Source organism: Leptodactylus fuscus, chromosome 1 (genome assembly GCF_031893055.1).
Source record: "Leptodactylus fuscus isolate aLepFus1 chromosome 1, aLepFus1.hap2, whole genome shotgun sequence".
Classification (NCBI taxonomy): domain Eukaryota; kingdom Metazoa; phylum Chordata; class Amphibia; order Anura; family Leptodactylidae; genus Leptodactylus; species Leptodactylus fuscus.
In genome coordinates, this window is record NC_134265.1 from 183,199,595 (window position 1) to 183,343,773 (window position 144,179).

The 144,179-nt window shown below is 41.2% G+C and overlaps 1 protein-coding gene across 1 annotated transcript; it reads right to left on the reverse strand.

The window, feature by feature from the left end:
* Positions 1–6,143: 6,143 nt before the first annotated feature.
* On the reverse strand, positions 6,144–95,090 carry CORO2A (coronin 2A). Its single transcript, XM_075280362.1, has 12 exons — positions 94,699–95,090; positions 44,545–44,745; positions 37,132–37,248; positions 35,101–35,250; positions 31,990–32,169; positions 24,653–24,769; positions 17,389–17,493; positions 17,217–17,313; positions 13,550–13,662; positions 13,259–13,349; positions 11,277–11,551; positions 6,144–10,574 (listed from the first exon to the last, which is right to left on the reverse strand). The coding sequence occupies exons 2-12, from the start codon at positions 44,743–44,745 to the stop codon at positions 10,446–10,448; spliced, it is 1,575 nt and encodes a 524-aa protein (XP_075136463.1). The 5' UTR covers positions 94,699–95,090; the 3' UTR covers positions 6,144–10,445.
* Between the last annotated feature and the right edge of the window lie 49,089 nt (positions 95,091–144,179).

A 144,179-nucleotide genomic window follows, 5' to 3' on the forward strand; every position in this document is an offset into this window, starting at 1 on the left:
GTGGCCAGGATGGTTCCATCTGGGAGGGGACCTATAGTGGATAGTTTATTTAATAGGTCTGTGGTGTCCTGAAGGTAGTTGGCTGTATCCTTCACTAAAGGTTTGAGGATGCCCTCCACCCATCCAGAGATCTGTTCAGTGAGAGTCCCAACACATGAAATGATCAGTCTTCCTGGGTTCCCAGGTTTGTGTAGTTTTGGAAGCATATAAAAGGTTCCCATTCTTGGGCTTGCTGGTATGAGGCTGCTTAGGCCTTTGGCTCCATCAGATAGGCCAGAGATAACCTTTTTCAGTTTTTTAGAGTACTCCACTGTGGGGTCTGAATCCAACTTGGAGTAGTAGTGTGTGTCAGTCAGCTGTCTGTGTGCTTCCTGTATGTAGTCTGAGGTGTTCATCATGACTATAGCACCACCTTTGTCCGCTGGCTTAATGATGATCTTTGTTATTTCTCAGGGATTGTATGGCCCTTCTTTCATGGGTACTGATGTCAGATGGCAGTCTTTTGTTTGTATCCAGTATAGTTGATTTGACCATGTGTCTGAAACAGTCTATGTAATTATCCAGATCAAAATTTCGTCCAGTAGGAGGTGTCCAATCAGATGTCTCCTTTTTTGTTAAGATTTCAACCTCTGAAGATTAGTCAAATTCAGATTAGTCAAATTCAGATTAGTCAAAGTAACCCCTATTTGCATTGATGACAACTTTGAGAGAATGCCACAAGTGTACAGCTACATGATGTAGTCGTCTGGAATGAGGTCATGGAAACCATCAAATGCTGTGATGAAACTGGCTGTATGAGGACCGCCCCAAAGGAAGACCAAGAATTACCTCTGCAGTACAAGATAAATTCATTAGAGTCATCAGCCTCAGAAACCACAAATTAACAGTTCCCAGATTAATGTCTCACAGAGATCAAGTACTAGACACATCTCGCCATCAACCGTTCAGAGGAGACTTCGAAAGTCAAGTCTTTACAGTCTAATTACTGTAAAGAAGCCATGACAGAAGAACAACAACAAGAAGTAGAGAATTAATTGGTGCAAGAAACTCAAGGAATGGACATTACACCAGTGAAAATCTCTAGTTTTTTGGTTCCAACTGCCATGTCTATGTGCGGTACAGAAAAGGTATGTGGATGGTTTTTACATGTGTGACTCCCACAATGAAACATGGAGGAGGAATGGATGTATGGAATTTCATAATTTTTGTTGAGATCACTGTCCCCCGAAACGAGATCCAAGGGTAGAAATCTGTTGTCTTGATAGTCTGAAGCCTATTGAAGGTTCCCAGACCTGTTATGAGTTGCTGTAATCAGACTGTAATAGACATTGTAATAGATAGTGTATTAGTGATCAGGCCCTCCTGGTTTTCAAGATCCCTAGGGGGGTCTAAAAATAAAAGTAAAAAAAAAAAAAAACTAAAAAAAATATCTAAACATTTCAATTCACCCTTTTGTGTTAGATCAGATATAAAAATATATGAAATAAAATACATGCACATTAGGTATCCCCACATCCAAAAATGCCCAAACTATAACTGAATAAAAATGAATGCCATAACGGAAAATAGCTGTTTAATTATTGTTTGCCTCCCATAAAAAGTTCTGCAAAATGCATCTGGCTTTGCAAAAAAATATTCCTTATGCAGCCCCATATATAGAAATATAAAAAAAATTATGGGTGTCAGAATATGGCGATTCCAAAATATTTGTTAAAATGTAACGCAAACTATATAAATGTAGTATTGCCATAATCATAATAACCTAAAGATTACAGATAACGTGTTATTTTGTCCACAGTGAATGCTGAAGAAGCAAAGACCATAAGGAAGTCATGCAAACACAGTTTTTCTCTGATTCTACCCCATTATCAATTTTTGTACCATTATGACGTACAATTTGCCCCCCAAATATTAAGTCTTCATATGGCTCTGTGAATGGAAAAATAAAAAAAAGTTATGGCTTTTGGAGCAAGGATGTAGGAAGTCAAAAATTAAAATCTAAAAATAATTGCAGCAGGAAGAGGTTAACGCTGTTCTGTTTACTTCTTAAATGGGTATATTGTCCCCCTCTAGTTGTCCCCAGTTTATTTTCCCCCTTATTATATATTATCCCCCTCCAGCTGCCTCCAGTTTCTTTTCCTCCTCAGTATACATTGCCCTTTTCCGGTTGCCCCCAGCACCATGGATTAAACAAATATAGAAAAAAAACCTCCAACTTAATAATCACCTTTCTTCATTCCTCTGTCTTCCTCTTCGTTCTCTGGTCAATCTCGGAGACTTAAGGGAGCAAAAGGCATGATGTAAGTAATACTATTAAATTGCACCTTTTGCTCCTAATACACTGGGAACTGTGAAAGGGACCAAATGATGCTTCACTATTATACTCAACTCATCTGTGCCAAGTATTAGTATCAGTACCAAGTACTATTAGTACCTTTTCCTATGTGTATATGCCAAAAATTCCTGATTCTGATCCTGATCTTTTTAGGCGGGATCGAGGTCGGAGGTTATTTCCCACAATGCTTTGCTACTGGCCAAGCATTGTGGGAAAAGCTAAAAATGTTAGCTAGGTCCCATAGTAATGAATGGATGCAGCCGGCACACAGCCTGTGCCGGCGTCCGGCCGCTTAACCCCCGGCGCGCCGGCTGCGTCCATTCATTCTAATGGGAGACTAGCTAACATCTCTAGTAGCTAACACTTACCTGCACAGATCGCTGCCACTCCCCGCTGTTCTTGCTCCTCTACTTGCCTCGCTGCCCCTGCCTCCCAGGTTAGTGTTACAGACCTAGGAAGAAGGCAGGGCTTGTGGCTTAGGAGAGTGTGGTCGGGTACTGGGAGGGGCGACGTGAGTGATGCACTCACGTCTCCCAGCGCCTATTATTACTCACGCCAGTTTTCAAGAGACCAGTAGTCAGACTTCCTGCCAACACAAGAAGCTGTGTCATTTGGAGTTAGTTTCTCCATTCATTCTTATTAGATTCACATCAAGGCTCTCATAGAAATGAATGGAGAAACAGACTTCCTATCCACATATAAGAATAATTTTTATTGTTGGCCATATGACAGTTGTAGACCAGAAAATAGTGGATAACTTGCAAATACATCCACCGGTAAGAAGATTACCTTCACTACAGTTTATATCATGAGGCTTTCCAATAGGCCAGTGAATAAACATTTTGTAGGTCGTTCTCATCTAATGGCGTAACCCAGTGATGGCGAACTTTTTAGAGGCCGAGTACCCAAAGTGCAACCTAAAACCCACAAATTTATTGCAGTGCTAACACGGCAATTTAACATTAATACTGTGCGGCTCCACAAGTGTAGGCTCGCAAAATATGGTCATGTAAATGTGGTTTTACACAGCTTTCAATGATACAAAACAACTTTGTACTGAAAGTTTGCATTTGGCATAATTTTGAACAATTAATGTTCACGGTTTACATTGCACAGGATCTGTTTTATAGTAACTATAGTTATTACAGCCTGTACTAATAAAACGTCTGCTATAAAACAGATACTGTGTGATATAAATAATGAGGGGCTCTAACACAATACAATTTGCTCCACAGTGTAATCTCTTCCACAGATGGGTGCCCACAGAGAGGGCTCTGAGTGCCACCTCTGGTACATGTGCCATAGGTTTGCCATCACGGGCCTAAACCATGAAAAAATCTGATTAACTTAAAAACTTTAAAAAAAAAACAAGTTATTTTCTGATGACCTAAGTCCTTTTAACTACAGTCCTATGAAAAAGTTTGGGCACCCCTATTTATCTTAATCATTTTTAGTTCTAAATATTTTGGTGTTTGCAACAGCCATTTCAGTTTGATATATCTAATAACTGATGGACACAGTAATATTTCAGGATTGAAATGAGGTTTATTGTATTAACAGAAAATGTGCAATATGCATTAACCAAAATTTGACCGGTGCAAAAGTATGGGCACCTCAACAGAAAAGTGACATTAATATTTAGTAGATCCTCCTTTTGCAAAGATAACAGCCTCTAGTCGCTTCCTGTAGCTTTTAATCAGTTCCTGGATCCTGGATGAAGGTATTTTGGACCATTCCTCTTTACAAAACAATTCAAGTTCAGTTAAGTTTGATGGTCGCCGAGCATGGACAGCCCGCTCTCAAATGATCTGAAAACAAAGATTGTTCAACATAGTTGTTCAGGGGAAGGATACAAAACGTTGTCTCAGAGATTTAACCTGTCAGTTTCCACTGTGAGGAACATAGTAAGGAAATGGAAGACCACAGGGACAGTTCTTGTTAAGTCCAGAAGTGGCAGGCCAAAAAAATATCAGAAAGGAAGAGAAGAAGAATGGTGAGAACAGTCAAGGACAATTCACAGACCACCTCCAAAGAGCTGCAGCATCATCTTGCTGCAGATGGTGTCACTGTGCATCGGTCAACTATACAGCGCACTTGGCACAAGGAGAAGCTGTATGGGAGAGTGATGAGAAAGAAGCCGTTTCTGCAAGCACGCCACAAACAGAGTCGCCTGAGGTATGCAAAGCACATTTGGACAAGCCAGCTTCATTTTGGAAGAAGGTCCTGTGGACTGATGAAACAAAGATTGAGTTGTTTGGTCATACAAAAAGGTGCTATGCATGGCATCCAAAAAACACAGCATTCCAAGAAAAACACTTGCTACCCACTGTAAAATTTGGTGGAGTTTCCATCATGCTTTGGGGCTGTGTGGCCAATGCCGGCACCGGGAATCTTGTTAAAGTTGAGGGTCGCATGGATTCCACTCAGTATCAGCAGATTCTTGAGAATAATGTTCAAGAATCAGTAACGAAGTTGAAGTTACGCCGGGGATGGATATTTCAGCAGACAATGATCCAAAACACCGCTCCAAATCGACTCAGGCATTCATGCAGAGGAACAATTACAATGTTCTGGAATGGCCATCCCAGTCCCCAGACCTGAATATCATTGAACATCTGTGGGATGATTAGAAGCGGGCTGTCCATGCTCGGCGACCATCTAACTTAACTGAACTTGAATTGTTTTGTAAAGAGGAATGGTCCAAAATCCCTTCATCCAGGAACTGATTAAAAGCTACAGGAAGCGACTAGAGGCTGTTATCTTTGCAAAAGGAGGAGATACTAAATATTAATGTCACTTTTCTGTTGAGGTGCCCATACTTTTGCACCGGTCAAATTTTGGTTTAATGCATATTGCACATTTTCTGTTAGTACAATAAACTTCATTTCAATCCTGAAATATTACTGTGTCCATCAGTTATTAGATATATCAAACTGAAATGGCTGCTGCAAACACCAAAATATTTAGAACTAAAAATGATTAAGATTAATAGGGGTGCCCAAACTTTTTCATAGGACTGTAACATGCACTTTTTCTTGATGTTTTTTTTCTTTTAATCATGTGTTCATCTATTCATAAGCATGTAATATATGGTTTCTATATAAACACGTGACTAGAGAGCGCTGTAAAAGTCTGACTAGAGCACAATTTATAGAGATTATAATGGTAATTTGTAAAAAAAAGCCCAAAAACAAACCCATTCAATTTCAATTTTAGACCAATTTAGTAAAGCCAAAAATGAAAACTTGACTTTGATCCTGAACCATATTGGCAGTAACTGATGTTTGTGCTCTAGACTTCTGTTTTCAGTTTTTCATAAAAGTCTAGGATGTTTTATCTGGGTGGGCTTTCAACAGAAATAATCTAATACCCAAGTGACTGCCTAATGAGGGCCTGTGTACTTATGTATGTTGGATTTTTTTATGTTGAAAATGGAATTTTTTTTTTATTTTTTTTTTTAAAAAGGAGCGGTCTAACAGCCATCATGATCAGCCATATTAGCGGTTATCGAATTTGTTGAAATAACACCTTATTCTCTCTCTCACATACCTCTCCCTGAAATCCATTTACAATAGTCATATTGTCACAGGGATCAGACAGAACCTTATAACTGATGCAAAGTCAAATGGAAAAAGGACACCTGTACATAAAATAGAAAAACAAACATTTTCAAACCATGGCATTTATATTGAAGATCCTGCAGTACAAGAGTCACAAAAAAATCTATTTTATTATATTTTTCATACAAATAAACCATAAAATTTAACAAACTTGAAACAGAAAAATGTGATTTTGGAAAGCCTAAAAATTGAACATAAAAACAAACAAAAGTCACAGATATAGAAACATACATGAATGTTCTTGCATTTATATAGAAATATTCAAACAGTCAAGTGCTAAATGTTTGTTCCTGGAAAGTTTACATGTGTAAACAAGAAGAAATGTCACTTTTCAAGTAATGAATGCATGCCAGCATAATAGAAGGTTTTTGGGGTTTTTTTAAAAAAAAAACTTCTGTATAATAACGTATTTAGATATTTCAGTAGCAGTGAACCTTACAAAATACACATTTTATATTTCATGTGAATTAAGAATAATTTAAATATAATATTCTACAGGAAAATAATCATCTTAATAGAAAGACCACAGATCATGCTTTATTATACACTTTTATATGGATACAGTTTTCTTAACTTCTCAAGCTATGATTCAGTTTAAATAATGGCAAAAAAGTGTTAGCAGTATGAAATAGCAACTCGGAGGCGGCCATTTTGAAGTGCAGTGCAGGCTACCATTTACATCTTTAGGTTATTTGTAGGCTGAGCATACTGCATAGCTTAATGACATGAGACCCTTTAGCCAACTGTTATACTCTATTCTACAGAAGGCTGAAAATAAAGTAATCCTTTATCAGGTTACATAAAAGCTGGCTTACATCTAATACCCTCTGCACAATTGTGCCTATCATGCGTCTTCAACATGCATAAGAAAGCTCTAAAGTGGATTTAAAATTTTCTAAAATGTTTTTGGGTCCGCAAGTGACACAGTTCTTAAAAAAAATGATTAGGCCTCCTGTATATGCACCAGTGCAGATAGAAAATAATAATTGTCCATAGCAACCAAATCACTATGGCCATTATTCTCCCTGGTAAATGTGATTGGCTTTTTTTCGTTTCCACGAGTCTTTATACACCAGGCTCTTGATCCCGTAGTTGGCTGTCACACAATATAAAAAATAACAGACGTAGGAGGTGCAGATTACTGATTGGTCAGAGGTCGCTGTAAGACACCTCCCTACCTGCCTTTTGGCTTGCAGAAGGACATATCCGATAGGCACTTCTGATATCAACATCTACAATTTCAGAATAAATTACAAACTAATTTACAGATTCTGATAAAATATCTGGGTGCATATGAGTAAAGCAAGGTAGTCAATAATACATGGCAGAGAACTGGAAGATTTAAGATTGTATAAGCATAAGTTATTTCACAACCCCTTGAGGGACATTTAAGGCATGGTAGAAGCTATATGCTTTTTATTAGTTATTACTAGAATCTGTCCTTTGGGAGTTTTGGATTTTTTTTTAGTTGATCATAGAAAGGATGGAACTTAGATATATACAATAATAGATAAATGGATATGACTGGACTTTTTGCTTTTTCCTTAGGAGGGAATGCCACATACAATTTATAGTGCATCTAAAAGTAAGGCTATGTTCATATCTGCGCTGGTAGTCCATTTTTTATGAATGATTTAGTGGAAAAACACCACAAATCCTGCCAAAAACACATGGACTGGCTGATACAAGGGGTTTACCTCGCCAGTTTTTCTACGCAGATTTTCAACTAAATTTTTAAGAGGATCTTTAGGCTGGTATAAAGTGGTTTATGTTATGGAAACCCTTACGACTGGTTCTTATCCATTGAGTGTGAGCACACAGATAGCCCAATGGCCACTCTATACTTATTCACTTTTGCTGCTGTAGCATTGCAGGAGAATTGAACTCTTGCTGCCGGACACCTTGTGATCAGTGTATTGATAAGGGAACCTTGTATCAAAAAGTGGTGTCTAAAGCTGACAACCCACAGCATGAAATGGGAAGTGGCACAAGTTTGAGATACAACAGTAGAGTCTTTTGACTGGTTAATGTGGTCATTCTGCCTTTAGTTACAACCTACCTAAGGGTAGGTTCACACAGTGTAAATTGCCATGGAACTAGGGGCAGATTCCACCCCTGAATCAACAGCAGATTCCGCCTCCCATTGTATTGACACTGAAAAAAAAAATTAAGCGTCCTGCTCGATCTAGCTACGGATGCCGCAGCCAATTCAGCTGTGTATTTCGCAGCTCAAACATCCCCTCTGTTTAAGTCCATTCATCTGAGCCTACTCAGCAGCAGAAAGCCCGAAAATGGTGGTGGAAAATGAAGATGAATTCCTCTTCATTTTTTCGCAGTTTGAAATTACCTTAACAATCTGTCTGTATCAAATTATTTAGGACTTCAGCAAAAAGCAGAAATAGCAATGAGTTAAGGACATACTATAGAGGTAGCAAGAGTCTCAGGTCTGCCTAACTAAACTATTCTCTATCTTCCTAGCATATTACTCAGAGGTCGGTAAATTAAATTCAGTTACAGATTCTGTAACAGTTTTTTTGGGGTTTTTTGTAATTCTCTTACCATCTTTGCACATTAGTGACTGCTTAACTACTGTAGTACAGGCATCTTAATCTTGTACAATATTGCTATAAACAATATGATGAAATATATATTTTATAAGTGTATAAGAATAAAAGCCATAGTTCTAGATTGTAATATAATATTATAATACATGACCATAATCTTATATAATGGATAGTGTTCTCAATAGCCATGTAATTCGTCTTCTCAAGTTTGTTTTAGTCACATGAGTCACTATAGATCCTTATCCATATGCCACTGGGTGAACTAAGTAATAGGTACACTGTGGATTTAAAGGTCCTGAGAAATTGTGGTACATGCATTGTCCAGAAAATGATTGATTTTATGACTTATTTTATTACATTAATTTATCAAATTATCGCAAATAGATTAAATTTTTTCTGCTAAAAATATCATTTAAAAAGCATAAGGATAACCAGAAGGAATGTAGGAGATCAAAAGGAACAAACCGATTACTTTCCAGTGGACTTTTCACTAATCCCACCAAGTCTAGCTCTGTACATCAATTAATAGACACCGCTCCACTGATTCCAGCACAGTTGGATTTATTTTATTTTGCTCCCACCATTACCGTAAAATCAGTGCTGTTAGTTTTGGTGCCTGATATGTTAATTTAGACTCTGTACTGTCAGGTGGGTGGTATCAGGTAGGAGCAGACAAGGGGTGCGATTCTGAGTTCTAACACTAACAACCTTTAACTGGAGTTCTGATTAATACCCCCTTTTCTTACTCCTGTCTATGTCCACCTGACTGCACACAGCCTAGGACTCCAGGCACAGAACAGCTTGTGCATCTGAGTGCATTCTGTGATGCACTTACCTCTGTGAGGTAACACGGAGCAGGATAGCTTCTGCTGTATTTTCATTGGTATGTAAAGGACCATCAGATTCCCTCTCGGATGACACATTCAGATGTGTGAAAGGAGCCCAAGTAGCATATCAGGCACCAAATCTAACAGCATTGATTGCTTAGGAACAGTGGATGCTAGAGAAAAAGTTCCAACTGTGCTGGAATCAGTGGAGTGGAGCAGCAGCTATTAACAGATGCTAAGAGGTGGAGTTGGTGGAGATGGCGAAACTTTAATGTGTTTGTTATAATAAAAACATATATCATACTAAAATATTTCCAGACCCTCAATGTTAAAGAGGACCGACCAGCATTTGTCACATGTCTGTATTAAGTAAATACTTTCATTCTCCCTAAAACAACAATTCTGACACACCTTTCTTAAGAAATTTGTATAATATTGTGTTATTCCTCCTGGAAATGCATGAATAATTGGACAAGTTGGTGCTACCATTCTCCTGGTCAATGGGACATATCCCTACAGAGTTTATTCTTATGTAGGAAACAAAACATTCCTATGGCAGAGACCCTGGTAACAGCCAGTAGTCAATTTATTCGTACATGTCCAGAAGGAATAAAAAGGATGGCGCAATGCAGAATCCTAAAAAAATGCTTAGGCACTGTTATTTCATAGTTGGAAGTAGCTTTCATATTTAGATTTTGGCTGCACAAAGTGATGGGCTTAGCTGTGTAATGGCTTCAACAAGTAAGAACATAAATAGATAAATCTATTCATCATTGGTTCCCTTCTCATAGAACCTCTATTTATTGCCTTGATAAAACCATCATGAATATGCACTAATGCAGTAAAGTTTTCTATTTTTCACACTACATCATTACATGGGCAAGAGTGAGTCTTTGAGGAATAGACTCTGTTCCCTCATGGGTTAACCAGCTAGGATGTATTTTATATTACATTAAAAACATGAGCGATAAATGATGCATCCTGTAGCATTACTACATATTGGACAGTGATTTTTTTCCATAGAAAATAAAATGAATTCTAATAGTTTTCTGGAGGAATTCTTTACGGTTACATTCTGTAGGCTGTACGCTGGGTAGAACTAATACACTGCGCTGTTTCGGACATTCTTGATTTCTAACTCAAGTTGCCGGATCTGAATATCCCTTTGGCTTAACTGATCACGTAACCTGCGGATTTCTTCCTGCTGCTTATAGAACATCTGCAACAACTGTAAAAAAAAAAAAGAAATAATACTATGAGCACTGTATGGAACTGTATATTCAATAGGTGTGCTACCTCTTTTCAGACTGTACGAAAGGTGGATACATTTTTTTAGTGCTTTATTTTGGAGAACACCACATAACAGCTATTACATTATATTGTGCTCCAAAATAAAGCACTGAAAAATAAAGAACATCTATGGACATTATCAGTTGCAATAGATGCATATGTAACACTACTACTAGAGCAGCGGTTGGACCTAGTCAAAGTGACTGCATAGCCAAAGCTAATATTAAATTATACATTTATTGTTACATCACTGGGATATTCGTGAATCAAATATGATTGTCTTTCATCTATATTCTGAATAACATCCAGTTGCCTGAATGGACGAAATATAGTTAAATTAATATATTGTAAATGCAACTGTTTAGGACTACATGCCATAAGTCTCTTTATTGTTATATACATTACAGTAAAAATCTATACATGTGGCTGTCAAGATTTAGCAAATAAATTGTTTGTATACTGAAACTTTACAATTTTCCAATACACTTTCTTTATCAATTCATGTACTGTGAGGAATTGATACTAAACGTATATTGGAAAATGAGTAAAACTTTTTTTATTATAGGAACAATAACATTCGCCGAAACTGGACAACCGCTTTAAAAAAATGCAGCTATTCTTAGGCTTGCATCTACCATACCTCATTCTCTGTCTTGGGTGGTGGACATTCAAAGTCCAATCCATTGGAAATTAGTGAGTTTCTGGCTTCTTGTGATTTTTCTGAGATTCTTCTCTTCCCCCGGTCTTCCCTTATGATTTCTGTTCTGTATTCTATTTCCCATAATGTCTTTGTGGGAAGCTTATCTTCATACATTTTCTTTGGCTCTCTAGCAGGCAGCTTGTCTTCCTCATCAGTGCGTGCCGTGTGAGATTGCAAGGATTTTGATCCAGGTTTCAATGATATCAAAAGAGGACCTAAATGGGAATGAACACCATTTGATCAATACAGTGGCTACATGGCATAAAATAACTTGCAATATGAGCAAAGGCTTTCATTATTTCCTAAAGAGAAACTGAAATGGAAGTTTAACGCATTATAATTTAAATTAATTTTCTAAAATGGACACTGCTAGACAGTTCAGTTGTGTAAACAGCAACAGGGCTGGCCACCAGAAATGACCATATAAGATCTCAATGGATCTATTGTGGAGACCATAGTGAATGGTTACTGGATCATGAAAAATGCCATATTCCAGTATTTTTATCTGTTTTGTTTTTTGTAATTGCTGCTCCCAGACGCTCACTTGCCAGAGATATATAGATATATATATATATATATATATATATATATACACACACACACACTGGCAATTATTTATTTATTTAGCTTACTTGTAAAGCACCAACATATTCACTGTCCCATGTAGCGCTTACATCAACTAAAATGTAACAGCCACAATAAAAGAGCAGTTAAAATTATTTCCTGTGTCTGGATCAAAATAGAAACGTTATGAACACACGACCGATTATTACGCTATAACTTCATGCTATAAAACGCCAATGATTTCATCTCATACAGGTTAAGGTCGTGACAGTCAGTACAGATAGATGGTCATCTGAGATTTAGGCTGGTCTTACATGACCGCATTGAATGTACGGTCTGCAAGTTGCAGATCAGCAACCTAGATTCTGCAGACTTCCGTGTCCTGCCGCACTCGCCCAAAGAGTTCTATGGGCGAGTCCGTGCAGTGCCACAATTCACGGCCATTACAGACATGTTGTATAAATTGCGGACCACGGTTGCGGCCTGGCCACACCACGGATAAAATATCCGGTGGTGTAAGAGGCCACATTGAGTATAATGTGTCCGCAAATGGTCCGCAATTGAAAACCCTCAATTGTGGACCATTTGTGGACTTACATTACGGCCGTGTAAGACCAGCCTTAGGCTTCCTGAATGCATGATCAAAGGAATGAACATTAAAAAAAAACAACATCTGAAAGGCACACGTCAGTTAAAAATGCTAAGTCCACTGTAGATGTGTAGGTTATGAACTTTACTGCAAAAATACTTCAGTAGTTGTTAATGGATATGGAACACATGGCATGTGGTGAATGTCTATTATACATCTAAATCTTAAAATATGAAAACAAACACACCATGCAACATTCTTTTTGTATTCACATTCCTCTCTGTGTAGCAGTTTATCTATGAAGGCTGTCTGTATTATGTGCTAACGAATTATATTAATGGTCTTTTACTGAAGTCCTAGTTGTGAGAACATGAACGGTCTTGTAAGGAAGGATTCTTTTAAATGATTACAGAGTATATTCAGATTCAGGCTATAAAGGATGGGTGAGCAGCAATCCGGCATCAGACCGCCGCACTATCTGCTAGCTGTCAATGTTCAGTGGATGAAGATCTTTTTAAATATTAAACATTAGAGCTTTAAAACACAACTCGCTGCTTAGTTCCATTCCATCTACAAGTACTTTGTATAATTTCAGCTACATCTGCTTTTCAAAGCCCAGACCAGTTTCATACATGTGCCTGGTTGCGTATTCTCTCTGATCAATGCACAGAGGGGCAACCTTTCCCACAGACATTTAAAGAAAAAAATGAAATAAAGTAAGTGCTCCGATAACAGCGAAGCAATGCCTTTCAAGATATCCCTGTCTGACCTCTATTAATTCCACTCAGCCATTCATGTGCAGTAAGGGCTGGCTGGGTTCCAGCTGTCATTGGGTAAATGTCCTCCTGGTACAATTCCGACTGCAAGACACAAAGGAAAAGGATGCAGAGTTAAGCCACATTAGTATGTGTGATAGCAGTAAATCACCATTGTAGGGATACTGGGATATGGGGTAAATGAATATAATACATATCCAAGGGGAGATACCCATACTTTAAGACAATGCATATAAAATCATGTCAGCATTAGTTCAGTATACCAAGAAGGAAACTGCTCTTACCCTCCGAGGAACAATCATTGAAACCGGTTCTATGAGTCCTTTAACAGTGATCAGCTTGTAGAATCTATACACTTCACATGAGGACACATCAACACCCCTTTTTGGCAAAACACCTATAAAATAGACAATGTTATAATACTAAACTTTTCCAAATGAACATTATCAGCATCAGGCTATGTTCACATTTGTGACAAAGTCTGTCTTGAAAACTCCGTTGCAATGTCCACCTGAAATCAGCATACAGAAAAGTACTGCATGGATTTTTCATTTTGAAGTCCATCAGGCTCCATATGTCCCAGCTATTTTAGCTGTTCATCTGTTGCTCTGGTCCTCCAATGGACAACCAATGCTAAAGTGAACTTATCATAAGCGCTTCTGCCTTATAAAGCAATACTGAAAAGCCTATTATATCATCTGCTTACTTTCTGAGTTGAGTGTCTTCACAAATTGAGTTTTCCATTAAAAGCACTGAAGTGAGTGTTTCTAATAAAAACCTACATGCAGTATATAATAATGCATATTGCAAGTTTGCCTCCAAGGTTAATACAGAGCCACAATGAAATGCAGTGACATCATATTTACAGATCACAAATGTACTTGTGTGCATAGAGGGTTATCAATCAAACGCAATCCAACATCAATGAAATTTTACAGAATGAGTGTGCCTCAAATTCCTTTACTTTTCTAAAGAGCTTTTGTCCATGTGTGTAGTTGTCAATGTGATACTAGGGGGGAACATGTTCTGCATTATTCCAGCAGCGTCTAAGAATACACATAATGTCTCCATATATTTAGAAATATATTACAGGTAGATGTTATTACACTATACAATGAAATGGATTGTACTAGACTAGAAAAAACATGCCTCCAATCTTCCAAAAACATTACCAAACTGGTTCAGGGGTTGTATGAGATATTGAATCTCATGCTCTTTCGTTGGTTACTAACATTTTAGATAACTTCACCTCAATTAATATGCATGTGATTCTGGACTAAAATGTATTGTACGTTATGTTAAAATGTTGCTGTTTTCTGCCTGAAAAACCTCTCTAAAGTCCCCCTTCTTGCTAATTTGCTGTTTACTTTGGGTTACCAAGGAAGGTTCATCTTTAGAAACCAAGAGGCTCAAAAAAGAACACTGGAAGTGGTAAGGGGAGGGGCAGGTCTCTCTTCACAGGCTCAAAATATTTATACTGGTATCTGCTGCTCTGTACTTCCTGCCTGTACAGTGCTCAGAGAGGAGTCTGCTGTGTAAGAAGGGAATACTTGCTATTTGTGCTCAGATTTCTTTATTTTTGTGTCAGGGATCTTTTCAGTTGCATCATGACCTGAATTTGGAGTCCATTATCCCTGAATCTGCTATATTATGTTCACTATTTATTTGCCATTTTACAGTTACATCTGGTTTCTTTACATGTATTTCTACTAGCAGTAGCAATAATGGATGAGGGAGGGGGACAGACTGTTCTGTATTGTACATACCCCCTGCTTTAGAGAGCAATGTAAAATGTGCTGTAGACATAATGGGGATTTTTGCTGCTAGGATAGGATACTATGAATGATGGCTTATACAGCCAGATTGCCCAGAAAGATTTTCAAGAAGTAATGCGAAGCAACTCACCCATGCATATATGGAAATAGGTTCACAACAAAAATTCCAGTTTGTTAGGCTTAATATGTGCATAGTCTATTTTCTGCTATGAACTTGAATTTTGTTTGTGTTTAAAGGGGTTGTCCAGGATCTGAAGGTAATTGATATGATGACCTATGTGGCTGCCAGAAGCCAGATATAACTGCACGGCTGCTACCAGTACAGTGTCCAGAGCTATATACAGCTTCAATTCCATACAATGTATTGGATGGGTCTGGAACTCCCATTCACTTGAACAGAAGCAGGCCTGCTTTTGTGGACATATACCTTATATATGACTTCTGTGTTCACATCAGCTAATTGACACGGGGTCCTGGTGTGGGACCCAACCTGATCTAATACTGATGACCTTTCTTCTTAAAGGAAGATGTAAAGCGCAGTGCACTGGAGACGGGAGCTAAAAGACCCGTAAAATGGCGAGTGAGCCTGCGCAGTAGCGCTCCGGAGGGAAGCGCTACTACGCAGGTGCGGGATTTGAAGAGAAGAAGCCGGAAGAAGACACGGAACCAGAGGGTGTGACTACAAGAAGACAGAAGAGGCAGGCGTGCCCGAAGCTGACGTCTCATCGTGCATCCCCGCCCATGGTGCACGTTCGGTAAGATTTGCATATATATTTTAATGCTTTTATTTAAAAATGGGACGGGGGTTTAATATAACATTTGAGGTGCCTGAATAGCCTTTTTAAAGGCTATTCACGCATATGTGGGGCTCTATTAGCATAATTTTGCTGATAGAGCCCCTTTAAAGGGCAGCAATAATCATTGGTGATGTGTCAGTTTCTATGAAGTATAACCTATATAGAGATAAGAACTGAGGAGCACTCTCCTTCAAGTTCTGCTGACTGAAATCCAGATAAATGTGTATTATGGGATTTGGTCAAAATCCCTACTCAACCACTATCAAAGTTTTCATGCATCAGTACACTGTTAGATAGGATTTTTATTTTATTGCAATTTTATCGGTATAAATGAATATTCATTATGTTTTAACATAAGCTACAGACAAGAAATGTACATGCTGCATACACAAATAAAACTTTCACCTTTATTAATGTATAATTAAAAGAAAAATGAAAAGGTTAAAAACGATGATTCAGACCATCTTGCATCAACTAATGGTGCAAAAACGTGTATGCGATATTGATACACCTGAGTGAGGGACTGGATGCTGTATGGACAATATCCCTTGTCGATCAAACCCTTACTCCCTACACATCAATAACATACCAAGGTGTAAACCATGTACAGAGTCCTTAGCCCAGTAGATGAAAGAGGCAGCCTCCTTCCCCCCTTCCCTGAGGATACTGGCCTACTGCCACACCAACAGGAAATAAGGTTCGGGTAGAAACTGCCCTGGGTAAAAGAAACTCTGCTCAAAGCACCCAGTATGAATAACTCCTAACCACGCCCTACACATTTCATCTCTGATAGGAAATACCTTGAAATTGTGCCCCTGAAGATTCTCTATCAGAGATGAAACGCGTAGGGCGTGGTTAGGAGTTATTCATACTGGGTGCTTTGAGCAGAGTTTCTTTTACCCAGGGCAGTTTCTACCCGAACCTTATTTCCTGTTGGTGTGGCAGTAGGCCAGTATCCTCAGGAAAGGGGGGAAGGAGGCTGCCTCTTTCATCTACTGGGCTAAGGACTCTGTACATGGTTTACACCTTGGTATGTTATTGATGTGTAGGGAGTAAGGGTTTAATTGACAAGGGATATTGTCCATACAGCATCCAGTCCCTCACTCAGGTGTATCCATATCGCATACACGTTTTTGCACCATTAGTTGATGCAAGATGGTCTGAATCATCATTTTTAACCTTTCATTTTTCTTTTAATTATACATTAATAAAGGTGAAAGTTTTATTATATCTACTTCCTATTTTGGGAATTTGTACCCTTTAGTGAATATATTGTTTAAAAATAGGATATCACTATCTGATCTTCAGTGAGTAGTGTATACACAAATACTATACCTGTTATTCCCTTACTCTCTTATTACATAATATTAAAAACTCACCTATTCCTTTTTGAGGTAAGCAAGACCGATATTCATTCAAGTATTGCAAGTAAGGCTTCTGAAGATTGACTTCATAGTATCGGATATTCCCTTCTCCCTTTCAGAAAATAATAAAAATTAGATTATTGAGAAGTTATATTACATGGTAAAAAGCCAACACACAAACACTTACCTTGCCCACTAAATACAGCATGTTTGTATCATTGTCAAAAAAGGGGAAGAGGAGACCTGAAGAACCATCTAAGTCCTCTTGATGTAAAGGCACAGATAGGTCATCCTGAAATTTTGAAACAAGTATATAATATTATGCAATTCTGAACAATATTTTGCATTGTATACACATACAAATGCATATTACAGTAGCCAATCAGAATTTCTGATTATAAAAAGGATTGTGAGGTTGTGTTCGGTTTTTATGCTGACAGTTAAATGTTTGCATATGGCTCCACTTCAAATTTATTTGCCATTACACCAAAGAGGCTTTGTTTCTTTCTGTTGTAAGTCTTAGACCAGTTTGCTGAATTTATCTGTCTTATGCCAAAGTTACAGTGGCACCAATTCTAGCTACAGACATCTATTGCAATACCTGAAGTTATAAAGTTAGCTATACTGATTTGTGACCACTAGAGGTCTCAAGTGCATCACTGAATGCAGGTATAATTCCTAACGTTTCAAAGCTTTCACCCAGTAACCTATAAGTGTCACTCTTTGACAGTCCAAAAGCTATGATTGTAGTTATCCAAACCCAATCTAAGGCTGCACTCTCACTGTTTTTGGAATTTCTGCCTTTTTCTTGATCAAAATGGGATCCATTCCTATTACAAAAGAGAGAACAAGACATTCCCAACACAAATATTTAGCTTATCCTCGCTACAATGATCCAATCCCACACACACACGTATTATTTATATATATATATATATATATATATATATATATATATATATATATATATACACACATATACAGTCCTATGAAAAAGTTTGGGCACCCCTATTAATCTTAATCATTTTTTTGTTCTAAATATTTTGGTGTTTGCAACAGCCATTTCAGTTTGATATATCTAATAACTGATGGACACAGTAATATTTCAGGATTGAAATGAAGTTTATTGTACTAACAGAAAATGTGCAATATGCATTAAACCAAAATTTGACTGGTGCAAAAGTATGGGCACCCTTATCATTTTATTGATTTGAATTCCCCTAACTACTTTTTACTGACTTACTGAAGCACAAAATTGGTTTTGTAACCTCAGTGAGCTTTGAACTTCATAGCCAGGTGTATACAATCATGAGAAAAGGTATTTAAGGTTGCCAATTGCAAGTTGATCTCCTATTTGAATCTCCTCTGAAGAGTGGCATCATGGGCTACTCAAAACAACTCTCAAATGATCTGAAAACAAAGATTGTCCAACATAGTTGTTCAGGGGAAGGATACAAAAAGTTGTCTCAGAGATTTAACTTGTCAGTTTCCACTGTGAGGAACATAGTAAGGAAATGGAAGACCACAGGGACAGTTCTTGTTAAGCCCAGAAGTGGCAGGCCAAGAAAAATATCAGAAAGGCAGAGAAGAAGAATAGTGAGAACAGTCAAGGACAATCCACAGACTACCTCCAAAGAGCTGCAGCATCATCTTGCTGCAGATGGTGTTACTGTGCATCGGTCAAAAATACAGCGCACTTTGCATAAGGAGAAGCTGTATGGGAGAGTGATGAGAAAGAAGCCGTTTCTGCAAGCACACCACAAACAGAGTCGCCTGAGGTATGCAGAAGCACATTTGGACAAGCCAGCTTCATTTTGGAAGAAGTTCCTGTGGACTGATGAAACAAAGATTGAGTTGTTTGGTCATACAAAAAGGCATTATGCATGGCGTCCAAAAAAAACAGCATTACAAGAAAAACACATGCTACCCACTGTAAAATTTGGTGGAGGTTCCATCATGCTTTGGGGCTGTGTGGCCAATGCCGGCACCGGGAATCTTGTTAAAGTTGAGGGTCGCATGGATTCCACTCAGTATCAGCAGATTCTTCAGAATAATGTTCAAGAATCAGTGACGAAGTTGAAGTTACCCCGGGGATGGATATTTCAGCAAGACAATGATCCAAAACACCGCTCCAAATCGACTCAGGAATTCATGCAGAGGAACAATTACAATGTTCTGGAATGGCCATCCCAGTCCCCAGACCTGAATATCATTGAACATCTGTGGGATGATCTGAAGCGGGCTGTCCATGGTCGGCCACCAAACTTAACTGAACTTGAATTGTTTTGTAAAGAGGAATGGTCCAAAATACCTTCATCCAGGATCCAGGAACTGATTAAAAGCTACAGGAGGCGACTAGAGGCTGTTATCTTTGCAAAAGGAGGATCTACTAAATATTAATGTCACTTTTCTGTTGAGGTGCCCATACTTTTGCACCAGTCAAATTTTGGTTTAATGCATATTGCGCATTTTCTGTTAGTACAATAAACCTCATTTCAATCCTGAAATATTACTGTGTCCATCAGTTATTAGATATATCAAACTGAAATGGCTGTTGCAAACACCAAAATATTTAGAACAAAAAATGATTAAGATTAATAGGGGTGCCCAAACTTTTTCATAGGACTGTATATATATATATATATATATATATATACATATATATATACACATATATACATACATATATATACACATATATACATTATATATATATATATATATATATATATATATATATACAGTCCTATGAAAAAGTTTGGGCACCCCTATTAATCTTAATCATTTTTAGTTCTAAATATTTTGGTGTTTGCAACAGCCATTTCAGTTTGATATATCTAATAACTGATGGACACAGTAATATTTCAGGATTGAAATGAGGTTTATTGTACTAACAGAAAATGCGCAATATGCATTAAACCAGAATTTGACCGGTGCAAAAATATGGGCACCTCAACAGAAAAGTGACATTAATATTTAGTACATCCTCCTTTTGCAAAGATAACAGCCTCTAGTCGCTTCCTGTAGCTTTTAATCAGTTCCTGGATCCTGGATGAAGGTATTTTGGACCATTTCTTTCTACAAAACAATTCAAGTTCAGTTAAGTTTGATGGTCGCCGAACATGGACAGCCCGCTCTCAAATGATCTGAAAACAAAGATTGTTCAACATAGTTGTTCAGGGGAAGGATACAAAACGTTGTCTCAGAGATTTAACTTGTCAGTTTCCACTGTGAGGAACATAGTAAGGAAATGGAAGACCACAGGGACAGTTCTTGTTAAGCCCAGAAGTGGCAGGCCAAGAAAAATATCAGAAAGGCAGAGAAGAAGAATGGTGAGAACAGTCAAGGACAATCCACAGACCACCTCCAAAGAGCTGCAGCATCATCTTGCTGCAGATGGTGTCACTGTGCATCGGTCAACTATACAGCGCACTTTGCACAAATAGAAGCTGTATGGGAGAGTGATGAGAAAGAAGCCGTTTCTGCACGTACGCCACAAATAGAGTTGCCTGAGGTATGAAAAAGCACATTTGGACAAGGCAGCTTCATTTTGGAAACAAAAATTGAGTTGTTTGGTTATAAAAAAAGGCGTTATGCATGGCGTCCAAAAAGAAACAGCATTCCAAGAAAAACACATGCTACCCACTGTAAAATTTGGTGGAGGTTCCATCATGCTTTGGGGCTGTGTGGCCAATGCCGGCATCGGGAATCTTGTTAAAGTTGAGGGTCGCATGGATTCCACTCAGTATCAGCAGATTCTTGAGAATAATGTTCAAGAATCAGTGACGAAGTTGAAGTTACGCCGGGGATGGATATTTCAGCAAGACAATGATCCAAAACACCGCTCCAAATCCTCAGGCATTCATGCGGAGGAACAATTACAATGTTCTGGAATGGCCATCCCAGTCCCCAGACCTGAATATCATTGAACATCTGTGGGATGATTTGAAGCGGGCTGTCCATGCTCGGCGACCATCTAACTTAACTGAACTTGAATTGTTTGCCCAAAATACCTTTATCCAGGATCCAGGAACTGATTAAAAGCTACAGGAAGCGACTAGAGGCTGTTATCTTTGCAAAAGGAGGATCTACTAAATATTAATGTCACTTTTCTGTTGAGGTGCCCATACTTTTGCACCGGTCAAATTTTGGTTTAATGCATATTGCGCATTTTCTGTTAGTACAATAAACCTCATTTCAATCCTGAAATATTACTGTGTCCATCAGTTATTAGATATATCAAACTGAAATGGCTGTTGCAAATACCAAAATATTTAGAACTAAAAATGATTAAGATTAATAGGGGTGCCCAAACTTTTTCATAGGACTGTATATATACACATATATATATATATATATATATATATACACATATATATACAGTGGGGCAAAAAAGTATTTAGTCAGTCACCAATAGTGCAAGTTCCACCACTTAAGAAGATGAGAGGCGTCTGTAATTTACATCATAGGTAGACCTCAACTATCAGAGACAAAATGAGAAAACAAATCCAGAAAATCACATTGTCAGATTTTGTAAGAATTTATTTGCAAATTATGGTGGAAAATAAGTATTTGGTCAGTAACAAAATTTCATCTCAATACTTTGTTATATATCCTTTGTTGGCAATGACAGAGGTCAAACGTTTTCTGTAAGTCTTCACAAGGTTGGCACACACTGTTGTTGGTATGTTGGCCCATTCCTCCATGCAGATCTCCTCTAGAGCAGTGATGTTTTGGGGCTGTCGCTTGGCAACACGGACTTTCAACTCCCTCTAAAGGTTTTCTATAGGGTTGAGATCTGGAGACTGGCTAGGCCACTCCAGGACCTTGAAATGCTTCTTACCAAGCCACTCCTTCGTTGCCCTGGCGGTGTGCTTTGGATCACTGTCATGTTGAAAGACCCAGCCACGTTTCATCTTCAATGCCCTTGCTGATGGAAGGAGGTTTGCACTCAAAATGTCACGATACATGGCCCCATTCATTCTTTCATGTACCCGGATCAGTTGTCCTGACCCCTTTGCAGAGAAACAGCCCCAAAGCATGATGTTTCCACCCCCATGCTTTACAGTAGGTATGGTGTTTGATGGATGCAACTCAGTATTCTTTTTCCTCCAAACACCAAAAGTGGTGTTTCTACCAAACAGTTCCTGTTTGGTTTCATCAGACCATAGGACATTCTCCCAATACTCTTCTGGATCATCCAAATGCTCTCTAGCAAACTTCAGATGGGCCCGGACATGTACTGGCTTAAGCAGTGGGACACATCTGGCACTGCAGGATCTGAGTCCCTGGCGGCGTAGTGTGTTACTGATGGTAGGCTTTGCTACATTGGTCCCAGCTCTCTGCAGTTCATTCACTAGGTCCCCCCGCGTGGTTCTGGGATTTTTGCTCACCGTTCTTGTGATCATTTTGACCCCACGGGGTGAGATTTTGCATGGAGCCCCAGATCGAGGGAGATTATCAGTGGTCTTGTATGTCTTCCATTTTCTAATTATTGCTCCCACAGTTGATTTCTTCAATCCAAGCTGGTTGCCTATTGCAGATTCAGTCTTCCCAGCCTGGTGCAGGGCTACAATTTTGTTTCTGGTGTCCTTTGACAGCTCTTTGGTCTTCACCATAGTGGAGTTTGGAGTCTGACTGTTTGAGGGTGTGCACAGGTGTCTTTTTATACTGATAACAAGTTTAAACAGGTGCCATCACTACAGGTAATGAGTGGAGGAAAGAGGAGACTCTTAAAGAAGAAGTTACAGGTCTGTGAGAGCCAGAAATCTTGATTGTTTGTAGGTGACCAAATACTTATTTTCCACCATAATTTGCAAATAAATTTTTACAAAATCAGACAATGTGATTTTCTGGATTTGTTTTCTCATTTTGTCTCTCATAGTTGAGGTCTACCTATGATGTAAATTACAGACGCCTCTCATCTTTTTAAGTGGTGGAACTTGCACTATTGGTGACTGACTAAATACTTTTTTGCCCCACTGTATATATACACACACACACACACACACACACACACACACACACACACACATACTGCTCAAAAAAATAAGGGGAACACTGAAATAACACATCCTAGATCTGGATGAATTAAATATTCTCATCGAATACTTTGTTCTGCACAAAGTTGAATGTGACACAAAACTCATCAATGCAAATCAAATTTTTTTTGGGGGAAAAACACACTACAGGCTGATCCAACTTTGATGTAATGTCCTTAAAACATGTGAAAATGAGGCTCAGCAGTGTGTGTGGCCTCCACGTGCCTGTATGACCTCCCTACAACGCCTGGGCATACTCCTGATGAGGTTGCAGATGGTCTCCTGAGGGATCTCCTCCCAGACCTGGACTAAAGCATCTGCCAACTCCTGGACAGTCTGTGGTGCAACGTGATGTTGGTGGATGGAGCGAGACATGATGTCCATGTTCATGTGCACAGACAGTACATGGATGATATCAATGCTACGATATTCTTAAGTGAGACCAGTTCACAAACCTCAAAGGTTTGAACCATAGGTCACATGTACGGGGTAATTAGAATATAATTAACAATACTTCTGGTAATACATACAGTATATAGACAGGTGTAGAGTACTTGACCTGCAGACAAATGGCATACTGTATGACTGCTAAGTTAGCTGCAGTGACAGACTGCAGACACTACCATCCATACATTTTATTACTATTAACATATCCCTTTTCTTATCTTCTTGGGTATAGGACACCTTAAGGACTTGTTCAAAACATGTCTATGCACAGAAGTTTCCCATCTAGTCAGGGCCCCCAAACAGTAATTGAGCCCCTTTTTGTGTCCCTCCACAGAATCTCTCCTTGACCAAATGCTGCTGGCCAACTGATACTTTTGCTATTAAAATGTTACATTTTTCCATTCTGAATGTGAAATTCTGTATATCTTAACTTTTGCAAGCAACAATAAATTTACAATGCACAGCTATGAAAGGAAATCAATAAGGATTATATGGCGTATGGATCCAGTCTCATGTGTGATCACTGTGATCCCTATAGTTGTGCCTAGGTCCTGGTGTGAATGCACCCTCTAAACCTATTCAAAATACACCTCTGGCTATAACAGGTGAGTACATTTTTTATTTTCTATTTACACCATTTCCAGCACATAGCCTAAATTCGTATTATTAGGCCCCATTCTAATTATTATTAGAGAACATGCTTTACTTTCCTAGACCTTAATCTATGCAAGGAGTAGCAGAAAATCAGTTCACAAATCACTATACAGTATGTGCTACTGGAAACACTCATTATAGACCATAGAATCATATGTAGGACGATAAGCTTTAGACTAACACGTTATAAAGCCAAAGTGTTTAAACATCAAGATGATGTTATTGTTATGTAAAGTAATGTTATCTCTGTTCTATAGAGACTCAAAATTCTAGTCTTTCATCATGTGCAAGATGCATAATAACACATACTTGATCCCAGAGGATAACTTGTCTGTTATTCCACCGAGATGTCCCCGTTGAAACCAGTTTCTTTAGGTTTCCCAGAAACAAAACTTTGCTGGCTTTGTGATCCTTTCCATCAGATTCCTGTAAAAGCAACATGAACATAATAATATTACTGTATCAACCATGACAAAAAAAAAAAAAACAATACGAGAGTATGGTGAAAATACAATAAAACCATAATTTATATAGCCAAGCGTCCTGTTATTATTACATGCACTTCCCTCAACAACCAACTAGTTTTACCAACTCTTAAAAGGAACACGATAATATCCGGAGAATAGTTGTAACAGTCTGTCTGTGCCCACCATTTTGCTTTCCTAGCAAAAACAGCCGTTGGTTTGCCTCTGGCTCACACTAACTGGTTTCCGACTTGCCATGCTGCTGTGTTTCCTTCATCTTGCCCTTTTCATCAGGTGGCTATGTCATCCTCCCCAAGGATCCTTCCTCAGCCAATCTCCACCTATTTATACCTGGTCTGCCCTTAGTACAGGGCCTAAGCAATGTGTGTGTTGTGTACTAAGCATGGGTTCTGTTTTATTCCTGTTTCATAGTTTTAAATTTTATCTGTGTGCATACATATTTTTACAGTTTTCTTATGCCAAAGTCCTTGACTTTCCTGTGTTATTTTAGTCCTGTTGTGTATATATTCCCAACTGGGTGCCACCATGTGCCTCCTGCTACCGGTTTGTCCTGTCCTGTGACCATTCTGATTTTTAGCCTGTTTATCTGTCTGTCTTAGTTTTAGTCGGTGTACACATTATGTATTTTATTCTGATTCTGTGGTGCCAGGTCCCCTAAGGAGGCAGTGGCCTAGAAGATTACCCACAGCAAAGACCAGATCCCTGTATGTGGGATTAAATGGTGAAGACCAGAGTCTACTAAGATAATGCCAATAGAGGTGGCCCAATGTCACACTGGTTTGGTAGCACAGCAGGCCCACAATCTGCTGCTCATGACAATAGTTGTGTATGGACAGCCAATAGTATGCCGCTACAAATTCTATGGCAATGGAATAATTATTAGAGAACTCAACACCATAATGTAAGGGGTTGGCTTTAATGACCTATGCCCTTTGCACTTAGAGGATCATATGACCTTTGATGTTAGGAGTGTTTACACAAACAGGAATGATGAAATGACTTCAAACTAGATAAAAAAAAATTCTTGTTTGTTACTGAATCTAAAGGTCCTATCACACAGGGCAATTTAGAAGCCAATTGTTAAGAATAAATGCTTGTACAAGTGATCATTCCTGATACTCAGCTTGTCTAATAGCAAACACTATCACCTGTTCATTGGGTGATCTGCTGATTTTGGCGGGATTAAAACTGATGACAAATAAGGGCTTTGCTGGCAAACATTGCAAGTACATGCTGGGGCATTGATGGCTTTAACAATTGCTCCTCCTGCATGTCCTGGGCATGGGTCTGTGTAATAAGAACAAGTGCATGTTATGAAAAATAGCACCCTGAGGCTGGGTTTACAAGGGGTTTTTTGGTCCACAACCTGAAGCGGAGGCCGCCTCAGGTTCCGGTCCAAAATACGGGTAGCTGTGACTGGATGCCAGTCGCGCATTCTGCTCCAGATTAGGCCCAAATGAATATGCCTAGTTCGGTGGAGGGAGTGTCTTCAATCTGATTCGTGAGACGACTCCACCTGAAGAATGAACATGTCCATTCTTTTTTCCGGGCACCGGAACTAATCGCTCCCAGAACAAAGAACTGACCGACTCCCATTTCAATGGGAGCCGTCTTTTTGGTCAGGATTTTGAGGCGGATACGGCCTCAAAATCCTGACCAAAATACCCCATGTGAACTCAGCCTAAGAGGCAAAAGGCAACTGAACCTTGTAATATCACCTGCAACATGATGGGGCAGATAAACTAAAACGGTCTAAGTTTTAGATGCAAAGTTAGAGTTGGCAGTATTATACTCACCTGATTTTCCAAAGTGTCTAATGCTGTTGAAAATCAGGTGCATTTTTACACTGTCTAGCCTTTATATCACTTATTAGTTGGCATAGTTTGTTGTTACTTGCTCTTCAGCTCCTCCTCAGTCTGGGCGATATCTATGACATCAGTTTAGCCTTACCTCAACAGCTCAGTCTCTATCAGAACTGTCTATTTCCCAATTAGAGGTTGGTGAACTGGTTATATGAAAAGCATTCTGCCACACTCTTCATAGCTGCACTCCCCATGAAAATCCCCTACAACAGTTTTGTGGCAATCACCATAATTGAAAATGGCGTTTTTGCGTTGGGCTCAGCACTTTTCTAAAAGGTAGGTGGGGCAAAGCTCACACCATATTCATCAACATTGATCGGGATCTGCAAAATCTACAGTAGCCACAGGACTGCCATAGTCTTGCAACAAGGCCCAATGGTGCCCAGAGATAGCATCTAATTCACTTAGAGGTGTAGCCTCATCAGAAATTAAGACCGTGCTCTGCTGGAGAAATAGACATTAAAATTGGTAGAAAATAATAATTTTTTTTCTCTAGCCCCCGACGCTCCTGAGTAATCAGTGATGTTAGTTTCATCACTCAATATGCTAATTAGGCTCTCTAATATCAGGTGGATGTTACCTCACTGTCTGCTCCAGCCCAGGGCAGCCCACTTGACAGTGGAAAGCCCAATTAGTAAAATGAGTGATGAAACAGAAAGCACTGATTACTTAAGAATAATAAAAAATTGCTTCAGAATTATATGTTCTACCTAGAAATTTAAGAATAAATGGATAACTAGGCGTTACCTTTCCCCTTGCCAAACAAATGTGTCCCTGCTTCCAGCAGACACATTGTACAATGTCAGAATTTGCAGAGACACACCAACAATTAGTAACATTTCTAGGAGTAATAACAAAATGACCCAACACAGAAAGAAAAGCTTCAGAATTGTTGTTTCAAGTGCAATACAATTGTTTACTTAAAGGGGTTGTCCCATCACAAGGATCCTATCTATACTGCTTGTTAATGTGGATGTAAGACTTTTCCTAAATACATTGCTTCAGCAAAACTGCTTTGTTTGTCCACTATCTTACTTTATTCAATTCATTGTTGACACATCCCTTGACTTATCTGGTCAAAAGTCAAGTGATGTATCTGCTGCTCTAAGGGGGGGTGGGAGGAGGGGTCTAAGTGTGGGGGGGGAGGGGCCGCCAATACAGACCCGGCATCCGTTGTATTAGAGAGGTGGATGCCGGGGAGTGTAGACGCCGGCACAGGTGCCTGCAACATCGCTACGCTCCTGCCCTGCATGAAGCCAGCAGCGGTAGGAGTGAAGCTGCTATTCCGCTCTGATGCCTAGCTGTATCGGGAGTGCACACGCAGGGCCAGCGGCATAGAAGCGATGACTTCTCGCCACTGGCTTTGCATATGTAACCCCACCCACCAATGACGCAACAAAGCCGGAAGAAAGAAGAATTTACAGCAGCGAAGACTGGTGAGTATGCAACGTGGGATTATCCCTTTAAACGGATCCTATCATTAAAACTCATTTTTTTTGTCCCTAACACATAGGAATAGCCTTAAGAAAGGCTATTCTTCTCCTACCTATAGATGTCTTCTCCACACCACCATTCCATAGAAATCCCAGTTTTCGTTGGTATGCAAATGAATTCTCTTGCAGCACTGGGGGCGTCCCCAATGCTGTGAGAGAACTCTCCAGAGCTGCCATCTTCTTCAGGAACGCCCTCTTCACACGTCTTCTCCCGGCGCACGGTTCAGACTTCTAGGCCTTGGGCCAAAGGCAAAGCTGACTGCGCATGCCCGCCGGCCACAAGAAAATGGCTGCTTACAATACTGTGTAAGTGGCCAATTTCTTGTGGCTGGTGGGCGTGCGCAGTTGGCTTTGCCTGAAGACTAGAGATTTGAAGCTTCTGCCAGAAGACATGTAAAGAGGACGCTCCTGAAGAAGACGGAGGCGGTGCTGGAGAGTTCTCTGGCAGCATTGGGGACGCCCCCAGTGCTGTTTGAGCGCTGGGGCCTGCCCATAGTGCTGCGAGAGAACTCATTTGCATAACGATGAAAAACGGGATTTTATACCGAACAGTGGTGTGGAGAAGACATCTTAGGCTGCATTCACACAGAGTAACGCCAGGCGTTTTTTGTGTGTTTTTTGCACATAGCGCCGCGTATACGCCGCGTTAACGCCGCGCTATTTAGCGGTGGCGTTGCCCGGCGTTAACGCGGCGTTAACGCGGCGTTACGCGGCGTAAACGCGGCGCTATGTGCAAAAAACACACAAAAAACGCCTGGCGTTACTCTGTGTGAATGCAGCCTAAAGGTAGGAGAAGAATAGCCTTTCTTAAAGGGATTCTATCTTTCAAACCTTTTTTTTCTAACACATTGGAATAACCTTAAGAAAGGCTATTTGTCTCCTACCTTTCGTTGTCTTCTCCGCGCCGCAGTTCGCCTAAAATCCTGGTCTTCTTCCGGTGGAGTCTTCTAACTTCTAGGCCTCGGGTCTAGGGCAAAGCCGACTGCGCAAGCCCGCCGGCCACAAGAAAATGGCCGCTTACAATACTATGTAAGCGGCCATTTTTCTTGTGGCCGCGAGCATGCGCAGTCGGCTTTGCCCTAGGCCTAGAAGTTAGAAGACACCGCCGGAAGAAGACGTGGTGAAGACCTCATTCCAAAAGAAGATGGAGGCGGTGCTGGAGAGTTCTTTGGCAACATTGGGGACATCCCCAGTGCTGTTTGAGTGCTGGGGCCCACCCCCAGTGCTGCAAAAGAACTCATTTACATACCGACAAAAACCAGGATTTTAGGCGAACAGCAGTGCGGAGAAGACAACAAAAGGTAGGAGAAGAATAGCCTTTCTTAAGGCTATTCTGACATGTTAGTTAGAAAAAAAGGGTTTGAAAGATAGGATCCCTTTAAGACTATTCCTATGTGTTAGGGACAAAAAAATTGAGTTTTAATGATAGAATCCCTTTAACTGTCAAGACAGGTGACAAGTTCTCTTTAAACAATGACCCTACCAATTTCCAAAACTACAAAACCTTTTTAACTGCATTCAGAGACTTCCACCACTGGAAAATTTGTGATACAGTTTTCCAAGAAAAGGCTTATTTGAATCAATAGTACTTTGCTTACAGTACTAAATCAATAATTTCCAGTAATGTAAATCACTGAATGGTGCACAGTGGGTTCAGGTACTTTAGACTAAAGCAAACCTTACAACTTTGAAACTGATGGTGGGCTTAGCTTGCAAACTCCATTCATGTGATATGGCAAATATCTATGACACTTTTGAACGTACAAATTTGGCTGTATTTCTCCTTTCAAGATACATGCTTAAAGGGGTTGTCCCATCACAAGGATCCTATCTATACTGCTTGTTAATGTGGATGTAAGACTTTTCCTAAATACAATGCTTCCGCAAAACTGCTTTGTTTGTCCACTATCTTACTTTATTCAATTCGTTATTGACACAGCCCTTGACTTATCTGCTCAAAAGTCAAGTGATGTATCTGCCTGCTCTCAGGGGGAAGGGAGGAGGGGCTAAGTGCACGGGAGCGAGCCTGTGTTTCTAGCTATTCTTGTGTCTACACCACGTGACCTAGCCTCCTGATCTCAGAAAGAGGAGGGGAGCTGCTTTCATTTCTGAACTCGTCTTCTGTTCTCCCAGTTATCAGGCTAGCTAATTCAATTGTGTTCATTATGGCAGAGACAGGCAGTCTCTGTATGTAACACAGAATGGAGTTGCCCCTGCCTGAACATTATAGTCCAATATTGTGCATATAGTGTTGTTTGAGGACCTTTGATGACATCACAGGCCCTTCAGCTGCCCCATAGGATCACACTATGCGGTGGGCGGAGCTACACACTAACTTGGGACGGAGCTAAATGACAGGTTGCATATGAAACCCTGCCCACCAAATGACGCAAGAAACCAGGAAGAAAGAAGATTTTACAGCAGTGAAGACTGGTGAGTATGCGACGTGGGAATACCCCTTTAAATCCTTTAAGACTAATAATAACTAGAGATGAGCAAACACTGTTCGAACAGCCGTTCCGAACACCACGCTCCCATAGAAATGAATGGACGTAGCCGGCACGCAGGGGGTTAAGCGACCGACCGCCGGCAAAGTGTACGTGCCAGCTGCTTCCATTCATTTCTATGGGAGCGTGCTGTTCGGAACGGCTGATCCGAACTGTGTTCGCTCATCTCTAATAATAACACTTGACACTTCCTGAGCTGTACGCTGAACACTATTCTATTCACTTTTGAAAAGTCATCTCTACAGAATCACCATTAATGATAAGCAATGGTCACTGCTCATCTACTGCTCTCAGCACAAGTCACATAGTAAGTCTGCAAAACTCTACCACAGAATTCAATATTCCCTTTAAAGCATACCTTTAAAATTTACAAAAACAAACAAAATAAAAACAACCTTTCAGAAATGAATAGTACAGGAGAAAATAAGACACTTTGTAAGATACATTTTCAACAAATAGGTTGGTTTCTTCATTTATAAAGTGGAATAACTTTTTTACATATTAATCAATGGAGAAGGGTGGGGAATAGGGAAAACACACAAAGATAAGTACAGCTGCTATACTCTGCTGTTCTGTGATAGAGGAGGAGCTCTTAATGCTGATATGATTGAGATAAGAGGCTACCGATACACAGAATTAATAATCAGCCTCCTTATCCCCACTACAATTTCCATGGAGCTCTTAAATCTGTGTATGTGCGCAGTATATGGCTATAGATTATATGTAAAGAATCAGGAAAGCTGTTTATAACTGAAGGTCTACCTTAACCTATTAAGGGCTAGTTCAAACAGAGTTTTTTGCAGGCTGTTATACCATGCCTGAGGAGGAGGCCTAGTAGTCTCAAAAGCTTGCAATCGGTCATTATTTTTTGTTAGCCATTAAAAATGTACCAACTACTGAGGACTCTTAATCTTTACATTTCATAACTGATCTATGTAAGGGTTCTTTATTTGGGGGGCAAGTTGTACTTTTTATTAGTACCAATGTTTGGTATGTATGAGTTTTTCAACACTTTTTACAGATATTTTTGGGGAAAGAGGTGATCAAAATGTTATTTTTCAAGCAGAGAAGGGAATGGAATCGCCTTACAGAGTCCAAGCTTTTGTGTACCCAGCCTAAGAAGGAAATGCTGTGTTTTCAGCCCAAAGCTATAGCCTCACAGACCACCACATATAAATGTAGCCAACTTATGGATCAGAATGACAATGTAAAAGTTACCTGAGCTATGTACAAGCTAAATACAAAACATACATTTACATAGTATATTGGAATCATTGTTGACAAATATAATTTGCAGACCTGTATAATGCATCCTTTAAGGGGGTCAATGATTCTGACTTTTCTGTCTTTACATGATGTAGCCAAAAGACTTCCATCTAGATTGAAGGACATAGAGAGAATGACATCTTTATGACACTCTATGGTCCTGACTGGACTGTAAATTATCGGATCATCGTTGTCAAGATTCCATATCATGACCTGAAAAGTAAGGGTTAGCATATGATTATACATTATAACATATGTTACACTCAAACAACTCTTACTGGTTAGAATTATGTGTAGGAACAGGGTTGGCCATGACCAGATCTCAAAGTCCGGACCTACTCAGCTGCGCTCCACTGACCTCAATGATCCAGGTATTCCTGAACCTTATATACCCTTGAAGGAGTGACTTTCTCTAATGAGTAATGATTAGAGATGCTAAACTAGGATTACGTAAACAATGATTTCCATGCTTTTTTCATGAAGAAACAATAAGATGCTTAAATATTCAAAGTGAAAGAAATATTTTAAACATTTTGGATTTAACCCTTAACACAGTATAACATACCTGTATGTTGTGCATAGCCCTATATATAATGGCACCATGACCTACTCATATGTCATGATGATGATGTGCCCATGTGATTGACATCAGAGTCTCGAATGTGAACAACTTTTGGGCTCTTGCTGGAACACAAGGCATCAACAAAACCTCTGATGTGACCTGTAACTGCGGCAACTAATGAGCTCGACAGAGGATGGGACCTCTACGTGTACTCTAAAATGGGTAACAACAAAAAAATATCTACTCATCCTGCAAAGAAGAAGACCTCATATGGCTGTGCCAACTAATGGTTGTTTTGTGTGAAACAGCCCATAACCATAGCTCATGTAGAAAGTCACAGGGGTCCTAATAGCAGTGTAAGCAACAAACCCTACAATTAGTACTTCCCATACATCTTCCAAGTACTAAATTAACGTTGTTCTGTTCTATTAATTAGAAAGGTGTGGCTGTTTTTATGACCAAAAAACAATCCTATCTGTGGCTAAACTCTGGTTAGCTGCACATGACGGCTTTATAGACCATGGTTTTGTGCATTTGCTCTATAAAACAGTATAGCATCGTTGTTAACAGAGGGTTATTGAGCATCACGTCAGGATTTTAACAGCAGTAATGAATAAGATTTCACTAATGGGGGTAGAAAAATGTGACTACTAGTTTGCCTACAAAAGCTAGGACTGCTATAAAACAATAAGCCCCTGAGATTTTATCAAAGAGAATTTGGCAGCGTAACCTTTTAACATAAATAAGTCTCCATTTTAATTTTATCTTGCCTTTCAAAAGGAAAAACATCATAGTTCAGCCATGTTTGCTTGTGACAGAAAAATCACCATGATTTATAGGATATTCATTTCTGACACATGTTGAGCCAAGGTCACACGTGAAGCCCTTGTCACAGAGGTCACCAAAATTACTAGAACAATCATCAAGCAATAGACATGCAACGTTTTCATAGACTTTCTCTGGTTAAATACCTAACAAATGTTTAATAATTAGGGTTGAGCGATTGAGATAGGAAAATATCGAATTCCAATCTGCGATCAAGTAAATTTCACGATCGCGATCAGAATTCCGATCCCAATCTTTTTAGGCGGGATCGAGGTCTGAGGTTATTTCCCACAATGCGGGAAAAGCTAACACTGTTAGCTGCTAGAGATGACAGAGTACTATTCGAAACTGCCGTTTCGAATAGCACGCTCCCATAGGAATGAATGGATGCAGCCAGCACGCAGCCTGTGCCGGCGTACGGCCACTTAACCCCCTGCGCGCCGGCTGCGTCCATTCATTCCATCGGCATAGCAGGGAGGAAACAGAAGAGTAGATAGTATCTACTCTTCTGTTTCCTCCCTGCTGTGCCGTATACTGGACTCTGCTGCATCTGCATTACTGTACATTGACTTGTCCATCTACTCTTCTGCTTCGTCCCTGCTTTACCGTATACTCAGCCTGCTACATCTGAGATCTACATCTCAGATGTAGCACAGCAGGGAGGAAACAGAATAGTATAGTCCACTAGAAACAGAATAGTCCACTTACCTGCACAGATCCGTTGCCGCTGTCGCTCCCCGTTCTTCTCGGTCCGGTTCTCTCTCATTTACAGGCCTTCAGAGCGCCGTGCGCGCCCCTAGCTCCAAGGTTAGTCTTACAGACCTAGGAAGAAGGCGGGGTTTGTGGCTTAGGAGAGTGTGGGCGGGTACTAGGAGGGGAGACGTAAGTGATGCACACACGTCTCCCCGCCCTGTACCCGCCCACACTCTCCTAAGCCACAACAAGCCCCGCCTACTCCCAGCATCTCTAACACTAGCCTAGGGAGGCGGGGGTGCACACAGCGCTCTGCAGACCTGTAAATGAGAGAGAAAAGGAGTGAGAACAATGGGGAGTGGCAGCGATCTGTGCAGGTAAGTGGAAAGCAGGGGGGACTAAGTAGCCAGAGGCAAAAAGAATAGGACCAGCCCATATACTGGAGAGGCAGAGAAGTGCACTTGGCTTGAAGATCATGTTTAGGAAGAAGAGTAGAGAGCAGGTAGATAGCAGCCCCTTGAAGGTGAAGAGAGCAGATAAGGAGAGAATGTAGTAGTGGATCAGTACACAAGCCCCCTCTAATCCCAGTCTATGAGGGGGGGGGGAGTTCTCAGCACTACTGCTCCTCCAGTGATTTCTTCCTTGTGGTGTGTCACACACAACCACATCAGGTGAGAGACTTTTCATCTGCTCAACTTTGATTACCAAAAGAGTTGTAATTACTACACTAGGGTCGGCTCGGTGTTCTTCTTTTTTTCTCTTAAGTAGCCAGAGGATTTTTTTTAATCACTACACAGTGTGGAGTCTAAAAATTGGACTCCATGCTGTGTAGTGAATAGGGTCGTTTTTAAAATCCGATCTTCGATTATTAAAAAAAAATCCCATTGACTTGCATTAGGATCGGAATTGGGATCGGGTTCGAATGGAAAATGATCGGAAATTGTATTTTAAAAACGATCCTGAAATCTCAAGATCAACTCAACCCTATTAATAATGTGATATTAGTCACAAGATGGAATTCATTATGCTGCTATATGTATTTGTCTGCAAATTTGACTATGTACCTTGTAATCATAGGCAGTGCTGAAAATGATATTACTAGCTGTGGGATGCCATTCTATAAGACCAACTCTTCTGGAATGACCCACAAGTTCTTTCCGTGCATTGCTTATATTCTTGGTTAAATAAGGCTTTGGAATGTCCCAAATTTTGACCTGTTGATGGGAGAAGGCAAAAAAAAAAAAAATTGTTTGAGGAAATAACAAAAGCCTTAATAAAAATACAGAAGAGCTACAACATTGAAAACACCACACAGTAAAAACACAACTACTTAAAAAATATAGGTACAGTCAGCTTTAAATGGAGTAAATTGGTTATAATAAACCTAATCCCAGTACCTTGTAGAGGTGCTTCTACAGTTTCCAAATAGATGTCTGTTATTCAGTTTTAGCCCTATTTTCCTGTAAATCACTGTTTATTCACATCCAAATGAGATGGAAAGTGCTGAGGCCAGGAAACTAGAGCGGAGACCCATGCCCAGGCAAGCTAAAAACGCAACCACAGCACATTTCCCCTGACTTGCATATAATAACTACACTTTCCTTTTGAGACCCATTTTTATGTAAGCTATAGAAACACCTCCACAAGATATTTTTATTACATTTATAACTGATTTAGTGCTGACAGACTCCCTTTAAAGAAAGCACTACCTTACATTATACTCAGGCGCCTCATTCAACAACGACATGTTAATGGGATTTTCTCATCTTTTAAAGTGATGGCATATTGCTAAGAAATCACTAAGATTAGTGTGTGTCCAACCTCTGGGACCCCAAGGAATCCAGAAAACGAAGAATTGTCCCATTTGTTTTATTTTTTATATTGATGACCTATAGTCCAGATAAGCCAAGATCAAGTAAGTTCAGTGCGGATCCAACACCTGGGATCCTCACCCATTTGTGGTTTGTAGGGGTCGTGGACCTGGTGTAGCAGCCATGACCTCTTCACTGTTTGTACAGCCACTGTGAAACAGTGTATGATATAATGTATTTACAGCCCCACCCCTTTTTACTTTTATTGGTCATTTTAAAAGAAAAACTGGACAACCCCTTTAAGATATTTTAACATGGCAATATGGCAATGCCATCTTCGCACATTTTCAGTCAATCTAGTAATGCAATTTTGAAGACATTCATTTAAACAAAACTGTTTGCCAGTCCCATGATTCATAAGTCTATCAAGGATGACAAATTATTATTATTATTATTATTAGTATGCATTTACACTTGAACATTTACTGAAAAAAAATATATATATAATATATATTTTTATACAAGTTTACTTCTCTTGGTCCTGTTTTTATTAACAATCTAAGGTCAGGAAAAAAAAGACAGCTAACCACATAGGTTACAGTAGGTTACATCATTGGTTATATTGAAAGGAATTTTTATTTCTTGTTTTTCCTAGAAACTGCAGTCATAAGATTTTATTCAAATAACATTTTGTCATTGCGTGCAGGCCCTACATGTCACTGTAGCCATTTCCTGGATGTGACAAAAGTTTAGTTTTTGGGTTTTTTTCAACAGTGTATATAAATGTAGCATTGAGCACTAGCGTTGCTTCTCAGTTGTTTGGGTTTATTGGTAAGACAGTGGTTAAACATGGAGCCCAGCGGCATGTTGGGGTCAGTAGATTTTAAGCTGAAACTGGCAGAGGCCAAAATCTATGTGAAGGACTTTTTCCTCTGCCAATTTTGATGGACACTGCAACAGAGACTACAGCGCAAGTGTGAACTTAGAATCCAAACCCACTCTAAAGCGATCTTCTATATGATTTCTTGGACTTAAATAATTCCCAAGCTTCATTACTCTTAATTAACAGTAACCGTTGCTAATGAATTTTTTTCGACTAAAATAATATAGTTCAGGAATGACTTAATAGAATCATCAGTTGCAGCCATGGTAACCCAAAACTTAGTGAACTTATTATATATATAGTGTATAATAATACAGACGACTGCATTTCAACAGATTGTGACAATTCTTATGATATTTTACTAGTAATAACATGTATTATATAATATTATAGCAACTCACAGAAGCATCTTCAGAACAGGAAGCTATGACGTAGTCATTGAAGGGGTTCCACTTGATATCCAACACGTTTCCTCGGTGACCACTAACTTTAGGGTAATGAGGATCAAGCTTTCCTGACTGAGCAAAAACAAAGTTTTGAGCAAGTGTAAATGGGTGCCATGATCTCTAGAGTATCTCTATGGCATCTCTAAAATCTGAGGAATGGGGGAATACAATTTAAAGCTGGGGTATATCATCAGCTACAAACATTTGTTAAAAAGGATAGTTGTATGGATTCATTTCTACTTGAGGTATTCAATGTCTGAAACTTACCTAAACACTGAAAGACATTTGTAAGCAAGCAACTACCATGATCTACGTTCATACCACATTCAGCAGGGCTAGACCAAAAGCTCTCTTGAGCATACCCCCCAGAAATATACCCCTGTCTGAAGAGTGACAACTTATGGACATTGTAGGATCTTTCTATGCTGTGTCTGAGACCAATGTTTAGTGTTATTCCTGATAAACCGAGTAAGGATTTTACACAAGACTATTTGCAGCATGATGAATGAACAAGGGGATTTTCTTTCTGAGCACCAGAATTCTTTTTGACTGATCTGAAACTATGAAGCGAGTTCTTTACAGAGTGCACCTTCACTAGGGTGAACTGAAACTCTGTTTAGCTGCTTTAACACTTTAGTCTGTTACTTCATGAATAGTACATATACTTCGGTATAGATCTATGTAGCTATCTGTTGGAGTTCATTACCTCTGTGTGGGATTTTGAAGTCCGAGAACCATCTTTGGGCAGAATCTCTACAGATGGCTAATTTAAGACATTTTTTCCCACATACATCTGAGGTACTTAGACCAAGCCATTTTTTATCTTTTGGCTATGGACATCAGAATCCCCTTATATATTGTTGCTCTATGGGTAGTATATAATTTATTAGATACTGTCAGAATACCAATGATCAGATACAAGATACTGTTTCTCTACATTTCGTGTACACACCAGAAAAATCCATCATCACATATATCATACATGTTCACAAGGCTGCCTTAACTTAATGGATGCAAAAACAGGGTCTCTTTGCGGCTTCAAGACTGTAATTACTGATAGATGAGGAGGGGGGGGGGGGGGGAACTATATGCGGAGATGAACCCTACTAACCACAATATCAGAAGCATGCATGTATGCATTCTGTGCTGATGTGGTCTTAAAGAAGGGCTTTCACCACCTCCAGCAACTTCAGTTCTTAGCATCTGTTAATAGGAGTCACTCCACTCATAACAGCACATTTGCATTTTTTCTTCTCTAAATACTACCATTCCTGAGCAATGTATGCTGTTAGTTTTGGTGCCAGATATGCTATTTAGGCTCTGTATTGTAAGGCGTTTGACGCTTTAAATGACACTTTCTGCATCTTTCTAACACCAGGGTTCAGAATCACTCCTCTTTCCTGCTGTCGCCGGATAGTATAGAATGCAATAGCATGCAAGGCATCAAAACTAATGGCACTTATTGCTTAGGAATGGTTGGGACTAGAGAATATATTCCAACTGTGTCAGAATCAGTGACTATTTTATAATAGAAAGAAGTGGACTTGGAGGTGGTGAGGAAAGGTTCTCTTTAATACACCATTATATTAAGCAATGTTACCTGTGCCTATATGGATGCATAAAATATTTTTCAAAGACTTTTCATTGTTTTTGTTTTTTTGTGATCTTCTGTTGCAAGCTGCAACAGTTTAAAGGGATTCTACCATTAAAAAACTTTTTTTTCTAGGTAACACGTCGGAATAGCCTTTAGAAAGGCTCTTCGTCTCCTACCTTTGGAAGTGCTCTCCGCCGCGCCGTTCATTCGAAATACCGGTTTGTACCGGTATGCTAATTAGTTCTCTCGCAGCAATGGGGGCGTCCCCATTGCTGCTCGAAAACTGACTCCAGCGCCGCCTCTGTCTTCTTCTGCATCCTCCCCTTCCTTCTTCGGCTGGACGTCGGACGCCTGCGCAGTACGCTCTGTTCAGCGAACTTGCGGTGTCGGCACTATGGCCGCAGGCATGCGCAGTACGTTTGGCGAAGTTTGCCAAACAGAGCGTACTGTGCAGGCGTCCGAAGTCCAGCCGAAGAAGGAAGGGGAGGATGCAGAAGAAGGAGGCGGCGCTGGAGTCTGTTTTCGAACAGCAATGGGGACGCCCCCATCGCATCTCCTGCGCTGGGGGACACCCCTATCGCTGCGAGAGAACTAATTAGCATACGGGTACAAGCCGGTATTTCGAACGAACGGTGTGGCGGAGAGCACTTCCAAAGGTAGGAGACGAATAGCCTTTCTAAAGGCTATTCCGATGTGTTACCTAGAAAAAACAAGTTTTTTAATGGTAGAATCCCTTTAAGCAATTTCAGAAGTTATATATACATTTCATATATACACACACATATAATTATTCCAGTAGCACACATGCTTTTGTAACACATCACTTACGCCAATCTAACCAATAAAACAATGTACTTTTAATATGTCTGAGATATCACACTGATCTAATCACCTAACAATAAAACTATAATTAATCTTATTATATATAATAATGTAATGTTTTCTATTCTATAATACTAATCATAGCATAAAGCTCATGAGATCTGTAGACATTTATTACTCCATAAACACAAGGAATCCAGATTCTGTCAAAATAATCTTCTTGAGAAAACACAGATCCACAACATATTCACATTCATGGCATATTTACAGTCGGATGTGATATAGTTACAAAGCTGTCACATTTTATCTTCTTTCAGTTTTTCAATTAGGTCAGCATGACAAGTTAATATGCTAGAAACTGAAGTCTGTTTTATTAGCACAGATCTGTATAATGTGTATAATGACTAACAACCTACTTAGCAGATGATTCTAATCTCTGTTGTTTGATACTGAACAAATTACATGCACACATAGCTGCAGTCTAGTACAATCTCTATTTTTCTATTACAAAAATGTATGTTATGCTTTATTTGAAAAAAAAAAAAAAAAAAAAAAAAAAAAAAAAAAAAAAGCAATGAAGGCAGTCTTAGCTTCTGTTCACATCTGCACAAACATCATTATATGAACAGAACAATGAAAATACTGGTAGCTCGGGATTAGCTACATATTGGTCAGTAATGGCACCGGATGTAATATATAATGCGTTCATGGGAGACCTATATTTTGATTGTCAAAAAACCCTGCAGCATACAGACAGGATGCTTACACTTTTTTAGGCCGGGTCCCCACGGGACGTAAACGCTGCGATTTGCCCACAGCGGACACGCTGCGGGAAAAATTGTGGCGTTTTACAGTGCAAGCAAAGGGGATGGGATTCATGCGAATCCCATGCCCACTTTGCGGAAAAAAACGCAGAGCGGACACGTTGCGATTTGCAAAACCTTTGCGGCTTTGCTAATCGTAGCATGTCAATTATATCTACGGAAATGCGGCAGCTTTCCCATAGATATAATTGTAACAGAAAGTCCGCGGAGGAAAACTCAGCGAACTTTCTGTTGAAAGCGCTACGATTACGGCCCGTGGGGCCTTAGCCTTAGATTGTCACAAGCTTGCCAGTGACAATGCTTTCCCTAAGGAAATACTGGCAATTAATTCTTGTTATCCCGCTATTTCACTACAACTCATGACATTTAGCCCCATACTTAACCCCTTAGCGACCCTTGACGTAACTGTACGTCATGGGTCGCATGGGAATGTATGGAGCGAGCTCACATGCTGAGCTCGCTCCATACACGGCAGATGCCGGCTGTATAATACAGCCAGGACCTGCCACTAACAGCAGCGGTCGGTGCCCGAGCCGATCGCTACTGTTAACCCTTTACACACTGCGGTCAAACGTGACCGCAGTGTGTAAACGGCGCCGGCGGCATGGGCGCCGCCATGTTTTGCCGATCGCCACCCTCCTGAACGTCACAAGAGGGCGGTGATCGGTTGCTATGACAGCCGGAAGCCTATTGAAGGCTTCCAGGCTTGTCTCTGCACTAGATCTATTAGACGATGCCAGAGGCAATACTGTAGTATTGCAGTGAATAGTATGAGCGATCAGACTCCCTAGGTTTCAAGGTTCCTAAGGGGTCTGATCATAAATGTAACAGAAGAAAAAAAAAAGTTTTTAAAAGTATTAAAAAAATAAAAAAAATATAAAAGTTCAAATCACCCCCCTTTCCCTAGATCAGCTATAAAAGTAATTAAAGAACATTAAACATAAACATATTAGGTATCCCTGCGCTCCAAAATGCCTGAACTATTAGAATATTAAAACATTTATCCCGTACTGCGAACGGCGTAGCGGCAAAAAAAATAAAAACAGCCAAAAAGCGTTTTTTTCAACACTTTGCCTCCTATAAAAAATTGAATAAAAAGTGATCAAACCATCGGATCTTTCCCCAAATGGTATCAATAGAAACGTCATCTTGTCCCGCATAAAAAGACACCACAACCAGCTCCATACATGGAAATATGAAAAAGTTACAGGTGTTAGAACATGATGACACAAATTTTTTTTTCTATTTTGCAAAGTTTATCATTTTTTTAAAAGTATCAAAAAATTTCAAATACTATATAAATTTGGTATCACCGCGTTTGTACTGACACGTAGAACACAGGTAACATGTCATTTGTACCAAACAGTGAATGCTGTAAAAATTAAACCCATAAGAAAATGGCGCAAATGCATTTTTTCTCCAATTGCGCCTCATTCTGAATTTTTTTCCAGCTTCCCAGTACATTGCACAGCATATTGAATGGTGCCATTACAAAGTACAATTTGTCCCGCAAACAATAAGCTATCATGTGACTCTGTGAACTGAAAAATGAAAAAGTTATGGCTCTTGAAATGTGAGGAGGGAAAAACGAAAATGCGAAACCAAAAAATGGCCTGGTCCTTAAGGGGTTAAAATACCAAAGTTAGGAAACAAGCTCTCTTTAAAATATGAACACATTCTAATCCTTGATACCGTCTATCATACATGTCCATAGATTTTACTCTTGCATGTCTCAGATATGATTACAATGGTAGTAGGAGCTGAGCGACCCCCATAGCTGCCGGGTCCCTACTGTATTATACTGATCGCAGACATTAAGACCCCTGGCACATCCATCAAAGCTGACTGAGGTGCCATTTTGCCAGGCATCATTCCAGGTGCTGGCATCCCATGGCTATGACAGCCAGGAACCTATTGAAGACTCTCAGGCATGTATCCCATACATTTGTATGGTAGGTTGTCATACAAATGCCGATATTTTGCATTGCATTAGTGATCAGCCCCCCGGGGGAAACAATAATATATTTAAAAAAAAAAAAAAAAAAAAACACCCCACAAGTTTCCTTAAAACACATATTAAAGTTACAAACTACCATAAAACTTATAAAAATATTTTCCTGTATGGTAAACACCATAAAAGAGTAAAAAAAAAGTACCAAACTGCCAATGTTTTGCTTTTGATAAAAAGTTTAACAAAAAGTAATTAATTTCCCTAAATGATACAAGTAAAAAGTAAACCTGGTCCCACAAAAACAAATAAGCCCTATGCATACATGTACACAGATATATAAAATAGTGACGGGTGTCAGAATTTTAGAAAAAACATTTTGCAAAGTTTAGATTTTTGTTAAGGGTGAAAATGTAAATAAAACTATATAAATTTGGTGTCTCGGAATTGTACCAAAACATAGTATACTGGTGACATGTAACTTCGGGCTAAAGAATAAACGCCATATAAACGAAGCCGTAAGAAAATTGAACAAATGCACTTTTTCTTTAAAGGGGCTCTATCATTGGGAAAAGTCATTTTTAGATAATCACATCCTTGCATAGCCTTTAGAAAGGCTACTTCACACCTACCTTTTGTATGTAAATTGCCTCAGTAGTGTTTGAAAAAGTCTGTTTTTATTCATATGCTAATGACCTTCCTCCGTGCACCGGAAGTTCTCTGTGCGCTGTCGGCTCTATGTGTATGTACTGTATAGCAGAGGCTGCTGTGCTGATGACTCATCTCTGCTGTACATACACATAGAGCAGACAGTGATCACAGACACTTCTGGTGGGAGCTGGCGGCCTGGGAACGAGACCTTGACTAATCTAACCCAACCCCAATGGATTGACTGCTGTACTTCTTCAGTCTTTGCTTCCTTCCTTAAAAGTCCTGCATAGGACCTACTTAGTACCTTATTGTCTGCATAGTTTTTACCCCACAGTTTCATCCCTATGTTTTAGGACTTGCAATGCTTTAGGCATCACTTTCCATATCTGGTGGTCCTGTCCACATGCCAGAAGCTTTTGGACAATCATTCATAGAATAATATAAAGGCACTTTTGGCACTGTCTTTTCCATTGTTGTCACCCATTTTTATTCTTAATCTTAAGCCTCCCTCGCTTAAATACGCTCAATTTAAACTATTTCAATATATTCTGTTAACTGCCCAGATCCACATTGCTTTCAACTGGAGGAAACAATTTCTCTTGTTATCTGATGTTATCAGTTATTTTGACACCGTCACACTTCATGATAAAATTAATACCTCTATTTTGGATACTCATCTGCTTTTTGATAAAGTCTGGTCTTCTTTGGTCAACATGTTTAATATCCCAGGCCTGTCATATTGTGACCCTCCCCACTCCACATAGCCCTGTACTCCCATACACAATGAGAAGCAGAGGACAGCTCTCAACAGAGAAACCAGGGAAATAGTGAAAAAATGCAGGATGTCACAGAAAGGAGCCACAAGTTAATAAAATATATTACAAAATGTCTTAATGACGAATACTGCCAGGAAATCAAAAGTTGTCTAAAAGTTTAGTTATGCTTTAAAGGGGCTCTATCATTGGGAGAAGTCATTTTTGGCTAATCAACTAGTAGGGGTAATGCACCTAGCAACACTCCAAATCAAAATAATAAATAAAGTGCACTAAAAATTAATTTTTATTGCTAAATATTAAAAGCTAAATAACCACAAGATTATTATACCTTACCATTTTATCTTGTGGTTATTTAGCTTTTAATATTTATCAATAATAGTTAAATTTTAGTGCAATTTATTTATTATTTTGATTTGGAAAAGTCATTTTTAACTAAGCACATTCTTGCATAGCCTTTAAAAAATCTATTCCACACCTATCTTTCAGTGCACCCCGGAAGTCTCATCGTGCACCCTCTGCCTACTCTTTCCTATGGGTGTATACAGCACAGGCTGCTACTGATGACTTCCTGCTTCCTGTTTGCACACACAGATAGGAGAGAATAGCAGAGAGGAGGCTGCTGGGAACTTCCTGTGCTGGCTGAAAGCTAATTAGCATATGAATAAAAATGGACTTATAAAAGATTTGTTGACACCAAGTCACTTTCTTATTATTTCCAACTATAAAGGTGCTTAAAAACATGGTACTTCATACCTGTTGGATGGGTATGACAATGAAGGCTCCTCCACCCGCACATTCTGTCACTACAGCAATAAAGATTGGATTTACGGCACAGAAATGGTTGTCATGTACGCTTCTTGTAATAGGCACATTGTCATAGCAGCTCTCTTTGTTTGCAGGCTTGCCAAAGACATGACGGTACTTAGAGCTTCGATACGGAGGCTGCCATGACATCTATGGGAAAAATTAAAATTGTGAGTTTAAACCATATCAAAATTCTATGCATCTAAAGAAAAGCTCTGGAATGTTATAGACAAACATTACTAAAATCTTAGGGGATCATTCACTTATTGTGTTACTACAATAATGTTGGAAGGTTAACAAACAAGCAATAATGTGGTTTTGTGCTTAACAGAATCAGCAACATAAGGGTAAGTTCACACAGCAAAAAACTCTGCCACAAAATTGCCTTTAAAGGGGCTCTATCAGCAAAATCCTGCTGATAGAGCCCCACATATGCGTGAATAGCCTTTAAAAAGGCTATTCAGGCACCGTAAATGTTATATTAAACTACCCCCCAGTTTTAAAATATCACCCTAAAAAAGAATGTAATCTACTTACGCATCGTGCACGCTGGGCGGGCATTCAGGGTGCGCCGTCTTCTTCATCCACGCCTCCTCTTCCTCCGATGTCCTCGGGTCCAGTCTTCCTCCGGCGCTCGCGAACTGACATTGATAAAAAAAAAAAAATGGCCAGGGCACATGCGCAGTAGCATGCGGCTTCTACTACGGCTACTGCGCATGCGCCCAGGCCATTTTTGTTTATCAATGTCAGTTCGCGAGCGCCGGAGGACGGGACCCAAGGACATCGGAGGAAGAAGAGGCGTGGATGAAGATAAATTATGAAGATACCTAATTATTACCTCCATATGTCCCACATATCAGTAACTCTTATGTGAGGCACACAGGCGGTTAATGTGAGGGACATGATGGGGTTAACTGCTATTACTATGAGGCACATGGAGTTACTAAGCTGCAATGCACATGACCAGACTTTTTATCTGCAACGGTGTCAATAAGTTTCCCAGTTTTTTTGTGGTAAAATTAGGAGTCTCGGCTTATATTTGGGTCGATTTATACTCGAGTATATACGGTATTTAGAGGTTCTTTGACGCAGTTTGCCAGGTGTGAATCATATATGGGAAATACATATAATATGACATATGTCATCTCCTCTTTATTCAATCGATTCCTGGTTTTAAAACAGCATTAAAAAATCTGAATGTGTTGATTTCATATACAGTGTTGTGGCAATTTTCCGTGCAGTTCTTATTTAGACCTTAAATATTTTTACTGTATTCATTTCTGGTTTTGGTTAAAAATAAAAAAAAAATTGCAGTGGCTGTCTCCATAGAGGAGGTTTCCTCTATGGACTTTCTGTTTCAATTAGACCTATGGGGAAACTGCCGGCGTTTCTGTAGGGATAATTGACACGCTGCAATTTCCAAAAAAATGTGAGAAAAACCTAAACAAAAAGCAGGTTTTCTGCAACATGGGGCCTTAGTCTCGCATAATCTTTTTTGGACCAAGATATTAATGATCTATCCTTACAATACATCATCAATATCAGACCAGTGGGTTTTCAGCATCCCTGCCAATTTAGAAGAAGCCACAGCACCCAGGCACGCTGTGCCACGTCTTCTGAGGCCAGTGAAGTCACATCAATTGGTTACATGGTCAAATGAATGGAACCGAGTTGCTATTCAAATCGCAGCCACAATACAATGGAAAGCACTGTGTTTGGCATACCACCATTTTAGGGGAAAAAAAGTTAAAGGGGTATTCCCACCTCGCCTGTTCACCAACTTGCAGGCTGTATGCTCTGTTCACTTCCTGGTTTTCTCGGTAACTTGTTGGGCAGAGTTTCACTTGCTATCTCCCAGGCAAAGCTCTACTAGCTCTCTTCTTAGCAGTACATGTTTGTAGTCAGTAATGAGGGATGGTTGTAAATAAATTAGCACAGTATCACTGGAAGATGTACAATATAAAGCTGATGTAGCAGAGCTGGATTTGATAGGTGATGACAATCCTAAATTTACAAGCTACAGGACCAAGAGTCAGCTTGCAATAAACCCCGTTTTAAGTCTGTGTTACATACAGAGGTGACAGGCTCCCTGTCTCAGCCCTTATCAGCAAAATTCAATTAGCAGACCACTAAATAGCTCAGAAATACAGCACTCAGCTCCCCCTCCCTTCCTGAGAGCAGTGAGCTATGTCACTTGTCCTGGGCGGAGAGATAAGATCATCCCCAGGTCCTGGTTATGGAAACGCAGTGTAAACAATGAAGTGAATAATCTCAGATAATAACCAAACAAAGCAGTTTTTCTGAGGCAATGTGTTTAGAAAAAGTCTTAAATCCACATAAGCTAGCAGTCTAGATAGGATCCTTGAGATGGGACAACCCCTTTAACCAGGATGGGGAACAAGTTGATTTCTTTATCCCCATCCAGGTTAACCGCTGGATGGGGATAAAGAGATCAAATGTGAGGATCTCCCAAGATTTCCCTATCCCTATCCTGTATCGGAAATATGTCCTGACTTAGTCCTGGATTCTTGAGGGTAAAATTGCTGGAAAACTTTCCACATAATAAAGAATTTCTCTGTTTTAGTTTATTAGTTTAATGTCTCCTGGAATAACTTATACGGTAGATCCCAAAGGAACCAGCAGGTTTGAAGGATAGTTTTTTTGCTGCTGCTGAAATCAACCTCAGTAGTTTTCTAGATCTGCTATCACATTTGTAGTTTTTGAGAGCCACACAGCGAAACAGCAGTGACAATATATTTACACGCATTTTTAACTGCAGTGATGACCAGCGCATTTTTACTTTACATATTAAAAATGTTCTAGTTATTATGGCAATGAAAAAAGCATATGCAGCTCTTATTGTTCTTACTTCTCTGTAAGTGAAATGCCGATTAATTTCAGCTGGACATGTGGTGTTGCTGTTAGGGGGTATTCACACGATGTAACGCGGCGTTGATTCTGACACGTAAACTCGTATTAGAATCAGCACTGCAAAACAGAATCCCATTGAGTTCAATGGGCTCCGTTTAGCACGCGTAACACATTGAAATCAATGGGTTTAAAAGCCTCCCATTGACTTCAATGTGTTACACGCGCTAAACGGAGCCCATTGAAGTCAATGGGATTCTGTTTTGCAGCGATGATTCTGATACAAGTTTACGTTTCAGAAATGTGAATCGTGTGAATGCCCCCTTACCATGCAGGCAATAATAAGCTATAGGCACATAAAGTTACATTGTTTGGTATCATGTCTGTTTCACTATTTTTGTTATTTTTTTTATTTATTTATTTTAAAAAACAAAGGCGTTACGTTAATAAAATACTGATATATTTCAAAAATGTTCATCAATTTGACTTTGTTTTAATAGAAAACAGGCTCATGGTAAGGTTACATTTTTGATATTTGTTCATATGTTGCAGTGCTGCATGGTGCTGTGGTGCTGTGCCTGTGGGTTACTGTGGCAGCGGGTATGCCCTGTTCATTTTTGTAGATTTTGCAGAGAAGCACAGATCAATGTGTAAATTCAGACCAGTTTTTGGTGTGCTTAGCATGTAGTTTAGCTCAAGCATTATTCCACATGCTGCATACTTCAAACAGCTGATGCCAGAAGTCGGCTCCCACCAATCTGATATTGATGACTTATCCAGACTGAAAGTCATCAATATTAGTCCTTGAAAATTCCTTCAACATGAACACTTTTTACAGTACCAGACATCCACTATCATTTGATTTTCCAGCAATAACATTAAATGCTGAACACATGGAAAGACAACGGTCACAGATTTAATATTGTATTAAATTCCTGCACTGTAATCTATACTGCAAGAAACACCTAGGACAAGCATTAGCAGCAGGACTTGTTATTGCAGTAGAGAGAACATACCTAGGAGTGGTGCAATTGTAAACAGACCATCTGCACATTCATTCATTACCTCACCACTACTTCTATCAGCCTCTTTAGCTCTTTCTATATATCATCCCAATCCCTCCGCTGATGCTTCTTCCCCACATTCCTATATATACTATAGACTCATCTCACACCCCCTTTCAATGGATCTGTTAAACATTGTGTGAACTCATTTCTATCAACTTGGCGCCTTAGGAAAGCCTCGACTTTTATCTTTCAACAACTCACAAAAGGTTTTTCACAGTACAGGTGCATTGAATAGCATTAGTTGGCTTTACACTCAATGGTGTAATTGTAGCCTCCTTTCATAGCCAAGTGCTGCAATGTTTATTTGTTTTTGCCTTTAGTTTATGTTACTGTTACCAGGCATCTGTTTAAATGTCCCGCGGGCTGTACGCTTTCAGAAAAAAAATTATTTCATAATATGAATATTTCTCAATTTTTTTTTCACCTTCCCCTGGCCTATTTAAAAATTACATTTTGCCTGGACAACCTGTTTAAAGTTAAGGCGCCATATAACAGGTCACAGAAAAAAAACAGTGGGAAAAACAGTGGCGGTAATGCGCTGTGGTTTTTCCTGCAGCATTTTTCATTGAAAGTTTGCAGAGGAAACCTTTCTGCTTCAATTATACCTATAGGGAATCCATTGGTGTTTCTGTAGGTATAATTGACATGCTACAATGATCAAATATAGAATTAGTCAGAATCTAGGGTTGAGCTGATTCTGAGATTTCAGGATCATTTTTAAAATCCGATTTCAGATTATTTTCCATTCGAACCTGATCCCGATCCCAATGCAAGTCAATGGGATTTTTTTAATAATCGAAGATCGGATTTTAAAAAACGATCCTGTTCACTACACAGCGTGGAGTCCAAAAATTGAAGCCTCCACGCTGTGTAGTGATTAAAAAAAAAATCCTCTGGCTACTTAATCCCCCCCTGGTGTCCACTTACCTGCACAGAAGCACTACCCCTGGTCCAGTCCCCGCTGTTCTCGCTACGCTGCACCCCCCTCCCAGGTTAGTGTTACAGTCCTTGGAAGAAGGCGGTGCTTGTGGCTTAGGTGAGTGTGGGCGTGCACGGGGTGGGGAGATGTGAGTGCTCTCCTCCCAGTACCCACACTCTCCTAAGGCACAAGCCCTGCCTTCTTCCTAGGTCTGTAACGCCAACCTGGAAGGCGGGGGCAACGAGGTGAGAAGAGGAGCGAGAACAGGGGGACTGGACCAGAGGCAGCTCTTCTGTGTAGGTAAGTGTTATGCTTGGTTCACATATGCTGATGTGTTCTGTCCGTAAGAGTCCGCATGAGGACCCCTACGGATGGAACACAAGCGCAACTGCAAGAGCTGTGCAGTTCAAGCACACGGACCCCATTATAGTCTATGGGGTCCGTGCGCTTGAACTGCACAGCGCTTGCAGTTGCGCTTGTGTTCCGTCCATAGGGGTCCTCATGCAGACTCTTACGTACGGAACACATCAGCATATGTGAACCAAGCCTTAAGCTACTAGAGATGTTAGCTAATCTTCCATTAGAATTAATGGACGCAGCCGGCGCTCAGGGGGTTAAGCGACCATCACAGGCTGTGTGCCGGCTGCATCCATTCATTCCTATGGGGCCTAGCTAACATTGTTAGCTTTTCCCACAATGCTTGGCCAGTAGCAAAGCATTGTCCGACCTCGATCCCGCCTACAAAGATCGGGATCGGAATTCCGATTGCGATCGTGAAATTTCCTCGATCGCCGATCGGAATCCAATCTTTTCCGATCCCGATGGCTCAACCCTATTAGAGTCCCATCCACTTTACAGTGACTGTAAAACGTTGCAGTTTTTGCTGCAGACTTTTCAAAGCTTCCTTTCTAAGGCTGGGTTCACCCGGGTTTTTTGGACTGGATTTTGACACGGGAATCCACCTCAGAATCTGGTCCAAAAACCGCCTCCCGTGGCATTCCGACAGTCACGACATTCTGCTCCGGATTAGGCCCAAATGAATGGGCCTAGTCAGGAGGGAGCCGATTCAGCTGCGGAATCCGCGGAAAGAAATGGCAGGTTGCTTCTTTTTTGGCATTTTTTTTTTGACTGGATTCTGAGGTGGATTCCGCGTCAAAATCCGGTCCAAAAAATCCTGTGTGAACCCAGCCTAACGTCCTCACAAAGGAAAGGAGCCTTTTTTTGCATCTTTACCACAAACCATCAATCTGACAACCGTGACCCCACCGATCAGCTACTTGAAGAGCTTTCTCCACTTCCTTTTTTTAAGTCCATTGGTGATAGAGCTGTGCTTTAATTTAGTCCCATGCAAATGAATGGGGTAGTAGAGTTGCAAATCAAGGTACAGCCACTATACAGCATACGGCAATGTCCTTAGTAGGTACTGAAAAAAACCACAGTACTTGTGAACAAAAGGACCCCTTCAGCCATGGCTGCTGTATGGCAGATATCTAAATGCTGTTAGCAACACAGACAAGATGGCCACCTTCTTAATCATATGCAGAAAATGGGATTAAGACCATGATCATAAAATGAATAAAGTCCATAAATTTTCATCTTGCATATCTCCCATTCTAGGTCAAGGCCATCTCCGAATCAATGACTCATCTTCAATAATCTAATAACTTAATTATACTCTATACTAATATAGAAACCTTGTCTGCTCTAGATAGGAGTGGACAGACACTAGATCATCCTAACCGGATTTACAACACATCAAATCCAAACCTAGATTCATAAAGGCTGACAAATACCATAATTGTAGATTTCATCTAGTCAAGATATGTATTTTAAATAAAATGCCAAAAAAACTAAACATTGTATATTAGTCAAGGTCAAAACAGTGAAACAGTCAGCAGCCTTCACATTCCAGGCTTCAGGATAGTTTCTGTTCAGCCCTCGATGAAATACAGTACAACATGTGAAATGTATCCAAAGAAAAACTGCACAGATGGCTTCAGTTCCGGAGTGCAGGGGATCTATCCTGCAGGGGAGAGTAAACTCAAATAGCCAGACTTCTCTGATAAACAGGTCTGTGCGAATTCACTGCATCATTCCTAAGATATCTTCGCTGCTTCGACAAGCAAGCTCGGATAGAACAAAGAGCTTTGTAACTGCATTTAGTACAGATAAGGGCAAAATGTCAAGGACTACTCAAAAATTGTTCATAAAATATTAAAAGGCCAGTTTACGTCAGAAGCAGATTTAGGAATGTCTGTCAGTCTGACCTCTATTTGTATGTACAAACACTTTATAATGGTCTTGTAGGAAATTCTTTGATATGTAGAAGTATGTATATTTTTTTGTTTGTTTGTTTTTTAACAAATCACTTTAATCCAGAACAAAGACCGTATGTTCCTCTCTTGTTCTGTCAAGTGTATTGTTGCCATGAAGACACTACATGGATCTAAATGACCAAATATCATCACATATTCAGCCATAACTGCCTATAATCAAACCTAGCAGGATATAGAAATTGTTGTACAATACTGACAGAAATCAGACAGGAATATGTTCCCAATGGAGTCTCCCAATAGCACAGGATTAGAATTTAGAATCCATGCTTGCAGGGCACCAATTCCTCATGGTTGGTCCGATTAGTACAGGAGGAAGTCCTCCATTATCTTTGTACAAGAGTATATTAGGGTAGGACTATCTATCTAATCTGTTCTAGTGACACTTGTGCAGGATTGGTTGTACAGTCCAGGTATACAGTATTTCTCCTAGAGTCCTCTCACCTGCTTGTTAACCAATCAGTTAATTCACACAGGATGGGTATTTAACCCCTTCCCAGTGCATTTTTCCATTTTTGTTTTTCACTTCCCTTATTCCAAAAAGCAATAACTTTTTTATGTTTCTGTTCACATAGCTGTATGAGGACTTAATTGTACTTTGCTTGCAGGACTTTCCTCTGCTGATTTTAAACAGAATCTGGGACGGAGTCCCCAAACACTAGTGTAAAGCATCTTTTTTTTCAGGGCCAGATGTACTTTCAAGTTATAATATTTTGGGAAATGTCTATTGCTTGGATACCTTTTTAAATAAAATTTTTATGGGAAGCAAAATAGTGGTTCAGCTCTTCTGATTTACCTGCCATCATCACTGAAAGACAGCATACACGTGTCCTTATTGACCTGGCAGTAAAGACTCTTTAAGGCTCACCAGCCCTACCACTTTGGATTCGATAATAATTGGACTTCGCCACACGACTAGTTTCTTCCCTATGTCTCCATAAACTGTCTTTTTCATGCTGTGTATTTACAACTAACTGATGAAGCGTTATATATCCAAAACATTGTACTGTATAAACCAATCAATTAAGCATAACTAGAAGCATAACTACATCTGGAGTGCGGCTCCATTTTCCTCTGGTCCTACATTATCTAGTGAGGAGGTGGTCAGCCCCACACAGAACGAGCACCCAATACTCATCTACTACTTGTGTGCTGCCTATACACATCTTGTAATAGAAGTTAATGACAGATAAGCCTGGAGACCTTCAAAAGGCTCCCAGTTATAATGGCAATGGGATCACCTTGATCCCAGCTATCCACTGCAAAATAGCAGCACATGGGGTGCCGTCTGGAAAATAGTACCTTAGCCATATTTGATTGAGGCGCCAGAGAGGATAGTGGCTGAGATCAGTGCAGGCAGAGATTGCAGGAATTGCTGCCGATTCTCTGCTGTATAATACGCTACATGGGACCTTAGCCTTAAAAAGCCATCTTATAACAACCAAGAACATGTAGACCAGTACAATCTAAGACACATTGCATTTTTTTTCTTTGGTGCAGATTTTGGTGTGTTTTGCTTTTTGCAAAAACAAAGAGAAGCTTCAAAAGGCATCAGACATATGAAGGAAGGACTGATGCTAGGTTCACACCTGTTTTCAGGTTTCTGTTCTTCAGGTCCACATGGGGACCCGAAAAACAGAAACCCAATCAGTTTCCATATCCATAGATTATAATGAGGTCCGCCTGGTTTCCACCCAAAAAATGCAAAGATAGAAGTCCTGCTTTTTTTGGCACAAAAAAAAAAAAAAAAATTTGCAGAAAAATCTGGACCATAAAAAGCTACCTTTCCATAACGTTGGGTCTCAGCCTTACTGTTGTCCTGGCGTAACCCTCAATCTCAGAACTGTTAAATCAACTACAAAGGCCTTTTAATTTGGAATGGGTAGAGATTGAAAAGCATAAAGAGCCTCACTTTAAAAACAAAACATTGTCCAGGTTATTCACTACAATATACAGTATTGTGGGGAAGCTAGCTCAGTAGCAGCAGTGGTGCAGACCCAACCAGCCAGACAAAAAAAAAAAAATACACAGGAAAATAAACCTTAGGTTGTGTACAAAAATAATACAAATAAAATAAAACCTTAAAGGGGTTGTCCAGGCAAAAATGGACAACCCATTTAAGCTTTAAATTGAACGGAGTGGGAAAAAAAAATTGATACTCACCTTTCCACAGTGCTCCAGTACCTGAACCCATCTTTGCAGATCCAGAGAAGTCACTTGTTTCTGCTTCTTTAAATCCTGTTCTGCTTTGTGTCTGCACCGTATTTATTTATTGCAAAAAAGAAGGCGAAAGTCACATGACGAGGACATGTGCATGGAATTTATCAACAGCTTGCGCCCAATTAGTAAATCATGCCAGAAATTGAAAGGGTGCACAAAACGCTCAACTGCACAAAATTTCACTGAAAATAGACACATTTGATAAATAACCCCCTATAAAATTAATACTCTGGTAAACACCATGATATGGAAGAAGACCATCTCTATTATTAAAACCAAATATCTGGCAAAAGAATACTAAACGTAGCAGTGATTTCTGTTTGAATGCATGACCTAGAGCAGCGGTTCTCAACCTGTGGGTCGCGACCCCGGCGGGGGTCGAATGACCAAAACACAGGGGTCGCCTAAAGCATACCTCCCAACAGTCCCGGTCGGTGGGAGGTATGTCCCAGTTTCAACTTATCGGCGCCCGGAGGACGCCGATGAGTTGAACACACAAGCGTTTAAAGCAGGAGCTGACACAGCCAGCTCCTGCTTTAAATGCTGCACTGCGACTTCTGCAGTGTAGCCGCGATGTGATGACGTCACATCGCGGCTACAACTATATGAGTAAGCGAGACTGAGCGGGCGGCGGGGGAGCGTTGGAAGGTGAGTATAAGAGGTTTTTTTCGTTTTAAACATTAAGGTAGAACATAATGAAGAGGCAGATGAAGGGGGACGGCATGACACTGGGGGCAGAGATGGAGGGACATGAAACTGGGGAACAGATGGAGACATGAAACTGGGGGAAGACATGGGGGACATGAAACTGTGGGCAGATGAAGGGGGGTATGAAACTGGGGGCAGAGATGGGGGGACATGAAACTGGCTACATGAACTAAAAGTGGCCACAATGTAAAGATTCTCTTCACCCTATATATTACAACAGTAACACACTATGTTTTGCCAATGCATTTATAGCCAATACAAACAAATGCCTGTTACATTCGTTCTACATGGATCCTACTTGATCTAAAAATAATTAGTTAAAGCCTGGCACACCCCATAGACAAAGTACATAGTGGGTTAAGAAGTATTATCAGGCAGAGTTCAGAGCCAGGTGAAGAGCCCCAAGGCAGTGAGAAGGCAGCACAAGTCATACTGATGAATCAGCAAGCACTTCCTTCTTATCCTTGTAATATATGAGACATTGTGTCAGCAGTGCAGTACATGTAAGGGAGCGTTCACACTACCGTCAGTGTCTGACAGGTAGTGTCCGCTGCTAATGTCCGTTAAAAATCTTGCATGGACATTAGCAGCGGACACTAGCTGTGTCCGTGACATTTTTCATCCATTTAAATGGACATCGGGTGAGTTGTTTTACACTCCGTGCCTGTACTTAAGTGTCTGTTCCTAAAGATGTCCGACTTTTCAAGCAGACAGAAAAAACCTACAAATAAAAATCTGAAAAGTGTGACATACAAAAGTATTCAGTCCCCTGTACTCTGATACCCCTAAATAAAATCCAGTGCACCTACGGTAGATGTCATCTGTGTCACACAAGAGGGACATAAAAGCTAGATTGAAAGAAAAGATTTTTAGCCACTTGAAAAATCGGATCAAGTGGTATGGGATGATTTTGAGGTGCCTCCTGTTCGGCTATGTACCAGTTATCACCACCTGGTGTACCATTATGGCAGATCTTTACACACTGAGAGGTCAACATTGTTCAGTGTGGCACATATATATATATTATATATATATTTTATACACTATATATATGCCACATTGAATAATGCTGACATACTATACTATATATAGATTTATTTCTGTATTATATACACACACCCATAAGACAAGTAGTTCTGTAACAGTAATCAGATATCCGGGGAAAATTTATCTCCCCTGGTTTCACAGAGGAACCTCATCTCTTATTCAGGCTCACTTACAATCCAGAAAAAAACAGTCCAATCCGTCAGCACCCGATTCAAATTTGATGGGCAACACGGTGGCTCAGTGGTTAGCACTGCAGCCTTGCAGCGCTCGAGTCCTGGGTTCGAATCTCACCAGGAACAACATCTGCAAGGAGTTTGTATGTTCTTCCTGGGGCCTAACAATGGCCCTCTTCAAAAATTATAAGACCCAACCAAAGGCAAAGTATAACACATTCTGTCAGGATAAAACTGAGCAGTATAATACACTGTAATAAAGAAGTATTGCAGTGTATTGTAAGAACAACAAGTATTTCGCATATTAATGTCTGTTGCACTATCTAAAGGTACGACAATATAAGGTCCCCTACAATGCAGTGTAACTGGTTTGGTTTTGTGCAACAGATTCCCTATAATAATTTGGTTCACTAAATCTTTATACCTGCAGGTATATACTGAGGTTGCCAAAATATTTTAGTTTTTAGTGGCTTGAGCCTCCAGCTTTATCACACACGATTTTATTTAAATTCATGTATGTAGTTTTCCAATACATAGCACATGATCGATAGAACTACAGATGTTTACAAAAAAATGCTTTTTTTTCCATTGTAGGTCATTGCTAAAGTGAACGGCATTGTAATTATACCTCAGAGAGTCCATTACACTCCCTAATGAATAATTATTTATCTGCACAGGTAGTGAGTAGTGGCTCCAACATGTCCAGGAAGATGCTCAGCAATAGGAAATGTGGCTTGCAGGTGACAATGCTCGGCCTCCATCCTCTTACGGAGTGTTGGAAATACAAATTCATATGTGCTAACATGTATTAGAGTTTCCAAATTCTAGGTACTTCCTTTCTATTTTTTTACTACATCTATCATACTTTTTTTTTTTTTTTTTTTTTTTTTTGGGGGGGGGGGGCAGCATATTGACGTAGACTAGGTTCATGCTTGCATCATGCTAAAACAACGGTTACCTGTGGACACCCACATACCCCATAGACTATAAAACTTTCAGCATAAAGATTGTGTTTGTGTAGTTTTCCTCTGGGTACATTGGTTTTGTCTCACACAAGAAAAAAATACTGTGGGGTTAACTGATTTCCCAAGAAAACTTAAAGAGGTTGTTCCATTACAAGGATCCTATCTATACTGGTAACTTACAGTATGTAAATTGAAGACTTTTCCAAAATATATTGCTTTAGAAATGCTGCTTTCTTTGCCTGTTATGTGAACTTATTCCTCCCATTGTTTACACATAACCAGGGACCACTGCTGTGCTGGCTGGACAATCAGTTCAGCTAATTGCAATTTGCTGATAAAGCCTAGGCTTTTTCCAATGTAAACACACAGATAACACTGAGTCTTTCTCTACAAGCATCTGCATATTATCTGATCTGCATAAGTATTGTGATACTTCATAGTGTCTTGTTCAGCAAGCTGGGGGGAGGGGAGAAATACAGGAAGAAAGAAGAGCCAGCAAGCCAACTGCTGAATCAGTGAGATGGGAAAATCCTTTTAACCCAGTGGATGTTGGGGATGAACATCCCTATGGCAGTCACTAAATTCCTTGATCCACATCTCTTCCTGTGCATTTATGCTAGAAAAATTGCATTACAAAATTTTTTTCATTCATATTACACTGTATATATAGTTTGGAGAAGAGGAGTAAGATAAGAATAACAATATAAGATAATCTTTTATTAGTCCCATCATGGGGAAATTCAGTGTGTTACAGCAGCATAGATATAACAAGTAGTGTCAGGAGATGATCTGTATCCCTGGAGGTTTTCATTTAGCAGCCTGGGATTGCTTTCTATAAAGAAAAGTGTAGGTTAGATGGAGACTATCAGTAGTTCTGTTGCTGCAACCAGAGGGTAAGGACACAAATAATTGGAAACGCTGCATGTTTTCTGCAGAGAAGCTACAGCAGAAAAAAAAAAAAAAGAATGTACCAAATGGCGTTGATCATCCTGCTGCAAAATTCACAAAGCTCTAGTTTTCTTTCTGACTACTTTAAGCATGTGGAAGATTGTATAGGTTTAGATGGATCACGTCCTAGAAGGGCAACACAGACAAGAGAGAGGTTGGGTTTCCAAAAGCAATGACGGTGCATGGCATGGAGCTGAAGGCATGGCATGGAGCTGAAGGCATGCCACCAGAGCTCCAACACCTTCACTTGCATATGGATTCAAAGTGAAAGTTCTACTAATATACAAAAGTGAAAGACATTACAAAGATATACTGTATAAAGCAGTGGTGGCAGTTTAGTATGTTGGGGAGGTGGTCCAGCAGCTAAGACACGTAAACATGTACAGAATATGGAATAGAAAAATCAACCCTCAGCGAGACAATTTTCCAATTGATTTTAATTTCTGATCTGTTTAATAAGTAAATGAAATTGAGGTGAATAGTGATGCGTTGTCTTTACATTCAACCAGGACAAAAATCTGCAAGGAGTTTGGATGATCTTGTCATGTTCCCTTGTAGGTACTCTGGTTACATGAAGCACTTCAAAATCTCTAATAAATTCATTATCTTCCAATGAAAACTGTACCAATATGTTTGCGTGGGTTTGAAAACACATAGCCTGGTTATGGGTTAAGTCCATAAAAAGGTTGAAGCATGATAGAATCAGAAAAGAGGAGGCATTACGTCAGTGGACAGGCGATTAATGGGATGTCTACATAATTTTCCAGTGAAATCACACTATGAGATAAGTCAGCACAGCAGAACAGCTGTATTATGGACTCAAGCATAACCCCCTCCCTTATATCTGGGCAAGGCCAGAGTATCAAAACTGCCTGAAGAGATCTCTAAAGACTTTCTTTATCTGGGATGGTATACAATAGAATAATCCACCCTAAATTATCTGGTAGAAAGAATATAAATACATTTTCAGCCCAAACAGCAGCGACAATAAATGGTATGTTCAAAAGTTTTAGTGTAAGCATATGGATATAATGTACACGGACATTTGCATGTGCCAGGTCTATGTTTTTAACGCCACATAGATTATCTCCATGTGCCACCCATGCCTATACTGATCTATTCATTATTTTCAGTGCACCCAGGATGCAAAACAGACAGGTGTAGCAACTGTCTTGAGTTTTGCCCGGACACACTGCCGCATACATTGACTTGTATGGACGAGTGTCCATTTTTCCCCTAAACCCTTTCTTGACATCTAGTGTAGTAGTACAGTGAATATTAGGACTTTAAGTACTGCACATTCAGAAGCTAAGCGCACACCATAGCCTAGGAGTAGGATTGCAAAATTGAGAGTATTCGAGCATTTCACCTTGATTACAATTAATTGTGATTATTCAGGTCACGCCTTTTTAAACCATGCTCCTTTTACAGAGGCGGGTGAACCTCAAAAGATTAGTCCTGTGAGGTTCACGCAGTGGTCTCTTTTAGATTGAACACAACAGAAATAAAACTGCTATTATACTCTAGGGTCTCTTCAGACCCCAGAGTATAATAAGTGCAAGCCAAGCAGGTAATTAACCATAAAAACCAGTGTTACTCACCTCTCCTAGGCTCCTGCACAGCTCTCTGCTATCTTCAGCGCTTCTGACTGACATCAGGGATCAGTGAGGCCTGTGACGGGGCCTCAGCATCATAGCCGCGTAACTGGTGAGGCACAATCACAGGCCTCACTGGTCCCCGGACTACAGGTAAAGGCGCCAAAGACAGCAGAGAGTCACTGGAGCAGAGTAGAGGCGAGTAACACAGTTTATTTATGTTTGATCACCTTCCTTGGGCCTCCACTTATTATTCTTTAGGGTCATAGTTCAGTTTAAAACCTCCCCTTCGTTCACATCTGTAGCAGACTCTGCTGGAAACTAAGCTACAGATACCGCTAAAAGTCGTCAGAGAGAAAAGTCCAGGATGGAGGATTTTTTCTCCGCTAATTTCAGTATGGAAACGGCGGACCCTCATTATAGTCAATGGGGTCTGCACAGTGTCTGTGTTTAACCGGTTTTAGCTGACTTGCTCTTCAGTGTTTGGGTCCGCCAGGTACCCCAAATGACTGAGAGCCTAGCACGGGTTTGAACCTACCCTGAGAGTACAGAAATAAGAGAGTACTGGCAGGAGAAAGAATACCAAAGCATTCCCTTACTTGCTACAACTGAACTACTGCTCACCCATATGTAACCACTGTAAGTTGGAGTGGATGACTTGCGTCACTCCCTTTCTCTTCTAAATAAAAAAAAAAAAAAAAAAAAAAAAAAGGCGACTCCGTTAGAGAATGTAGATAATGTATAAATGGGCTGGAAGTATTTATATTATAAACTTAAGCTTATATACAAGTTTTTAGATAAGTTTAACATTGTCATGTTGACATGGCTTTATAGTATCACTCACAAGACCAACATTTTGGCTTAATAGCCTTTTTGGTGCCATAATCTACTTCATCCTTGACACTTCACCATTTGGATGTTCAGATGGAAATCTACAAAATTTACATATTGCCCGGTCAATTCTTCATATTCCATCCTTCAGTGAATATTTTTATCCTTAGTTAAATGTTTGCCACACACACACACACACACACACACACACACACACACACACACACACACACACACACACACACACACACACAATGTGCATCTTGCAAAAAGCTTTTAGAGAGAAGTCTATACCTTTGAGAATTGGAAAATAGGCCAGACAATCATGTAATTTCAACTTGCTGACTCCATCATTTATTATCCATGTGCTATAATGTCTGCAGGGATTAACTCTATTTGCCATGCTCATCAAAGTTATGTGTATGATTCCTCCAATATAGAACTTTAGAATATACCATGTATTAAATAACCTATGCATGCTAATATTTCTACTTGATCAAAACAAAAGCAAATTAAACCAGACAGTGCTACACAAATTTAGAACTGCATAATGTTTCTATACTTGGTTGAAAAATATAATTCTAATATCCAATAGTAAATAAAAAGTAGCTGTATCCAAAAAGCTTTGTATTGACCCCATTTATCAAGTCTAGTTTAGATATAGAAGGAATCATTTAGTGGTATTCATATCAACTTATTCAACAAAGCATCAGTTTTTTATTTCAATGTTAAAATGCTTTGAATGACAAGTTTTTAACACATATTGAGACCATCAAGGCTAAAACATAGTGGTAGTTCTTTATCATTTGCACTATGTTGTGGGAGGGCGTCTTTATTATGCCACATCATGCCATGCACCAAATTTACTAAAAAGGAAAAAGAGCAATTGTGGTATAAATTTTGTGCAAAATTCACTTCATGGAAATTTTGATTCCACTGCTGTCATAGATTTCAGGGTTCTTTTTCCTGCCCATGTACTGTGGTGAAGACAAGTCATAATTGCACTGTAATGTACTGCTCCAAATAAACCATGCCCACTCCCCCCCCCCCAAAAAAAAAAAAAAAAGCAAAGTGACTAACCTTGTTTAAAAGCTTTCAATATAAACACAAAACACTTGATAACTCTTGGATATATAGCATAAATCTTAAAAAAAATGCTAAACTTGAAGAAAGTAGGTGTGAGAGACATAAGTGTCCCCCAATAAATTTTCAAAGCAGAATATTTGAGAAAACCTACCTTTTCTGTCATTAGCACATCCCTTTAATTCGGTTAATTATACTAAAATACCATGCATTTGGGAATTGGCTTTAATGGATATATTCCCATGTAATTGGCTAAACCGTAAGTCACAAGCACTTGGCATTCTTTAATCATCTGACTGCTTCAAACACTGTCTTGAAGTTACATAAGTGTTGAAAATATCTATTACCGCTGTCATGCTATAGCACATCAAACTCAGAAAACAGCCCTAACGAAAAATGACTCAAGTTGCAAAACTTTAAGACATGTTCAAACTTCTGTACTGTATCTTAATGTAATACTGTGAGTCATGGTATCCCTATTTAACTATATAATTTCCCACCTAGCAATGACATGGTTTGAATGGAGAGCAGGCTGGGGAGGTATATGGACAAAACTGTAGACAGTGCTCAACCACAGCTTTGTGCTCGATCACAAGAGTCGCCATTTTTCATTGCCCCAGGGAAAGACTTGTAAGAAACATTGAAATTTGCAGGAGTGGTCCAAAAAAAGGTCAGTCTCATCTTAAAAACTATACTTTGTAAGTTGTCCACCACAACTGCACAATGTGTCTGATGTGCAAAAACAAAATAAATAGCACCAAATGTATTAAATGCAGATTATACAATCTCAATTATCATCATCTTACACTCTTTAAGGGGTTGTCCACTTATCGTAAAAGACCATCAAGGATGGGGAGTTTTCACTGTAGGACCCAAGATCCAGCTTCCTTACAACAAAGCAAAAGGAAGTATAGCACATTGCTATTTTGTAGCACTACAGTACACATAACATAGTCCAGCCCAGGGATTTAGTTTATTTCCTCAAGTTAAGAACCCCCCTTCGCTTTTCTCTGTCAGCATTTTTTTTTCTCTTCTTTTCGCTTCCTGTATTCTTAAACATGCTGGTTGGTGGCTTTTAACTCTTTTATGAACAAGACACTATGAAGTACCTCACTAAGTATAGAGATTGTCTTTAACATGAGAGATTATTATTATTATTATTATTATAAGAGAAGCAAACTAAATGCAGAATAAATAATATGCAGAGTAAACAGAGGTTTGGGGAGGAAAAAAAATTACCATGTTCCCAAGGACCGACAACATTCTTACAGTAAAATCAATGTTATCGGTGTGGCTACATATAGAGATAAAAACATTGTCTGAGCCTTTTTCAGCAAACTGCAATTCGCTAACCTGATTGTTCTCATAACAGCTCGGAACATAATCCATAGAACTCAGTCCCCCAGAGAGCAGTGAGTAACTTCATCTGACCTCGTATCAGATATAGGCTGGGTACTTTGACAACAATGTGTAAACAATAGGAGGAATAATTTCACATGACCAGCAAACGAAGCAGCATCGCTAAAGCGATGTATTTAGAAAAACTGTGGAATTTACATAGGCTACCACTATAGACAGGATCCTTGAGATGAGAATACCCCTTTAATGTAAATATAAAATAATAACTTGCTTCAATGTAAAGTAGATAGTGTCTGAAGATATTATGTCATTTCAAAGCACAAAGGATATCAATTCAGGACAATACTACGGCAGTGCAATAAAGCAAGGAACAAGGAAGAAAATAGGTTTCAGTATATAAATAGATTTGTAAAAATGATGGTTACTTAAAAGGGGTACTCTGATAAGTGTATATATATATATATATATATATATATATATATATATATATAGTTATTTTTTTCCTCTCCCTTATCCACCTATATACCTATATAATGGAGAAGGGAGAAATTCTAGAAAGAAGACAAATCCTGTTTAAGCCAGGCTATCTCTAACAACAACACTATATATAAAGAATAAGGCAGTTACCCAGGCTATGCTGATCATAAATGGGTTAACCAATGCATCATGTAAGGTAGAATCCATAATACCATAAGCGAAGAAGCATGTATGTTGAAAGGTCCACATCAAGTAACTACAGTATATACTAGATTCTCAAGGCTTTGGACTATTCTAAACACTTAAGGGAATAAGAATAGACGCAGCACACAAACTACACCTACACCAGCAATCTCATGCTGAGGATAAAAATGAAAGGTAAAAGGTTTAAACACATTAGATTCCTATGAATAGCATTTGCAAAAGACCATGACTACTTTTAGCACACCAATCTATAATTTAAGAAACTATTCTAGTCCTTGGTATTAGACGCAACAGAATTCCAGATTTTCAGAGGAAAGGCCAAATTTGTAGACTGAAAAAAAATTCTAATTATAGTCCTTGGAGGATAATTTGCCAGGCACTGAACATACTATCAATGTGAAGATTATAATGAAGCGTTGAAAATAACAATGAAGTACAACATTTTATGGATGTGCTGTATGCTTCATCTACTGGTGAAATAAAGCCTTCATTTAATTTTGTACTGGTTGTAGATATATGACATCAAGTGGCTCATGATTTGTGGATTCGGTCATTTTTATCAGTTTCTCCTCAGTTATAAGAATAGTAATAGAGTAGTAGTCTTTGCTTTTGCGGCAGCAAGAATGATCCTTAACATTCTGTTATATACATATAATGCCAGCATATTCCATCTGTCCATGCACATATAATCAGAACTTCATGCAGATTTTCACCTTGGTCAGCCTCAAGTCCACAATCTCAATGCTGAAAACTTCAACATTCCTAACTATTGAGTCGCCGCTTCATAAATATTATTTGCCATTGAAACGACATACAATTAACTTCTAATGACAATGTGCTTTTCATTGGCCGTCAGTAAACAGTCATATTGCCAAAATTGTACTCTCCTATAAAAATGATGACATTGTAGAAACTACATGTAAGTTACTGGTATTGTCAAGGAGGAAGTGGAGCTGCACGCTAACCAGAGATGAAAGAAAGCCATGTTTACAGAGGCTAAAATGTGTACTAGTTCAATTATACCCAGGAAATCTGATCAGTTTCATTTGGGAAGCAGCATTGCATCATACAGGCAGCATCTGCTTAATGCTATTGTTAACATAATTGCTATTAACTCTTTCCTATGTACTCAGGTCTGTACCTCGTGCAGTGTAACATTTTCTCTAATAGGAGGTGCAGTACAGATTCAATATAAAGAGATAATCCATATTTTTATTTTACTGATATTTACATGTTTAGATAAAAGTTACAAAAAGTTCATACTATATTGACCATATATAATAGCTTCCCGAGTCTCACATCATAACACACAAGTGGGAAATGAAATCATGGACACACACCTTATATTATATATACACAAAGGATATCAGACCACCTCTGATGAAATGGGATGGGAATAAACTGGTGTTGATCCCAGTATTACAGAAAATGAATACATTCTTAAACTCTTCCTTATAGACCTTGTTGAGGGGCATTTCAGTTTTAGATGAACATAGAGGAGAGAACAGAAAGGAAAATAATTCTACAAGTTCACACAAATATATGCAATGCATTTTGACCCACAGCTGTGGAAAGCCCAAGCGCATCATATAAACTTCCTATGACTGAAATTGTATTAAAGGCAGTCTAGTATTTTCCCAAGCATATTCAGCTGTGACTACGGTGTTGCAGAGCACATTGCAGCAATAACCTACATAACCTTATAACCTTTTGTTATAAGTCACTTTGTAGATTTGGAGAAAAGCATCCTTGAAGCAGTTGGTGCACTGGGGATGGCCCTGGAGCACTACTCTTGCTACTCAGACCCCTACTATCTCCTGCCTGCACCACCCTGTGCAGTGAGAGTTGATCCTCCTACTGTTATGACATCACCCATCCTACTTGAGCAGCAAATGCAGTGCTGCCAGGGCAGAAGGCCCATCCCCAGAGCACCAACTGTCTCATTTGCACAAGACTTCAAAGCTGTTTTTCACTAAATCTACAAAAGTGGCATACTTACATATGTTTATCACTATAAGGGGGCGTTCACAATTGTGCCATCCAGAGTTTGCCATTCTTTGTGTCCAGCTAAAAAAAAACGGTTTCCCCATGGGCAGGCCGCAGGCGGACATCAGCAGTCACCTTTACAAACCCATTCAAGCGAATGGGTTTTAAAGCTGACAGGTTTCCATCCCCTGTCCAGTTTCGCTGGGGCTGAGGACGGAAACCCGGCGGAATGGCAAACACTATACAGGGGTGCAAGTGTGAACGAAGCATAATGTGCTGTGTAACATGGTGGCAGTTGAACATGCTTGATGGAGGTGTAGACTCCCTTTAAGAAGCTGTCACATGGAAAATGCTACTGGTTCTTTAAAAAACTTGTTAGAGGTTTATGGGAAAAGATTCAGTGTAATCTTATCTATTGAAATCTTAGCTTTATGGTAAAGGACGTCTGTGACCAGAACAGTCTTAATTGAACTATAAGATATAACAGTCAGATAGCTGGGGCTTACAAAATTTAAAAAAAAAAAAGACTTTTTTCTGCTTCCTGATTAGTGTCTTAGTTGCCGAGATATTAGTCTTTCATCGAACATGTCAATGAGCCGAGTGGTGCAACAACTGCATCACTATTGCTTTCATTGAACCCAATAGCAACCTCCCTGCTAGGACTAACAAGGCCAGGCAGTGTACAGGTCAAATCATAGCAAGGAGTGAAGAAGGGACTGGGCTTCTGGAAAGCATAATTCTTTGGTGCCATGAGAGCAATGCTGACACCCTTACTGTACCAAAAAGGAAATATCTCAGTAATTGAGGCATCAATAAGAAAGCAGGATAAAGAGTTCTATTCACGTTAACCCTGGATATAGCCTAAACCGTTCTGATCATTTAATAAGCACTGTTCTGGTCATGCCTTTTAAAAGCAATGTCCAGGAAGGATTTCAATATGTTCCCAGAGTTCTATTGCGGATGAAGCACAGGTTTCCAGTTTGGTTCCAATCCTGTGTCACATGATCAGAACCAGCAAACAGCCCCCAGGTCGCACCGCCTCCTTTTCTGTGTTCACAGGTAGTTGATTGGCTTTATTATTATAATGAAGTATTAAGCCAATCCCAATAGTACAGGTAAATAGCAGTGAACATTGTAGAATAGAGAAAAGGCAGAGCGACTCAGGATAGGTGCTCCTTCCAATCAAGTGATTCATGGTCGGGTGCAGCGCGGAAATCTTTTGAATTGAAAAGCAAAACGACTCATTTATTTTGAATTATATTGTATAAATATGGTTAATAATTAGATTCAAATTGTTTGCATACTTCCTTTCATAGGAAAACAATCACTAGCTTCTTAATGAATATATATTTATACACACACTATATTCCCCAATTTCCCATAACATAAACAAGTCATCAACTTGCTACGTAACTGAAGAGACTACCAAGTCAATAACTTAATGGATATGAAAGGACAATATACAAACCTCATTTATTACAGAAGTGGAAGGCATTTAAAGGGTTTTCCGGTAACTCAATACTGTATTTACAACCACTTCCACCACTATGTACAGATCATGCAGGTAGGCACACAGATGTAAACAATGAAGAGGCTGCAGCACTTGACCATGCACACTGACCCTGTCAAGCAGCTTATTTGGTAGGGGCGCTGAGAGTCAGTCCCCCACCAATCTGATATTTGCCGCAGCCCAGTGGAGGAGACCGGAGGATGGGAGTAGTAGTGACACTGGCTGTGCCACCTGCTAGGCCGGGAACACTCTTCACACACTCCAATCCCACTCCAGGGCTGGACATAGTCAAGGGGGATCCTGTTCGTGATGCACAACTCAAAAGTCCAGGTATGCAATGAAAACCAGGTAACCATTTGTTAACTGGAACGCTTGGTACAACCAGCAGCTTGCAGATAGGGTAGTAATACAAAGTCCAATCCCTTACCTTGGTTATATGAGACTGCCCAGAGATGTAACAGGCTCTAAGATTCAAAGTCCATCACTACTCATCCTCTCGTGACACTCTCTATTAGGATGATGGGAGTTATGGAAGGAGTCCTGCCAGGGATATGGTTACCTGGAGACTAGGCCCAAACGAGTTACTCCTGTCAGGCAAGAGGGAGCGGTTTTTGGCGCGGAATCCACGTCATAATCTGCCCCCTCACAATAGCGGTCTATGTAGACTGCTAGCACGCTCCAGACTAGGCCCATACATTTGGGCCTATGCCGGACCGGAGTGCCGCAACTGTTGGAAGACGCGGCTTCCCGCGTCAGAATCAGAACCAAAGTCCGCCATCTGCGCCACGTGTGAACGGGGCCTAAGAGACGCAGCAACGAACTCTCTGTCTCAGGACTGTGTCTGGATCAGCCTGGGGCGTTAAGTAATCCTCCAAGGGCTGTAAGGCGACCATTGGCCCAGAATCCAGCTGAGGTGCAGGTAAGCTCTGCACATCTTCCTGCACTCAACTGCCCACTCTGGACCAAGGATCGCCAAGGAGACAGGTCTCCTACAATGGCCAAGCCACTGGTTTGAACTGCAGAGGGGGAACTAGCAGGATAAGCTGCATAACAAATTACATTTAACATAGAACATGTAAGACAGGACATAACAACATAGCCCAGAAGCACAATAGACAAACACAGAAATAGCAGATCCTTCTGGGATGCTGCATATTGAAGACCTAGCCAAACAATAGATCATCAAAACTATGATCCAGGAACATGCTTGATAAAAATCGACGCAAAGTCAAAACTGGCTACTCACTAAAATCAGATCATCTTCCCAAAAGAGCTGGCAATTGGCCAACTACAATAACTACAATATTCAGCTCCAGCAGAGGGAAACTTAAATATGTTATGGGTTTTCTTAGCTATGTTCTGATTACTAGCTGGCCTTATATCTGGGACCCCCACAATCACTAGAATCAGGTTGCTATTCATCCTTACTACAGGTGTGCAGTAAGGTTGTGTCTGAAATGAAGCAGTGGTAACACATATATCTGCCCTATAGACTTTGAATGAAAGCACTTGCAACAAGTTGCAACTAGATAGACATCTTGTTGCATGGTATGGCACCTTTTGTTCTAATTTTGAAACGAAACAAGTAGATTTCAACCTTAGACTAGTTAAGCACATTCAATAACATGAAACTAGTTAAGCACATTCGATAACAAATCAATCTATGGTGGTATTATTTGGACATAATGACACCAACAACATAAACAACTAAGTATACTGAGTGTCTGAAAAATAGCAAATGATTGTCCAAATTGAAAATATCAGGCTATACACTAATTTTTGGCTAACAGACTGCCAACAATGTTTCAAACAGATCAGATATTTTTGATGGCCAGTAGTCAGCCATTGCAAATATTTGTTCGTAGCATTTCTATACTCAATTACAGGACAAAATTGACCTGTCTGAAGTATCAGTTCAGTCACTACACCTTTTAGGTTGCCTTGTCAACCTGGGAAGCTTCTGTAGTTCAGAAGTGTCCTGGCTTGGCCAATTAGCAGCTGAGGAGGCATTTATAAGACCTTTCCCTACCGACTCAGGGTGCCGAGTAATTGTTTTGCTTCCTTGTTTGACTCTGCATCTGATTTGTGTTCTTGGATACGCTTTGTCTGCTGATTCATTCTTTGAAGTACCCGTTTGGATTTGACCCTTGGCCTGCTTTTGGATATCGCTTCTGTGTTCTGATTTTGCCTCTGACTTCTCTCAAGGATATGACCCGTGCCTGTATGACTTTCACCAGTTCCTGATCTGCTCTGTAAATCTATAGTGGGTTTTATTTTGATTTCAGTTTTCAGTGTGTTTATTATTTGCACAGCCTTGTTTTGGTGACAAAACAGACTTTCAGATTCAGCAAAATCCATCTGACTTCTCAGCTGGCGCTGGTGAAGTCGTCTGGGGGTCTGTCTTGGCTCATAGTACTGTGCTGATTTTAAATAGCTGTCTCTACTGCTCACTGTTATCAGCCTACTCCTGCTGTTGATTTTGTTGGCCTGGTCTAAAAACTATAACACGACCATTTCAGTTGACAAAAATCCTTTATTTGATTATAATGCCTACTCGAATGAATTTCATGTGAAATTTCTGATTGTAGAATTGCAAGCTCTCTACTTGCTAAAGCTGTGTGTAGTGTGTAAGCATTAGCCTACCACAAACAGTTTCTGTATTAGAAAATACAAGCCAAACGTATTCACATTTATGTGCGACATATTGGAGGAAGTGTGATGGAGTTAAATGTACAAAATGTATTATTAATGGAGTCTACCACACAGAAAAAGTTTGTAAACCACCTACATGCTGCTGTCGAAATTTTGCTGAAACTTTTTTGCGAAACTAAATTTATACCATTCTTGCCACAGCATTTTTTTTTTTTTTTTTTAGTTCCCACCTTCCATAAGCCAACAGTGGGTTGTTGTTTTTATTTTTAAACAAACGATTCATTATACTATATAATAGTAATAAGACATATATAATGTAATATACCATGAAAGGCACTGTAATATTCCATACAATTAATTTTTTCCACAAACTGGAAAAAATACAGAATGGGGTGGATTTAGTAAAAAAAACTATGCAGCTCAAAATTACATGTTACAGCAATTCTAACAGGTTGGTACAACCACTGCGATAGAAAATAGATAAAATATATATATATATATATATATATATATATATATATATATATATATATATATATATAGTTTCTGTAAAATTTTAAACATTACAAAAAAAATAAATAAATATTGTAATATTCATAACTTTTTATATTTCCATATACATATAAGGTATTAATTTTTTGCAAGGTAAGTTGCAGTTTTTAATTGTTTCCATTTTGCGGATTATCAGAATTTTTTGGGAGGCAAAATAAAGAAGAACAGCAATCAATACTATGTTCATAGCTCAGCCATCATACCTAATGTGTTTTATGTTTATATTTGTTTGTTTTTATTTATTTAGGGAAAGAGGAGGATTTCAAATATTTATATTTTTTTAAATATTTTTAAAACTTCTTTTCTTTTTACTTCACTTGAGGAAGTAAACCGTATGGGGTTTGCCACCAATACAGCAAACTTCTAGGTTAACTTGTAATCCTACTATTATGTTTGTTCCTCAATCACGCGTAAATGGACGAACAGATTAGCTTGAAACCTCCCACACACATTACTTGGGTCCAGGATTGAAAGATGGGCTACTTTAAATCCACGTACACCACCGGACTCCGCCGCCGCGACCAGTGAATTTCACTGAAGGACCTGAGATGATGTCATCCCAAGCCCTTCAGCCTTTCACTCCGTTGGCTGGCGGTACTGTGTGGGTGGCACTAGCCTTCGGGCAGCAAGCAGAGGAGCATGGCGTCTCGCACACCTCCAGCGTGTCCCGAACAAACCGCCGTAGTGTCTGGCCGCCACAATTGCATCGCCTGCGCCGGCTGTGTGCGCTTACCGGGGGTCCGAACTGGTCCAACGCACGTGTACAGGAGGTCGTTCTGAGCCACTGCCGGAAAGCTCTGTTCGGCCTGCTGTCCCGCAGCGGCCTATGGAGTCTGTGTGCCTGTGTCTGCACTCACGCACACTGTCGCATCCCAGGCTTAGGAAAGTACACAGTGTTATCCTCACGAGGGGAAGGGGGTGTCACGGCAGGGGATGTTGGGGGGGGGGGGGCTCAGGGGTGGTGGTTGCGAGGGGTGCCTTCCAGGTGGGGGCCACAGGAAGGGGGGAGGTTAGAGGGGGGGTGCAGGACAGGGGGCCTGGGGAGGGAGCGCCAGGGGACTGAGGAGGGACAGCCGGGGGGCCAAGAGAGGGAGAGGGGAGCCGGTGTGCCGTGACAAAGGGCGTAGGGAGAGGCAGGTTCCGCAGGGGGTGCCCTGGGGAGGGGGGGGGAAGGGCCGGGAGATACAGAGAGGGGACTCGGGACAGGGTAGGAGTATTATCGCGGAGGACAAAACGGGTGTGGGACGGGGGGGGGGGGGAGGGAGCCAGAGCAAGGCGGTAGAGAGGCCGCTGGGACAGGTGGGGGGCCAAACGGGGTCATGGCGCGCAGGGGTGAACATGGGACCGCACGAGCAGTCCTAACCAAAAACCAATGCCTAAATATAAGTGGCACAGCGCCAACACAAGGGCAGTTGCTAGAAATATAGTAATGAAAAGCTTGGGAGCCTTCAATATGAGGAGTGCAAATTATTGGCAGTTTTAAAAGTATAAATCAATACTTCCACCTAATTTATGGTCTTCTCTTTTGTCTATACAAATATAAATTTCGATATGTGGTACAACGTATTGTAATGCGGCTATTTGCCTCCCATTCAATACGTAGACTGTTTAATGGGATTTTACTATTGCATACATTTATGGTACTCGCTATTGATATACAATAAAAGTGTGATTGGCAGGGGTCACTGTCACCAGAACTCAGTCTGTCTTTTGACAAAATACCAGACTGACCATGGTTTTTATTCAAGGGCAATGCAATATTACGAAACACAATAGTGACTGAATCCTCCCTTCACAGTTTGAACTAGAAATATGTATGCATTGAAATCTTTCAGCAAATAACATGTCTTTCATTCACCCTCTGTGTGTACACGTACCAGCCATGAGATAGTTTGAATAGGATAATGTACACTAAACATATTTCAGAGGTGATGTAAAGGTGACTGCAGTATGTATTGATAGCTTTTTTATATTTACTGAAACTTATTTTATAATTTTAATCTAAACAGTAACCACAACAGGATTATTTAAAAGCATTGATTAACCATTTAAAGAGACACATACTAAAATTAACAAGGCAAGAAAAATAATCTTAGGTGCCTTTAACACATTGTTCTACTTTCACTTTTTGGCACGTTTAGATGGTAAATGAAGGAATCCGTCTCTCTCATTTTTTGGTTATATTTATTATTCAAAATCCTAATATAAATACAAAAATAATAATAATAATAATAAAATGATTATTCGGACTACACAGAGTAGATTTGGACTATAGTATAAAAAAGGACATAGTATCACATAGAAGGATGAGTAATGGATAAACATGTGTTACTAATTTTTGTTTGTTTTTCCTAACATTACTGTTTCTGGTTGAAACACATTGTGGTTCTTCCTGCAGTGTTTTTCACAGAAAGGGCTAGTTCACACGGGGCTAGTGACCGCATATTTTGGTCCTGATTTTGACACGGGAAACCACGTCAGAATATGACCAAAATGCTTCCGCTCCAGAGCAGGCCAGAATGGGCCTAGTCCGGAGGGTGCCGCGGCTGAATCAGCTGCGGAATCCGCATGAAGAAAGGACAGCTTTCTTTTTTCTGTGAGTGGGAACTAACCGCTCACGGAAAAAAGGACGCTAGCGGTCTACATAGACCTCTATTGTGAGGGGGGCGGATTTTGAGGTGGATTCGGCGTCAAAATCCGCCCCCTCTTTCCCTGTGTGAACGAGCCTTTACTTACCCCCCAAAACCTTAGAGATATATTCTATCATGGATGTTTTTCTCACAAGATACCATAAACAGATCCATACAGTTGGTTAGACATTTACCTGGTTACTGTTCCTCACATATGAGTCAGGTAGCACATGATAGTACCATACAGTCCACCCCTGGTAGACGGAGATGCTTCTTGTATTGATGTCCATAGTCCTTACCACGGAGTCAGTGGCGTAACTACCACTATAGCAGCAGAGGCAGCTGCCACAGGGCCCGGGACATTAGGGGCCCGGTGACAGCCGCTACCGCTGCTATCGTTATACTCGAGGCTCTTTTCTGACCCCCGAGTATAATGGTTGGCGGACTGAGAGAGGTAAGAAACATAAAAAACACTGTTACTTACCTCTCCACGATACGTGCAGACTTCGGCCTAGTCGTCTGATGCAGTGGCGTAACAAGGAATGGCGGGGCCCCGTGGCGAACTTTTAACATGGGCCACCCCCCACCCCCACCAAAGACCTCGACCGACCCCCTCCTACGCATTTCTGCGCATTCTATTATGCCCCATAATGGCACCTTAACACAGTATTATCCCCAATAGTGGCCCCTGCACACAGTATTATGTCCCTTAGTGGCCCCTGCAAACAGTATTATCCCCCATAGTGGCCACGGCACACAGTATTATGTCCCTTAGTGCCCCCTGCAAACAGTATTATCCCCCATAGTTGCCCCTGCACACAGTATTATGTCCCTTAGTGGCCCCCGCACACAGTATTATCCCCCATAGTTGCCACTGCACACAGTATTATGTCCCACTGTGGACACTCATAAACAATTATTATACTCTGGGGTCTTTTCAGACCCCAGAGTATAATAATCGGAGACCCGGGGGAATAAAAACATAAAAAACTACTGTTACTTACCTGTCCCCCGGCTCCTACGCGGTCTTCTGAGCTGCTGTCCCTGTTCAATGACGTCGGACGTCACATGACCCGGGACGCAGGCCGGGTTCATGTGACATCAGAGACATCATGAAGGAGGCTTGGCAGGATCGTGGAGAGGTAAGTAACATGTTTTTTATGCTCCTTACCTCTCCCGGTCCTCCAATCATTATACTCGGGGGTCCGAAAAGACCCCTGAGTATAATGATAGCAGCGGTAGTGGCTGTCACCGGGCCCCCAATATCCCGGGCCCTGTGGCAGCTGCCTCTGGGGTCTGAAAAGATCCTAGAGTATAATAATTGTTTATGGGTGTCCACAGTGGGACATAATACTGTGTGCAGGGGCCACTATGGGGGGTAATACTGTGTGCAGTGGCCACTATTGGGGATAATACTGTGTGCACGGGCCACTATAGGGGATAATACTGTTTGCAGGGGCCACTAAGGGACATAATATTGTGTGCAGGTGCTACTAAGGGACATAATACTGTGTGCAGGGGCTACTATGGGGGATAATACTGTGTGAAGGGGTCACTATGGGACACAATAGAGCAAGTAGGAATGCGTAGGAGGGGGTCGGTCGAGGTCTTCGGCGCCGGTGTTGGTCAAAAGTTCCTAGTTACGCCACTGCATGGAGTCCATATGCTGTAATTGTTACTTATGACTTGACACTGAGATACCATTTTTAACGCTGGACATCAACACAAGAAGCACCTTGCTTTATCTGACCCCCACAATCACAGGCTTCAAGAATGCCCTGAAGACTCATCTATTCAGGAAGGCCTCCAATAACGCTATTGTCAATACACCACCATCTGAACAGCCCCCTCACTTTCTATCTCTATCCCTCTTCCCTCATAGATTGTAAGCCCTCGTGGGCAGGGCCCTCTATCCTACTGTGCCAGTCGGTCATTGTTAGTATTATATTTGTTTTGTATATTTTGTGTACTGTATGCAAACCCCCAAATGTAAAGCACTATGGAATCAATTGAGTTATATAAATAAATATAATAATAATCTGTTGTTCTGGTCTTCCTGCTGTCCAGAACAACAGACAGGTGGACTGCTGCAATAACAGTTACACAAGGAGCCAGTCATACTCCATTGACTATAATGGGCTCCATAATGTGTCTGTAGTTTTAAAACTGAAACAGGCAGAGGAAAAAGTCCTCCATGCACGACTTTTTTTTTGTCTGACGATTTCAGGTGGACATTGCAATGTAGCCTGCAATGAATATTCCATCGGCGGTATGAACTAAGCCAGAGATGTACCATCATTTTGGCACAAAAACCAGTTTAGACAAATTACTGATTTTCACCCATAAATAAATGTATGAATATACTTTGCTATTAGCCTCACATTAAGGATATGTTCACACTGAGTTTTTTGCAAGCAAATTTTGACGCAGAATCCACCTCAAAACCTGCCTGCAAAAACATCTCCCATTCATTTCGATGGGAGTCCCTCGCTTTTTTTCCCCGCTATCGATTAAAAAACAACCGACAAGTCCTATCTTCCCGTGTCTCAGTCAGCCACGGCATCAGTGGCTTGAGACTCACTTCTGATTAGGCCCATTCATCCGGGCCTAATAAGGAGTGGGATGCCGAGTAACTGTAATTCAGCTTAAAAGACCATCTCCTTATTTCATCTGCTGTCAGGTATGAAGGCTTTGCATAGAAGGCTCAGAACATATCTCAAGGATGTATTATAGTCAAAGAGCTCTTTGCCAAAGGACTATGCCCCAGGCTACTTTTTACTGCCATAGAAGTCATTTAATTATAGGCCACCAACTATAAACTAAGTTAATAAGGTACAGTGTATAGTACAAAGGTTATACATGCTCAGATCTCAGGGTTTGCTTTATATTACCCAGATCCTATAAAAAGTAACACATTACAATTTTAAAGACTAAATTACATTTTTTATTATACGAAGGTATCCAAAACACTGACATACCAGACATTTTAGAAGTATTGTTAAAAATGGTATCTCAGGGATTCAAGTCATCAGTAACAATGACATGAGTATAGACTCCATGGTAAGGAGTATGGACATCAACACAAGAAGCTCCTTCGTCTGTCAGGGGTGGACTGTATGGTACTGTACAAAGATTTCAAAACAAGGAGGAAAATCACGTGTTTACATGACTGATATGTGAGAAATGGTTACCAGTTAAATGTTTTACCAACTATACACATCAGTGTATGGCATCCTACAAGGAAAAGATCAGAAAGATACTCTGATTTCTAAGGTTTTGGTGGAATAGGTAATGTCTAGTTGACATGTCGCACAGTCCTTATCCACATGAACAGAAAAAATGGTTGTCATGAAATACATGTCTTATACATGACTGTTATTCCCAAGTCTATGAGGATCTGGGGAAAATGGATGCCACACAGATGCAAATCAGCCATGAAAAATGGCAATTTTTCACGGACAATTTGTGTCACAGTCACATAAATATAAACTGACTGTTAAAAGTCACTGATCTTTAAATCCTTAAAATCTTTGTAAATGCAAAAGGACACATTAAAACAACATAAAGGTAGATAATCCATAAATCAGCAATAAACTGCAATATACACACCACTTACCTCCAAAGCACTAATTTGCTGTGCATTCTGAAAATCCATTGGATAGTAATAACAAAAGAACGTTTCTATTCCTCTTGACTAATGAACCACTTGCATGTCATGTGGCAGACAGATTCCTATTTTTACGCTGAAATTACAGTCCTCCAGGTCCACAGAATTCCTGTTATTACCTTACTGTACAAAAGCTTCACTGTCTTTATAATGAGGAAATGCAACGTGAAACTTGCTTTTTTATTGCATGGCAGTTATCTGTTCATGTAAGTATATCAGATAGAAACATACATAAAAATCCAGATATGGTAAATGCTATTAATTATCCAGGCAATTTACCTGACGCGTATATAGACACCCTTCATAGTTGTCTATAGATATCAACTCACCTATGTCATCTCAAAAAGGCAGTAAAGCAGAGACAAAACACAGCTGATATTTAGGTGTATAAATCTCCACTTAATTGTTACTGGAATCCCGACGGCTCTCTTTTTTTCCTTTTATGCTTGTAACTGGACTTTTGTGAACCATTTCTCATACATACTATATATTTTATATATATATATATATATATATATATATATATATATATATATATATACACACACATACACACACACACACAAAGTTTCTCTTTTGGGGCGGGGGGTGTAGTTAATGCAGTTGCAGGATAAAAACATAAAGGTGGTTGTCCACGAGGGGGAAAAATGAAAAGAGCCTCCGAAAAAAGTTCCACCAAAAAGAGTGTTAGAAGAGCAACAAGAAAATGTAAATCCTTTTCCTTTGGCAATTTTTCTAAAATTCTTAGGTAAACTATGCAGCTGGTTTGATTTGCGTTTGTAAACAGAGGCATAAAGCGGACAATGTTGTTTACTATTCTATAATAGGATTGATCCAACACACAAAAAAAACAGCCCAAGGCAAAGAGAAACTGCTTTACTGTTTGTTCTGTGCAGGTGCATTCAAAATAAAGCAAAGCAAGACAATGAATATGATTTGCTGAAAAGAAAAACTCCACTATGGGGTTTTACAAGCAAAGACTCCAGTTGTAGAGCTCCTCTCCAAAGCACACATATCACTACTAGGATTATACGGCAGTATCTGCATACAATGGAGTTAAGTGCAATGCTCTATTAATAGGTTTATTATATAGAACGTGTTGTTGTTGGTATTAAACGTTGGAGCTCATAATGTGTGCTGACATAACCTCACCTCCAATCCCACCTTTTTTTTTTGCCATTTTAACATCGATAGTGTTTAGTGACGTCTAACACAAGTCAGACGTCTATGTTTTTGTTTTTTAATTATTGATATGTCGGCCCATTTTTTTTTTCTTTTGACACTAACCGTCAGTTTTACCGGAGAGCATTAAAAATTTTATGAGAACACTCGGTCTTTTGCATGTGGTCTAACTGTGCATCCCTACTGTACAAGGATGTGTTAAATGAGGCAATGTGACAAGACAAATGTGATGATTATAATACAATCTATATGTATTACACTAACAATGGTAGTTAGTAGGCAAAAATATACTTAGCAGATATAGTGTAATGTGTTCAGCATGAATGTTTATTTCAAAGCCATGTGGGTAATATAACTTCCTAGAGAGGCTAGCCAGCTGGTGAGGAACAGGAGCTTCCATGTTGCTCCAACAGATGTAATCCTACAACAGCTGACTACGGCCCCTTGTTTACTGCTGCCCCCATTGATAAAGACTCCCGCTGTGTAATTACTTATTCATACATGATACATTGCTAGCAACAACCTCTTTCTGTGTAAAGTCAGTGGTAATAGTGTCTAAGGAATTTTATTGAGTACCTATAAAACTGTAACGTTTATTTGGATAACCTCAGTGATTAAGTGTTTATGGTGTGATTACTTTTCAGTGGACTTTGCTTGTAGATAACCTGGGCAAAGATCATATGTATTGTTTGTGTCTGCTTGATTTTGACATAGCATGTAGATATAAAACAAAAAGTATTTTAAAGGAAACTATATTTTTTCTTTCTTATAACTTACTTTTGATATTTTTGCTACACTTTTGCCAGGTTCCCATGTAACATATTCTGTCTCCATAGGGACCACCATTCAGATGGTGGCTGCCTTTATATGCCACTGAATTTTGGTTATTTGCATGTCTGTACTCCTGACTTGATAACGTTCAGTTAGTGTTGTGTCCTTTAGCCAATGGTAATGTCTAAAAGAAGTGTACAAATGGTCTGAATCTGTAATCTAATATGGAAATAAAGGAATAAAAAAAACTCTGCTAAGGCTCCATGTAGTGGACGAAAACACTGCGGAAAAGACTGAGTTAGGCTAAGGCCCCATGGACCGTATCCGCAGTACTAAAGCGTTGCGGGAAGAACCACTGCATGAACGCATTGCGGTTCTTTCCGCAGCGCTTTTAAGAGAAAGTTCACAGAGTTTTCCTCTGCAGACTTTCTCTTAACATTATATCTACGGGAAAGCCGTCGGCGTTTCCGTAGATATAATTGACATGCTGCGATTTGCAAAGCCGCAACGGCTTTGCAAATCACAGCGTGTCAACGCTGCAATCATTTCAGCAAAGTGGGGATGGGATTCGCATGAATCCCATCCACTTTGCCTGCACTGTACAACGCCAAGATTTTTCGCTCAGCGTCTCCGCTGCGGGTAAATTGCGTCATTTCCGGTCCAAGGGGCCCCGGCCTTAGAAACGCAGCATGGTTTTTTTCCCACAGCAATTTTCACAGAGTCTTCCTCTGGACTTTCTGCACCTATTATACCTATATGAAAAACGCAACAGTTTCCATATGTATAATTGACATGCTGTGACTTTGAAATCACAGCTTTTCCACTTCTGATTTTTTTTTCTGCATTGTGTGGATGGAATGAGGGAGCCTGCACATGGAGTTAAGCTCGAGTTAAGAACGAGTTTTACGTTCAGAATGAGCGCGTAAAAAACAGATCCCATTGATTTTTATGGGTGCCGGCATACGCGCGTATCACATTGAAAGCAATAGGGAAAAAAGCCTCCCATTGATTTCAATGGGAAGCGCACGTATGCCGGCTCCCATAGAAATCAATGGGATCTGGTTTTTACGTGCTCATTCTGAGCGAGTTTTACGTTCAGGATGAGCGGAGAGTAACTCCGTGTGAAGGCTCCCTTAGACAGAATCCCATCCAGTTTGCAGGCAGTGTAAAATGCAGCATTTTTTGCAACGTGGGGCCCTGGCCTTAGGTAGTGTTCTCACTAATGTGTGAACTAACTGCCCCAACGATTAGACGTTCAATGAACCTATATTGTCAAAAAATTATTTCTGCTATTATTGCTATTAATAAATTATTATTATTATGCTTCACACCTTATAATGCTAGAAATAGTCAGTGTTTTCTGCTGGCCAAAGAAACAAAACCTCACAAAATGAAAGGTTAATGAATAAGTAACTAAGGTCTAATCACACAGCAAAAAAAAAAAAAAAAAGACAAAGTCAACAAACTAAGTAATCAAACAGAAAGCAGAACCTTGGGCTCTGGCTTACCATCTTCACTAGTGAAATATAAATGTGTACTAGAAAAATAGAAGTAGTGCTGATAAACCTTTATTTTGTAATAGATATTAGGCAAGCCTAAAGCTGACCTTGCAATTCAGACAGCTGTCCGCTCAATATTTGTTTGGCCTAGAGCTATCTTAGCCGATTTCCCCATATACATGCACTGTTAGCTAGGCCAAGAAGTGCCTGTATCCTAAGAGGAGAAGGGCAAAAAGCAGCTACCAGTGTAAAGCCAGCACTCTGCTTTTAATGGCATACTGCCTTTCCCAGAAGACCTAACTACTTGGCTACCTCTGTGTATAATCCTGTCTCTTTAAGAATGTGTTCTCACCTGCTAATTTTCCTTCTGCCAATCCCTGCTGACAGTATGTATTTAAGGCCTTATTCACATGTCTGCATTTCACATACACATGTCGTACACATTTTTTAAGTTTTATTTTTTTGCGAATACTGATACATCGCGTTAAAGGGATCCTAACATTAAAACTCAATTTTTTGTTCCTATCACGTAAGGATAGCCTTAAGAAAGGCTATTCTTCTCCTTTAGATGTACTCTCCGCACTGCCGTTCCGTAGAAATCCCGGTTCCCATTGGTATGTAAATTAGTTCTATCGCAGCATTGGGGACGCCCGCAGTGCTAAGAGAACTCTCCAGTGTCGCCTCCATCTTCTTCAGGAACTGGCTCTTTGTGTCTTCTTCCGAATGCACATACCCGCCTTACACAGCATTGTAAGTGGCCATTTTCTTGTGCCCGGCGGGCATGCGCAGTCGGCTGCCTGAGGCCTAGAAATTTGAAGCCACCACGGAAGAAGACGCAAAGAGAGCCAGTTCCTGAAGAAGATGGAGGCGGCATTGTAGAGTTCTCTCGCAGCATTGGGGACGCCCCCAGTGCTGTTTGAGCACTAGGGACTGCCCCCAGTGCTGTGAGAGAACTCATTTGCATACTATCAGACACCGGGATTTCAATGGAATGGCGGCGTGGAGAAGACATCTAAAGGTAGAAGAAGAATAGCCTATCTTAAGGGTATTACTACGTGATAGGGACAAAAAAAAAAAAAAGAGTTTTAATGATAGAATCCCTTTAATGAAAGTCTATGGGTCTGTGAAAAAAATTAAAAAGGTGACATATGTGTGTCATCTGTTTTTCATGTCCCAAGAGACAAAATATAGAAGAGTATTAATAATATTCATTATTATTAGTTCTTTTTAGCGCACCATTAATTTTTCTATCAGTATGTCTTTGTAGAATGGGAGGAAATCCTGGTAAACATGGGGAGAACATACAAACTCCTTGCAGATTTTGTTCCTGGCGGGATTCAAACCCAGGTCTCCAACACTGCAAGGCTGCAGTGCTAACCACTGAGACACCTTGTTGCCCCCAAGCATACCATTAATTCTATAGCTATATTAAATCTATTTGAGGGTTTAGACAATATACAAAAAAGTAGAATGCTAACAGTAACCAACTGGTGGAGTGGGATAAATGGCCTTGCCCGCAAAGGCTTACAGGCTGTGAGGAAAGGGGGATAGACAATAGCTAAAGCTAGAAGTTGTTGAGGCGGTGGCTGTAGTGCTATTGAAGGTTGTAGACCTTCCTGAAATGATGAGTCTTCAGGGTCCTCTTGAAGCTTGTGGTCGTGGGGGACAGTCTTGTGTGTCATGATAGAAAGCTCCAGTCTATGAAGTATGAACAGGAGAAATATTGGAGGCAGTTGTGTAAAGAGCAGATAAGAGCTCTGAGTAGGTAGCAGGAGATCAGATCAGAGATATATGGAGGGGACAGGTTGTGGATGGCTTTGTATGTAAGGGTTAGCATTTGGAACTATTTGCTGGGTAATGGGTAGCCAGAGAAGCGATTGGCAGAGAGGAAAGGCTGATGAAAAACTGGGGGATAGGTGGATTAATTGAGCGCCAGAGTCTAGGGTGGACTGGAGGGAGGCGAGAGCATTTGTTAGGAGACCATGGAGAAGGGTGTTCCAGTAGATCAGGTGATTATAAAAGGGGTGGAGTAATATATTTGTAGTATCAGGTGTTAATTCAATGGATGTGCTTGAGTTGGAGGCTGCAAGTGGGGTTGAAGGCTTGGAGGATAGGCTTAAACGAAAGCTGAATCAAAGGTTAATCCCAGGCAACAGACTTGTGGGACTGGCGTAAGGATGGCACTATTAACTTTGATAAACAGATCAGGTAAGGGGCCGTGCAATGTCAGGTGAAAGATGATTAACTCCGTTTTCTCCATGTTGAGTTTGAGAAAGCAGGATGAGAGCAAGGAGGCTATGGGTGCTAGACACTCTGGAACTGGACAACAAAGGGTAATGTCTTGGCCAGTGAAACGTGTTGTCGGTATAACAGTGGTATTAAAAACAATGGGATTCTATGGAGGTTATTTATCAAATGCGCCTTTTTTCAGTGAAATTTTGCAGATATGCGCTTTTTGTTCACCCTTTCAATTTCTGGCGTGATTTACTAATATGGCACAAGCTGATAATAAATTCCACACACGTCTTTGTCATGTGTCTTGCGCTTTTTTTGCTCCTGCATAATAAATAAGGCGCAGACACAGAACATAACAGGATTTAAATAAGTAGAAACAAGTGACTTCTCTGTGTCTGCAAAGATGGCTTCAAATTCATTCAGCTTGTCCAATGAAAAGAGCTCCTCTCATTTTTCTGTCTCAGAGCAAACTTTGCCCACAAACCCAAAAAGAAAAAGCAATTCTTAAAAGAAAACTGTGGCCAGGTCCATCACACCCTCTACCCCCTGTTAGCTACGCCTCTGCTATGCATTCTTGATGCAGTCTGTAGCTACACAATTATGAACTTGAGCTGGCAATGCATTTTACGATTTGACACAAGAATAATGATTTCTAAAATTTATGTAACTGTTAAGTCTGCTAACTTTGCATAGTTTTGTGAGTGTCTTATGCTAGTGCACTTGTGAGTGTGTAGTCTGCACTGTTTTGTAAGTTACTCTGAGAGTAGAGTGATTTGGCGCCGAAAGCCACAAATAATAAATCTGGCGAACACGCCCGAGCAGCCACGCCTAGTTTCACAAAGTGTCAGATAGGGAATGCTTACATAGAAAAAAAGGTGCAAATGCATGCTTTTTCCATTCATTTCTATGGGGAGCGCTCGCATGCCGGCTCCCATAGAAATGAATGGGAAGTGTTCGGCAACCCTGCTGTAGCGCCGGCGTGTACGGCTGTGATTCACGCTGGCGTTACGTAGTGTGAATGCACCCTAACTGTGAAAAAGGTGCAAGAACAGCACACGCCAAATTCAGGTGCAAACACATTGATAAATGTGCCCCTATACATCTAAGAGAGGGTGTAGATAGAGAATAGGAGGGTGCCCAAGACAGAGTCTTGAGGGACACCTAACTGAAGCAAAAAAAATTATCTGCTTTTAACAGACATGAAAAGAAATTTAACCACAGATAGCACTACCTTACAGGGGTCATTTCTTACAGCTCAGCCATGTCGATAGGCTGTGAGGAACAAACTTCTGACATTAGGGAGATATCAGTTCCAAAATCGGGGCACATGCCAGGAAAGCTACGGTGCACTGAATCGCATATGAATGAGGACAACATGAAAGGTCCTTTTTAAATTAAAAGGTGGGTTTTTTTTTTTGGTTTTTTTTTTTGGGGGGGGGGGTTTACAGAGGACCTTTCATGGTTTGGAACACAGGCAGTTTTATATACTGCTGGAAAGCCGACAGTGCGCTGAATTCAGCGCACTATCGGCTTTCCTGATCTGTGCCCCCTCCCTGTTCTCACAGTACTCGTCCATAGACAAGCACTGTCAGGAGGGGGAGAGGCGTTCCTCTCCGCTCACACTGTACAGCGCGATAGGCGCTACTGTGGAGGACGTACCTTACAGACTGTCAGGAACGCCCTTCTGACTGTAAAGAGCTACGATACCAATAGCTCTTTACCAGGGGCACAGATCGGCTTTCCAGCAGCATATAGAACTGCCTGTGCCCAAACCCATGAAAGGTCCTCTTTAACTTTGTGTGTATTTTTTATACTTTATTTTTAACTTTTTTTTCTTACTTGAACCTGGGATCTCAGATCCCTAGTGCAATCTACATTGTATTGCAGCACATATAACACAAGGGAGCCTAAGGAGCGGAAGTCAGGAGGCTGTTGCCTAGCCGTTGATCTTATCATGCCACCGGACCCTCTGATCACTATTGATCATGGCATGCAATGTGTTAATCTGAGTATGGTTCCGGGTATTGGCTGTGTGATACAGCCGAGTATCAGAAATAATGCTGCAGGCACAGCTCCCTTGTCCGCAGCATTACAGCACCGTACAATTGCAGCACTGAGAATTAGCTACACGTGCAGCACAACGTAAGGCTGCCTTCACATGATGTAAACGTGAGCTGATTTTGTCAAAATACATGTGTAAAAAATACACGTGTAAAAATCAGACTCCCCTTGACTTCAATGCCATTTTTTACACGCGTTTTTGCACTTTTTTTACACATGTAAAAAAAAAATGGCATTGAAGTCTGATTTTTACATGTGTATTTTGACAAAATCAGCTCGCGTTTACATCCTGTGAAGACAGCCTAATAGTACCAGGCAGGTGGGAGGGGGTTAAGGCCCTGACTACCTAGAGAAAAATCCCATTTGCTAATAATTATATTATTATTATTATTATTATTATTATTATTATTATTAATGACGACACATGGAAAATACTTTACCTTCCATGAATGTATTATATGCCATACAAACGTATTTCAATGTGCATTACATTTTGAAGGGATATTGACCTGCCCATTACATGTTATAACATTAGAATCCATGAGTATATTGATCATGTAACTCACTTAAATATTTAATCAAGGTCAGAATGACAAAAAATCTGTATAGTGTATAGAGGATAGTGCTTCAATTGTACAGGGTATATACAAAAGAAATTATACTTTTATAACTGATAGTGTACATTTTGTAGAGGTTTCCCATTTTTTCCTTTGCATGCTCTAGCTCTAATTTTCTATGTCCCCAAACACTGCGCACACAAAAAGAAGAGAATTTACTCATCAAACTCAAAAACATCAGTTGGATAATATAGGATATTACAGAAAAATACTGATGCGATTAAGGCTGGGTTCACGCTAGCGTTAGTTCTCTGTATGGGGATTCCGTTCCCCTCTCCGCTTGAAAAATGCAGAGAAGAAAAGCACTGCAAGCAGCGCTTTTCTCTTCACATTTTTGGTCTTTTTTGGGCGGAAACAGAGCAGAAACCACACCGACCCCATTACAGTCTGAGGTAACTGCTTTTTTAAATGGATTAGGTTTCCATTTGGGGGCTCCCCATACAGACCCCCTGAACAGAAGCCTGAACAAAGATGTGAACCTAGCCTAAGGCACTTGAGGTGACCTATAAAGCTTATGGTTTTCTGTAGTTGTTTCTGTCAGTTTCTCTCCTCACTTGGTACCTGGCTCTAACCTGTCCCTCCCATCTCTGTAGACTCTTGGGAGCTGTAATCTGACACCTTTGTACCCTAATCTGTCTAGAAAGGTAAAATTCAAACTGAATGACAGATTAGAGGGGGCAGGAAAACAGGAAAGAGTTATTTAACAGTAGGTTCATGCTAGCGCTGTCCCTCCATTGTTCCAGTCTGTTTGGGGACCCAAACAATGGATATGAGGACCGTTAAAACAGAGGTTACATATGGAACCCAGTGCACCCCACTGACCATCTCAGATGTGGCTTGCAGGATCTCAGATGTGATGGCAAACACTCGGCTTATTGTTGGCTCCAGACGTGTGACACAGTTCTCCTAGAATCCACAGTTTTTGGAATGGTAAGCGCCTGGCTCATTCCAACAAGTTTCCTGCTTAGGCTGGGTTCACACTGGGTTTTTTGGATTGGATTTTGATGCGAAATCCACCTCAGAATCTGGTCCAAAAAACGCCTCCCATTTACTTCAATTGGAGCCGTTCACTTCCTTTTTCCATGAGCGGGAAGAAAGAAGCGATCTGGCCTTTCTAGCCGCAGATTCCATGGCTGAATCAGCCGCGGACGTCCACAGCGCGACACTCCCTCCCGGCTAGGCCCATTCATCCAGAGTGGAATGCTGCGACTGTCAGAATTCTGTGACTGTCAGAATGTCGTGACTGTCACAGCTAACAGTGGGAGGCGTTTTTTGGACCACTTTCTGAGGCAGATTCCGGGTCAAAATCCAGTCCAAAAAACGCTGTGTGAACCCAGCCTTATTGTTACAACTCCCTCTCTCTCTTATGCCTAACAGACTCCTGCTAGTGACAAATTTGTTATAGCCATACACCTGGTCTGACTTGGGTTTCTTCAAAGAGAGAGCTATGTCCATACTCTGGTAATAAAACTGCTGCAGGAGTCTTTATGATCACTGGAAAATAATAATCCCATTCCTGAATGGCCCCAAACACTACCTGCACAAACACATACGATATAACATATCTAAGAAATGTTTTTTCATCAAATATACAATCATAAAAATATAGATAAACAAGATAAATAGCAAAGATGTCCAAAAGTCATAATATGCCAAATGGTTCCAGGTGGCAACCAAAACGATTGCTAATGCAACCAAGTATTTGCAAATTCTTAGGGCTCGTTCCCACAATGTAACGCGGCGCTTATTCTGATACGTAAACACGTGTCAGAGTCAGCGCTTCAAAGCAGAATCCCATTGACTTCAATGGGTTCCGTCTTACGCGTGCTACACATTGAAATCAATGGGTTAAAAAGCCTCCCATTGATTTCAATGGGTAGCGCGTGTATGCTGGCACCCATTGAAGTCAATGGGATTTGTTTTTCACGCCGCTCACTCTGAACGATTTTTACGTTCAGAATGAGTGAGCGTAAACTCCGTGTGAAGGCTCCCTTATACTTATAGGGAAAAAATCAGCGTTTCCACAGATATAATTGATATGCTATGACTTTCAAAACCAGCAGCAATTTTTTTTCAGCAATGTGTGGATGGGATTAGCCAGAATCACACTCACTTTGCAGGTACTGTAAAATGCAGCATTTTTTACCATGGAAAAACGCTACGTTTTCACAACATTGGAATTCAGCCTCGAATGCGAAAAACAGGTTTCTGGCCCCTGCCAGACCAGAAGTGATAACATCCCATTTGCCCTGAGCAATCATTGGCCTTAGCAGCAAAAGCACAACTTGCCTCAATGCACAAGTGCCATTTATACACATTTAAATACACGCTACAACTGGCATTGCCAAATCTGTAATGACCCAAACTATGAAAAGACTGCATTATTTGACCTCCATGGTAAATGTTGTAAAATAAACAAGTAAGGTAGAAGTGATTGAACTCACATATACCCCAAAATTATGCCAATGTAAAACTAACTCATTCCATAAAAAAACCAAACCCTCACATAGCTCTTGTATAATTAGGCAATATTAATATTTTTGGATGTAATTAAAATAATTTATCATTTCATTTTATAGCTGGAGTTTGTGGTATCTTTTTTCAGACTCTGACTTTATCCAAACATTGATCCCAACTCTACGGCAGACTGACCAACAGAATTAAGGTACTGTAACATGCTTCTATACTGCATGGTGAACAGCGCAAAGTTAATTGCAAAGACAAAATTGTTGTGTTTTTTTTTCTGCAACTCCTGCTCCCTAATAAAAAGTTAATAAAAGTTCAATCAATAGGTTATATCTATCCCAAAATGAGGAAATTAAAACACAACTTTTTGGAGAAAAAGAAAAACCAAACCCTCAAACAGCCATGTTGATAGAAAAATAAATGCAGAAAAATAAGTTATGGCTCTTGGATGCAAAGATGAAAAAACTGAAAACATTGCTTGGACGAGTCAGATCTAAATTAACTTGGTTGCTAGGGGGATTGAATTTAAGCTACAAATCCATTAAAAAGAAACAGTTTAATGAAGTTGTAGACTTTGCCTTTACAATGAGCGATTATTATTATTACTAGAAACCTAATATAGATGCAGATCAAGTAATATGCACAGTAAATGTACAGTATATTACTTTACACAGGTTAGTATAGAATACTTACCATACTTCTACAAAGAATGGACTCAGTGTTTTTTTTCTCTATGTAAACACAAAGATCTCACACAATAGACACTGTCTGAGTCTTTATCAGTAAACTGCAATTAACTGAACTGATTGTCCTTCCAGGCGGATCCTTGAGATGGGAACACTCCTTTAAAGGGGCCCTATCAGCAAAATTATGCTGTATGAGCCCCACATATGCGTGAATAGCCTTTAAAAAGACTATTCAGGCACCGATAGTAATTTTACCCCCCCCCCCTCCATTTTAATATGAAACTATAAAAACATATATGTAAATCATACCTATCGTGCATGCTGGTTGGTGATGCACGATCCGACGTCATCTTCTGGCACGCCTTCCTCTTCTTTCGGTGACGCCCTCCTGGCTCTTCCCCGGCTTCATTGTCTTATTCTTCCGGCGGTTCACATCTGATTGGTTCAAATCCGACGCGTGCGCACTGCCATTGAGAAAAATGGTTCCGGAACGTGCACAGTAGCTCCGGAGGGAGCGCTACTGCGCATGCGCCGGATTTGAACCAATCAGATTTGAACCGCCAGAAGAAGACGACGATGAAGCCGGGGAAGAGCCAGGACCGGATGGCGTTGCCGAAAGAAGAGGAAGGCGTGCCAGAAGATGACGTCGGATTGTGCAACACCGCCCAGCGTGCACGATAGGTATGATTTACATATATGTTTTTATAGTTTAATTTTAAAGGCTATTCACGCATATGTGGGTTTCATACAGCACAATTTTGCTGATAGAGCCCCTTGAAGGGTGCATTTACATGGAGGAAAATGATGCTTTTTTTGGAGGCTGATTTTTGAGGCGGATTCAGTGTCACAATCTTCACCAAAATACTGTGTGTGCATTGACCCTAACTGCTCAATAAAACTGCTTCTATTTCTGTATTTCTTAGGTTAACCCAAGGATTTGCTTTTGGCCTTACATCATGTATATGCCAAAACACCACTGCCATTGCTATGAGCTATGTATACCTGTAAAGTAATGATAAAATAAGAAAGGACATACTGTAAATACGTTGTGCCATACATAGTGTTTACATTACTGGGAACATAGATGCTCTGAGAAATCATGTAAAAACATATAGTATATGATATAGTGCCTGCTCCATGCACACCCTGCACTAGGTATTATAGGTTGCAGTTGTCTAGTACTGAACTAGTTAATCTGCGCAAGAAAGGAAAGCATTAAACACGCTGAAGGCTATGTCCTATCCTATTACATTGTGGCCTTCCAGCTGTAGCACATCATTTAGGTAGGAAGTCCAAACAAAAGATAGAGTTTTAACTTTCACCTGTCTGGCAACATTTCATACTCTTACACCTAAGCATCTATGTAAGCAGAAACAACCTATATGTTTCTTAACAAGACCTTAAGTTATACTTTCTCTTGTCTAGAAGAAAACTAGCTAGAAAGTCAGAAATCTAATTTTCCACTATGAAGAAAAAATTTTGTTATTATTGGAAAAAATATTATTACTAACAGTAGTAATTTGGTGTTTTTGCAGATTTGGTATGTTTTGTCTGTTATAACATAACTGTAATGTGACACGATCATACTAGTCTTTAAGGTGGTATCCAGCTTCCAAAAATGATCTACAAATATATCCACAGCAGTGCTAAATCACTCACTGTTACCTTATGCACCACTTGTAGTAGTGAAGCACAGGAAAAATAAAAATCACTGAAGAAAATATGCGGCCAAAACGCATCGCAGTAATCTAACAAAGATAAAAGAAATAAAGGAATGAAAAAACTCTGCTTTAGGCTAATAAAGCACCACATAGCAAACTGCAGCCAAAAAACGCTGCGGAAAAAACTGCAGTGGAAAACATCAAGGTTTTTTCCGTATTGCTTTTCACAGATTTGTCAGATACAAATTTGAAAAAAAAAAAGTGATCAAGGCAATAGACATTCCCCAAAATGATTTAACTAAAAAGTACATCTGGCCCCGCAAAAAAAAAAAAAGCCGACATATGCATCTATGTACATATATATATATATATATATATATATATCAGTTATAGGTATCAGAATATGGGGACACTTAGAAAATTAATTTTTTTGCAACGTTTTAGATTTTTGTTAAGAAGTTAAAATATAGATAAAACTACACTGTCTACCAATAAGTATTTGGACACCCATGCAAATGAAGATATAATATCTGCGGTCGTGATGTACGTCACGCCTTCCGCCTTTAAATAGGAAACAGCATTGGCGTTAGTGCATTGGCATTAGTCACATACAAGATGCCATGAAGTGCAGAGTTGTCCGATTTCGAGAAAGGGGTAATTGTGGGGTACCACCGAAATGGTCGATCCTTAAGGGACAGAGCAAGTGAACTGAATTACCCAAAATCGACAGTGGCCTATGTGATTACGAAGTGGAAGGTGAACGGTGATTGTCGGAATGCAGAGTCGACAGATCCCTGAAACTAGGAGATAGAGACCGATGGGTGCTGGCCAGAGAAATTCAGCAGAACTGCACCCAACCAATGGCTCACATACACCAGGAGTTTCAACAGGCATCCGGGAGTATTGTGTCGATCAATACCATCCATAAGGAAGCATCTGCTGGGTTCTACCAACTACTGAATATGAAGAAATGTTGTTTTTCTATTCTACCACAGGTGGCAAATACTTATTGGTAGACAGTGTATATTAATTTGCTATCCCCGAAATTGTACCAAAACATAGCCTACAGGTGAGATGTCATTTTGCCTGCAGAGTGAACGGCTTAAAAAAGATGCCCGCATGAAAGTCAAATATATGTAATTCCGATTCAGATTTTTTTTGCAGCTACCCAGTACATTGTACGAAATAATAAATAGTACCATTATGAAAAACTATTTGTCCTGCAAACATTAAGCCATCATATGGCTCTGTAAATAGAAAAATAAAAAAGTCATGGGGTTTGTAAGGCGAGGAGTCAAAAACGAAAATCGAAAAATGTCACCGGCAAGAATGGGTTAAAACTTCAGAGAAAACAGCAATGTTTCTGCTAGTATAATGGACATCCCACAATTTATCACCATTTTTAACATCTCTACTGTCACTGCATGAAAAGATTCTGGTTTACAACAAGAACTGCACAGACCTAGCGCCTCTCGTAGCTGGGAGTTGGATTCTGTAGCCAGTCTAGCCAATCCTATGTAACCATAAAACATCACCCCTTGTCCTCAGAGTTTACTATGACTGAATATATCTGAATCCTACTCCCACTCCCAAATGTAAAGCTATGTTCACATGTTCATAACTGCCATGTCATTTTGTCACTGCTAACATTCACTTTTTCTGGGTAGAACCTGTGACAGCAAGTAGTTGCTGTTCATCTTGCTGGCTGATTTTGCTTCCCGAAATCTACTCAGATACCCCAGACACCCCATTCACAAGCACAGGATGCAGGCTCTTCTCATATTCACCGTATTTTGGTGCAGATTCTTCACCAAAATCAGGGTCAGATCAGAAATGTGTGACTTGATCCATCAAAGGTCTATTTGCAATCTATAAACATAAACCACAGTAACTCTTCCAAATGTATAGAAAGTAAAACACAATTAGGGGAATCTCTTAAGACTGACATCTCCTACACCCCGATTAGGGTAAGCTCACACAGCGAATTTTGGTCCAGAACCATTCCGGACTAAAAGCTGGGTAGCCGCGACTGAAAGCCAGTACACTACACTGGCATCCAGCCGCGCACTCCGCTCCGGATTAGGCTCCGGATTGAGTGTCTTCAAGCCAAATCGCGAGGCGACTCGGCCTGAAGAATGAGCATCTCGCTTCTTTTTTCTGGATACGGCCTCAAAATTCTGACCAAAAAACTACATGTGAACTTACCCTTAATAGCGCAACCTCTTAATAAATCAAATAGATTTGTCTGATCAAGGTGTCCCTGCCCTACTTCGTTTCCACCCATTTTTGCAAGAAAGTGGCAAGCGAGCACAGAAAAAAACAACAACTATGTGGTGTATGAAAGGGCCAGGAGGCAAGGATGAGCCACAATTACACCTATCGAGCCAGAAACAGACATACATGGGTTTATAATATTCCAAAAGTCTTTAAGAAACTTGTAAAGGCATACATACAGGTGTATAAAGTGGAACACTCTTTTGGTCACTTGTTGAGCGCACTGGGGATGGACAAGGATATACAAGGCCTTAGGTCTCTACTACAGGATTATAATAAATCTGTGACAGCAGTAAAGGAATGCAAGCTATACTGATCAATATTTATATCTACAGTCAAGAGACACTGCACACATATTAAGGCTGTTGTGTATTCAGGGTGTTGTCAAACTGTGACTGTTTGATGTATCTAGATCTTGATAGCATTGACTTCAGAATGTAATCTGTAGAAGTCTTTCAGGAACAAGTTTGAAGAAGGGAACCATTCTAGTTTATTTATAGAGGCAGGAATTCAAGAAGCCTCTTAAAGAAACAACACACACATCCAATAATACAAAGATGCATTTTGTCAATGTCTAGTGGAATAACACTGTTACTAATTCAGAACTCAGCAGCTTGCTTGTTTTCAAAGTTGTGGCATAATTCAAAGCTATTGCAGGGGTTAGCCCACCCCAAGCACTGTGCCTAGGGAATAAGAGCCCCCTAGTGACCCTGAGAAAAGGGATCTACAGGTGTCGCCAGTTGCACCATGTGAATAGATCAATAGTGCCTATATGTAGCACAGTTCCACTCAGTTCTATGGGACTGTTGAAAATGGCTGCTCTAGAAGTACATTAGAGATCTATAAAGCATAAGTCATGCATGAGCATTTCCACAGTGTTCAACTTAGGTGCACTTTCGTCCTTCCAATCACTTGATTCCTGTTGTTAATAATGGGATAACTAATGTAATGGTATATTCACATGGCAAAAAATACAGATCTGAGAAATCAATTTGCCGTTTGTCACCCGATTAGATCAGTGTGTGGGTTCCTGCCAAAGATTCTTATCTGTTTCTGGTGCTGAAACCACAGCTAGGCATAGAGTCAAAACTACATGATAAATTTGGTACAGACTTTTACTCAGTTTTTGATCTAAGTGGTAGTTTTTGTTGCATTTTGCTTAGTACATCTCCCCATCACCAGGACCTACGTTCTTACAACTAGAGATGTTTTCAACTATGACAGAGCTTATCTTAGGAGCCACTGTTCTACATTCTGTCAAAAAGTTTAAAAAAAGTGCAGCATGTTGTGCCATTATCATAACATAAGGTACTCTCACACTACAGTTTTGCAGTTCACCTTTAATGTATATGCCAACAAAGCATATATGTAAAACATACCCTTAGGTCCCTATTTACACGTTGATGGCCATCTAGTGATGGACCCAGCACTGCCATTATCTTAATTTTTCTATTCTTATATTGGAAGAGAAAAAAAGGAAATACAGTGCATGCCTCACACGTTTTCTTTGATAAATATCTAGACATTGCATGCTTCAAGCTATGAAAGTGTGCCATCTTGAAAAGTCTGAGTTACACCGTTCGTTCCTGACTTATGACATATAAAATGCATATCACCCATAACCTAATAACACACTAGAGGAACAATATAAGAAACTAATAACACAAATATGATCATAAACTAAGTGGAATTCAACATACAAGTTTGTAAATGATTTTATGGAAATGTTCCTAATGTTGTTTTAGATTAAAAATAAATAAATAAAGAACTGCATGTAAAAACAAAGTTATATAGCAATATTACAGGATTAAGAAGTTACCATATACCTCTGCCCAGCTCACTTACATTACCCCTTATGTGGCAGATGCCTCTCAGGTACTGAGGAGTGACTGAAACCTCTGCACTACTATAGCTACACAACTGGCTGGGGTGAAGCTACTTACGACATCCAAGTCTGACAATATATATATATATATATATATATATATATATATATATATATATATATATATATATATGACAATCGCTGGCCGACTGCTCTATTATTGTTGTTACATCAGAATTTGTAAGCCAAATCCAGAAGAAGCTGCAGAGAATAAAGGTAGAGTAGAAAGATTTGCTCTCCTCCATGTTTTGGACCAACTCCAGGTTTTGGCTTGCAAATACAGCTGTGATAAGGCAGCCTTAGGCTCTGTTTACATCAGATTTATATATCTACCTGTATAGCACAAAAACAGGTTTTTTTGCCCCTTTTCTATATACCACAATGATGAGGACAAGCTAGCATTATTCAGCAGTATATAACTCATGAGCTGTGCATTAAGGTTTACGGTGCAGCTACCTCACAACTGAGGCCTAGTGCAGAATAACTTGTGCTGCCCAAAAATTGACACCGTTACCCCTAGCAACCAGTCTTGGCTAAGCAGGCACTGTATTCCAATAAGTTGTTGTGGGCATTAGTTTACACTACAGAAAATCTAAGTATGGTGCAGGCCATAATGACACCCTATGAAGAATAACAATGCTTTACCTCCGAGCACTGCATTTACCACACAGACAGCTGAGGTAAAGTGGATGTGACAGTGAATATTATGTCCATTGCTGGTTACTCCAGAAGAATACATATGTCAGGCAGCATTAATGTATGGGACTAGCTCATGTGTCAGCACCACACACAGCTGTACTGCAGGGACTACTCTGCATGGTCATGTGACGGCACCCATTCCTCTCAGGACAGTGCACACACATCAGATAACAGCGTGTACCTGCATTCCCATTCTGCAGTATGGCACTAGAGCCATTGCTTCCAGCAAACCCCCGTGGCCGGCTCTCCAGTGACTCGTATAGAGAGTCTTACCTTTGCACTCCAGTCATGCAGATTTCCTCAGGTGCTGTCCCTGGTCTGGAGCTCGCTGCGGTAGTGAGCTGGGAGCAGGAAGAGACAAAACCCAGCCCTCTATCTAATGCACACCCTGTCAGCACACACTGTAGGTCCTGGCTGCTCCTGTCCTCCTCCTCCTGTGCTGCTGTGCTAGTATCCCCTTCCAGATCCTGCAGGAACCTTCATTCATAAATCATGACAAGTGCTTTCATCTTCCTTCTCAGGGCAGGAGTTGGGAGGATGTGCCATTAAACTGGGTAATAGGGGATCTCCTACAACAAGAAGGATGCAGCGGGCTATGGCCAGGGATGAGTGACTGAAGAGGGGACAGGGCTGTGTGATGCCTTCCTTTGTGTGCATGCAGTAACTGGAGCCTCCCCGGGGCAAGCAAATTCATATTTATTAGGAGGGTGTGGCCAGGCTTCAGGACAACAGGTTGCCAGCATGGAGCACCGCGCCTCAGCACTCTGCTCCTTTGTACTGTGCTGGGCAGGCAATTTACAGGGCTTGTCCAGGGTCTTTTTTTTTTTTTTTTTTTAATTAGCCCGGGGCAGGCACTAGGGACAAGTGAGTATGTTTTTTTTATTTTAGTTTTTTTTCACCTTCCACACCCTAAAAAAAAAAAAAGAAAACCACGTATCATTTTGTATCACAATTATCTGCTACTTTGTGTTGGTCTATCAATTCAAATCTCAACAAAACACATTTAAGTTTGTGGTTGTAAGGTGACAAAATGTGAAAAAGTTCAAGGGGTATGAATACTTTTGCAAGCCACTGTAATTGTTGCCTTCTCCCCATTGAGTTTTGTGGGAAAAGTTGACTGCTGGCAGCCTCCTTGAATCAGAGAAGGAGCTGCAGGTTCTTTAGGATAGCAATACAACACATTTTACTATTCTGTTAAAATGGCCATTTGATATTTTATTTTTTTAAAAGGTAACTTTTTGGGAGACTAAGGGCCCGTTCACACGAGCACAGAGGGGTCGGATTATGGCACGGAATCCACATCATAATCATATTGCTGCTAGCGGAAAAAAGAAGCGACATGACCTTTCATGAGGCGGATTCTACTTCAGGAAGGCAATAGAAGTGAATGGGAGGCAGAAACTGTGTCACAATTTTTACCGCGACATGGTTTTTTACGGTCCATTCTCTTTCCGGGAGGGGGAAAGCCACCTGGTGTTTTTTTTTTTTTTTACCAAAAACCGCTCCAGAAAACACTCCAAAAAATGTCTCAAAGGTCCAAAAACCGCTTCCTTAATTAGGAAGCGTTTTTTTTCCCAGACCAAAATTACTCCACATGTAATTCACGTGTGAACTTAGCCTAGGGGTGCATCTGCACGGAGTTTTGTGGCGCTGTCTTTGCCACAATAACTCGTGTAAAGAATACACGCTCAAAATAACACTCCCATTGACTTCAATGAGATTTTTTTAACACATTTTTTACTCATGTAAAAATAATCTCATTGAAGTCAATGGGAGTCTTATTTTGAGCGTGTATTCTTTACACGAGTTATTGTGGCAAAAACAGCGCCACTTTACTCCGTGTGAATGCACCCTAACTCGTGTAAGGAACAGTGCTGCAAAACGGAACCCCATTGACTTCAATGGGTTCCGTTTAGCGCGTGTAACACTTTGAAATCAATGGGAGGCTTTTTAACCGATTGATTTCAATGTGTCACGCACGCTAAATGGAACCCATTGAAGTCAATGGGATTCTGTTTTGCAGTGCTGATTCTTACGCAAGTTATCGTGCAAGAATCAGTGCCGTATTACATCGTGTAAATGCATCCTAAGCCACCCATTGTTCCTTATGGACCAGTGACTTATTGCCCCAATTAGCCCTATCCTAATGATGTCCGTGGCCGCAATTAAAAATAAAAACTTTTCTACTTCTCTAGTCTGAGACTCCAATCCTAGAACATTTGCAGCGCTTCAACCAGGGAAATTCACAACGGCTTTATGGTGGATGATCCGGACCTCAATAAAGCCTTGTGTACTGACTTCAGTACTGTGCCTGGAATACCAGGGTCTGGTTAAAAAGAAACCTAGCCCACACTTATTCTGGAGTCTGTTCTTGTGTGCTTACCCCATAAGAGTCTCAGAGTGATGTCCCTATGAGTATCCATGGAGTGCCTTCCATAGATGGCCCAGAAAAATCTAAGTTGCACTTCAATCTAGGCTGCAGTCATGAACTGTATAACTCTGAAGAATTAGTGAAATAGTTCTAAACAACGAATCAGTATGTAACCTTTGTTATATGTGTATATGAGTAGTAAAGCTCGACATTATATGACTTGTATGTTGCAAGTTTTAACAGATGTACCCTCTGCAGGCTACATCTTTAGTTTTCAATGATGCAGCATAATAGTGCTCCCCCTCGTTAGGTAATAGCCCCCCACATAAGTAATGCTATTACCTGTGGGGGGCACTATTTCTGTAATTACACCCTTATAGCAACCCTACAGATAATACATCCCTCCCCCATATAAGTAATGTTGTTACCTATGGGGGGTGTGGGGGGGGGTACTATTACAGTAATAGTGCCCACCACAGATAATAGTTCCTCTCACCCACATACCATACTCTGTTGTACTGTATAATTATATTTAGGGCTAGTTAACACAGTATTGTTGGCAGTGGATTTTGGTGTGGAATCCGCCTCAAAATCCACCTTCCAAAACGGCTCCCAATGACTTCAAGTAAGATGACCTATCTTGCCGCGGATTTCACGGCTCATTCAGCCATGGTTTTTGCGCGGTGAGACTCCCTCCCGATTAGACATATTTATTTGGTGCTAATCTGGAGTGGAATGCCGCATTGGCATTCCGTCATGGCTAGCCACGCAGTATGTTCCGTTTTCTGCCATGTGAACATACCCTTACAGAACAGTTATGCACTGGGCAGGACATCCTCTTGCACACAGCCTGACGCTAGGTTCACACCAGCGTTCTTCTTTCCGTTCTGTGCTTTCCGTCTTCTGCATGCCAGAAGTCGGAAAGCTCAGACCGGGTCCGGCCGTGAGCGGCGGTGAGCGTTTTATGCTCTCCGCCGCGAAACCGAATTTTTTTATCCGGACACAGAGTACTGCATGTCCGACTCTGTGTCCGGATTATAAAACCCGGTTTCGCGGCGGAGAGCATAAAACGCTCACCGCCGCTCACGGCCGGACATCTCTCTCACCCATTCAAGTGAATGGGTGAGAGAGACTCCTGCAGGTTTCCGTCTCCTGCCTCTGTTTTTGGCAGGAAACGGAAACCTGAACTACGGAGTTCACAACGCAGATGTGAACGAGCCCTGAGTACAATTTCTATTTTCTATTTTTCCTTCTAAACTTGTCAATATTCTATGGTACCGTTGGGAGGAAAATAGAATATGCACATAGGCTGTGTGCAAGAAGAAGTCGCGCCCACCCCACAAATCTTGTGGGGGAGGTGTCTGATAGAACCTGTAGACCAGTACCAGGTGATCTACGGCCTGGTACTGAGGTGCAGTCGGGTGGTTGGGTACCACTGATATAGAACATATATAGAGAAAGACTTGCATATACATACCTCCAAACTTTTAAAGGACAGAAAGAAAGATAGAATGTGTGGCACGCTGCACCACCCACTTTGATTTTGCGTATCACATTGAAACCAATAGGGAAAAAAGTATCCAATTCATTTCAATGGGGAGCGCACGTATGCCGGCTCCCATTGAAATGAATGGGATCTGCTTTGTACGCGCTGATTCTGAACATGTTTTACGTTCAGAATCAGCTCAGCATATACTTAGTGTGAATGCACCCTTAAAGTTTTTTTTATAGGTGCAGTTTTGAGGGCTATAACCTTTTTTTCATTTGCGTTTTTCAACTAATTTCTGCATCTTTTTTGTGGACACATAGGGCTTTATTTTTATGTTGTTTTCATTTTTGCATTTTGTTTATATTTTTCCAGATATAAATAATTTCTGGTGTATTCCTCTTTACTGGCACATAGGCAAATAATCAATAGGAATTATGGTGGCACACTCTGGTCAAAGAAGGACGAATCACGTTAAAGATATTAAATGCTTTATTGAACAAGGCACAACTTGAAGGCGCTTTGGGCATATACACACAGCCCTTTCTCAAGTGCATATACTGGTAAAACATGAAAAACAAAAAAAACAAACAGATATACATATATGTATAAAACATAGATCCCACAAAAAAACATAAATCCAATAAAAATACCATTCATAAAAGAAGGAAAATAAATATATCCACACATGTAATAGAATTGACCCATATGAAATTATAAATATAAATGTAGATATAAAGCATGAAGAGTTATAAACATTTGATTGATCAACTTCCCATGATCAACAAAGTGCATATGGCGAAGAACGAGAAAATAATATCAAAAATGTGTGACTCACAGTGTTTCCAAAAACAAAAACAGATATGTGATCAAATTACCATCCCATTTAAGAGATTCTACCAAACTTCTAAAAGCCAAATAGCACTCTCTGTTCCAAGATCTGACATGTACCCATATAGCAGTTTATGACCACGTTTTTGGTGTGGTTTTTCTGCTTTAACCTTTTGTGAAAATGAGAAAATTGGGCCTAATGTGACATTGTAGTGGAAATAAAGTAATTTTTCATTTTCACATCCCATTGGTGGTAATTTCAGCTGTGGGTACAAAGTGCTGACTATGCCACTCGATAAATTCCTTGAGGGGTCTTGGTTCCAATATGTAGTGATCTGTTGAGGCTTTCCACTTCTCAGGGGTGGGGGTCTGTGGGCCTACTGAAAGACCTCAGAAACTGGTTTCCCCAGCAATCATATGGGCTATGTCAGCATCATTATTCCAGCTTGACCTACATGACCACTGAGACCCAATTATAGGCCTCATTGGTATCTGAAGTCATTAAGCACTCCTGAAGACCTCCAGAGAGTTAGCAGTACCATTTTGGAACTGTTTTGTCTGAAACAAACTGCTGGGTGAACCTCGCAAGATGAATCTTCTGCGGTTCACCCAATAAATACTACTCTTCTCCCTACAGCCCAAAGGTCCCATGTGACAAGTTGAATAGTATCAGCAATCTGATGTGGGGCACATGGGACCCCCTTAAGGGCTGAAGGGGATGTGGAGGCATCCGTGTGCAGAATTGTGGATCAGTAAATAAATAGCAGCCTGGAGTATTAAAGCCTATTCTTTTTTAAAAAGGCAGCAGGGGGATGACTGGGCCCCCTAAGGTCACAAACCCTGTAGAAATTGCTATGATGGGTAGTTCCACCACTGATGATTTCAGCTTATTCTGAAAAATTCAGATGAAAAGACAGGTATGATTTAAATGGTCACTAACTTTTTAGAAAAATTAGTCTCATTTGACAATGTTTGTAAAGAACTATATATGTGAGCAAAATAATAGTAATAATTTAATAGAGCATGTGATTCTGGACCCGAAATTTTATGCATTTAAATTAAAAATGTGACTGCTTAACTCCTAAAAAACCTCTCAAAAGTTCCTGCCACTAGGTGTCTCCCTTCGAGATAATTTGCAGTTGTCTACTTTGTTACCAGGGAAGTCTGTCCATAGATAAATGAAACTAGAGGCAAGATGGAAAGGCAGCGAGTGGAGGAGGGAGGTTCTTTTCACTCATCACTCATGAATGCAGATGGAAGGAGTCATAGCAAGTCTGAAATTTGCTCTGTGTCACAGTTTACAATGTAAGAAAAGTCTTTATCTACTTGTATCTACTTCTCGCTGCTTGTGTGATTACTCTTTATACTCATAGATGTTTTTTTTCTAGTGTTTTAGATATTTGGCTACATTTATGTTCAACAATGGAGTCTTGCATGGTGAACGTGCATATAGGCCATGTGAGTTGAGTGCATTACGCTAGGTTCACACCTGCGTTCAGGGTCTCCGTTCTATGGTTTCCGTCTTCTGCATTCCAGAAGACGGAAACCATAGACCGGGTCCGGCCGTGAGCGGTGGTGAGCGTTTTATGCTCTCCGCCGTGAAACCGGATTTTTTTTATCCAGACACAGAGTACTGCATGTCCGACTCTGTGTCCGGATTATAAAACCCGGTTTCGCGGCGGAGAGCGCAAAACGCTCACCGCCGCTCATGGCCGGACAGCTTTCAAATGAATGGGTGAGAAAGCCTCCTGCAGGTTTCCGTCTCCTGCCTCTGTTATAGGCAGGAAACGGAAACCTCAAGTACGGAGTGCCGGCGCAGATGTGAACGAGCCCTTACTTATTGTTTTCTTCTTAATTTCATCCTAATTCGAGCAAAGATTTAGGAATGACAGCTCTGTAATATGTAGTTGGCTCTTTGTTAAGGGACAAAAAGTCAAAGGACAGTTATCTCAAAAGCTGTTTAATGCACTCCATGGGTTCATCGTCATTTTAGGGGGACCTGTTCTAACTTTTTAAATTGGGCCTCCCCATAATTTAATTTCCAATAAATATAACCAGCCCCCTCATAAGGCCACCTGCTCCCTAAACCACCGCACAATCCCCCCCCCCCAAAAAAAAAAAAAAAAAAAAAAAAACGAAAACAACAAAACAAAGAATACTCCCCTAATTGCGTTTGCATAGATCTGGAGGCCCAACTGTAATGTTTGTGGCTCAGCGCCCATTGCATTTCTGTATCACAGACACAATCATCTGAAGACTGAATAATGGAGCATGGAGTTGATGGCTCTGTGCTCCACTATTGTTTACAGCCTTTATCTGTGTCCTAAGGACAAAGAGTTGAAATCACTGCCTGACATCCAGAACAGCGGGACAGCACCTGAAACTGTCCTGCTTGATCCAGAGGGAAAAAACAATGCAAACAAAGGCACCAATCCTGAATTTCAACTATAAAGTGCAAACAATGTTGTCAAAAAGACAGAAATTCATAAATGAATAAAGTTGAATGAAAACAAATAAATTACATATAAGACAGAGGAACCAAAACTACCAGAGAAACAAAGTGGAAGGTACATGAATCATATTGGTGTAGGGTATAAATAAACATACACTGCTGCTCAAAATTATTCAAGAGACAATGTCTCAATATAGCATGATTGTAAAAATGTAAACCATAAATCCCTCAACCAAAACCATATAATTGGGGTGCAGGGTCAGATACAGGAGCGTTATTTCTCTTTCTCTCTTCTTATCGATCTCTCCTTTGTCTCATACATACGTACAGCTTCCCTCCTCCCATGTGCAACACGCATGTGCAGTTGGTCTGCTGGCCTCACTATTCCAAACCCCCATTCTCGCGGTATTTTTATTACTTTTGCTCACATGGTCACTCTATGTGCACCGCATCCATATTTAGTATGGGCATTCCTCAGGTATCTGCTTTCATTCCACGCGTGCTCAGTTTCATTCAGTTCGGGCTGCTCTGCGTTCATTTGCAGAGCACTCGTACGCAATAATTTCCTCACTTGTTGCCACTTTTCATTTTTGACTGTTTTCATATATATATCCCCATTATTACACTTGAGCTATCGTCCCCTGACGAAGCCATATCGGCGAAACGCGGGGGGTGTACATTTGTGGTAAGGCCCCATTATGATTTACTAAAGGTGCTTTTTTCCTGAGGGTCTACTTTGGTGATGTTTGGAACTTGACCAGGTTTTCTTCAGCTTTACTATTAGACTTTGCCTTGTTCATTATTATGGACACACTTGGTCACTTTTCTTTACTGCTATCTTTTTCAGAAAGGTTGATGCTCTATATATCCACTATATATGTAACTGTTACATTGCAGACCCTGCACCCCAATTATATGGTTTTGGTTGAGGGGTTTATGGTTTATATTTTTACAATCATGCTATATTGAGACATTGTCTCTTGAATAATTTAGAGCAGCATTGTATGTTTATTTATACCCTGCACTGATATGATTCATGTACCTTCCACATTGTTTCTCTGGTAGTTTTGGTTCCCCTGTCTTATATATAATGTATTTGTATTCATTTTGTTACTTTGTTTTCTTATTTTTAATTATTTCTAATAAACTTTATTCATTTATGAATTTCTGTCTTTTTGACAACAGAGGGGCAACCATATGGCCCAGTCAGTGAATTAATGATCGTGGTTGCAGGGGGTGCGACAGCGACCTTGTTCCCTGACTGCTATACATATTGTCAATGGTAAGGGACCTGGCCGGGTCCCTTTCCAATAACTGCCAGCCCAGGGGAGGTGTATAAAAATAAAAAAAATACTTATACTCACCTGTCCAAGGCTGAGCATCCCCTCCAGGGCTCTTCCTGCAGTCACATGTGGCGCACTTGGCATAATGACGTAATCTCACCTGTTGGAGCATGAGACTTCAGTCACCGGACAGAAGAAGATACCGCAGACAGCAGTATGGAGCGAGGATACCCCGGAGAGGTGGGGTAAGGTGACTATAAGTGTTTGTTATTTTTAATCACTTCTCTTGTGCCTCTACTTATTATACTCTGGGGTTTGAGGAGACCGCAGAGTATAATAGCATCAGTTCTAGTGTGTGTGTGTGTGTGTGTGTGGGGGGGGCTCTTGAGAGCTCATAATACTGTGTGGGGGCCACTGTGGAGCATGTAATACTGTGTGGGGCCACTGTGGAGCACGTAACTCTGTATGGAGGCCACTGTAGAGCCTACAGAGCCATAATACCATCCTACTATTGTTTACATGCCGGGTGCTGCGCTGCTCATTCACCGTATTTTTGATAACTGCAGTTGTGGGCACTAAAACTGTATGCCTTTCAAGTATCTGAGATATCGCTGCAGCATCCGTAGCTGTCACTATCAAGAATTCGCTCTAGAAAGGGACAAAAGTTTGCATCGGGACTCTCAAGAATTTAGTTACACTACTGGGCCCGGTGCAGCTGTATCATTAGCCCTATACTTAAAGAAGCTCTGCATGGGCTATTCCGTAGATAGATAGATAGATAGACAGACAGACACACATTGTATAAATATTTGGAGTAGTCCCAGTGCATGTGACAGCGAACCAGGGACCAAAGAGATACCTGTGTTCAGCACTGAAGTGACAGAGATACACGGCAAGATACAGGCCAGGAGTCAGTAACTGTATTAGGTAAATCTTAATAAGCTGACTGGTGCAGAATCAGGACAGATATCAGGAAGATATCAGTAACAGCTATCAGGAAGATTTGGATGAGCAGACAGATGCAAGGTTAGGAACAAAGTCAAAGGTCAATTCATCTGAAATATGCGGAACAAGACAACAGGCACTAGCAAAACTATGAACATGTATTGTTCCCTAGAAGACCCTCCCAAGGACTCCCCTGCCAGTGGAACGGACTACACAGTCCTCCATTGCAGTGTTCCTGGACCCGACAACCTTCATCTGCTGCACCTTCACTGATGTTGCGGCCATCCTGCCCGGATCCTACAAGGGCTCTGCCGCCTTCTGTTATGGTGTGCTGCACCCCTCCTCCACTCTCTCATGCCCTGAACCAGTTCCCGCTCCCAAGAGGTCATGATACACCCCTCCTCCATCTCTGGGATATGAAGATCAATCCCTGCAGATCCCCAGTAATGGCATCGACCTCTCTGCACAAATTCCGGGGCCATCTTCTCTGCAGACTTGCAGGGCTCCTCCTTTCTCACAGGTTGATCCTGTTTGCTTCTCTACCATGATAGCCCATCTCCATTCCTTAACTCCTGCAGCTGGGGTCCATAGGAACAACTTTAGAGATCCCCTTCCGACCCAGACCTCTCCTACTAATCCTCCTGACAATTGGACAGAAGAAGAACATCTTGGGGCTACACACAGCATGTCCCCCTATGCCACCTCAGGTCACGTGGATGCAAGAAAGGCCCGTTGCTAGAATGGCATATTACAGCCTCCATGGTACCCCCCCTTACAGTTATCACTGAACTGGTTCTAACACTTTGGCTAAACTACTGACAAAACAAGATTTCCAGTCCCTTGTTGCAGAAGTCACTGACGTGTCATGCTGAAATATCAGGGACCTCCATCACATTGCTTCAAGAGTAGAAACCTTAAAGGATAATCATGAGACAATAAGGGCCTACATCTCTCACTTAGAATCCACGGTCTTATCTCAATCTGCTGTGGTCAAAAACATTCATTATTATCTTGAGGACCTTGATAACCCAGGACAATGCAATAATATCAGAGTTATGGGCCTCCCTGAGGTTACTTGTGAAGTGAATCTCTACGTCACCCTTGAAGCCATTTTAATTTACGATTATCAGAGCAGTTTGTTACAGTTTGTGTTATTTTATGTGTGCTTTCTGCACCCCCATTTCCCCACCACTTCCTCCCTGTTGCTTTTTATATTATCATGGTCATTTTGTTCTCACTTATTACAAGATGTACTTATTAAGTAATTGTCCATATACAGCATTTTCCATCAATGCTGTTCAGGTCATTTATGATTTAATGTTATAGCTTGCTCTCATTAAAGGCAGACAGATGTTCTAATGTATCTTCTGCACTGCATGTCATATACAGTACCTGTATACCAGATATTCCCCTTTCCTTGTTTTTGTTTTGTTTATATTGAAAAGGTTAATAAACAAAGCTAGGATAAAATGTTCTTAAAGTGCCTCTTTTATAGAATTTTCTCAATATAAAATTATGGCCCCTAAAGTGCTCAGAAAAAATTATGTCTTCCCCTGTAATGCTCAGTATAAAACTGTTCCCCAAGTGCTCAATATCAAATTGTTTCTCTGATTCTCAATACATGTCCATCTTGCCCACCTTTATGTACTGTTCCAGCATCACTCCTGAGGCTGCATTAATGTCATGACATGATTGTGCTGCAAGAGTATATCATAACTATTGTGATAGCTAAGAAGCAAGCAACCATGCAGGGGAAGGTGGGCCAAGGAACCAAAGGCTCATTTACTCCCACCATAATTCACCATTACTGCTCCTGCCCTCCAGATGAGATCAGCTCCAAACACTGTACCGATGGCATTCAGGTATGTCCACATGGGATGTGTATGCTATGGAGTTTTCTATGCAAAATTGCAAAGTTTCTGCAGGCTGTTATTCATTTTGTACGTGTAGTATTAAATATCCCTTACTTTATTGGGGGCTACAACTATAATTTTTGCTGTGTGTTTTTTTTTTTTTTTGTGACAAATATTTGAAATACATTGTTTCGTTTTTTAGGACTCGTGTACAATTTTTTTTTTTTTTCCCCGAAATTTATAGTTCGCTATTTTTTAAAATTTGCTAATTTACTCAACAATAAACTATAATAATTAGCTCCCTATTTTGTTTTGATCATTTTCATATATGATATGTGTAATCTTGGATTATGCTGCGGATACGCCAATAGTTTGGATTAACATGACCAGTCTTTTTTTTTTTCTTTTTTCTATTTTCTTAAATTTTTATCTTACTTATATTTGAGCATTATTAGAAGAAATTAGTAGCCAAAGCTCAAAGATTCAGAGAAAGGTTAGACAAGATAAAACATGTATTAAATACCTGGAAAGAGTCATGGTCTATATACAGTAGAACTCACCTGCTGTCTATGCAAATAATAGACCTTTATTAAACAAAGTAGTTACTATCATTAGAAAGACAAATGTCCTCTATGTTAGGTGCATAAATAAGCTGTGCTCAGAATTTGTAATGATAGGAACTATGAAGGATGAATTCAGATGGCCATGTGTTGTCCAGATAATGTAGTATGTGCGATTGCCTCATTTCCCCAAAGTTTCAGGCACCATTATGCTGTGAGATGGGAACTTTGGTATTATACCTGAACCCTTCATGGTATGACTCCCAATGTTGGAAGCAATTTTTTTTTTTATTGTTTATCGATTGCTTTGCTTCTTTTCTCGGTATCTTCTCTTTATATTTCAATTGTATTGTTGTTCTTCTCTTGACAACAGGCAGTGGTGTAACTAAAGTCTCTTGTCTGGGGCCCTTTACCCCTTCTATGCGGCTAATACTTGATAGTGATGGTTACAGGTATTGTAGCAGTATCTTTGATACTTGAAAGGGATACAGCTTTAGTACACACAAATGCAGTTATCAAGAGTACAGTGAGTAATGGAGTACTTGGCATGAGATGCTTGGTGTGAGAAACAGCTGATCTGCAGGGTCCTAACAGTCTAATAGATGTAAAAGATCAGTGGAGGGCCAACACCCGGGGTCCATGACTCCTTTGCTAGTTACATTGCACAGTATCTGTTTTATAGTCACCATGTGATGTTATTACAGCTTGTAGTAATAGACCACAGCTGCGATAAAACAAATGGCATGTGATGTGAATAGTGAAGGGGCCACACCCATTATAATATGTTCCACAGTGGCCCCAACACAGTATTATATGCTCCACAGTGGCACCCACACAGCATAAAATGCTCCCAAGAGCCTGTCTAAAATTTGATGAATATTCCTGAGTTTTAAGGTTAGTTGAGAGAGCGAATATACAAGGGTGTAGGGAAACTACACCCGTGGGATTGTCTTAGTTAGGAATGGACACAGATATGGTTTGAAGGGGGATGGATTAGTGGTGAGAGATAGATATGGGGTGGAATGACTGACCGCTTAATACCTGCCTGCCTGAACAAGGTCTCTTACCTACTCATCCCCTGTACTGTCACAACCAGATACATTAGTGCCTTCCTAACATTGTATTTGTTATGTATCTAATAGGCACCAGTGATTGTGTATATATAGTGAGGACACCTCCAAAATGCATGGATGTGGAAGTAATGTGATGTAGATTGGGGTGTTGTGGATAGAGGGGTTGATTTGTCATTCGATTAGTCAGCCACTGACACTCACCTAGCAATACTTACCTCCTGATCAGGGTGTCCATATAGAATTTCTATTATACCCGATTTAATATCAAAAAGAGGGTGGTGATTGTATATTAAGAAAGACTGAGGAGGGACGAGTTTTATTAGTGTATTCAGTAAAAGTTACGTTTTATCATTCAATTTGACAAGTGGGGTCCCTTCAAGTATTTGTATTAGTTGAGAGAGCCTATTATTTTTCATTACACTCAAACGGATTGCAACTAATCGGGACTGTTGGCAATCCAGTATTGTATATTACCCCTAAACAATTTATAGTTACAGCCCTGGTTCATCAGGTCTGTAACCTGCAACTGCTCAGGACTGCTGTTAGTCGAGTATTGCATATTACCCCTAAACATTTTAGAGGTTTCAGACCTTTATAGGACCCATAGATAGATAGACTATAGATGTTTTTAAGATTCAGCTAAATAAAGCCCCTTTCATTGAAGGGTGGTGCCGAGTTCCAAATTGACACTTGTCTCAGGCGTAGTACACTCTATACATAACTCCAGAGTGACTAGTCTTATACATGACCCTCTGGGCAATCAATAGTCTCAAGAGTATAGTAGTCCTATACAAAGCTACTGAATGTCAATTGTTCATTCAACCCATATGAGACTATTGTGTCCAGGGTGAATATCCACCAGGCTTCTCTTCGCAAGGTGGATCTCATTCAGTACACTCCTATGGCTGGTTTGGTTTTTTTTGTTTTTTTTCCCCATAAAATTGATCTCTTGTTTGCCATTTGCCATTCATTAATATGCTTTGCCACTGGGGTGTTTCTGTTGTTCCAAATGCTCCTCAAGTGTTCACTAGAGATGAGCGAACAGTGTTCTATTGAACTCAAGTTCGATCGGATATTAGGCTGTTCGGCATGTTCGAATCGAATCGAACACCGCGTGGTAAAGTGCGCCATTACTCGATTCCCCTCCCACCTTCCCTGGCGCCTTTTTTGCTCCAATAACAGCGCAGGGTAGGTGGGACAGGAACTACGACACCGGTGACGTTGAGAAAAGTAGGCAAAACCCATTGGCTGCCGAAAACATGTGACCTCTAATTTAAAAGAACAGCGCCGCCCAGGTTCGCGTCATTCTGAGCTTGCAATTCACCGAGGACGGAGGTTTCCGTCCAGCTAGCTAGGGCTTAGATTCTGGGTAGGCAGGGACAGGCTAGGATAGGAAGGAGAAGACAACCACAACAGCTCTTGTAAGAGCTAAATTCCAGGGAGAAGCTTGTCAGTGTAACGTGGCACTGACGGGCTCAATCGCCGCAACCCAGCTTTCCCAGGATCCTGAATGGAATACACTGTCAGTGTATTCCCGTATACCCGATATATACCCCCGATACCCGTTCCAACGGTGTGCCCCCCCACCTTCACCCCAGAAATACCCTGCAAGTCCCCTAGCAATAGAATTGGGGCTATATACACCCACAATTTTTACTACTGGTATACAGTGCCATTGTCTGACTGGGAATTCAAAGAATATATTGGGGTTATAAATACCCTCATTTCTTGCTACTGCCATATAGTGCCAGTTTCTGACTGGTAATTCAAAGAATATATTGGGGTTACGTGCACCCACAATTTTTACTACTGGTATACAGTGCCATTGTCTGACTGGGAATTCAAAGAATATATTGGGAATACAAATACCCTCATTTCTTGCTACTGCCATATAGTGCCAGTTTCTGACTGGTAATTCAAAGAATATATTGGGGTTACGTGCACCCACAATTTTTACTACTGGTATACAGTGCCATTGTCTGACTGGGAATTCAAAGAATATATTGGGGTTATAAATACCCTCATTTCTTGCTACTGCCATATAGTGCCAGTTTCTGACTGGGAATTCAAAGAATATATTGGGGTTACGTGCACCCACAATTTTTACTACTGGTATACAGTGCCATTGTCTGACTGGGAATTCAAAGAATATATTGGGGTTATAAATACCCTCATTTCTTGCTACTGCCATATAGTGCCAGTTTCTGACTGGGAATTCAAAGAATATATTGGGGTTATAAATACCCTCATTTCTTGCTACTGCCATATAGTGCCAGTTTCTGACTGGGAATTCAAAGAATATATTGGGGTTACGTGCACCCACAATTTTTACTACTGGTATACAGTGCCATTGTCTGACTGGGAATTCAAAGAATATATTGGGGTTATAAATACCCTCATTTCTTGCTACTGGTATATAGTGCCATTGTCTGACTGGGAATTCAAAGAATATATTGGGGTTACGTGCACCCACAATTTTTACTACTGGTATACAGTGCCAGTTTCTGACTGGGAATTCAAAGAATATATTGGGGTTACAAATACCCTCATTTCTTGCTACTGCCATATAGTGCCAGTTTCTGACTGGTAATTCAAAGAATATATTGGGGTTACGTGCACCCACAATTTTTACTACTGGTATACAGTGCCAGTTTCTGACTGGGAATTCAAAGAATATATTGGGGTTACAAATACCCTCATTTCTTGCTACTGCCATATAGTGCCAGTTTCTGACTGGTAATTCAAAGAATATATTGGGGTTACAAATACCCTCATTTCTTGCTACTGCCATATAGTGCCAGTTTCTGACTGGTAATTCAAAGAATATATTGGGGTTACGTGCACCCACAATTTTTACTACTGGTATACAGTGCCATTGTCTGACTGGGAATTCAAAGAATATATTGGGGTTATAAATACCCTCATTTCTTGCTACTGCCATATAGTGCCAGTTTCTGACTGGGAATTCAAAGAATATATTGGGATTATAAATACCCTCATTTCTTGCTACTGGTATATAGTGCCATTGTCTGACTGGGAATTCAAAGAATATATTGGGGTTACGTGCACCCACAATTTTTACTACTGGTATACAGTGCCATTGTCTGACTGGGAATTCAAAGAATATATTGGGGTTACGTGCACCCACAATTTTTACTACTGGTATACAGTGCCATTGTCTGACTGGGAATTCAAAGAATATATTGGGGTTACAAATACCCTCATTTCTTGCTACTGCCATATAGTGCCAGTTTCTGACTGGGAATTCAAAGAATATATTGGGATTATAAATACCCTCATTTCTTGCTACTGGTATATAGTGCCATTGTCTGACTGGGAATTCAAAGAATATATTGGGGTTACGTGCACCCACAATTTTTACTACTGGTATACAGTGCCATTGTCTGACTGGGAATTCAAAGAATATATTGGGGTTACGTGCACCCACAATTTTTACTACTGGTATACAGTGCCAGTTTCTGACTGGGAATTCAAAGAATATATTGGGGTTACAAATACCCTCATTTCTTGCTACTGCCATATAGTGCCAGTTTCTGACTGGTAATTCAAAGAATATATTGGGGTTACGTGCACCCACAATTTTTACTACTGGTATACAGTGCCATTGTCTGACTGGGAATTCAAAGAATATATTGGGGTTATAAATACCCTCATTTCTTGCTACTGCCATATAGTGCCAGTTTCTGACTGGGAATTCAAAGAATATATTGGGGTTATAAATACCCTCATTTCTTGCTACTGGTATATAGTGCCATTGTCTGACTGGGAATTCAAAGAATATATTGGGGTTACGTGCACCCACAATTTTTACTACTGGTATACAGTGCCAGTTTCTGACTGGGAATTCAAAGAATATATTGGGGTTACAAATACCCTCATTTCTTGCTACTGCCATATAGTGCCAGTTTCTGACTGGTAATTCAAAGAATATATTGGGGTTACGTGCACCCACAATTTTTACTACTGGTATACAGTGCCATTGTCTGACTGGGAATTCAAAGAATATATTGGGGTTATAAATACCCTCATTTCTTGCTACTGCCATATAGTGCCAGTTTCTGACTGGTAATTCAAAGAATATATTGGGGTTATAAATACCCTCATTTCTTGCTACTGGTATATAGTGCCATTGTCTGACTGGGAATTCAAAGAATATATTGGGGTTACGTGCACCCACAATTTTTGCTACTGGTATATAGTGCCAATTTCTAACTGGGAATTCAAAATGCGCAAGGCTCCCGGAAAGGGACGTGGACGAGGCCGTGGGCGAGGTCGGGGGAATGGTTCTGGGGAGCAAGGTAGCAGTGAAGCCACAGGGCGTCCCGTGCCTACTCCTGTGGGGCAGCAAGCATTGCGCCACTCCACAGTGCCAGGGTTGCTTGCCACATTAACTAAACTGCAGGGTACAAACCTTAGTAGGCCCGAGAACCAGGAACAGGTCTTGCAATGGCTGTCAGAGAACGCTTACAGCACATTGTCCAGCAGCCAGTCAGACTCTGCCTCCTCTCCTCCTATTACCCAACAGTCTTGTCCTCCTTCCTCCCAAAATTCCCAAGCTTCACAGAACAATAACCCCAACTGTCCCTGCTCCCCAGAGCTGTTCTCCGCTCCTTTCATTGTCCCTCAACCTGCCTCTCCACGTCACGATTCCACGAACCTAACAGAGGAGCATCTGTGTCCAGATGCTCAAACACTAGAGTCTCCTCCATCTCCGTTCGATTTGGTGGTGGATGACCAGCAACCCACCCTCATCGACGATGATGTGACGCAGTTGCCGTCAGGGCATCCAGTTGACCGGCGCATTGTGCTGGAGGAGGAGATGAGACAGGAGTTGGAAGAGGAAGTGGTGGATGATGAGGACACTGACCCGACCTGGACAGGGGGGATGTCAAGCGGGGAAAGTAGTGTGGATGTTGAGGCAAGTGCAGCACCAAAAAGGGTAGCTAGAGGCAGAGGCAGAGGTCAGCAGCTTAGGCGAAGCCAGGCCACACCCGGAATCTCCCAAGATGTTCCAGTTCGTACCCAGCCCCGAAAAACTCCCACCTCGAGGGCACGTTTCTCGAAGGTGTGGAGTTTTTTCAAGGAATGCGCCGAGGACAGATATAGTGTTGTCTGCACAATTTGCCTCTCGAAATTGATTAGGGGCTCTGAGAAGAGCAACCTGTCCACCACTTCAATGCGCCGTCATTTGGAATCCAAGCACTGGAATCAGTGGCAGGCAGCAACGGCAGGACAAAGGCCGCCTGCCGTTCACGCCACTGCCACTGCCTCTGCCACTGCCTCTGCCTCTGCCACTGCCACTGCTGACTGTGCTGGCGATGCACTCCAGAGGACGAGCCAGGACACCACTTCATCTGCCTCCGCCACTTTGTTGACTTCTCCCTCATCCTCCCCTGTTCCTGTCTTATCTCCTTCTCCTGCACCATCAAAGGCACCATCAGGCGCTTCTTTACAACAACCCACCATCTCTCAGACATTGGAGCGGCGGCAGAAATACACTGCTAACCACCCACACGCGCAAGCCTTGAACGCCAACATCGCTAAACTGCTGGCCCAGGAGATGTTGGCGTTCCGGCTTGTTGAAACTCCCGCCTTCCTGGACCTGATGGCAACTGCGGCACCTCGCTATGCCGTCCCTAGCCGTCACTACTTCTCCCGGTGTGCCGTCCCCGCCTTGCACCAGCACGTGTCACTCAACATCAGGCGGGCCCTTAGTTCCGCGCTTTGCACAAAGGTCCACTTGACCACCGACGCGTGGACAAGTGCATGCGGACAGGGACGCTACATTTCACTGACGGCACACTGGGTGAATGTAGTTGAGGCTGGGACTGCTTCCCAAACTGGCCCGGTGTACCTCGTCTCCCCGCCTAACATTCCTGGCAGGGACACGAGAAGAACACCCCCCTCCTCCTCCTCCTCTACCGCCTCCTCCTCCGCCACCGCCTCCTCCTCCGCCACCGCCTCCTCCTCCGCTGTTAGATTGACCCCAGCTACGAGTTGGAAACGTTGCAGCACTGGCGTTGGTAGACGTCAGCAGGCTGTGCTGAAGCTGATCAGCTTGGGGGACAGACAGCACACTGCCTCCGAGGTGAGGGATGCCCTCCTCGATGAGACGGCAGTATGGTTTGAGCCGCTGCACCTGGGCCCAGGCATGGTCGTTTGTGATAACGGCCGGAACCTGGTAGCAGCTCTGGAGCTTGCCTGGCCCACGTCTTCAACCTAGTGGTGCAACGTTTCCTAAAGAGCTACCCCAATGTTCCAGAGCTACTGGTGAAAGTGCGGCGCATGTGCGCCCACTTTCGCAAGTCGACAGTAGCCGCTGCTAGCTTAAAATCTCTCCAGCAACGCCTGCATGTGCCACAACACCGGCTTTTGTGCGACGTCCCCACACGCTGGAACTCAACGTTTCAGATGTTGAATAGAGTGGTTGAGCAGCAGAGACCTTTGATGGAATACCAGCTACAAAACCCTAGGGTGCCACAAAGTCAGCTGCCTCAGTTTCTCATCCATGAGTGGCCATGGATGAGAGACCTTTGTGACATCCTACGGGTGTTTGAGGAGTCCACAAGGAGGGTGAGCTCTGAGGATGCGATGGTGAGCCTTACAATCCCGCTCTTGTGTGTTCTGAGAGAATCCCTGATTGACATCAGGGATAACTCAGATCACACAGAGGAGTCAGGGATAGCATCCGATCCGTCACAGCTGGAGAGTAGGTCCACACATCTGTCCGCTTCATCGCGTTTAATGGAGGAGGAGGAGGAGGAGGAGGAGGAGGAGGAAGAAGAGTTGTCCGATGATGTGATGGTGATACAGGAGGCTTCCGGGCAACTTCGAATCGTCCCATTGTTGCAGCGCGGATGGGTAGACATGGAGGATGAGGAGGAAATGGAGATTGAACTTTCCGGTGGGGCCAGAGGAGTCATGCCAACTAACACTGTGGCAGACATGGCTGAGTTCATGTTGGGGTGCTTTACAACCGACAAGCGTATTGTCAAAATCATGGAGGACAACCAGTACTGGATCTTTGCTATCCTTGACCCCCGGTATAAAAACAACATCTCGTCTTTTATTCCGGTAGAGGGGAGGGCCAATCGCATCAATGCTTGCCACAGGCAATTGGTGCAGAATATGATGGAGATGTTTCCAGCATGTGACGTTGGCGGCAGGGAGGACAGTTCCTCCAGTAGGCGACCAAGTTCTCACCGGTCCACACAAACGAGGGGCACACTGTCTAAGGTCTGGGACACCTTGATGGCACCCCCTCGCCAAAGTGCCGCCACAGAGGGTCCTAGTGTCACCAGGCGTGAGAAGTATAGGCGCATGTTGCGGGAATACCTTTCCGACCACAGCCCTGTCCTCTCCGACCCCTCTGCGCCCTACACGTATTGGGTGTCGAAGTTGGACCTGTGGCTTGAACTTGCCCTATATGCCTTGGAGGTGCTGTCCTGTCCTGCCGCCAGCGTCCTATCTGAGAGGGTGTTCAGTGCAGCCGGTGGCATCATCACTGACAAGCGCACCCGTCTGTCAGCTGAGAGTGCCGACCGGCTCACTTTGATAAAAATGAACCACCACTGGATAGAGCCTTCATTTTTGTGCCCACCTGTGTAAAGCACCCCAACATGAAACTCCATGTCTGTACTCAACCTCTCCAATTCCTCCGCATCCTCATACTCATCCACCATAAGCGTTGCACAATTCTGCTAATACTAGCAGAGGCAAACAGAGAGCGGTACATTGAAGAATGGAGAAACGAAATAAATAACTCCAAGAAACTCACCGTGTACCAATCCCTACAAAGGGACTACACCATGGCCACCTACCTGGAGAGAATACGCCATCCCAAGCACAGACAGACCCTGAGCCGATACAGACTGAGCGCCCACAACCTAGAGATAGAGACGGGGCGATACAGACAGACGTACAAGCCACGGGAGAAGAGACTGTGCCAGCACTGTGACCAGGGGGCCCTAGAAGACGAGACCCACTTCCTGCTACACTGCACCAAATACTCAGCTATGAGGGCCGTCTACTACCAAAGACTCTCTGCCCACATCCCAGACTTCATATCTGCAGACGAGAAGAGGAAACTCTACATCCTACTGGGAGAAGAAGAGGCCACTGTGGAGATCGCTGCCCAATACGTGTCCAGCTGTCACCAAACAAGAGGAAGATGAGACTCCATGGACTGTTATATTTATCCCAAAATGGGCTGGTTAGAGGCTCCCTCCACCATGAATTTGCCCAAACTGGGCTGGTTAGAGGCTCCCTCCACCATGAATTGGTCCAAACTGGGCTGGTTAGAGGCTCCCTCCACCATGAATTGGTCCAAATTGGGGTTTTTAGAGGCTCCCTCCACCATGAATTGGTCCAAACTGGGCTGTTTAGAGGCTCCCTCCACCATGAATTGGTCCAAACTGGGGTTTTTAGAGGCTCCCTCCACCATGAATTGGTCCAAACTGGGCTGGTTAGAGGCTCCCTCCACCATGAATTGGTCCAAACTGGGTTTTTTAGAGGCTCCCTCCACCATGAATTGGTCCAAACTGGGGTTTTTAGAGGCTCCCTCCACCATGAATTTGCCAAAACTGGGCTGGTTAGAGGCTCCCTCCACCATGAATTGGTCCAAACTGGGCTGGTTAGAGGCTCCCTCCACCATGAATTGGTCCAAATTGGGGTTTTTAGAGGCTCCCTCCACCATGAATTGGTCCAAACTGGGCTGTTTAGAGGCTCCCTCCACCATGAATTGGTCCAAACTGGGGTTTTTAGAGGCTCCCTCCACCATGAATTGGTCCAAACTGGGCTGGTTAGAGGCTCCCTCCACCATGAATTGGTCCAAACTGGGTTTTTTAGAGGCTCCCTCCACCATGAATTGGTCCAAACTGGGGTTTTTAGAGGCTCCCTCCACCATGAATTGGTCCAAACTGGGGTTTTTAGAGGCTCCCTCCACCATGAATTGGTCCAAACTGGGGTTTTTAGAGGCTCCCTCCACCATGAATTGGTCCAAACTGGGGTTTTTAGAGGCTCCCTCCACCATGAATTGGTCCAAACTGGGGTTTTTAGAGGCTCCCTCCACCATGAATTGGTCCAAACTGGGCTGGTTAGAGGCTCCCTCCACCATGAATTTGCCCAAACTGGGCTGTTTAGAGGCTCCCTCCACCATGAATTGGTCCAAACGGGGGTTTTTAGAGGCTCCCTCCACCATGAATTTGCCCAAACTGGGCTGGTTAGAGGCTCCCTCCACCATGAATTTGCCCAAACTGGGCTGTTTAGAGGCTCCCTCCACCATGAATTGGTCCAAACTGGGCTGTTTAGAGGCTCCCTCCACCATGAATTGGTCCAAACTGGGCTGTTTAGAGGCTCCCTCCACCATGAATTGGTCCAAACTGGGGTTTTTAGAGGCTCCCTCCACCATGAATTGGTCCAAACTGGGTTTTTTAGAGGCTCCCTCCACCATGAATTGGTCCAAACTGGGGTTTTTAGAGGCTCCCTCCACCATAAATTTGCCAAAACTGGGCTGTTTAGAGGCTCCCTCCACCATGAATTGGTTCAAATTGGGGTTTTTAGAGGCTCCCTCCACCATGAATTGGTCCAAATTGGGGTTTTTAGAGGCTCCCTCCACCATGAATTGGTCCAAACTGGGCTGTTTAGAGGCTCCCTCCACCATGAATTGGTCCAAACTGGGCTGTTTAGAGGCTCCCTCCACCATGAATTGGTCCAAACTGGGCTGTTTAGAGGCTCCCTCCACCATGAATTGGTCCAAACTGGGGTTTTTAGAGGCTCCCTCCACCATGAATTGGTCCAAACTGGGGTTTTTAGAGGCTCCCTCCACCATGAATTTGCCCAAACTGGGCTGTTTAGAGGCTCCCTCCACCATGAATTGGTCCAAATTGGGGTTTTTAGAGGCTCCCTCCACCATGAATTTGCCCAAACTGGGCTGGTTAGAGGCTCCCTCCACCATGAATTGGTCCAAACTGGGCTGGTTAGAGGCTCCCTCCACCATGAATTGGTCCAAATTGGGGTTTTTAGAGGCTCCCTCCACCATGAATTGGTCCAAACTGGGCTGTTTAGAGGCTCCCTCCACCATGAATTGGTCCAAACTGGGGTTTTTAGAGGCTCCCTCCACCATGAATTGGTCCAAACTGGGGTTTTTAGAGGCTCCCTCCACCATGAATTTGCCCAAACTCTGCTGGTTAGAGGCTCAATCCACCCTGATTTTCAAAACAAATGTTGGTGCCAACCTCAACTTACTACAAGGGCCAAATTCACTGCTGGTGACAAGCTCTCCTCACTGCAAGTGCCAAATACACGTTTCAAGGTGTTTTCCTACTGTCAGAGAGGTGGTATTGAGTGTGTAAAGTGTGTAGTTGTTAGGCTGTGATGTTGGGGTAATAGAGGGTCTTTGGTGTGTTAGATGCCCCCAGACATGCTTCCCCTGCTGTCCCAGTGTCATTCCAGAGGTGTTGGCATCATTTCCTGTGGTGTCATAGTGGACTTGGTGACCCTCCAGACACGGATTTGGGTTTCCCCCTTAACGAGTATATGTTCCCCATAGACTATAATGGGGTTCGAAACCCGTTCGAACACACGAACAGTGAGCGGCTGTTCGATTCGAATTTCGAACCTCGAACATTTTAGTGTTCGCTCATCTCTAGTGTTCACCTATTCTGTTTCCAAGTTCTTAGTTTTCTCAATGTATTTCTTTTTACAACTACAGGTCATCTTTTAGATTACTCCTTTTGATTTACAGTCACTATAGTGTCTAATATTAAACAGTTTTCAACTTCTGTGACATAGAAATGAATTCCCTGTAGTGAGGGAAGGACATGCCACACATCTGCTACATTAGTAGCTCCATTTACTAAAGCTTGACTCCATCATCACCACGCCTGGTGGGAAGAAGTGGCTTTTCACCAATCTATCCCTGAGATATCATCCCCTCCTGAATGTAATTTGTTCACTCCTGTTATTGCCACATGTGAATTTGATTGTACATCACATGCTGGAACCAAAGTTATTTATCCACAATTTTGATAAGTTGCCAACAATTGTCTGGCCCATTTTTGAATTTTTTTTGTGAAATTATGTCCAATTTGCCTTTTTTCCCTGTATTTTTTGGGGTTGTTCCAATACACACAAAGGAAATAAACGTGTGTATAACAAAACATGTAATTGCAATAATTTTCTGGGAGAAAAACAATGGGCATGACATACAGCCATGACTGTAAAGCAGAGTTAGTAGATAATATTTATTAATGTACTTTGGTGGTAAGACTATCTATCTGAAAAGCAGAGCATTTTGAAAATTGTGAATTTTTCCAAAGTTCCTTCAAATTTCCTATTTTTTTTTTTATAAATAAAAAAATATTAAGTACAATTAAGTACAATATGTCACAAAAAACAACCTCAAAATTACTGACATAAGTTAAAGTATCTCAAAGTTATTGCCTCTTACAGTAACACATGCCAGTTTTGAAATATGAGGATGTATCTTGAAGGTTCTTCTAGGCTGTGTCCCTAAAGGGTTAAAAAGGCCTTTCAGACGCTAATTTGACAAGACCTGAGAATTCTGACATTGCAGAAGCTTCAGAGGTCAGCACAGAAACCTTGAATCCATAGGGGTAGAACTGACACTCCTGACAAGAATGTTGTCCTATTTTTGTCTGAGGGTAAGTTCACACTGAGTTTTTTGGTCAGGCTCTTGAGGCCATAATCACCTCAAAACCCTGACCAAAAAGAAACCTCTGCCTCATGTTCCGATCCAAAAAACTCTGTGTGATCTTACCCTTATGTAGGATTGTAGCTGTTTTTTCTTAACCCTGTCCTAACTTTTTTTTTTGTCATGTGTTGCCATCAACTTCTACATTTTCTCACTTGAAATAAAAAATGTCTAACTTTCAACTTTTAATATGCATTGTGTGTTCTATTGTGAACATTTATAGTTATATGTTACCTGCTACCTCTTGTGTCACCCCCTCTACCTCATAGATTGTAAGCTCTTGCGAACAGGGCCCTCAGTCCCATTGTGTGAAATGACTTTCTTTGTAATGTATCTTTCTGTCTGTATTTGAACCCTACAAATTGTACAGCGCTGCGGAATATGTTGGCGCTATATAAATAAAATTTATTATATGAGATTTCTAAATCATTGCATTTTTGTTTTCTTTACATCACACAGTCCCTATTTTTTTTTAAATTAGGTTGTGTGTGTACATATATTTATACATGTACATGTAGCTACAAACTGAGCAGTTTGCAAAAGCCATAGATAAGATGAACTTTAAAAAAAAATGTCAGGATGACAGAGATTGTGCTAAGAATGCAGATCATTTCTCTTGTTGAACCTGTTTGACTACATACTTTTCCCTTATTTATACCTTATTATGATGACACTTTGACTAAAGGAAAATATGCAGTCCACCTGACAAGCATAAGATTCAGTGACAAGTATATGTTAGTGATAAGGCAATGGCTCTCAATCATGCTGTACAGACACTATTGTCGTCTTTCCCATCAATTTGAAAAAGGCTATATGCTGTAAGTTGGCATAAGATGACTAGCTTTATTAAAGCAGGGCCCCTGCTAAAAATTAATAAAAGATCCCCCCAAAATGCTTTTATTGGAGGAATAAAATAATCTGTTAACAGTAGTATTATCCATTGAAGGTTTAATGAATTTACTAAACAGTAGCAAACATTCTTATTAAAAAAAAAACTAGGTAGCTAAGTGAGGAGATCACCGTGTAACTCCATATGAGCAAAACTTGTAATAAATACACAATCAAAGGGTTACAACATAGCTACATATACTGCACAGCTTGTAATATAAAAATATAGAGCAAAATGCCTAATAAAAGACTGCACAATAGAAAGCTATGTGTTGTCCAGTAGCATTAACAATATACCACCATAATGGAAAGCAATGCACCCCAACACTCAACTACGTGACACACACAGGGACCGTCATGCACGTTTCGCCCTAAGTCTTCGTCTGGGGGTGTGCAGTATAATCTGACCAAGTAGATTATAAAGGGTATAGAGGCCAAGTACAACATTACAAAACCTACTACATCACATACACACCTGGAAACCCATTAGTGTAAAGAATACCACCCCAAATGATAGCGACATGCTTATCACATAATGTCATCCCAACAGAGAAGAAAACACACACTGCATATGAGTGAGAAGACAATAGTATCAAAAGACTATGCGAAAAAGCTCATCTACACACACGTGAGTACACGTAGCCCTAGAACATGAAAAAGGAACTGCGCATGCGTGAAGACATGTCGTTCAGCATTGAAAAGAACATACAGCATAAGTGTAGTCAGAATAAAACACCTGGATGACGATATGATTATTGTTACAGGTGATGTTGAGGCATTCTATACTTCAATTAGATATACATTTTAGTTAGTTGTTATGTTTTGCTGTTTTGTCATCATGTTTCTGGGCCACTTGTATTACATCATTCCTTAGGGCTAGTTCACACGGGGCGGAATACATGTCATAATCCGCTTCCTCACAATAGTAGCCTATGTAAACTGCTAGCGTTCTTTTTTCTGCTAGCGGCATGTTGCCGCTAGCTTAAAAAAGAAGCGAGCTGCCCATTCTTCAGGCGGATTCCACGGCTAAATCAGCTGTGGTGTCTGCCTTGCTACAGCACCCTCCGGACTAGGCCCATTGATTTGGGCCTAATCCAGAGCGGAAAGCCGCAACAGGATGTCATGCACATGCATATCTGCATGTGAACTAACTCTGGCGTATTCTTCTGGAATCCGTGTTGGATATATTATACCAACTGTATCATAAACACTCTGAGCAGCTGCTTTGTATACAATTATGGGATTTTTATAATTCTTACAATTTTATATATTTATTACATCAGGTTTCACCTGCTGTTTTTTACTTCTGTTTATATATGATTGTTGATTACATGTTATGCAGAATTGGTCTGTGGCATGCATCAATTTGATTATAGGAATAAATTTTTTTACCACCGGTCCATATTTCACAAGGCAGCACTCACTTTATGCGCACCAACACCTCTCCATTTTTGCATTTTTTCTGGTGCACTTCACCTCACTTTCACTTTATGTTATTTCCCTTTCCATAGGCAACTATGGTCTTGCACATAATTAATACGTATGAGAATTTGTATGACCGTTATAAAAAAAAGTTTTTTTGTATAATTTCAGAAAAAGGATAAATGGAACAAAAATCATAAAAATTAACCTTTAATTACAATAATATACTAAAAAGGCACCTGTAAGGGTCCATTCACATGGAGGAAAATGGTGAGGAATTTGGTGTGGAATTTTCCACGCTGAAAACAAAGGGTTCTATGGGTTCTGCTAGTTTGTTTGTTTTTCCCATTAGTGGAATTTTCCACAATGGGAGGCTTTTTTTCAGCGTGGAAAATTCCACACCAAATTCCTCACCATTTTCCTCCATGTGAATGAATCCTAAGGGAATTGCTAGAGGAGCAATTCCCCAGTATCTGCTGGTGAACCCTGGGCGGAGGGGCACAACAAGACAGTGAGCACTAAGTACTAAGTTAAACCCTCCGCTGCCCCTGCCTACTTGTCTCACTGCCCCAGGCAGCATAGGACAACTGGTGAACAAGCCTTCCTAGATATACATGATAACACAGAATGCAGACAAGACAAACAACAACAAAGGGAGATCAGCTAGCCAAGGGGTCAGTAACAGTTGAGCAATGCAGTACAAAATTGGAATCCAAGAGAATAGTCAAAGCAAAGACAAAGGTCAGAGGTCAGTAATACAATAGAAATAGAAGTAGGAAGCTAGCAGGGACAAAGTCTAAGGACAGAGTCAAAATAGCCAGCAGACCTGTGTGGGCTGATGACCTGTATATAGGAAGTCCAGGACCCACCCCAGATTAATTATTAGACAGGCTGTCAATCACACAGGCAAGGCTAAGATTAACTATTAGACTGAGTTCACACAGGGTATTTTGGTCAGGATTTTGAATAAAAAAAAAAAAAAAAGCTTTGAAGAATGAGCATCGCGCTTCTTTTTTCCCGGGAGCCAGAAGAAACAGCTCCCGGAAAAAAGACCTGAACGGCTCCCATTGATTTCAATGGGAGCTGTCTTTTTGGTCAGGGTTTTGAGGCTGTATCCGCCTCAAAACCCTGACCAAAAAACTCCATGTGAACTTACCCTTAGGGTCCATTCACATGGAGTAAACGCGCGCTCATTTTGGCAAAATACACGTGTAAAAAATGTCATTGAAGTCAATGGGAGTCTTATTTTTACACGTGTATTCTTTACACGTGTATTTTGCCAAAATGAGCGCGGGTTTACTTCGTGTGAATGGACCCTTAGACCCCGTTCCCACAGAGTAATGCGCCGCTCATTTAGACACATATACATGTGTCAGAGCGAGGCGCTTCAAAACAGATCCCATTGACTTGCCGGTCTTACGCGCGCTACACATTGAAATCAATGGGTTATAAAGCTTCCCGTTGATTTCAATGTGTAGCGCGCATAACCCGGCTCCCATTAAAGTCAATGGGATCTGTTTTGAAGCGCCTCGCTCTGACACATGTATATGTGTCTAAATGAGCGGCGCGTTACTCCGTGGGAACGGGGCCTTAGACAGACAGAGGGAAACAAGGTGCAGGAGATGGGTGTGGTGGAAATTCAATTACAGAGGACAGATAATAGAGCAGTGTTCACACAGAGCAACACAAAACTCTGAGCAAAGAATCAAACTGAACATGCCTCCTGTGCCGCAGCGTACGAGAGAGTGGCACAGACACCAAAACAGGCAGAGACATTACAGTACCTATATAAATATGTCACTCCATGATGAGCTTCCAGCCAGCACAGGAAGTTCCCAGAAGCAGTCCAGCATGATGTATCGTGCACCAGTCTAATTAGCATATGAATAAAAACGGACTTATTCAGAAACCACTGAGGCAATCTACATACTAAAGGTAGGTGTGGAATAGCCTTTCTAAAGCCTATGCAGGGATGTGATTAGTTAAAAATGACTTTTCCCAATGATAGAGCCTCTTTAAATTCTGATCTATAGTATATCAATCTAATAATAATTGATTAAATATGTTCTCAGATTTTTCTCCATTTTTTTTTTCTAGTAAAGTGATCACTTTTAACTTTTTCACCTTAGGATGGTGACCTACGTTTTGGATAAAGAATGATAAGAATGAAGTTTTTTAGTATCTAAACAGCCTACCTTTTACATAACTGTGTATTAATACCAGCTATGTACTCTTGTTCTTTGGTTATTAGGCATACTTTTCGCTAGTCATTGCATGCCATTTTGTTTGCCCTTGGCAACATAATAAATGAAAAACACAATGGCATCTAATACTGTACATCACGTACCATTTCAAAGCATGCTTTAGTTAGCAAATATTACCACCTAGTGGTAAGAGACTTATTACATGTCTGTTTCTATTGTTCTTTAGGCTAGCATAACATATGATATGGAATAAAATAAAATAGTGATTTTAAAAAAAGCCTACATTTATTATTACTAACACATTTTAAAAACAATCATTGCTGACAGGGCCGCCATCAGGAATTTTGGGGCCCCATATGGCCTAAGTGTCTGCCCCCCCCCCCCCCCCTGCCATTTTAAAACTACTTTATTTTGCTGATATAGTAGTAGACCAGGGTATACAGCCATATACACACTACATGTACCTGATATAGTAGTAGACCAGGGTATACAGCCATATACACACTACATGTACCTGATATAGTAGCAGACTGGGGTATACAGCCATATATACACTACATGTACCTGATATAGCAGCAGACTCGAGTATACAGCCATATACACACTACATGTACCTGATATAGTAGCAGGGGCTACAGCAGTCATGCACCCGTCTTACACCGTGAGGAGACGTCCACCCAACATCTCCAGACTGTACAGATCAGAAGACAACAGGCGATAGCTAGGTCGAGTCACATGACAACTTAGAGCGCGTCCGCCTTTCTCCGCCATCTTTGTTCAGGGCAATACAAATTTGCTGCATTTACTACAACTGAATGACTTATGTTGCACAGGTGCAGTACTACCCGCTCGCCGGCTTCAGTAGGGGTAGTACTGCGCTTGTGCGAGGAGCTGGAGCTCGGCGCTGCTCACTGGGCACAATGACTGCTGCGGGCGCCAGGGGGCCGACACACGGTGGCAGACCAAAACCGGCCCCCCCCCCATTTTTCAATTTGGCCGGGCCCCTGACGCCAGTAGAAGTAATACTGGCCTATTGGCGGCCATGATTGCTGATAACACAAGGTGTTATGTCACTAAGGCTGGGTTCATGCCAGCACATGAATTCTGTTTGGGGATTCCGTTTTCAAATCTGCTTGAAAATACTTCCAAGGATCGGCAAGGAGTTTGTATGTACTCCATGTGTTTGGGTGGATTTTCTCCCATACTAAACAGACATACTGATAGGGAAAAATGTATATTGTGAGCCCTATATGGAATGTAATGTTATATAAGGTACTATGTGCCAAAATTGGAACACCCCCCCACACACACGCCCCCCAAAAAAGGCTAGGAGAGTCAACCCTAACAATATGGACATATTAAAATATATAGTCTTTATTAATACCCTATTAAAAGATTGCAAAATATCAAAAGAATATGTGCACCTACACCAAGAGTAGGGCGTAGCCAGTTGCTACAGGTTCACGGATGAAAACCCCAAACAGCGTTCCAGTGCTGGTGTGAACCTAGCCATGGTGAGCCATGAATAAGGGGTAACCAGTCCTTGAAACAAGTAGGCTTTTCAGTCATACCGCTGCACATGGATTTTTAATGTGATCATCATTCACGCCAAATAAAAGTTATGTTTTAACCTATTTGGATTCCTGATCATTGAATACTGGAAATTTTGGTTCATTCATTTTTGCTTTGCCGTCTCTGCCGAAGGAGACTTTCCGAGCACCGATCACTACAGATCCGACCAGGACTACTAATATCACCAGCTGTCATGTGACGAGATGCAATAACATCGAAACAGCTGTCCTTGGCTGAGAGACTACCTGGTAAAATCCCAACATCATTGCAAACAAAGGCCTCTGAGAAGGTCGACATGATGTTAAAGGGAGCGGCCCTCTATTGGTTTGCTTGACTGAGACTCTGTCTTCCTAATTACATCATGGAAGATAGACTTGCACATTCTCAGTCAGCACCCTCTATTGGTGTGCATGCCTGAGGCACTGGCATCCTAATTACATCATGGAAGTCAGATTTGCATATTCTTCCCATGTAACTATTCTTATTAATGTCAGGCATTTGGGGTTATTAATTTAGCTTTAGTAATTTCATGTGCCTCACATTAATAACAATTAACCCCATCATTTCCCTCACATTAACCCCAGTGTGCTTCATATAAGTGTTAATAACATGTGAGACATATGGGGGTATTAATAAAGGACCTATATAATGAAGATATTTACTTAATTATTATCTCCATCTGTCTCACATATCAGTAACCCAGTAAAGCACAGGGGTTAATGTGAGGGACATTATGGGGTTAACTGCTATTAATATGAGGCCCATGGAGTTGCTAAACTGTTACGCACATGGCCATACCTCCCAACCATCCCGATTTCCGCGGGATATTCACGATTTCGGTGTCCTGTCCTGCCCGGTCGGCGGGAGGTATGTCCCGATTTCAGCTCAGATCTGCGTCCGGCGGATGCAGATCTGAGTTGAATACACACGCGACTAAAACAAGGAGCTGTCACAGCTCAGCTCCTTGCTTTGCCACAGCGCTCCGGCTAGTGGATGTGTAAGCGTGATGTAATGACGTCACATCGCGCCTACAATTCTGTTAGTGAAACTGCGGAGAGCGTTGGAAGGGGAGTATCAGTGGTTTTTTGTGTTAAACATTGAGGTGGAACATAATTAAGGGGGCCCATGAAACTGGGGGCAGATGAAGGGGGGGGGGAACGGCATGAATCTGGGGGCAGAGATGGGAGGGACATGAATCTGGGGGAAGAGATGGGAGTTACATGAATCTGGGGCAGAGATGGGGGGGATATGAATCTGGGGGCAGAGATGGGGGGACATGAATCTGGGAGCAGAGATGGGGGCTATGATTCTGGGGGCAGAGATGGGGGACATGAATCTGGGGGCACAATTGTGGATAAAAGTACAGACATATACATTTCTAAGGACCTTTGTGTGGCTGTGTATATGGGCCAAATTAAAGAGCTGAAAATTATGGAGTTGGCCAAAAGTATTGGCACCCCTGCAATTCTGTTAGATAATACTCCTTTTCATCCAGTAAATGATTGCAAGCACAAACTCTATTAATATCTTCATTTATTTTGCTTGCAATGAAAAAACACAAAAGAGAATGAAAAAAAAGTCAAATCATTGATCATTTTACACAAAACTCCAAAAATGGGCCAGATAAAAGTATTGGCACCCTCAGCCTAATACTTGGTAGCACAACCTTTAGGGGGCATTCACACTACGTAACGCCAGCATGTATCACAGCCGTACACGCCGGCGTTACAGCAGGGCTGCCGAACACTTCCCATTCATTTCTATGGGAGCCGGCATGCGAGTGCTCCCCATAGAAATGAATGGGCTGCTTCTTTCACTGCGAGCAGTCCCATTGAAGTGAATGGGAAGTGCCGGCGTATACGGCAAGCTCTGCTCATGCCGAGCCGTACACGCCGGCACTTCCCATTCACTTCAATGGGACTGCTCGCAGTGAAAGAAGCAGCCCATTCATTTCTATGGGGAGTGCTCGCATGCCGGCTCCCATAGAAATGAATGGGAAGTGTTCGGCAGCCCTGCTGTAACGCCGGCGTGTACGGCTGTGATACACGCTGGCGTTACGTAGTGTGAATGCCCCCTTAGACAAAATAACTGCGAACAACCGATTCCGGTAACCATCAATGAGTTTCTTGCAATGCTCTGCTGGAATTTTAGACCATTCGTCTTTGGCAAACTGCTCCAGGTCCCTGAGATTTGAAGGGTGCCTTCTCCAAATTGCCATTTTGAGATCTCTCCACAGGTGTTCTATGGGATTCAGGTCTGGACTCATTGCTGGCCACTTTAGAAGTCTTCAGTGCTTTCTCTCAAACCATTTTCTAGTGCTTTTTGAAGTGTGTTTGGGTCATTGTCCTGCTGGAAGACCCATGACCTCTGAGGGAGACCCAGCTTTCTCACACTGGGCCCTATATTATGCTGCAAAATTTGTTGCTAGTCTTCAGACTTCATAATGCCATGCACACAGTCAAGCAGTCCAGTGCCAGAGGCAGCAAAGCAACCCCAAAACATCAGGGAACCTCCGCCATGTTTGACTGTAGGGACCGTGTTCCTTTCTTTGAAGGCCTCTTTTTTTCCCTGTAAACTCTATGTTGATGCCTTTTCCCAAAAAGCTCTACTTTTGTCTCATCTGACCAGAGAACATTCTTCCAAAACGTTTTTGGCTTTCTCAGGTAAGTTTTGGCAAACTCCAGCCTGGCTTTTTTATGTCTATGGGTAAGAAGTGGAGTCTTCCTGGGTAGCCTACCATACAGTCCTTTTTCATTCAGATGCCGACGGATAGTACTGGTTGACACTGTTGTACCCTCGGACTGCAGGGCAGCTTGAACTTGTTTGGATGTTAGTCGAGGTTCTTTATCCACCATCCGCACAATCTTGCGTTGAAATCTCTCATCAATTTTTCTTTTCCGTCCACATCTAGGGAGGTTAGCCACAGTGCCATGGGCACTTCTTGATGACACTGCGCACGGTAGACACAGGAACATTCAAGTCTTTGGAGACTTGTAGCCTTGAGATTGCTCATGCTTCCTCACAATTTTGCTTCTCAAGTCCTCAGACAGTTCTGTGGTCTTCTTTCTTTTCTCCATGCTCAATGTGGTACACACAAGGACACAGGACAGAGGTTGAGTCAACTTTAATCAATTTCAACTGGCTGCAAGTGTGATTTAGTTATTCCCACCACCTGTTAGGTGCCTCAGGTAAATAACAGGTGCTGTTAATTACACAAATTAGAGAAGCATCACATGGTTTTTCAAACAGTGCCAATACTTTTGCCAACCCCCTTTTTTATGTTTGCTGTGGAATTATATCCAATTTGCCTTTTTGACAATTCTTTTTGTGGGTTTCCATTGAAGACAAATTAAATGAAGATAATAATACCAAAGAATTTGTGATTGCAATCATTTTCTGGAAGAAAATGAGTATTATCTGACAGTATTGCAGGGGTGCCAATACTTTTGGCCAACACTATATATCTGTCTGCATTTGTGGCCCTGTCAATTCATTTTAATGTATAAGTTAGTGGCAACCACATCCGCGCCGTTTGTTTGCAGGTGGACTAAGCCTGAGGCCCAACGATGCAGAAACACAGCATTTTTGTGACAGATTTTGCTGCGGTTTATTTCAACCAAAGCTAAAAATGGCTACAGAAGGAATGGGAAATATATAGGAAGCTTCTAATACGTCTCCCTTCTGCTCAATCCACACCTGGCTTAGGCTCAGAAAAACATAGCAAAATATGCAGCAAAAAAGCTGTGTTTCCACAACGTGGGGGCCTCAGCCTTAGGCTAAAGCTGAGGACCCACGTTGCGGAAATGCAGCATTTTTTGTTGAAGATTTTGTTGCAGTACTTTGAGCCAAAGCCAGGAATGACTACAAAAGGAATGGGGAATATATAGGAAGTTCCTATGCAACACTCAGGAAGGCCAGGGCTGGTATCACGGGTAATATACAGTATCAGATGTGGCCGGCTTTCAGGGGGTCCCTGGGACCCAAATGTGCACAAAATCTCCCTTTTTGATGTCCCCGATTACCCGCCACCACTCTGATATCTGACAGTGACAACAGACAACCAGGTTTCGGGGGTAATCGTTGCTCTTTTTACTAGCAGGACGAGTTGATACAAATATACAGATGACAGAGTGATTCTTCACATACAATACAGCGATCTTTATAGACAGTGTCCACTTAATCAGGTGATGGAGCTTTGAGCAAGAATACCTTGTGCTTGGTTAACTCGTAGTTGCTTGGGAAGTTAAACTTGTATATACTTGTAAGGATGGCCTGTATCCAGGGGGTTAGACCTCAACAAAGCTGGGTACACGTATATAGAAAAGGAGATACAAGTTGTTGACGGCGAGGGGACCCTCAATTTCCGTCGGACTAGCTATGGGCTCCTTAAATATAGATTTGTCCCAAAGACTTACTTGAATAGAGAGATACGTGTGGAGTTCCCAGATGTATGGATAACAGGACGGCCTACTCGTAGAGATGTGGAGCTTCAGAGGAAAACACTCCCTGAGGAACATCTTGGAGGCAGAGGAAAAGACATCTCTGCTTGGCGATTCAGAAGAAAGTATTCTCTGAGAAGAATCTTGGGTACAGAGGAAAAGACGTCTCTGTTACAATTTCCCAGAGACTTAGCTGCCATTTTTACAGCTTCCCATGTACTCAGCTCCACACCAAAAGACAAAAGACCAAAAAGTTCCCAACCCCCTCTCTAGAGAGGGCGGTCACTCAGCTCCGCCTCCAGGCCAGCCGAGCTCCCTTGAGTAGTTCTGGAGGTCACCTAATTATAATGGACACTCCCTTTACAGTGCCAGCTCAAATTACATTGCAATGGTTAATATAGGCAGGTGTAGTACACAAAAACATCCACAAGATGGCGCATTAATAGACCCCCTGTGTGCTGGCTCTGGAAAAATAGAAATGAAGGGGGAATAAATGCTTTACCTTATATGCAAATATCCATATCATCTCGGTCTGCAAGGACTATAAAAGGGAATTGGACTAGCAGTACCGGGACATTATACTTATACTTCTCCCTTCTGATCAATCCACTCGTTGTTTTGGCTCAAAAAACCGCAGCAAAATCTGCAAGAAAAAAAGCTGTGTTTCTGCAATATGGGGCATCATCCCTAGTGGGAGTCTATTGGGTGGTAATACTGTGTACCCAGGTGCAATTATAGCCAAATCCAGTTTCCGGGAATCAGTCACTTTGGGGTAAGTGTGACATTCATTACTTCCTGGCTGGGGTTTTGCTGTTACTGCACCGCCAGGAATTAAAAGTCTGAATTTAATCCACGTTTCACTGAGGACAGGTTCACACCTGCGGCCGGTCTCCACTTTGCAGGTTTCTGTCCTCTGCCCGAGAAAATGGGCAGAATGGGTTTGTAAAGTGTCTGCCCATGAGCGTCTTCTTCCTCTTTGCAGAGAAAACATTCTTATTTTTACTGGACACAAAGTCGGACATGCAGGACTTTGTGTCCGGTTAAAAAAAAAAACAGTTTCGCCAGAAGATGCTCACGGGTGGATACTGACTGGTTTCCGTCTCCTGTCCAGTTTTTTGGGCAGAAGACGGAAACCCACAAAGCAGGGACCGGACACAGGTGTGAACCTGCCCTTACAGAAAACTGAAGTTACTGACGGCTGGGGCCTAGATCCAGCACCCATGAAACATTGTGTGTCTCCCCCCTACAGGTGTTACCTCATTCTGCTCCCAGTCACATACATTATCACTAATTGTGGTTTACACATGTACTCATATTGCTTCTAATGGAAAAGCACGTGTGTATCCAGGCAAATAGCGGTAAGCGCATGTGGCTGGGAGCGCAGTATGAAAGCACCCCTATGTTTGTGCTATATGACTTTAGTGTAGGTGTCGTCAGCCTTACAATTATTGCCCGGCACTCAGAGGACCTTATCCTTGATTTTTTTATTTAAATCGGCACGCCGAACAAAAAGGGTTGCCTACCCCTGGTCTACATAATATGTCACGTATGCATCTCTGCTTCTCCATAAAGATAACGTTTTAACACAGTTACAAAACAAATCCCTGGATTTGAATGATAGGATCACAACAGAAGCCGCAGGGACAAAGTGTGGCTCTGACAAAGTGTGGCTCAGGGACAAAGTGTGGCTCTGACAAAGTGTGGCTCAGGAACAAAGTGTGGCTCTGACAAAGTGTGGCTCTGACAAAGTGTGTCTCAGGGACAAAGTGTGGCTCTGACAAAGTGTGTCTCAGGGACAAAGTGTGGCTCTGACAAAGTGTGTCTCAGGGACAAAGTGTGGCTCTGACAAAGTGTGTCTCAGGGACAAAGTGTGGCTCTGACAAAGTGTGGCTCTGGCCAAAATGAAAGTGCCTATGGTGTGCTTACATCTTATGATCTGGACTGCCTACGGTAGGAGTCAATCCTGGAGATTAGGGCACAGAGAAATGGATGGAGCTTTGGCTCCAACTGAGTGGGTCAGAAATGTTACAAAGCTCCCTATTGCTGGCTAGCTGAGTCATGACATCACTAGTCTCAGCAGTGACAACCATACTGCCTAGCTGTCTCCATGTCTCTGTGCTTAGAGACTTATCAATAGACATAGAGAGACACAAATACAGTTGGGTGTAATTGATAAAAGGAACCATTAATCTCCAACCAGGGATGAAGCTAACCTTTCTGCCACAGAAGTCATCTGCAATAACAAACATATAAGAAATTATAGCTATATACAGATGCCCCCACCAATGTATAATGCTCCTTAATGACCCAACTCTCTATTTAATGCTCCTAAGTGTCCCAATCCACCCTATAATGATGCCCCAATCCACTGTGTAATGCTCTTTAATGCTGACACCAGGATCGCTTTAGCCGGGCAATCGCACCAGGCCCTATGATAGTGGGGACCCCTTGGGACAGCAGGATAGTCCTACATTTGCTGTCCTGCTGTTACAGGCTGCCCTAGGGGCGGGCCACTTCACCATTCCTCTCCTCTCTTTCCAGTGATGTTGTCACTTACATTATGCCGGCATCTTCCTGAAAACTCTGGACCAGAACAAAAGGGGAGCAAGAAAAGGCGAGTATTAGGCCCGAGTTCACATCTGTGTTTGGGATTCCATTCAGGGAGTCCTCTTGGGGACCCCCCAAACGGAAACCTATACCCATAGAAAAGCAGTTACCTGGGAAAACACGCGGACCCCATAGACTATACTGGAGTCCATTTGGTTTCTATTCGGATTCCGCACTGTTTTTGTACTTATGTACTACTGCTAAAATTACTAAGTAAAATTATAAGTATTGGAAATTCTTATTGCCATGCACTGGAAGAATGCACTTACCTACGTGGCCTGTATTGATAGCTCTGATGAAAGATGTGCGCAGTCTGGAATTTTTGACTACCTCCTTTTTAAAAAAAAAATTGTTTATAATAAGACTGATAAGCCTGTATCGATCCATAAGTCACACAAATATAACAACAATGTGATACAGAAATCAAACAATATCAGGCAATTATGTCAGGAAAGAAAAGGATGCGTTACAGGCTGCTCTAGGGGTGGGCCACTTCAGCATTCCTCCCCTCTTCCCAGGGAAGATGTCACATACATTATGCCTTCAGCTCCCTGAAGACTCCAGACCAGAACAAAAGGGGAGCAAGAAAAGGACCGGTTCGCATCTGTGTTTGGGATTCCATTCGGTGAGTGCTCTTGGGGACCCCCCGAATGGAAACCTATACCCATAGAAAAGCAATTACCTGAGAAAACATGTGGACCCCATAGACTATAATGGGGTCCATGTGGTTTCCGTTTCAATTTTCGCACTGTTTTTGTACTTAAGTACTGCTGTTAAAATTACTAAGTAAAATTATAAGTATTGGAAATACTTATTGCCATGCACTGGAAGAATGCACTTACCTACGGGGCCTGTATCGATAGCTCTGATGAAAGATGTGCGCAGTCTGGAATTTTTGACTGCCTCCCTTTTTTAACTGGAAAACAAAAGGGAGAGAAAGACACACCGAGCGGATCCTTGTGTAGTAGTCACATGCACTTGGTAGGTAAGAAGAAACAATTGTCTTCTCACCTGGGAGGGTTGTGTGAATGACACAACAACCTTTAGTGCATTATAGGAACTGTTTGATAGAAAATGAAGGCAGCTGCTGTAGACGCCACCAGGACATATGGATACTGGAATGTAGTGGACCGGACTCCTCAGGAGGTTAGGCCAAGGAAATACAGCGCTCGCTTATAGCCCTTTCTCAAGTGTATAGAAATTCTTTAAACAAAACACAAGATATACAGTATAATGTATTACATATAGTCACACATCTAAAAAAATAATAAAATAATAATAATAATAACCAGAGTCGTACATAGGTAATATACCAGTGGATATAGTAAAGACAAACATATAGTATATAGTATATAGTGTATACAGGCTATATAATTCAGTCTTGGGAGTAACTGTATATACTAAACCAAACAAAAGGGGGAGTATATCAATGTAGATTCTCAATAAATGTATACTAAATATATAGTCCATTCTGGGAGGTAACTATAAATATAGAGCAAAAAAAGAAGAGAGGATACCAATATTGATTAAAATATCATAAACAGATATGTAGATAAATAGTGCAGATGATATCTCCATTATACTGCTTGGTTGCAAAGGGTGTCATCTCATACTTGTAATATTTATATTAGGAATAATTACATTATAACATTTGGTACATTCCCTATAACAATGTATGAGTGAGCTGCATTTTGGAGATGAAGAGCAAAGAAAAAGCCAGACAAAAGACATAGGAATAATAAATATAAAAAAGCATAAAGCAGTACTTACCCTTCAACAGTGGGCCTGAGCATGGCACCACCGTGTAGGGCAGCTAACTAAATAGCCCATTGGTGATGCAGTGGGAGGGGAGTTGTGAGCGCGCCAGCCGTGGCATCCGGCTCACACGTGCCGGCAGGCCAACGCGTCGGGAAATCACCAGGGCGCATGCGTGGCAAGTCCAAGCCGCACGCATGCACACTGAGTGGCTGGATGATCCACACACACAAAAAAAACAAACACCAACAGAGAGCGACAAGACAAGGCAGGAGAACAAGAGAGCTAGAACGACAAGGGAAATCCACAACAGGGTAGGGGAGGATCCAGATATCAGCATATCACAGAGGCTGAATGGCCCAAAAATGCATCCCACAAGTTCCAGATAGCATGAAACCTCCTCTTCATTGTCAAGCACAGCTATCAGATACTCCAGTGACCGCACATTCCTGATACTAGAATATAACTCTTCGAGTGTAAGGGGTGCTGGCTGGCGCCAATGCTTGGCAATCAACCACCTAGCAGCGGTGAGAAGCAGTAAAAAGAGGCGTAGGGCATGCTTACGCAGCTTGACGGGGGCAGGTGAAGGAGATAGGTCCTAGGAGACGAGGGGAAACTAACCCCCATTACCCGTTCCAAAAGATCCCAAACCTGGCTTCAGTAAGGCTGGAGAGAATGACAGGACCAATACAACTGGAAGATATGTGCAGGGCAGGTACCACAACGTCAGCAGCGATCTGGGACAGACCTATCAAAGGAATGGAGAAGAATCGACGTATGGTACCAATGCATCAGAATCTTAAAGACGTTTTCCTTGTGGGCAGACTGCCTCCCTTATTCACACGGTGGAGGCCTTCAATTCTATCTGGTCTCACTGGAACACCTACTATACCTTGTAGGGTCTCTGACGCTTACTGCCCCCCCCCCCGCCCTCTTTTCCCTTCTTTTATGTTGTCTCCCCCGTGTTCTTTGTGTTACCTGTTAATCCTCTTTTACTTTGCCTCTTATCTATACTTGTTTTTCGATGGCACCTGTTATGCTGTTGTACCCTATGTTTGAGGATGCTTTTATCTTGTAATTTCTCTTCATTTGAAAAATTTAATAAAAAAAATACAGTTTAAAAAAAGAAAGTAAAGTAAAAGTAAATGGAATACAGCAGGACAGATACAGTAGACCCTACATCAATGGAAAGCAGACACATTAGAAAGAACTGCACCCCCAAAGAAAGCAGACACTCCCAAAAGAATCTGACTTTGACTTTAAAGGGAGCTATATGTACAAGAGAGAGAGAGTTCTCCACAGCAATAAAGGTTGACTACCGGTAGTGTCAGGCTCTAACACACAAACGAGGTTTGTCCTGCTGACATCACTCCGTTGATACTGCTTCCAGTCACCAGGGGGAGACAAATGCTACACTTGGCATCGCTGCTTCAATGGCAAGGGACCTAACAGTGACATGCCTTTGACAGGAGTGACACAGACTTGTTTGTGACAGTCCATCTACCATTGGCACTTGCAGACTCTAATTGTTTTGGATCAAAGGGGGTCTGGTGAGTGGATTGTTGTTCATGGATAAAAATAAGACAACCCCTAAGATAAGCCCTAACCGATAGCTCCCAACCGTCCCAGATTCGGCAGAACAGTCCCGATTTTACACTGCTGTACCACCATCCCGGATGGCTTACCACATGTCCCTCTATGCCTCTGAAGAGTTTTGCTTGTTAAAAATCTTTTCCACAATTGCCACCCACTCTTATCCCAGGTCAAGGCTAAATACTGCACTCAGAAGGACCTGTCTGACATCAGAGGGTCACATGGTATTTTCTAGTCACATGACTGGGTGGGTGTGTCTTTACTTGTAAGAAGAGAAAGTTTAATTATATATGTTGTGACAACTAAGGGGTCAGATTAGCACATAGGAGTGCCATCTCTTGGTCAGCATTGTTAGTACATATGAAATTTCCAATAAATTCTCACTCCAACAAAGTGGATTCAGTTCAAGTTCTAAGGTACTGCAGATTACGCAGCCAATGATCAGCCTCAATGTTATGACAAGCCCAGCAGCCTTCAGAAGGATCCCATCTGGCAGAAGAACTAAAGCCTTTAGGTAAACACAATCCCTTCATTTCGGGGCTCTAAAGTAATTGGACAAATTAAATAATTGTAAATAAGATGTTCATTTCTAATACTTGGTTGAAACCCGTTATTGGCAATGACTGAACGTGAACTCATGGACAATCCATTTTTGCTTAAAACTCCCCCCTGGTGTTGGGCCTGCTCGCACCGTGAATCCACAGAGGCTGAGCTGGGGCAACTCATATAACATTATCAATAACCAATAGTGACCTAGAGCCACTGGCAGCCATGCATGCCCAAGACATCACACTGACTCCACCATGTGGTAACTTTGGTTCATGAGCCTTCGCCATACTTTTTTCTTTCCATCTTTCTAGTATAGGTTGATCTTGGTTTTATCTGTGCAAAGAATGTTCTTCCAGATCTGTGCTGGCTTTTTGTCTAGCTGGCTCAAACTATCCTTTTTATTCTTGAGGCTTATGAGTGACTTGCACCATGCACTGAACCCTCTGTATCTACTTTCATGCAGTCTTCTCTTTATGGTAGATTTGGATATTGATACACCTACACCCTGAAAAGTGTTCTTCACTTGGTGGGGTGCTGTAAAGGGGTTTTTCTTCACCGTGGAAATTATTTTGCGATAATCCACCACTGTTGTCTTTTGTGGGCATCCAGGTCTTTTTACATTGGTGAGTTCACCAGTACTTTCTTTTTCAGGATGTACTAAACCATAGATTTTGCACTCATAATATTGTAGCAATTTCTCAAATGGTTTTTTTCTGTTTTTGCAGCTTAAAGGGGAATTCCCATCTCACTTGTTCACCAACCTGCAGGCTGTGTGCTCTCTTCACCTGGTTTTCTCGGTTTTGCCGTACTTCTGTATGGCATTCGGCCAATCAACACTGGTCAATGCATTCCTATGGGAAAAAGTCAGCTTGCGCATATCGCAAGCTGACAGGGATCCCGACGAGATAGAGCCCCAAAGAGTTGTGTGAGTAACATTCCTACCTAAATAAAGGTAATCACTAGCTAACCCTGCCTGTAGATCTGTCTCTGTCTCACAGTCACATACTTCACAGTCCCAAATTAGTCGAATGGTAAATCCACCATTTGTCTAAATTGGAAGTTATCTGTTTCCGGCCGTCAATTCCTTTTTCAGATTTTTTTTCACTGCCTACGTTGTCGTAGTTCCTGTCCCACCTCCCCTGCACTGTTATTGGTGCAAAAAACGCGCCAGGGAAGGTGGGAGGGGATAAAAATTTTTACTGCATTTGTATTTGTATTGTATTACTGTATTTGTATTTGTATTGCCTTGTATTCGATTGTAATCGAATATCCCGAACGGCCTGATATTCTGCATGTTGCAGATATAGGCAATGGATTTTCAGTTACTGACATTTCTGCAAATCTGCTGCATATTTTTGAGAAAAGAAAAGCACTTTAGGCATGGCACAATAATTATGTAGTTCTAGGAGGTCAACTTTTCTTGGGATTGCCCTATCAGTAACCACGCTAGCAGTATATTTCCATGTGACATATGAAATAAATGTTATTCATTTACATCTACATTCTTGCTGTCTCAGTAAATTAATGTTACTAACTGAAAAGAAAGAAAGATTAAACAGCAGATATTAATTCACTGCATACATACTCAAAACAAATGAAGAATAACCTGTTCAACAGCAACTGGTCTTGAAATGGCCAAGAACAATCTGGGCAGGACTGCCACTACAAATAACCATCCTTTACAACCCACACAAACCTATCCAGAAAACTAAATAATGTCAAACTACACTCTTATCCTAGGTATGATTGTTAAAATCTACAGTACATATTTTGTAACTCCAATCAACATGTTAATGCACAATCCTATAATCCCCATTAGAAAATGAGAAAAAGGATCCAGACTGAATATAATTTAAAAACAGCATTGTAGTTATTACTTTTACCCACAGCCTAAAATCCACAAAGTCCTGCATGTCCGACTTTGGGTCCAGTTAAAAAAAACTTTCTCGCAGCGGAGAGGTACAAAACGCTCACGGGTGCTCACTTTTCAAACCCATTCACCTCAATGGGTTTGAAAACTAACTGCCAGGTTTCCGTCCCCTGTCCAGTTTCTCGGGGCAGAAGACGGAAACCCAGCTGGATTGGCTAAAGCGTGCACGGGCACAGATGTGAACCCGCCCTATCCAGAGACTTGTATTGCACATACAATGGTGCTGTAAAGTTTGTGAACCCGTCATAATTTTCTGCATATATTTGACCTAAAACTACATCAGTCCTAAATGCAAATAAAAAAAATTGTGAAGATATTAAATGTAGTTTTACAAAAGTATCTGACTGACTTTGGGTTGATGGAGTCCAAACTTTTTAGAGATGGTTGTGTAACCTTTTTCAGTCTGATGAGCAAAACAACTCTTCTTATGAGGTCCTCAGAAATCTCCTTTGTTCATGCCATGATTTTCACAAACATGTTGTGAACATTTTTAAGGGATTATCCTAAAAGACAAGTTATCCCCTATCCACAGGAGAATGGGAGGCTAAATGGAGTGGTGGTTGGGTAGTGTGTGTACCAGCCCATTAATTTCAATGAGAGTATTGGAGATAGCTGAGTACTGTACTTCAGCTATCTCCGTCACTCCCATTGAGATGAATGGAGTGTTGTCCATGCTTTAACCCACTGCTCCATTCAGAATGGGGGACAAATATCCCCCTTCTCCTTATCATTAGGGGTCTGTTTGGAACTCCATTGGTCTGCAAGTTTGTTTTGTGGGGAAAACCCCCTTAACCCCTTCCCGACATTGACCGTAGTGCTACGGCGGCTGCATGGTGCTCACACAGAACCTGTGTGCGCACCATGCCCTGCGAGTGTCAGCAGTAACATACGGCTGACAATGCCCTGTAACACCTGCGGTCGGAACCGGGTCCGAACGCTGGTGTTAACCCCTGAGATGCCGGCGGTCGAACATGACCGCCGGCATCTCAGGGGCTTCAGTACATAATGGTGCAGATCGGCACCCCTTGCGATGGTTTCGGGGGGGGGGGGGGGGGGGGTCGGTAGTGGGCAGCCCATGCTCTGATCAGAGACCCCCGGGTCTGCCCCATGCCATCCCCTCCACGTAGCTGGTTGGGTTGATTCTGCCAAAATGGAAGCTGTCAGCCCCACGCGTGTATTGCAGCGTACATATAGTTAATCAGTGATCAGCAAATCACTGCTTCAATCCCCCATGGGGACAGGAAAAAAAAGTTATAAAAAAGTAAAAATAAAGTTTAAATAAGTTTAAAATAAATTAAAAATAAATAAAGCCCCAAAAATCCCATTTTCTCATATAAAATGTTTTATTATGTAAAATAAAGAAAAATAGAAAAAAAACATTACATATTTGGTATCACCGCATCCGTAATAACCTGTACAATAAAATTAAAACATTATTTAACCCGAACGGTGAACAGCATAAAAAATAAAATGTAGAAAACCACACAAAATAATGATTATTCACCACCTTTGCCTTACAAAATGTTCAATAAAAAGTAATCAAATGGTCAGATGAAAACCAAAATGGTACCAATAAAAAGCATAGGTTATCCCACAAAAAATAAGCCCTCAACCAGCTCTGTCTACCAAAAAATAAAAATGTTATGCCTTTCAGAAGATGGCGATGCAAAAATAATTGATTTTTTCCCCTAAATTAAATTTTATTCTGCACAAATAGCAACGCATTCAAAAATAATATAAATGAGGTATCGCCGTAACCGTACCGACCCGCAGAACATGTTACTTATGCTGTATGCTGCACGGGGAAAAAAACAAAACTAAAAGAAAAGCTAGAATTGATGTTTCCTTTTACATTCCACCCAGAAAGAGTTAATAAAATGTAGTCAACAAGTTACAGACACCCCAAAATGGTGGCATTGAAAAGCACATTTAATACCACAAACACCAAGCCCTCATATAGCCACATTGCCAGAAAATAAAAATAAAAATCTAGCTTGTACAATGTGAAGACAAAACCCCCAAAAGTCGCCAAATCATTAGGACATAAGTGGCTGCGACTAGAAGGAAATGTATAAGCGGTGCGAGCATTTTCAGGGGACACCCCATATTTAGAGCTTATGAGAGATAATACACCAGCGCTGATCCCCCAAAATGCCCCTCTTCCCCGTCCGTGTCATAGGAGCTAGTGGGAAAATAGAATGGGATTTGGTGTACCCAATTTACTCTGCACAGCTTACATATTCACTTCGGGGTTACTAATGCTACTACATCACTTGATAAGTTCTTTGAGGGGTGCGGTTTTCAAAACGGGGTCACTTTCTAGAGGTTTCCACTGTTTTGACTCCTCAAGGGCTTTGTAAATGCGACATGGTTCCTGAAACTGATCACAGCCAGATCTGCCCTCTAAAAGCTCCTAGGCGCGCCTTCCCTTCTGCGTCTCGCTGAGCGTCCATATATTAGTTTACACCCACAAGTGGGGTACAAATTGTGGGATGCGTTTTCTCCTTTAACCCCTTGTGAATGTGCAAATTCTAGGGCTAAACGAAATATATTAGTAAAATAAAATCAAATTTGAAAATTTCACCTCCATTTTGTCTTAATTCCTGTTAAGCACTTATAGGGTTAAATTACTAGGTATATGTTGTTTTGGCTTATTGAAGGGGTACAGTTTTGAAAATGGGGTGAGACGGAAACCTGCAGGAGACTTTCTCACCCATTCATTTGAATGGGTGAGAAAGCTGTCCGGCCGTGCGCGGCAGTGAGCGTTTTGCGCTCTCCGCCGCGAAACCGGGTTTTATAATCCGGACACAGAGTCGGACATGCAGTACTCTGTGTCCGGATAAAAAAATCCGGTTTCGCGGCGGAGAGCATAAAACGCTCACCGCCGCGCACGGCCGGACCCGGTCTATGGTTTCCGTCTTCTGGCATGCAGAAGACGGAAACCATAGAACGGAGACCCCAAGTGTAAGGGGGAATTTCAGAGACAGAAAAAATCGCCTCATATGGGAATTTAAACTTATGACGACCCTTCGCACTCTCCAACAAGGTTTAAACAGGGCCCAGGGATATATGGCCTTTTATAACCACTAGACACCACGTCACTGATCAAAGAAGCCATAAACCCAGAGAACTTTCCTGTGAACTGATATATATGTGTTTTTTTTAAAACTGTTTATGTTCTGTTTTCCATCTATTTTGCATCTAACACTCCATTTCTCTGTATATATATGCCTACCTTCAGACATTGTGTTATACCATCCTGATGAAGGGACCTTTATAGTAGTCCTGAAAGCTCGAAATATGTCATCAAAAAACTTTTTGAGTTAGCCATTAAAAAAGGTATCAACTACTGAGGACTTCTCTCAGAAAATTTCTTTCTTATTTTTTCATAATTAAACACAAAACACCAACCAAAATTTACCACTAACGTGAAGTACAATGTGTTACGAAAAATCAATCTCAAAATCACTTTGGTAAGTTAAAGCATTCCAAAGTTATTGCCACATAAAGTGACACATGTCAGTTTTGAAAAATCGAGCTTGGTCAGGAAGTCAAAAAGTGCCATCGGCGGGAAGGGGTTAAAGTACCAAAGTACAATAAAAGATATTAACCAGTGAATGGCCATAATTCATTCAGTTTTGTAACTGTCAAAAGGTTACTGTTATTCACATTTTATTTTAAGCTTGCTTTACCTGCAGGTGATCCATTAAGTCAACTTCTCTGAAGGTGTGGGCTACGTTAAACATTGACACACCTGAGACTTTTATGTGCCCTGTGTGTATGACATTTACCTTTTTATGCTATACAACCTGTCATAATTTTTTCTAAAAAATCCTATAAGTTAAATTATAACTGCTTACAGCATTTGCGAAAAACATAAAGATATCTAAAACCCATGTTCAAAATATCCCCTCAATGTCTGCTATATTTTCAGCAGGAACAATTGTCATCAAAGCCTTGCTATAATATGGTATTATCCTTTTACATTGCTGTACAGGACGTTTAGCCAATTCTTTGTAGAAGCAACTAAGCCCTCATGTACATGCAGCGCCGCACCTCTAATGAGGTGAGGTGAGCGCATCGGAGGGGGGGGGGGGGGGGGGGCGGCAGCCCGGGCGATTAAATTTTTTTTTTTTTTTACTTTTTTTTTCTTTGAACCAGCGGAGGAGAGCTCTATTATGCCCCACAGTTACACACCAGTGAACTATTATTATACTCAGGGGTCTTTTCAGACCCCCGAGTATAATAATTGGAGCCCCAGGGGAGGTGAGGGAACATAATAAACACTGGTACTCACCTCTCTGGGATCTGATGTTACTCCTAGCAGGCTTCGGGCCCATATGGTAATGTCTCAGAGGTCATGTGGTCTGGGATATTACCATACAGGCCCAAAGTCTGTGCTAGCAGTACCATACAGGCCCAAAGCCTGTGTTAGCAGTAACAGGCTATTGCTACTAGCACAGGCTTCGGGCCTATATAGTACTGCTAGCACAGGCTTCGGGCCTATATGGTAATATCCCAGACCACGTGATGTCTGAGCATTACCATATAGCCCCGAAGCCAGCTTGGATTAACACCGGATCCCGGAGAGGTAAGTAACATTGTTTATTATGTTCTCTTACCTCCCTTGGGCTCCAATTATTATACTCGGGGGTCACTACCGCCCACCGTGGCCTAAAGTACAGGGGGAAGCGGGGGCGACAGTGAGCAGGTCCGGGTTGGTAAATAGGCCGCTGCCTACTGGTAGATACTCCAGCAGGCAGCGGCCTATTATAAAACAAAAAAAGAGTTATACTTACCGACCAACCGCGCGCTGCTGCTCCCACTGCCGGTGCCGCATTCTCTTCTCTCACAGGACGTCTGTGTATCAGCGTAGGCAGCGTGATGACGCTGCCTACGCTGATACGTAGATGTCTGAACCAGCGCAAGGAGAGCGGCAGCTCTCCCTGCGCTGGTTCTGAGGAGAAAATAAATAAATCGCCCAGACCGCCGCCCGAAGCGGGCGCCTCATGTCGCCTCATTAGAGGTGCGGCGCTGCATGACACCTATCCTATTCTAGGACATGGAATCTGTAGCAACTACAATTGTATAAGGAGGAATGAAGGTTTTTTTTCCTACAAGTATTGCTTCTGCAGGATGAAAGCTCCTTTCATATACCACCTGATGGAACCTATATATCAGCACTTGGCTTCTAAGGGCCCGTGCACATGGAGTTAGCGTGAGTGTATTTTAACATAATACACGTGTATAGAATAAAAATAACACTCCCATTGACTTCAATTAAATCTTTTACACGTGTAAAAAAAAACGTGCCAGTCGTAACAATTTTATAACAATAAATTAGAATCACAGTTTACTAACAAAATGTTACAAGTGTACATGAAATGTCATTAACCACTATACAACAATAACAGTAACAACTATACAGTAGTAAAATAAAAAAATATATAAACTACATATTACAATAAACTACATGTTAGCAATATCTAGTATCTATTTCGCACCCCTCTCCTTGAATCCACAGCATCATTATACATTTTAGGCCAGGGTCCCACGTTGAAAAGTCTGCATTTTTACAGTAACTGCAAAGTGGATGGGATTCTGGCTAATCCAATCCACACATGGCAGAAAAAAAATTGCAGTGGAAAAGCTGTGACTTCAAACATGCTGGCATTTTCTGTGAGGATTTTCTGTGAAAAACACTGTGGAAAAAATGTGATGTGTTTTTTCACTGTATTTTTCGCATCATTTTTTTGCCTGTGGCTTGCTACATGGGGCTTTAGCCTTAATCAGATTACCGTAGTTATTATTACATTTTTGTTTTATTATGATCACAACTTCTGACAAGCTGTACATATGGCTCTGCTGACAACAGACTAGAAAAAAATGCTTATGGACTAGCAATAATGCACTATCCTACTTTCAGGCTGAGGCCCCGCGCTGCAGAAACGTAGTTTTTTTTTGTTTGAGATTTTGCTGAGGTTTTTTGAGCGAAAGGCAGGAATGGATTCACCATCAGAACTTTCTATACATTTCCCATTCCTTTTTGTAGCCATTCTTGGCTTTGGCTCAAAAAAATGCAACAAAAATAAGCTGCATTCTGCAATGTGAGGCCTCAGCCTTCGACAGTTTTATAAGCAACTAGCTTCTGCCTGCGACTTTGTCTCTGTGTTGTTGGCGTCGATAATCCGCATTTTCCGGCAGCTC

Bases quoted from the DNA above. Each gene is read 5' to 3' on its own strand.
- CORO2A (XM_075280362.1), bottom strand. From the start codon at position 44,745: ATGTCATGGCAGCCTCCGTATCGAAGCTCTAAGTACCGTCATGTCTTT. The intron at 24,770-31,989 runs GTCTGCAAATTA...TTGCTTTTACAG, and splicing joins TTAAAGGATGCATTATACAG to GAATCTGATGGAAAGGATCA. The intron at 10,575-11,276 runs GTATGGTAGATG...TTTTTTTTACAG, and splicing joins CACCCAAGACAGAGAATGAG to TTGTTGCAGATGTTCTATAA.